Source organism: Pan troglodytes, chromosome X, assembly GCF_028858775.2.
Source record: "Pan troglodytes isolate AG18354 chromosome X, NHGRI_mPanTro3-v2.0_pri, whole genome shotgun sequence".
NCBI lineage: Eukaryota > Metazoa > Chordata > Mammalia > Primates > Hominidae > Pan > Pan troglodytes.
The window spans coordinates 127,385,819-127,507,714 of NC_072421.2; the positions used below are offsets into that span (position 1 = coordinate 127,385,819).

General features: G+C 49.7%; 1 protein-coding gene across 10 annotated transcripts; it reads left to right on the forward strand.

The window, feature by feature from the left end:
* Positions 1-43,921: 43,921 nt before the first annotated feature.
* On the forward strand, positions 43,922-121,679 carry BCORL1 (BCL6 corepressor like 1). Of its 10 annotated transcripts, none has more exons than XM_016943863.4 (15): positions 43,950-44,040; positions 45,325-45,404; positions 68,792-68,921; positions 76,189-76,279; positions 76,569-79,832; positions 84,599-84,764; positions 86,512-86,592; positions 88,599-88,988; positions 92,239-92,465; positions 98,047-98,268; positions 100,977-101,143; positions 102,747-102,892; positions 114,302-114,379; positions 115,445-115,601; positions 119,447-121,270. In XM_016943863.4, the coding sequence occupies exons 3-15, from the start codon at positions 68,836-68,838 to the stop codon at positions 119,727-119,729; spliced, it is 5,358 nt and encodes a 1,785-aa protein (XP_016799352.1). In that variant the 5' UTR covers positions 43,950-44,040; positions 45,325-45,404; positions 68,792-68,835; the 3' UTR covers positions 119,730-121,270. The 10 variants fall into 10 exon arrangements, with proteins under 10 accessions (XP_063660296.1, XP_016799352.1, XP_016799350.1 ...); XM_016943861.3 differs by lacking the exon at positions 43,950-44,040 and adding an exon at positions 44,631-44,985 and having other exon boundaries at positions 119,447-121,679; XM_016943862.3 differs by lacking the exon at positions 43,950-44,040 and adding an exon at positions 44,686-44,770.
* The last annotated feature ends 217 nt before the right edge of the window (positions 121,680-121,896 follow it).

Below are 121,896 nucleotides of genomic sequence, written 5' to 3' on the forward strand. Positions count from 1 at the left end.
CAGCACTGTGGGAGGCCGAGGCGGGTGATCACCTGAGGTCAGGAGTTCGAGACCAGCCTGGCCAACATGGTGAAACCCCGTCTCTACTAAAAATACAAAAATTAGCCGGGTGTGGTGGTGTGCACCTGTAATCCCAGCTACTCGGGAGGCTGAGGCAGGAGACTCGCTTGAACCTAGGAGGCAGAGGTTGCAGTGAGCCGAGATTATTCCACTGCACTCCAGCCTGGGCAAAAGAGCAAGACTCCATCACAAAAAAAAAAAAAGAAAGAAAAAAGAAAAACAAGAAAAGAAAACAGGTATCAGGGGACTTGTGGCCCTTTGACAGGCTGAGGTGGCATGGGGAGGAGAAAAGTTTTACTCTTCAGGGTCCATCATGTCCTGTTTTGTCTCCTTATTCTGCCCTGAACTTGAGGCCCTGAACAGCCCCACACCAACCCCAAGAGGCACCCTCCTGTACAGTTCTACACCTGGAGCAACCCCTCCCCAGCAACCAGATGGGTTCTCAGACTCCATTCTTCACCCTCATCTCCCAGTTGAGCCCTGAAGTAGGCCCCCTCCTGGCTCTGCACTTAACTAGCAAATAGCAGGTTAGCCTGATCAATTAAGCCCTCTCCACAACTGTCTGTGGAGTGCTAAAGGGTTAATGTATTTTCCCTCCTGCCACACCCACCTGAACTGCAGTTCTCAAAGCACACTATCGCAGTTCTGTTCCAGAGTCTGTGCTGTTGGCAATTGCTTTGTTGAGCCTGGACCACTGCAACCAGGACACCCACCTTGTCACCTGCAAATCAAACTCTCTTCCTCAAAGGACCACTTGACCTGTCTCTGCCTCGGAGAAGCTGCCAATAGTGCCCCAGGTGAAGCCATGTTCCCCTTTCCTATGGGTTCACACACTATGTCCCTCTTTGAGGGCCCCCTTGCACATTCCACCTGGCATAAAAATTAGTTGCTGACTTATTTATCTCCCACGGGACAAAAGTAACCTTCTCCAAGCCAAGAAGTGCTTCTTAGAGGCCAAGAGTGCTTCTGTTTCTTTGTATTTTGTTTGTTTCCAATCTGCACAAATAAGTGGATTGTAACAGGAACTCCCATCACCTAGATTCCACAGCTAAGATTTTGCTGCATTTGTTTCCACTTCATGTTTGTATTCCACTTCCACCAGAACAGTGCCTAACACTGCCTTGAACAGCACTTTGAATAAAGAAGCCAGGACTCTGGGAAATGGTGGGAATTCAGGTTTGCAGAACAGGCTCCTAGGAGTGGCATGGGATGGGGAAGTGGGTAACAAATATAAAAAGTTGTCCATGCCTGAGTACCTATTATGAGCCAGGTGCTTTACAGGCCATCTCATTTCACCCTCACAACTTTATGGAGTAGGTACTGTTATTATCCCAATTTTATAGATGAGGAAATGAGGTTCAGAGAAGGAAAGGGACCTCCCTAGGTCACCCAGATAGGCAATGGCACAGCTGGGATTTAAATCCAAGCCCTGCGCCCTTCTCACTGTGCCCTGCAGCCTGCCTCAAAGGGTGCCAAACAGGCTGCCACCTGATCTGCTTCCATTTCACAGCGTACATGACATGCTTTGTGCATGCTTTGAAGAGTACTGTGCACACATACACACACATGCACACCTGTGCAGTGACCTACGTGGTCACACACTGATTTTGTCCATGGGACGTCTCCTGGGTGGGGGGGTGGGGATGAACCCAGGAGTTGAGGGAAGAGGGCAAACACCTCCCCCACATCTGCGAAGGCCATGCTCTCAAAGGGGAAACAAAGTTTTTCCTCTTGCTCCCACCAGTGCAGTACATTCTCTTCAGATCTCCAAAATGACCTTGCAACCCGGACTCCTCTTCAGCACTCCTCTTCAGCCACTAGTCTGCTCCCTGCCTCCCGCTGTCTGCTTCCTGCCTTCCGCAACAGACATTGCTCTTTGCAGCCTTTGTTCTTTTGCACCACCAGCACCCCCCCACCAACTCCCAACATGAATTCATGATGTTCCTCCAGCCTGGGATGCCCTCCTCACCACTCTCTATACCTACATTCTCCAAGTCAAGGTTCAAATCTCACCCCCTTCCAGAAGCCTTCCCTGATCCTGCCCACCTTCCAACCTTTTGATGTGGTCTGACTTTTTTTTCACCTGAATATTGATGCTCTGCTCTCTCTCTCCTTGTTATCCAGTTGTTTCTTGTAAGCTGTTTCCTTGAACACACTGTAAGCCCCTTGAGCTCACAGTTTCAGCTACAGAAAAATAAAGGAAAGTCTTTCAGGAAAGACATGTGGTCGGCTGCCTTTTTCTTCCCATGGTCCTCTTGTGTCCTCCATGCTACCTCTTGGGTTTCTGTCTTTGCTGCCACTGGCATCTTTTCTGCAAAGACCAGGAGGTAAAAAGGAGATTCACATGTTTATCTTGATCGCTCCTTTTTATTTTTCCATTCTTGTCTTTCATTTGCCCAGGTGGGCTGAGGGCAAACTGGGGTCTGAAAAGCCTTAAAACACCCTGAAGCTATTCTGCTTTTTCTAGTCTAAGCATTTATGGGAGGGGAAACAAAATCTATTAGGGCTGGGCGAGATGACTCATGCCGATATTCCCAGCACTTTGGGAGACCGAGGCAGGTGGATCACTTGAGGTCAGGAGTTCGAGACCAGCCTGGCCAACATGGTGAACTCCCGTCTCTACTAAAAATACAATAATGACCCAGGCGTGGTGGCGGGTGCCTGTAATCCCAGCTACTTGGGGGGCTGAGGCATGAGAATCTCTTGAATCCAGGAGGCGGAGGTTGCAGTGAACTGAGATGGCGCCACTGCACTCCAGCCTGGGCAAGAATGAGACTCCGTCAGGAATGGAAAAAAAAAAAAACCCTACCAAAATTGATTTGGCTCGTTAATGCCTGCAGCACCACCTCCTACTTTTCTCCCCTTTATCTACTTCACCTCCTCCTCCTCTTCTCCCCCACCCCACACTCCCCTGCCCAAAAATCCACAAGCACATATGCACTTACAGCTAGAAAGAGACAACCCATCTTCCAGATTTCAGGAACTTCAAACAGAGAAGTGTTGGATAAAGACGCAGAGACAGGGCCACCTCATGCCACCAAAGGAGATATTATTTCCATTTGGCAAAATGCTGGGCATTGAGGAGTTACCCTAATATCTGAGCAGAGACAATAGGGATAAGAGTTCCCTACCAGGCCAGGCAGGATTGAGAAAGGCAAGGGTTGAGCCACACACCACCCCCTCCGCCCTGCCGCCCCACCGGAAGTTTAAGCTGGAGGTGAGTAGGAGCAGTGTCCCAGCCTGAGGGTAAAGAAGCCAAAATTGAATTATAGCTCTTAGTGGTACCTGTACTCCCCAGCTGGGGCTGAAAGTAGAGAGAATTCAAGCATGTTGTACCTGATTCTATCTTATGCATTCTCACACATTCTCCTCCCACTCCACAGCCCAACATGGCAGGAGCAGGAAGGCTATTGCTGCTCCATTGCACAGATAGGGGAACTGAGGCACTGAGGGATGATATAACTGGTTCTATTTTCTCACAGGAAGGGAAATTCCTTTCCAGTTTTACAGACCTCCTTATCCCTGGGGGAGCCCCATCACCTCAGCTGGAGTTCCCAGCACTGAGGAGTTGTGACAGAGTTTCCAGGAATGGAGGTAAAGATGGAATGGTCTGTTCTTTTCTGTCCCTCCAATTCCTTTAACCAGACATCATGGGTCGCATCTTTTCCCTCGATCTTTTGGGTCGCATCTTTTCCCTCGACCTTTTCTGGCGCTCCTCCAGCAGCTCTCTCAACACTCTCCACCCCTGGGCCCCGCCCCTGCTTCCCAAAAGGCTTTCAAGAACTGCCTTTGGCTGGGCTGCTCCTGTCCCTCAGCTAACGGGACAGGAACGGGAAAAGTCTTCTGGCCAGGCCTTTCTGATCAGCAGGCTGAGGGCTCTGAATATCCACGCAAACTGGCAAGAGAGGTTTTCTAGACTCTCCGCAACTTCCAATGCTGCCCCTGAGCATCTTCCACTGGAGTTCTGGACCTGCCCTTGCCTTCTGGTTAAAAAGAGCTTGCCTGCCTGCCTATAAGAAAGTGTCACCCTTGACCCTTGAAGGGAGGAGATTGTATTGATTCACCCATATTCCACCCCACATCCCTTTCAACAACACAGATTTGCATGATGGGGGTAAGTGGGTGGAGAAACAGCTGACTGCAACACGGATCCGGATTCAGACCCTGGCCAGGGTTAGGGAGATTGGTCTGTGTATAAAGTTGAGGAGTCCATTGTGACCTGGATTAAGATGAGATTCAGGACTAGGATTAGAAATCGGGGAAATTGGCTAGGGGCAGCAGTTCATACCTGTAATCCCAACACTTTGGGAGCCCAAGGTGGGAGGATCGCTTGAGGCCAAAAGTTCAAGACCAACCTGGACAATATAGTGAAACCCTATCTCTAAGACAAACACACACACACACACACACACACACACACACAGTCAAGGAATTTATCTCTTCTTGAGGCATCCTATTCAAGAGTATCTAGTAATGGTCTCTGTCAGGAAGTGGGTTTCACTGGGATCCTTTGTTCTATGAAGCAGTGAAAAGGAGTCAGCCCCAGGGGCTTGACTTCTGATTCTGACTCTGACACTAATTTTCTGGCATCAAGCAAGTTACTTCAGCTCTCTGATCCTCGGTTTTCTCATCTAAACAATGGGGGAATCAGTCTTTATCTATAAGGTCCTATCTAGTTCTGAAAATATACTACTTTGGGTCTATGGGAATATAATAAAAGCTATTCTATGGTCTCATAGGGTTAAAAATAAGACAATGTAAAAGAAAAGAATCTGGAAAAATGCAAAGTACCAAAGATAAATTAAAGACTATTCTCCTCTATTAAAAATATACGCTGGGTACCGTGACTCTCACTTGTAATCCCAGCACTTTGGGAGGCCAAGGCAGGAGAATGGCTTGAGCTCAGGAGTTTAAGACCAGCCTAGGTAACATAGTGAGACCTTGTCTCTACTTACTATCTATCTATCTATCTATCTATCTATCTATCTATCTATCTATCATCTATCTGTGTGTGTGTGTGTGTGTGTGTGTGTGTATCACATGCTCATTGTAGAAGTTTTTAAAATACTGGAAACTAGAAAGATAATAGACATCACTTGTAGCCGGGCACAATGGCTTATGCCTGTAATCCTAGCACTTTCGGAGGCCAAGGTGGGCAGATTGCCTGAGCTCAGAAGTTCGAGACCAGCCTGGGCAACATGGTGAAACCCATCTTTACTAAAACACAAAAAATTAGCCGGGGCCAGGCCCGGTTGCTCACGCCTGTAATCCCAGTACTTTGGGAGGCGGAGGCAGGCAGAACACTTGAGGCCAGGAGTTCGAGATCAGCCTGGCCAATATGGCGAAACCCCGTCTCTACTAAAAATACAAAAATTAGCCAGGCGTGGTGGCGCACACCTGTAATCCCAGCTACTTGGGAGGCTGAGGCATGAGAATCACTTGAACCCAGGAGGTGGAGGTTGTACTGAGCTGGAATCATGCCACTGCACTCCAGCCTGAGCGACAGAGCAAGACTCTGTCTCAAAAAAAAAAAAAAAAAAAAAAAAAAGAAGGCCGGGTGCAGTGGCTCATGCCTGTAATCCTAGCACTTTGGGAGGCCGAGGTGGGTGGATCACCTGAGGTCAGGAATTTGAGACCAGCCTGGCCAACATGGTGAAACTCTGTCTCTACTAAAAATAAAAATTAGCTGGGCATGGTGGCATGTGCCTGTAATCCCAGCTACTTGGGAGGCTGAGGCAGGAGAATTGTTTGAACCTGGGAGATGGAGGTTGCAGTGAGCGAAGATTGCGCCATTGCACTCCAGCCCAGGCAACAGTGTAAGACTCGTCTAGAAAATAAAAAAAAAATTAGCTGGGCGTGGCAGTGCACACCTGTAGTTCCAGCTACTCAGGAGGCTGGGGCACAAGAATTGCTTGAACCAGGGAGGTGGAGGTTGCAGTGAGCCAAGATGGCACCACTGCACTCCAGCCTGGGCGACAAAGCAAGACTCCGTTCCCCCAACCCCCGAAAAATTCACTTGTAATCCTACCACATAGAGTGTAGCATCATTAACATTCCAGTATTTTATTTATATTTACTACATATTTTAGATAAAAATGAAATCATGCTGTAACTGTTTTGTAACCTGCGTTTTTCATATAAAATGTACGTTGCATTTTTCAATGTCATTAAATATCCTTTGAAAACATGATTTTTAAGGGCCTCATGTGTTCCATTCAATGAATGTGCTGTAATTTATTTACCCAACCTTTTGTTGGGTATTTAGATTGTTTACCCTTTTCCTGTTATTATAAATATAATATCTCGTTAGCATCCTTTGTGCATATTTGATTTTAGGAACAACCGGATCAAGAGGTGATGATGCATATTAAAATTTTATAATGGAAAATTTCAAACACATACGAAAGTAAAATAGTATAACAGCCCTGATTTTGTTTCACCTACATTCCCACCCATGTCCCTCTGCCAGTGGATTATTTTTTATTTTTTAAGCAAATACTGGATATCAGATAATTTGGGCATGCATATTTTTAACAAGTATAACCCCATTATATAAAATTCCAGAAAAGGCAAATGAAACTATAGTGACAGAAAGAAGATCAATGGTTGTCTGTCTGGGGACAGAGGTGGAGGAAGAGATGAATTATAAAGGGGCATGAGCAAAGTCTTGGGGGTGATGGATATGTTTTGTATCTTGATTGTGCCAGTGATTTCATGAGTGGGTACACCTGTCAAAACTCTTTGAATTGTATGATTTAAGTGGACTCAGCTAATTGCAGCTATATTATCCCTCAATATAGCTGATTTTTTTAATTTTTATTTTATATATATATATTTGTGTTTTGTTTTGTTTTTGTTTTTGTTTTTGTTTGAGACAGAGTCTCACTCTGTCACCCAGGCTGGAGTGCAATGGCGTCATCTCACCTCACTGCAACCTCTGCCTCCCGGATTCAAGCAATTCTCCTGTCTCAGCCTCCTGAGTAGCTGGGATTACAGGCATGAGACACCACATCCAGCCTTTTAAAATTTATTTTAATAATACTTGGCCGGACGTGGTGGCTCATGCCTGTAATCCCAACAGTTTGGGAGGCTGAGGCTGGCAGATCATCTGAGGTCAGGAGTTTGAGACCAGCCTGGCCAACATGGTGAAACCCTGTCTCCGCCAAAAATACAAAAAATTAGCCAGGCGTGGTGGTGCACACCTGTAGTCCCAGCTACTCGGGAGGCTGAGACAGGAGAATTGCTTGAACCCAGGAGGCAGAGGTTGCAGTGAGCCAAGATGGCGCCGTTGCACTCCAGCCTGGGTGACACAGCAAGACTCTGTCTCAAAAATAAATAAATAAAATAATAAATAAACAAGTAAGTATATATGTATTTTTTCCAACTTGAAGGGTAAAAAAATGATATGTAGATATCTCAGTATTTGAATTTGTGCTTCTTTATTAATACTGAATGTTTTTCCTAGTTTAGTTTATTGGCCATTAATATTTCTTGTTTTGAGAATTGCCAATTCATATCCTTTGCCTAGTTTTCTAATGAGGTGTTTATCTTTTTCTTGTGGATTTGTAAGACTTCCTTTTTTTTTTTTTTTTTTTTGAGACAGAGTCTCGCTCTGTCACCCAGGCTGGAGTTCAGTGGCGCAATCTCGGCTCACTGCAACCTCCGCCTCCCGGGTTCACGCCATTCTCCTGCCTCAGCCTCCCAAGTAGCTGGGACTACAGGCACCCGCCACCATGCCCGGCTAATTTTTGTATTTTTAGTAGAGACGGAGTTTCACCATGTTAGCCAGGATGGTCTCATCTCCTGACCTCGTGATCCACCCACCTCAGCCTCCCAAAGTGCTGGGATTACAGGCGTGAGCCACCGCGCCCAGCCAAGACTTCTTTATATATCAATGATACTAAAACTCTGTCACACATAGCAAACACTCCTTGCCAGTTGGCCTTCTAATTTTGCTTGTGGAGTTATTATTTTTAAAATAAGAAGTTTTACATAGCCAAATCTATTCATCATGTCCTTTATTGTTCCTTATTTTACCTTTATGCCTAGAAAGACTTTCCCTATTCCCAGGATCAGAAGGACATTCACCTGTTTTCATCTAAATTGTTTATGGTTTCATTTCTGGCCGTTCTTGTTGTAAGACTGGATCTCACTCTGTCACTCAGGCTGGAGCGCAGTGATGTAATCATAGCTCACTGCAGTCTTGACCTCCAGGGCTCAAGTGATCTTCCCACCTCAACCTCCCAAGTAGCTGGGAGTATAGGCTCCCAAGTAGCTTGGATTACAGGTAGACACTACCACGCCTAGGTAATTTTTTTTCTTTTATTTTTTGTAGAGACAGGATCTTGATATGTTGCCCAGGCTAGTCTTGATCTCCTGGCCTCAAACAATCCTCCCACCTTGGCCTCCCAAAGCATTGGGATCACAGGTGTGAGCCACCATGCCTGGCCTATTTTTGGCCATTCTTGATCCCTCTGGAGCATAGTGGATAAGCATCTCACTCTGGAGTGAGATGGAGCTAGGGCCAAATCTCAGCTCCATCCCGTACACACTAGCTGTGTGACCAAAGGCATCTTCAACTTCCTTGTCTATAAGATGGGGATAATAATAGTTTCCAACTTACAGGTTTGTTTTAATGATTAAAGGAAATAGTATTTGTAGAGAGCACTTGGCCAGGGACCTATCAAAGCTAGTGCTCAAGAAACATCCTTGAGTGTAACTGGCATTTTTGGTTTTGGTTACTTAGTATCCAAACACCCTGATGATTCGAAACAAATTCCAAGAAACATGGAAGGCAGATATCCCTCTCCCTCTCCACTGGCAATTAGGTAGTGGGGCTGTGACTCAGGGTCTGCCAGCCAGATGCTATCTCTCCCTCTGGACTTCAGAACTTGAGCAATACTGTACTGCAGGGAAGAGCAGCATTTTTTTCTGAATGTCTCAGCAGCCAGGCCCCCAGAAGAGCAGTGACAAGTCTCTGGAGGGGCCCATGCCATCACAGATGACATCCTAAACAAGCCAGGCCTGTGGGATGATCCTGACTCTGCCTGCCTTCCTTGGTTCCTACCCTTTTCCTGAGGTTAGTTTTTCACACTTCGAGTCACAGTGAGATTCCCCATAGCCTTCCAGCAAACTCCTTCTCAGCTTATGGTAGACTAAGGGTCTGTAGTTTACAACCAAGAACCTAACTAGCCTCCTCTGGGATTTACTTGGGCCAAGGGCATGAAGTGTTAACTTTTTTTTTTTTTTTTTTTTTGAGACAGAGTCTTGCTCTGTCACCCAGGCTGGAGTGCAGTGGCACAATCTTGGCTCACTGCAACCTCCCCTTCCCGGGTTCAAGCCATCCTCCTGGCTCAGCCTCCCGAGTATCTGGGACTACAGGCGTGCACCACCACGCCTGGCTAATTTTGTATGTTTAGTAGAGACGTGTTTCTCCATGTTGGTCAGGCTGGTCTCAAACTCACGACCTCAAGTGATCCACCTGCCTTGGCCTCCCAAAGCGCTGGGATTACAGGCATGAGCCACTGCACCTGGCGGTGTTAACTTTTTTTCTCCAAATCAGATATCCCCAAACCACTGGTTAAGTAATGCAGTATTTTTCCACTGACTTGAAAAGGGTTACTTTTCCATTAAACGAGCTCTTGTCCTTGGGACTGTCCTGTTGACTAGAATCCCATGCCTCTCCTAGAACCCCAGTAGGTTTTCTATTCCCTTCTCCACAAGGAAAGTCTCATGTTCTAGAACTCCTGGCTGCCTGCTTGGTAGTGAACCCTCTGGATATCTAAAGAGTCCTTGTCGGCTGGGCGTGGTGGCTCACGCCTGTAATCCCAGCACTTTGGGAGGCTGAGGCAGGTGGATCACGAGGTCAGGAGATCGAGACCATCCTGGCTAGCACGGTGAAACCCCGTCTCTACTAAAAATAGAAAAATCAACCGGGCATGGTGGCAGGTGCCTGTAATTCCAGCTACTCAGGAGGCTGAGGCAGGAGAATGGCGTGAACCTGGGAGGCGGAGCTTGCAGTGAGCCGAGATTGCGCCACTGCACTCCAGCCTGGGCGACAGAGAGAGACTCTGTCTCAAAACAAAAAACGGCCTTGTCTTGGCCAGGCACGGTGGCTCATGCCTGTAATCCCAGCACTTTGGGAGGCCGAGGCGGGTGGATCATGAGGTCAAGAGATCGAGACCATCTGGCCAACATGGTGAAACTCCGTCTCTACTAAAAATACAAAAATTAGCTGGGCGTGCTGGCACGCCCCTGTAGTCCCAGCTACTCAGGAGGCTGAGGCAGGAGAATCGCTTGAACCCGGGAGGTGGAGGTTGCAGTGAGCCGAGATCAGGCCACTGCACTCCAGCCTGGCAACAGAGTGAGACTCCGTCTCAAAAAAAAAAAAAAAAAAAAGAGTCCTTGTCTTGAAGCTGGAGGGCTGCATTCAGGAGCATGTCTGCTGAGCTTCAGGCTTTCCCATAGCAAGCTATCTATTTGACAGTTCCAGTCCCAGTTGGGAGAACCTCAAAGGCATAAAAGGGGTTGACCTAGCCGGGCCTGGTGGCTTATGCCTGTAATCCCAGCACTCTGGGAGGCCAAGGTGGGAGGACCGCTTGAGGCCAGGAGTTCAGGACCAGCCTGGGCAACAGAGCGAGACCCCCGTCTCTACAAAAAAATACAAAAAATTAGCTGGGCATGGTGGCGTGCACCTGTAGTCCCAGCTACTTGGGAGGCTGAGGTGAGAGGATCACTTGACCCGGGAGGTAGAGGCTGCAGTCAGCAGAGATCACACCACTGTACTCCAGCCTGGGTGGCAGAGCAAGACTGTACTAAACAGACAAGAGGAGTTGATTTCGAAAAAAAGAAATGAGCCGGGTGCGGTGGCTCACGCCTGTAATCCCAGCACTTTGGGAGGCCGAGGCGGGTGGATCACCTGAGGTCAGGAGCTCGAGACCAGCCTAGCCAGCATGGTGAAACCCTGTTGCTACCAAAAATACAAAAATTAGCTGGGCGTGGTGGCGGGCACTACTCCCAGCTACTCAGGAGGCTGAGGCAGGAGAATCACTTGAACCCAGGAGGCAGAGGTTGCAGTGAACCAAGATCGTGCTACTGCACTCCAGCCTGGGCGACAAGAGCGAAACTCCATAAAAAAAAAAAGAAAGAAGAAAAGAAAGAAAAAAGAAAAGGGGCCCAAGTAAAGCACTAACTCCCACCCCATCCCCTCACTGGCTCCCTATTATGTAATTCTCATTCTCACCAACACCAGGAGAGAAGAGCATCTAGGAAGACTCCTCCAGACATGGGAGCTTGATCTGGCTCTCCTGAGGCCTGCTGACAGCTACAGTGCTCACCCCTTGGTCTACTTTTATTTCCCCTGTGATCTACTTTTTGGGTGCCATCAAAACTGAGTTTGCAGAGCAGTGCCATCTCTGGTTGGAAGGGTGAAAACAGGACTGGCCTCCAAGGAATCCTTGAGGAAGCCCCCAGCCTAGGCTCAGGGGGCAGTCTAGGGAGTGAGGAGAGGCAAAGATGGCCAGGGGAAAGAGGAGAGAGTCCGCTGAGGCAAGAGTCAGATTGAGTTACAACATGGTCTGAGGATGTTTTGGCTGCCACTAAGCATAAAGGCAGACATCTGTGGAAATGCCTCAGTGAAACTACGGATCCCAATAAATGTCTCAGGAAATAATTGGATCTGAATGTGGGGGATGGGGAACAGGTGGTTCCACCTCAGAGTCAAGAGTATTGCTGGGTGGTCAAGGGTAGAGGACAAAGGAGACAGTAGGCTTGGGAGCTTTTAAAAAGCAACAGGAATCTACACAATGGGCTATTATGTGGCCACTAAACTGATGTTTACAAATACCTTTTTTAATAACATGAGGAAATTCTTGTTATAATTTTAAGTTTTAAAAAAGGCAAGCTATAAAAGTGTGTATTGAGTTACATCACAAACTATGTGGAAAAAATATGCATTTTAAAAAAATACTGGAAGGAAATGCACCAAAATGTTAACAGCAGTTGTCTCTGGATGATAGTTATGTTACAGTATACCTGCAAAATAGTAAGGACTTATTAAGTCCCAGGTTCTGTTTGTCATTCTACTTACATAAATTATCACCGTGGACTGGGCACGGTGGCTCATGCCTGCAATCCCAGCACTTTGGGAGGCTGAGGCGGGCAGATCACCTGAGGTCAGGAGTTCGAGACAAGCCTGGCCAACATGGTGAAACCCCGTCTCTACTAAAAATACAAAAATTAGCCGGGCATCGTGGCATGCACCTGTAATCCTAGCTACTCGGGAGGCTGAGGCAGGAGAATCGCTTGAACCCAGGAAACGGAGGTTGCAGTGAGCTGAGATGGCGCCATTGCACTCTAGCCTGGGCGGCAAGAGCAAAACTCCATCTCAAATAAATAAATAATCACCATGTCTTTGCATAATGACCCAGTGAGGCAACTACTCCCACTCCCACTTTATAGGTGAGACTCCCAGAGACTAACATGCTAAAATACACAAAGCTCAGAAATGGCCTTATTAAAATTATCAATTAAAAATTATTTTTATGGGCCAGGCGCAATGGCTCACGCCTCTAATCCCAGCACTTTGGGAGGCCGAGGTGGGTGGATCACTTGAGGTCAGGAGTTCAAGACCAGCCTGGCCAACATGGTGAAACCCTGTCTCTACTAAAAATACAAAAATTAGCTGGGCATGGTGGCGTGCACCTGTAGTCCCAGCTACTCGGGAGGCTGAGGCAGGAGAATCGCTTGAACCTGGGAAGCAGAGGTTGCAGTGAGCCAAGATCGTGCCACTGCACTCCAGCCTGGGTGACAGAGTGAGACTGCATCTCAAAAAAAAATTAGTTTTTGTAATCCCAGTACCTTGAGAGGCTGAGGTGGGCAGATTGCTTGAGCCCGGGAGTTTCAGACCAGCCTGGGCAACATGGTGAAACCCTGTCTCTACAAAAAATACAAAAAAATTAGCCGGGTATGGTGGCGTGTGCCTGTTGTGGTCCCAAATACTTGGGAGGCTGAGGTGGGAGGATCACCTGAACCCAGGAGGTTGAGGCTGCAGTGAGCCATGATAGTGCCACTGCACTCCAGCCTGGGCAATAGAACAAGACCCTGTCTCAAAAAGAAATTATTGCCGGGCATGGTGCCTCACACCTGTAATCCCAACACTTTGGGAGGCTGAGGCCAGCGGGTCCCTTGAGCTCAGGAGTTCGAGACCAGCGTGGGCAACAAAGCGAAACCCCGTCTCTACTAAGAATACAAAAATCAGCTGGGTGTGGTGGCAGCCACCTGTGGTCCCAGCTACTCAGGAGGCTGAGGTGGGAGGATCGAATGAACCCAGGAGGCGGAGGTTGCAGTGAGCTGAGATCGCACCACTGCACTCCAGCCTTGGCAACAGAGTGAGACCTTGTCTCAATAAAATAAATATTTGTTTTCTTCTCTCTGTCTTCTAAACTTTTGATAATGAGCATCTGCTTTTTGCCTTTTCCCAACAGTCCCTTTCCTCATCTAATTAATCCTTGGATTAAGAATAAAAGGAAGCATTCTCTCCTGCTCCTTAGAATTTGTGATCTCTTTCTCAGTAAAGCCCAGAGCCCCTGGTGGGGAGGCACTCTGTCCCCAGTCCTGAGCACAGAGGGGCACACAGTGATGTTGAATAGATGTTTATAGAATAAAGGACTGAAGGAAGGAATAAATGAGTAACAGTCACAAAAAGGTTGATCGTGATGACGCTACTGGCTTGTATACACAAGGTGTTTGGTGAGGGAACAGTTTTTCACTACAACGTTGAGAAGGGTGCCCTTAGATCTACAGCCTTCCTACAAGACTTTGGTCCCCTTGCCCTGGGCTCCCAGCCAGCAATTTCTCAAGTGATATCCCTAGCCTTTGGGACCCCACGTTCTGGGCTGCCACCCAGTGGGCTTGTAGCCATGTCCTTCTCCCCACTGAAATACCCCTGTGTTTGTCAGGCCCCAACTCCTAGTGCAGCCCAGTGGTAGCCAGAGTGGACAGTGGTCTAAGCTCAGGGAGATGATGCTGGATTCCCAGGGCCCTTGGGAAGCCCCCTGTGGCGAACAGGGAGTTGACTGAATTTTGCAAACTAAAAAGAATAACATGACCAGGTGCAGTGGCTCACGATGCCTATAATCCTAGCACTTTGGGAGGCCGAGGCGGGTGGATAGCTTGAGCCCAGGAGTTCGAGACCAGCCTGGGCAACATAACAAACCCCATCTCTACAAAAAAATACAAAAATTAGCCAGGTGTGGTGGTGGGCACCTGTAGTCCTAGCTACTTAGGAAGCTGACGTGGGAGGATCACCTGAGCCTGGGAAGTGGAGGCTACGGTGAGCCGTGTTTGTGCCACTGCACTCCAGCCTGGGTGACAAAGAGAACCTGTCTCAAAAAAAAAAAAAAAAGGAATAACAGATAAAGTGATTCACATGATTAAGATGCCAATAGGAAAGAATCAAGATGCCCAAAGAACACCTGACCTGCTCATAGGGACCTGGAATCTGGAGTTGGAATCCCTGACTGGGCTGTCCAACCTGTGATTCCAATTGTGAGCCCACATGTGTGACAAGAGAGAAAGGCAATGCCAAGGCAAACCTCTCAGTGCCCCTGAACCATACTTACTTAGAGTGGGTGGCTACCTCCTATCCTTGTGGGGCAGGGGGACAGGGGACAGGATACTGACTTCATTTCCTTCTGGCCCGTGTTTCCTCAATGGAAAAAGCAGGCTGAGGAAAGTTTTCATGGGACTGGTAGCACTTTGGAAAATCATAGCCAACTCCCAGTAATCACCACCAACGATGGGCCAGCAGTAGGGCCTGCAATTAAAGAAAAATAGTAATGTTTACAATCCAATTTGTTTTATTTTAGTTAATTAATGTATTTATTTTTGAGAAAGAGTCTCTCTATGTCGCCCAGGCTGGAGTGCAGTGGCGCAATCTTGGCTCACTGCAACCTCCACCTCCCAGGTTCAAGCGATTCTCCTGCCTCAGCCTCCTGAGTAGCTGGAATTACAGGCACCTGCCACCATGCCCGGCTGATTTTTCTATTTTTAGTAGAGACGAAATTTCACCCTATTGGCCAAGCTGGTCTCAAACTTCTGACGGCACCCGGCCCCAATTTTTGTTGTTGTTGGTGGTGGTGGTGGTTTTTTGTTTGTTTGCTTGTTTAGACGGAGTCTTGCTCTGTCACCCAGGCTGGAGTGCTGGGGCGATCTTGGCTCACTATAGCCTCTGCCTCCCAGGTTCAAGCAATTCTCCTGCCTCAGCCTCCCGACTAACTGGGACTGCAGGTGTGTGTCACCACGCCTGGCTAATTTTTGTATTTTTAGTAGAATCGGAGTTTTGCCAGGCTGGTCTTGAACTCCTGACCTAAGGTGATCCACTCGCCTCGGCCTCCCAAAGTGTTGGGATTACAGGTGTGAGCCACTGCACCCAGCCCCCAGTTTGTTTTAAAACAACAGATTTACCTTTATAATTAAGAACCAGTTCAGGTTCCTGTTAGAAGCGGCCAGCCTTTGTTCCAGTCTTTCTCCCCTGAATAATCCTTCCACCTGCCCCTACGGCCCTTGGGTTCCAGAGCTCTCAGCCTTCAAGGCCTGCCCAAATCCTACTTCCTCCAAGAAGTCTTCTAGTTCCTGTCATTTCTCCTTTCTCCATACTCCCTCTGGCATTTTGCTAGCACAGGGCACAGACCCTTCCACTGTCAGCCTTTTCTGTCTGTCCGTGACCTCCTCTCCCTCTAGAGTAAAAGCTTCCAGAAGGCAGCTCAGCCGTTTGGCCCATCTCAGCAGCTTCTTGGACCTAGTACCGTGTTTGGCACAGTGGACTCCTCCGCCAGCCTCATTTGTTGTTGCCCAGTGAAATGGACAGAGTGGAATGGGGCCTACCCAGGGCCCCAACTCCCAGAAGGCTTGGAGTGGGGGACTGTAGGGTCCTGGAGATTCCAGATTCCAGAGGCCCTGGGGAAGCCCCCTGTGGATAACAGGGAATTGCTTGTATTTTGCAAGCTAAAAAGGGGTATTAACCAGGCCCAATTACAGCCCCACTGGTCGTTTCAGGAGTGGGGAAGCGTCAAAACTAGCTGCCTGGGCAGAGTGAGATAGCGAGAATAAAGGGCTCCTTCTGCCAGAGGATGGGCTCTCTGGCCCCCATTCGGTCACTGGGCCCCCCAAGTGTGAGGCCAGAGAGTTGAGACTGGGGAAAATAAGGAAAGGGAAGAGGAGAGCCGGGCCGCCCTCCCCTCCTCCCTCCCCTCCTCCCTCCCGCTCTCCTTTCTCTCGCGGTCCACGCTGGCCTCCCTCTTGGGCTCTTTGTCTGTCGGTCTGTCCGTCGGCTTTCTCTCGCGCTGCCTCTCTGCGCGCTCGCTCACTCGCTCTCCTCTCTCTCTCTCTGCCTCTTCGGCTCACGTGACCGCTTGCTCTCAACGGCTCCGATCACCTCTTCCTGAGGCAGCACCTTTCGGTTGGTAACAGGAGACACTCGGGTGTTGGGGGCAGGATGGGTTTCCTTCCTCCGCTTTTTCCTCCTGGCCTTCTCGGGCAGTTCCAGCCGCTTCTCTCTGGCGCAGCCTCTGGCCCTCCACCCCTCCAGCCTCTCCCAGCCCCCATAGTGCTCGTTTACTCTCCCCTTCCCCTCCGCACCACCCCCCCACGCCCACCGGGGCCTCCCTCCTCCCCGGCAGCCAGCCCACTTTGGGGAGGGGGCTTCGGCGCAGGGGACAGACAAAAGGGCCTGGACGGACCCGGGGGCACCCCTCTGCAGCTCCCCACAACCACGTGGCCCCTCCCTCCTCGGGCAGCCGGCAGCTTCCCCCTCCCCTGCCCAGCCGGAGGTCTGGGGAGTTCGGGCCCCGAAGCATCCTTCCGGGCCTCGCTGGCGCCAATCGCTCCGCCGCGGGTGCTGAGCCTCCGGGTGCTTCGAATACCAAGGAATGCACCGGGCATGGGTGGGGGACATGCTCCGGGGGCGGAGGCAGCTTTTTCGGTTCCCAGGCTGGAGAACGGCCAGCCAAAGGGAGGAGACTCGGCCCCCGCCGTCGGAAGGTTCCCGGTACAGTGGGGTTGACAAGATCTCCAACCTCAGGGAGCTCCAGGTCTGATAGGAGAGACCCAGTCTCTCTCCCTTTAGCAGTTCAAACTCAACAGTAAGGATGAATCCAAAAGTGGGATGAAGGTGCCCTGCAAAAGCAGAGCTGGCCTATGTATTCGTGAACTTCTGGCTGAACCAGATTGTTTCTGGGCCATGTTGTCCAGCACTTAGCGAGCTGCCCTTCCCATCCTACCAACTCCTGCCACCAAAAATTGGAATGGAAAGTGAGCTCCTTCCCATTCCATACCGTGGTAAAATTTAAACAAGGCCATTGAAGATCAAGGTTATCCAGTAAATCAGCCAAAACATTCACAAAACATTCTCAAAGCAGCCTCTGTAAATGCACTCTTAGCTAGGGTCTAGAGCCATGGCACTAGCCTGGCCCTAGATACCATGTGTATGCATTTTAGAGTCTTCGGAGGTACTGTTCCCCTGAGTCTCCCCCCCCCCCACCCGCTGACCACTTAATACCATTTTAGTCAACAAGGCTAAGTCCCCTCAGGGGATATGCCTGTGGCCAGAGCCACACTTGGTGCACTTTAGGCATAGCCCTGGCCAATCCCAGAACAAAAGACCCAAATGCTGGGAGGGGAGGGGGTGACAGAAAGAATTCCATCTCTCCAGTATCTTAGGGAGGGATTTGAGCCGAGAAGGGCCTCAGGCTTCACAGGGACCAGGCAGAATAGCACTTGCCTGCAACCAAACCTAGTAAGAATGGCCACCACAACTACTATTTATTGAACCCTCACAAACTGCCAAGTACGTAGCACACTAATCCCAATAACAGTCTTATATGGTAGGTACTATTATTATCCCCGTTCAACAGATAAGGCAACTATGGTTCAGAGAAGGTAACTTGAAGAGGTCACACAGCTGGTTAGTGGCAGAGCTGGGTTTGGAATCCAGGTCTGGCCAATGCCCAAGTCCAGCTCTCTAATCACTATACTACCCAACCTCTTTCCCACAAAGAGTGATTCTAAAACTCTCCCAGAAGGAACAGAGACAACTGGGTCAGGGCATGGTCTTGCTGGAAACTGGCTATTTGCCAAAATGTAGAGAGGTCAACAGGCGCCCAAAGTCACCCTGCTGGCTTTGTAAATGCCACAGAGACTCCCACATAAAAGTCCAGACTCCTAGATTCCTAACCTAGAATGCAAAGGAGACATCCTATCTGCCCATCCCCACAGACATCATCCCACTTCCGGTTTCTGTCTTCTGGGTAGCAGTGAGGTTTTCAGGATGCCAGGCTAAGGGTGAGCTTCTTGGAGGCAGTGTTGTGGGGATGGGCTTGATAATGGACCCCCGCTGCCCTACCCCCAGTCCTCCCTGGAGGGAGGACAAATAGGCCCATTGATTCGAAACTCTCCCAGAGGGCATTAGAGTAATGACTCTGGACTGTGTGATGCCTACACCCCCTTTGACCTGCTGACTGACCCCTGCCCTGGGAGGTTCCAAAGGCCACAAATCTCAGTTGCTTGTGGGCCATGTGGTTTGTGGCTGTTTGTAGTATTGGAGGGGAGGGGGAAATGAGGGGGGTAAGATACACTGCTTCTCACTGTGCTGGGCTTCCCAAGAGAACTAGCAAGGGGTGGACAGGGCCCCTTCTAAACACTGCCAAGACACACTGCAACTACTGATACGGGCTCCATCATTTATTTTTGAAAGCAGAAGGGCTCCTGGCTCATTTGCATAAATGTTTGCACTGCCTGCTATATTTTGATTTGGAAGAAGGGCACCAGGGCACAGAATATACATAACAGATTTGTAACTGGGCAGCTTGATCCTGTCCCTGGCCAGGCGAGCCAAAGATGGCCCCTCACCCTTTGTGTCTATTTTTGAAAGCCTCTCTTAAGTGCAAAGCCCAGCACCAAGGATGTGTGGCAATAGAAAGACCTCGCCCTGAATGGGGTGCTTCTAAGCCAGGTGTGTAGGTGGATGGGTAGATAAGGCAGCACTTGACTTGAAAAAGGGATGAACGGGCATGGTGGCTCACACCTGTAATCCCAGCACTTTGGGAGACCTGAGGCATGAGGATCACTTGAGCCTAGGAGCTTGAGACCAGCCTGGGCAACAGAGAGAACTTGTCTCTACAAAAAACATGTTTTTGAGAATTAGCTGGACATGGTGGCGCGCACCTATGGTCCCAGCTACTTATGAGGTTGAGGTGGAGGGATCGCTTGAGCCCAGGAGGTCAAGGCTGCAGTAAGCCATGATCGCTCCAATGCACTGTAGCCTGAGCAACAGAGCAAGAGACCCTGTGGAAAGAAAGAAAGAAAAAGACAAGAAAGGAAAGACAAGAAAGAAAAAAAGGAAAAGAAAGAAAGAAAGAGAGGAGGAAGGAAGGAAAGAAGGAAGGAAGGAGAAAAGAAAATGGCTGGAAGTCTGGATTCCTAATTTCTATCATTCAACAAAGAAACATTTATTGTCTTCTATGTGCCGGGCACTTTACTAGACACTGAGGTGAGATGATAAATATTGAGACCCTATCTCCATCATTGAGGTACTCCTAATCTAGCACAGGTGATGAAAACACAGTCAAATAGCCCTAGGGCAGTGTGCCATCAGAGAGAATAATGGAGGCTTGCTAAAGTAGCACTCAGCTAGTGGGGTGGGGGTCTGAAGAGACTTGGTGAGGGACACGGTTGCTTAATTGAGTCTTAAGCATCAACCCTGCTCCCGTTCCCAAGCTGTGTTTTGTTACCATTTTTTTTAGATAGGGTCTTGCTATGTTGGCCAGGGCAGTCTCGAACTCCTAGCCTCAAGCAATCCTCTCGCCTCCGCCTGCCAGTGTTGTGATTACAGGCGTGAGCCACCGCGCCCGGCCTCAAACTGTGTTTTAAACCTCTATTCCTAACTCCCTGTGTGAGCTCAGCAAAATATTGGGCTCTCTGGGCAGCCTCGGTTTCTTTCATCTTCAGAATGGGGGCAGTAATCTCTGAAGTGGGCCCGAGTGTGCTGTGTGCTCTATCTCCCATCTCGCCTGGTCCTATGTCTAACATCAACCCCCATGCGAGGGCATAAGACCAATTTCCTTAAGATACAACGCAAACATGTGGCAGAGCTGAAGAGTACGGAATAATGAGAGATGGAAGGAGTGGAAGCGAGATGGGGTTTCGCGCAAGGGGTGTGGCCCCAAAGGAAGGTGCGGGAAAAGGTAGGGGTTAAACCTCTATTCGGATTTAACCACCTTCCTGGATTTAACCATCTTTCCAAAGCTTCTCCTCTCTAACGTTGAAGCGGGAGCTAAGTAGCAGCAATGGGTTCCCTCCCCACCTCCCCCCCACCCCCGCAACCTTATGCAGCCGATCTTAAGGACCAGGTACTGAGGAATGGGCTGTCCTTTCCGACCTGCACCCCTCAACGATTGGGATCGCTTTAGTTTCTCCCTGGAGTCGAGCATTTGCCTGCACTTAAAAAAAAAAAAAATCCCAAACCTGGACCCCCCTTTGGGGAGGGGGTTAACAGTTTCCTTAAGTTTTCTCTAGTCTGAATAAAGAAGGACTTCCTTCTACTCGTCCTCAACTATCCCCTGGGGCTTCAGCGGGGCGCGAGAGCTCGGGTCTGGGCCGGGGGCCGAGCAGCCTGCGCTGCCCCTCCAGGATTTCCTGCACTCGACGCGGCGAGGCCGGCTCGAACTTCGGCCTCCGACGAAGGCAACTCCGCTTCCCTTTAAAATGCAGCAACTCCCGGCCCCCGCCCCCGCCCCCGCCCCTCGGGCCGCCTCCTCCCCCTCCCCCTCCGCCCCCGCCCAGGCCCCGGCTCCTCCCCGAGCCCTCGGCGTGGGGGCCTCCTTGCCACCTGCCCGCTGCCCATCCCACATGCAAAGCGTGACCGCCGGGGAAGGAAGCCGAGCGCGCGCGCCCACACCGGCCCTGCGCCGCGGCGACAGCGAGCAGCTCGCCTACTCCGTCCGTCTGCGCTTACCCAGCATGCACTTCCAGGCCCTGAGCTATCTCGGAGCCGCAGCCCCGGGGTCAGAGCGGCCGGAAGAAACAGGAAGTTTGGGACGGTCCTAGTCGTGGGGCCGGGAGTCCTAAAAGGCAGGCCCTGAACTCCGTGCTGCCTCTCCCTTCCCCCGCTCCCTCCCTCTGGCGGACTTCCCTGGGGTCCGTTTCGGGGGCTGGCCTGAACTCCGAAAATCCAGATGTGTTTGGGGGTCATTCAAGGCACACTCCCAGGGTTCCCTTCGCGGTAGCATCTCCTGGCTTTATGGATCGAGGGGTGGGAGGAGGAGGGAGTGCTCCCGCCCTGGTGGGGTGGTAGTCCCCGAGGGGGCGTTGTCTTCTGCCCGCCGAGAGGGGGAAGGACGCTAGATTGGGGTTGAGGTTGGGGGGCTGGAGATTTGTCTCCCACGGCCAATTCCTGGGCGGATAGGGCAGTGGTTAGAACCTATGGCGGAGTCCGGACTTACTGGCTCTCCTTCCCACTGCCAGTTAGCTTTGCTCTAATCTGCCCTCCACATTGACTTAGGCTGCCCCATTACCCTCAGCACTATCTCACAGACCTGCGCTGCTGCTCACCAGGGGCACCGGGCAAGGGAGCCCCATTCCTAGTGCAGAGAACACAAAGGGCATGCCCTGTTGAAAGTGATCTCCATTCGCACACCCCTTTGGCCAGGCAGGAAGGAGTGGACTCTCACTTCCCTTGGCTTCCCTCTCAGTGCCCACCCTACCTCAGCGTTAGCTAAACCACTGACCCAAGCAACCTCAACTGTCCCCACACGAGCCTCTCGCTGGCCAGTAGCTGAAAGGAGTGTGGGTCATGGTTGATCCCAGTGGGCCATTTTGATCCCAGTATGCCATCTGGCCAATCCTTTTCGGCTTGTGCAGACTAGCCGTTTGGGTGGACATACTCATTCTATAGCTTCACACTCCCAGCCAGGGACTTTTCCCTTCCCGCTCACTAGAGGTTTCCAAGTTCTCCTTGATGTAGTCGACTCATTGCATCTTCCTAGATTTGCTGAGAGGAGGTGGTGGGGAGTGAAGAACTAGGAAGAATATTTTGGAGGTGGAAAACTGTAGATGAAAACTCATTGGCTGTAGAATGAATGTAATGATTGTAAAGTGAGACTGTCATGGCCATCACAGACATTCCCAGGCAGAATTAATTGGGCTTCCCCCTGCGCTCCCATAGATTAGGATTTATACCTCTATTATCACATTGTATTGTAATTATTTGTTGACATGTTTCTCTCCCCCATAGATGGGGAGCTCCTGGAGGGCAGAGACTATGCCTTATTTATCTGTAGACCTCCCTGCACAGATCCTTGCTTACAAAAGAGATATTGAATACATGTACTAGAAATGGAAGGGGATCCAGCAGGATGACCTTCAGGACCTCGTTCAGCGCTAATATCCTGTGATGCAACTTAAACATGTGCCCACAGATGTTCTCACGTTCACATAAACACACAAAGCAAATACACAAAATACCATCATGCCACAGTCGGGGTGTCACTCCTTGGAAAGTGAACAGATGTTACATGATGCCAAGTAAATGGCCTTTTGAAAGTTGAATCTCCAAACCTAAACATCTGAAGTGTCGACAGGCAACGTCACAACTGGTTGGGCTGATTTTGTTTACTGCCCTGACTTTTTAAGCAACCACAGCCCTACATAATAGAAACAGTGAGCATTTGAGTTTGAAAAGGCCCTGAGATGCTCTGGTACAAGTCTTTTCATTTTACAGATGAGAAGGTCCCTGGTCCAAAGTCAGACAGGAACAGAAATGTCAGTCCTGTAATTCTTGACACTCGGAGCTTGCACGTGTGACACGTTTGTATGCAGACACCTGCCTGAACCTGCACACATGGCTGCTGACATGCATAGACGTGGTTGCATCCCCAACCACGTGTGCCACCACGACACAGGGGTACACCCTTCCCCCAAAACTTACCAAGCAAGTGAAGATGGCCCTATCCCCGTGTAGGGGGAGGCAGGGCTGGCTGCTGCTGATCAGAGAAGGGAAGGCAGGGGTCACCTGGGCTGGGCAGCCCTTGCCAGAGTGTGAAGGGGACCGAGAAGCCCATAGGTTTGCAGCTGTCATTGAATGTGCTCGGCTCACCCAGCTCCCCTCGGCTCTTCTCCATCTCTCGGTCTGCAGAGGGCGAGGAGAGGAGACGCTCCCGGCTCATTCCAGCGAGCCGTGTGCACGCTGCAGGCGTGGTATGTGAGTAAGCGGCGCGCTTCCAGCTGCTGCCTTATACTTTGAGGGCTGACAGGCCGCCCCCTCCCCCCTAAACAAAACTGTGTAGTGGGGCCGCCCTCACCCACCACTGGCCTCTCTTCACACGGGCATGATTAAGGCAACCAGGACCGCAGCAAGCCCTTCTCAAAAGGAGAGAAATTATGGCTTTTTCTCCACCTCGCCTGACCGCCTTTTCCTAGGGGATCTCCTCTCTCAGACCCACCTCCAATTGGAAATCTACGCAGAGTTAACCCCCCACCTGCCTCAGATAGCCTCACTACAGCACACTCTTGTAACACTCCAGTGGAGAGTTTGCACCCTAACCATGGGTGCCTGCTTATATTTCCCATTAGGGTCCTGTCTCCCACTTCCACCCCATTCAATACTATCATCCCTGTCTTACCTTTGTATAGTGCTTCATAGCTTTCAAAGCACTTTCCCATGCATGTCTTATTTCACCTTTACCACACCTCATAAGGCAAGTATTAGTAGCTTCACTTTAGACACCAGGAGGCTGAAGCTCAGAGAAGATAAGCAAGCTGCCCAAGGTCACACAGTTGATGCATTGGGGTAGGGCAGGTCTACAATCTTCATCTTTGACTACAAAGCACACTCTTTGTCCACTCTGCCACCCTAATGCCCAGTTGATATCCAGCTCCCCAAAAGGAGGGGGCTGTCATTCTGCTTCTTTTTTCTTTTAAAAATTATTATTTTCTGGCCAGGCACAGTGGCTTACGCCTGTAATCCCGGCACTTTGGGAGGCCGAGGCGGACGGATCACTTGAGGTCAGGAGTTCGAGATCAGCCTGGCCAACATGGTGAAACTCCGTCTCTACAAAAATACAAAAATTAGCCGGGCGTGGTGGCGCAGGCCTGTAGTCCCAGCTACTCGGGAGGCTGAGGCAGGAGAATCGCTTGAGGAGGCGGCGGTTGCAGTTAGCCGAGATTGTACCACTGCACTCCAGCCTGGGCAACAGAGAGAGACTCCGTCTCAAAAAAAAAAAAAAAAGTAAAATTATTATTTTTATTTTAGAGACAGGGTCTTGCTATGCTGCCCAGGCTGGAGGGCAGTGACTATTAACAGGTGCAATCATAGCACAGTGCAGCCTCAAACTCGTTTTTCTGCTTCTTTTATACCTCCAGAGCACCTGATATAGGACTGGCTCTGTACATGCTGGGCATTCCCAGGCCAGGGTAACCAGACAGACCCATGATACAACCTGCCAGCGAATCCCGGAAACTCCAGGACAGGAGACACTTGCAGGCTAATGGTGGTGTGCACCACCAGAGTCTTCGGCAGCTCACGGCCCTTCTATCTGCCTTAAGTTGCTGGGGCAGAGAGCAGTGCCAAGGCAGAGAGGAAGGAGAACATCCCTCCGTGTAGACCCCAGCTCTTCCCTCCCCCTCTCCTCTGGGGCTTCAGCGGGTCCGGAGCTCATGAATAAAGCTAATATTGGAACTAGTCCTATACTAGTTGGAGAGGGGCTGTTGTCTAGATCCTCCCTTGCAGGGACGGGTTGTGCCAATAGAATGCCCCGAGGCCCCAGCCCTCTCGTGATGGTTGGCTGGAACTAAGGCACCCCCCTCTCTCGCCCTTTTATGAGTCTCAGCTGATTTCCCTGGAGGGCGGCCCCACTAGCCAGCGCCCCCAACCCGCTACCGGACTCCCTCACTATACCTGGGCCCCGCCCCAACTGTCCTCAGGGGCGGGGCCAGCCCTAGGGCAAGCTGGGGCAGGAAGTGGTTGCAATTACACACACTCCCGCCCCGCACTGGCTGCCACTGCCAGAGTGACAATGCTAACTCGGCCGGCCCCAAACGTCAGGGCAAGGGCTAAGAAGAGGACTCAACCAGGGAAGCTCCTGGGCTGGAACGAAGCTCTTTTCCTGAGAGAAGGGAGTTTCCGAGGTTAGGCTTGGTTGGAAGCCTCAGCGGATTGCTGGTCACATCCAGAGATGAAGGGAGGGGGTCGTGGGTCTCCTTCCCCACCCAGACATGGCAGTCACTCACACCGTCATCTCTTTTTAACCTGGCCACTAGCTGACAGCAGCTTTTCCTAGCTGCTTGGGCCCCCTGCTCGCAACTGCCAAGACAGACAGCTCTGATCCCTCCTACCAGGGGAAGATGGGCTTTGATTCTCTACTACTGCAAACCACCACAGCACAGTGGTTTCTATATCCCCTACTCCTCCTTCGTTTCTTAGGCATTCCCATCTGGGGCGGCTCTGGGCCAGGTGGAGAGCGTGACTGGTATGGCCACAGCTATGGGCTGAGAACCATGTAGAGAGAGGGATGGATGGGGGAATTCGAGAATGTTTGGGTGGGATGACTTCAGAACTCTCTGGGTTGGGCTTTCACTGAAAGCATCATTAGCTCAAAAAATTGGGGCTACATTAGAAGAATGGAGGTAGAAGGGGGCAGTGAAGAAACTGGACAAATGAAAGAAGATACTTTAGGCTGGGCATGGTGGCTCACGCCTGTAATCCCAGCACTTTGGGAGGCCGAGCCAGGTGGATCACCTGAGGTCAGGAGTTCAAGACCAGCCTGGCCAACATGATGAAACCCTGTCTCTATTAAATAAAAAAAATTAGCCGGGAGTAGTGGAGTGCACCTGTAATCCCAGCTACTTGGGAGGCTGAGGCAGGAGAATCTCTTGAACCTGGGAGGTGGAGGTTGCAGTGAGCCAAGATTATGCCATTGCACTCCAGCCTGGGCAACAAGAGCGAAACTCCGTCTCAAAAAAAAAAAAAAAAAAAAAAAAAACAAAACTTGAGTATGTGAGGGAATGGGGATGGATGAGTGAAGTAGGTTTCTTAAAAGGCCTAGAAACCCAGTGGATACAGTGGTGGGGCTCTTTTTTTTTTCTTTTTCTTTTGAGACGGAGTCTCGCTCTGTTGCCCAGGCTGGAGTGCCGTGGGGTGATCTCAGCTCACTGCAAATTTTTGTTTTTTTGGGGTTTTTTTGAGATGGAGTTTCGCTCTTGTCACCCAGGCTGGAGTGCAATGGCATGATCTCGGCTCACTGTAACCTCTGCTTCCTGGGTTCAAGTGATTCTCCTGCCTCAGCCTCTCGAGTAGCTGGGATTACAGGTACCACCACACCAGGCTAATTTTTGTATTTTTAGTAGAGACAGGGTTTCACCATGTTGGCCAGGCTGGTCTCGAACTCCTGACCCCAAGTGATCCTCCCACCTCAGCCTCCCGAAGTGCTGGGATTAGAGGCGTGAGTCACTGTGCCTGGCCCAAATTTTAGTATTTTTATTAGAGACAGGATTTCATCATGTTGGCCAAGCTGGTCTTGAACTCCTGACCTAAAGTGATCTGCCCGCCTTGGCCTCTCAAAATGCTGGGATTACAGGCGTGAGCCACCATAGTGGGGAATCCTCTTTTCCCTTCCCCAGCATCTTCTTCTGCAAGCCTAGGTTCCTATGTCTGCACTTTTTGAAGTATGAACTTAGCGCTTACCTCCCAGCTTCAGATCCCCATTTCACATCCTCCTAATAGCTTCAGGGAACCCTCCTTTCCTTGTTCTATTGAAATTGCCCCCTTTCTCCTGTGGCAGGCCTGCTCAATTTGCTGAGGTGGGCTGGGGCTCACTTTGGGGCTGCCTAAAAAGGAGGCTTTCCCCTCCTCACTCTGCAGGAGTCAAAGGCTTGGCATCCCAGCTTGGGGGGCTAGCTGGCCAGCAGTCCTTTTCCCCAGGGTGCCAGGCTCCCTGGAGCCTGGGAAGCTGAGTCATAGGCAACTTCAGGCTCCACAGACAGCACAGCAAGAGAAAGAAGGAGAAAGAAAAAGAAAAGGGTGAAAAAAAAAATACCCGGTCGGGCGCAGTTGTTCACGCCTGTAATCCCAGCACTTTGGGAGGCCGAGGGGAGGTGTGGATTATTTGAGGCCAGGAGTTTGAGACCAGCCTGGCCAACATGGCGGAAACCCGTCTCTAATAAAAATACAAAAATTAGCTTGGTGTGGTGATGCGTGCCTGTAATCCCAGCTACTCTGGAGGCTGAGGCAGGAGAATCAGTTGAACCCAGGAGGCAGAGGTTGCAGTGAGCTGAGATTGTGCCACTGCACTCCAACCTGGGCGACGGAGTGAGAGAGACTCCGGAAAGACAGAGAGAAAGAGAGAAAGCGAGGAGAGGGGAGGGGAGGGGAGGAGAGGGGAGAGGAGAGGGTGGGGGGGGAGAGAGAGAGAGAGGGAGCGAGAGAGAGAGAGAGAGAGAGAGAGAGAGAGAAAGAGAAAGAGAAAAAAGCCCACCATGATGTTTGTCTGTTAGCAGAGGGCAGGAGGGCCTCCTGGTCCTGCCTTAGCCTTGCTTCACTCGCACTGGAGATAGAGATCACAATCAGAAGATTGTCTTTGAATATGAAGGACGACGACAGGACCCAGGATCAAATAAAGGAATAGGGATGGAAGTGTTTTGTAAACTATTAAGTTGTGTACAGATGTGAGGGATTACTACTATTATTAATATGCATTATAAAATTGCATTTTTCTCCCATGGATCTGGTTTATCCAATAGTGTTCTTTTTTTTTTTTTTTTTTTTTTTGAGACGGAGTCTCGCTCTATCGCCCAGGCTGGAGTGCAGTGGCGCGATCTCGGCTCACTGCAAGCCCCGCCTCCTGAGTTCACACCATTCTCCTGCCTCAGCCTCCCCAATAGCTGGGACTACAGGCGCCTGCCACCAAGCTCGGCTAATTTTTTGTATTTTTAGTAGAGACGGGGTTTCACCATGTTAGCCAGGATGGTCTCGATCTCCTGACCTCATGATCCGCCCGCCTCGGCCTCCCAAAGTGCTGGGATTACAGACGTGACCACCGCGCCCGGCCTCCAATATTCTTCTTCTTCTTTGTCTTCTTTTTTTTTGAGATAGAGTCTTGCTCTGTCACCCAGGCTGGAGTGCAGTGGCGCGATCTCGGCTCACTGCAAACCCCGCCTCCCGGGTTCACGCCATTCTCCTGCCTTAGCCTCCCGAGACGGGGTTTCACTGTATTAGCCAGGATGGTCTCAATCTCCTGACTTCGTGATCCGCCCGCCTCGCCCTCCCAAAGTGCTGGGATTACAGGCGTGAGCCACCACGCCCGGCCCCCAATATTCTTCTTAATGCAGGAGCATGACAGAGGCAGGTTAGCCCTGGGAATTTGGAGCTCCAGGTGAAGCCTTGTGTGTGGGTCTGTGTGTGAGAGAGAGAAAGAGAGAAACATGTCTTGCTGTATCTGTACCCTCAATATCTAGAACAAACCAGAGAAAGGAGCTCAAGTGCTTACTGTCTGCCCATTGAATGGCTGATGGAATGAAATCAGGGAGGGGTGCTCCAACCCTTTGGCCTCCTCTGTTGCTGCTATAGTACTGATTTTGTACAGATGGATCTCAGCTCCTTTCAGCTGCAGGAATCATGTCCTACAAACCCAGTCTCCCAAGTGCTGCTGAGTCCCTGCAAGTCTGTGGCAGCAGGTCACTGTACCCCTGGATGTCTCTGTCACAACTAGAGGCTTGGTGTTCAGAGGCTCAGCACACAGCCAAGGCCATTCACACCACAGGTTATTGCTATTTGAGTCTTTTCAAGGGCCTTCAGGATCCTGCAAAGGCTTGGAACCGTTCTGAACATCAATCAACAAACAAATGGGGTCATGGATGGGGAAGCACTTTGTGACCCGCAAAGCCCCATACAAATGTAAGGGATTACTGCATTGTATTGCAAAAAAAGCATTCCGATTCTTTGAGGATTGTAGTTATATGGGTTTTGGCACGCAGGAGTCTACTGCATTATAAAATGTGTATGTGTGGGAGTGCCTGTCGTGCGTGTGCATGTTCAGGGTTAGGATCTGTACATAGAAACCTACCTGGCCAAATGGCACATACAAAGGGTCACTTAGACCACACAAAGCCGATATTGGTGAGTTATCAAGAATTCCCTGCCCCTCTATCTTTTTCAATATGCTTTTTTTTTTTTTTTGAGACGGACCCTTGCTCTATCTCCCAGGCTGGAGCGCAGTGGCACGATCTCAGCTCGCTGCAACCTCCGCCTCTGGGTTCAAGCGATTCTTCTACCTCAGTCTCCCGAGTAGCTGGGACTACAGGCGCACGCCACCACACCCGGCTAATTTTTGTATTTTTTTAGTGGAGACGGGGTTTCACCATATTGGCCAGGTTGATCTCGAACTCCTGACCTCCTGATCTACCCTCCTTGGCTTCCCAAAGTGCTGGGATTACAGGCGTGAGCCACCGCGCCCGGCCTCAATATGCTTTTATATAGGTGCTCTCGTTGGATTTTCCCCACAACACTATGCCACTGTTAAGTTTCCCTGAGTTGAGTTTATTCCAATAAAGTACACAGTGAGCTTGGAGGAATCTACTTTTGAGACTTGCAGGCGCTGAGAACTTCGCCTGGGAGAAATTTTCAGGCAGAGAAAAACATGGTCTGTGTAGGTCCTGGCAGGACACTCCAGACCCATGCCAACTTCCCTCCATTCTCTGTCCCCACAGAGCAGCTCTACAACGCCTCCATGATGACCTCCAGACCAAGAAGAAGGCTCTCTTTCAGTCAGACATTCAGTCAACAAACACATACTGAACGCTTTCCTATTGGTGCCAGGCTTTCTGCTAGGTCCTGGCACTACAGAGATGAAGAAGCCTTCACTGCTCCTCATTCACCCCGCACCTCTCCAGCCACAGGTTTCGTGGCATCTTTCCCCCTTCAAGGCTCGCCTTGATGTTCATTTTATTCTGCTAAGCGAAGGCAGGGCTAATGGTTTTGAATCCAGCCTGGTTATTCGGTCTCTGATGGAGCAACAAGGGACCCTTTTGGAGAGGGCAACACTCAGAACATCAAATGGGGCTCTCAGCCATGGGCTGTGGGTATCACAAAACTCCAGAGGAAATGCAAGCCTGTTTAGGTTGCTTTTTGTCCACACCTTTGAAAATTCAGGAGATAAAATCATGCGATCGGCCTTGTGTTGAGACAGCATTTTCACCTCAGCTTCAGGTCTGGAAGGCCTCTCTGGTAAGTCCAGCACAGGCTGTCACATTTTTTGGGGGCAGTTAAGGGGCTCTATTTTTGGCCCCCAAGACATAGCCATGTGCATCCTTAGTGGTGAAATTATTATTATTATTTGAGACAGAGTTTTGCTCTGTTGCCCGGGCTGGAGTGCAGTAGTGCGATCTCGGCTCACTGCAACTTCTGCCTCCTGGGTTCAAGCAATTCTTGTGCCTCAGCCTCTCGAGTAGCTGGGATTACAGGTGCCTGCCACCATGCCCGGCTAATTTTTTGTATTTTTAGTAGAGACGGGGTTTCGCCATGTTGCCCAGGCTGGTCTCGAACTCCTGAGCTCAGGCAATCCACCCGCCTCAGCCTCCCAAAGTCCTGGGATTACAGGCTTGAGCCACCGTGCCCAGCTTTAGTGGTGAAATTCTAGCTAGCTAGAATACTCAGGCAGAATGACATACCAGATTTTGGAATTTTCTTATATTTTTTGGGGGGTTTTTTTTTGTTTTTTTTTTTTTTTTGAGATGGGGTCTTGCTTTGTCACCCAGGCTGGAGTGTAGCGGTGTGATCACAGCTCGCTGCAGTCTTATCCTCCCAGGCTCAAGCGATCCTCCCACCTCAGCTTCCCAGGGTAGCTGAGACTACAGGCACATGCAACAATGCCCGGCTAATTTTTGTATTTTTAGTAGAGACAGGATTTTGCCATATTGCCCAGGCTAGTCTTCAACTCCTGGACTCTAGAGATCCTCCTGCCTCAGCCTCTCAAAGTGTTGGGATTACAGGCATGAGCCACTGCACCTGGATGAAATCTGTTTTGTTTTGTTTTGTTTTGTTTTGTGAGATGGAGTCTTGCTCTGTTGCCCAGGCTGGAGTGCAGTGGTACAATCTCGTTCACTGCAACCTCCGCCTCCTGGGTTCAAGCAATTCTCCTGCCTCACCCTCCCAAGTAGCTGGGATTACAGGCACCCGCCACCACGCCCAGCTAATGTTTTTGTATTTTTAGTAGAGAGATGGTTTCACCATGTTGGCCAGGCTGATCTCGAACTCCTGAGCTCAGGTGATCCACCTGCCTTGGCCTCCCAAAGTGCTGGGATTACAGACGTGAGCCACCGCGTCCAGCCTGGATGGAATTTTTCAATTAAACAAAAAAATTTTTTTTCTTTTAGTGACAAGGTCTCATTCTGTCACTCTGTCACTCAGGCTGGAGTGCAGTGATGCGTTCATAGCTCACTGCAGCCTGAAACTCCTGAGCTCAATGATCCTCCCACCTCTGCCTGCTGAGTAGCTAGGACTACAGGCATGGGCCACCACGATTAGATACAGGGTCTCTCTATGTTGCCCAGGCTTGTCTTGAACTCTGAAGGGCTCCACTCTCAAGCAATCCTCCCACGGCCGCCTCCCAAAGTGCTAGGATTACAGGCATGAGCCACCCTGCCAGGCCGGAATTTTCTAATTTACTAAAGGTTAACCTCCAAATCATTTTTTTTTTTGTTTAGCTGGTTGGTGTGAAAAATCTAACATGCATGTGCTCACTTTCTGGATTGTCAGTAGAGTCTACTGAGCAACTTGATGGAATCTCTCTTTGTTGAGTGAGTGTCTGGCAGGGATTTGCAATCAATGGATCCCAAACTGGGATCCAACCCATAAAAGTCTGTAGGAAAGTCTATGAATTATGTTTGGTATTTTATAGTCTAGTGAAACCATACATGAACCTGGATGAAGCCTCACAGGTTAATGACAACATCAAGTGATTTTTGGCTTTGGCTGAGATTATATGACTTCAGTGTGGCTAGCTCAGGCTGATCTAATGTTCTGATGCAGTTTTATATGTATCTTATAAATTTTTAACTGACAAATTAAGCATTACTTGGAAATATATCCTGTTTAAGTAGATAAGTATTTGGGACACGGAGGGGATAGGAGCACAGACTCTGAAGCCAGACTTTATGGGTTTTCTTTTTTTTGGAGACAGGGTCTCACTTTGTCACCCAGGCTCGAGTGCAGCGGCTTGATCATGGCTCACTGCAGCCTCAACCTCCTGAGTTCAAGCAATTCTCCTGCCTCAGTACCCCAAGTAGCTGGTACTACAGGCACACGCCACCACGCCAAGCTAATTTTTGTATTTGTTTTTTTAGAGACAGGGTTTCACCACGTTGGCCAGGCTGGTCTTGAACTCCTGAGTTCAAGGGATCTGCCTGCCTTGGTCTTCCAACGTGTTAGGATTACAGGCATGAGCCACACACCTGGTCAACTTTCTGGATTCTAATCCTGACTTCAAATTTACTAGCTATTGGCCAGGTGTGGCAGCTCATACCTGTAATCCTAACACTTTGGGAGGCCAAAGAAGGAGAGCACTTGAGCCCAGGAGTTTGAAACCAACCTGGGCAGCATAGTGAAACTCCGTCTCTTAAAAAAAAAAAAAATCTTACTAGGTGGGAATGCATAAACAAATTGTGGTATATCCATACAATGGAATATTATTCAGCTATATAAAGGAAAAAAGTACTGATATGTGCTATAACATGGAGGAAACTCAAAAACATGCACAAGAAGCCAGATACAAAAGACCACATATTATATGATTCCATTTAACTTTTCTTTTTTTTTTTTTTTTGTTTTGAGACAGAGTTTCACTCTTGTTGCCCAGGCTAGAGTGCAATGGTGCAATTTTGGCTCACTGCAACCTCCACTTCCCAGGTTCAAGTGATTCTCCTGCCTCAGCCTCCCAAGTAGTTGGGAATACAGGCATGTGCCACCACGCCCAGATAATTTTGTATTTTTAGTAGAGACAGGGTTTCACCATGTTGGTCAGGCTGGTCTTGAACTCCTGACCTCAAGTGATTCACCCATCTCAGCCTCCCAAAGTGCTGGGATTAGAGGCGTGAGCCACCACGCCTGGCCCTATTATTCTTTTTAATTTAAAAAATTAAATATAGAGATGGAGTCCTTTTTAAAATTCTATTTTAAAATTAATTTGTTTTTATTTCAATAGATTTTTGGGAAACAGGTGGTGTTTGATTACATGAATAAGTTCTTTAGTGGTGATTTCTGAGATTTTGGTGCACCCATCACCCAAGCAGTGTACACTGTACCCAATGTGTAGTCTTTTATTTCTCACCTCCATCCCACCCTTTCCCCCGAGACGCTGTACCCAATGTGTAGTTTTTTTTGTTTTGTTTGTTTGTTTGTTTTTTGAGACAGTCTCACTCTGTCACCCAGGCTGGAGTGCAGTGGTGCGATCTCAGCTCACTGCAACTTCCATCTCCTGGGTTCAAGTGATTCTCCTGCCTTAGCCTCCCTAGTAGCTAAGACTACAGGCACATGCCACCACACCCGGCTTATTTTTGTATTTTTAGTAGAGACAGGGTTTCACCATGTTGCCCAGGCTGGTCTCCACTCTTGATCTCAAGTGATCAGCCCACCTCTCCCAAAGTGCTGGGATTACAGGCATAAGCCACCACACCCGGCCAATGTGTAGTCTTTTATCCCTCACCTCCCTCCCACCCTTTCCTGAGACCCAAAAGTCCTTTGTATCATTCTTATGCCTTTGCATCCTCATAGCTTAGCTCCCACTTGAGTGAGAACATATGATGTTTGGTTTTCCATTCCTGAGTTACTTCACTTAGAATAATGCTCTCCAGTTCCATCCAGGTTGCTGCAAATGCCGTTATTTTGTTCCTTTTTATGGCTGAGTAGTATTCCATTGTGTGTGTATGTATATATATAGATACACATTCACAATGTTTTTTTTTTTTTTAGACAGTCTTGCTCTGTTACTCAGGCTGGAGTGCAGTGGTGCGATCTCAGCTCACTGCAAGCTCTGCCTCCAAGGATCAAGCGATTCTCATGACCTAGCCTCTTGAGTAGCTGTGGATTACAGGCATGTGCCACCACGTCTGGCTAATTTTTGTATTTTTAGTAGACACGGGGTTTTGCCATATTGGCAAGGCTGGTCTCGAACTGCTGGCCTCAAGTGATCTGCCTGCCTCGGCCTCCCAAATTGCTGGGATTACAGGTGTGAGCCACTGTACCCGGTATATATATACATATATATATCACAATTTCCTTATCCACTCGTTGATTGATGGGCATTTGGGCTGGTTCTATATTTATGCAATTTCGAATTGTGTTGCTATAAACATGCCTGTGCAAGTATCTTTTACGTATTTTTTTTTTTTTTTTTGAGATGGAGTCTTGCTCTGTCTCCCAGGCTGGAGTGCAGTGGCACAATCTCGGCTCACTGCAACCTCCGCCTCCCGGGTTCACGCCATTCTCCTGCCTCAGCCTCCCGAGTAGCTGGGACTACAAGCTCCCGCCACCACGCCCGGCTAATTTTTTGTATTTTTAATAGAGACGGGTTTTCACCATGTTAGCCAGGATGGTCTCGATCTCCTGACCTCGTGATCTGCCCGCCTCGGCCTCCCAAAGTGCTGGGATTACAGGCGTGAGCCACCGCGCCTGGCTTTTTTTTTTTTTTTTGAGATGGAGTCTCTGCCACCCAGGCTGGAGTGCAGTGGCATGATCTCAGCTCACTGCAAGCTCTGCCTCCTGGGTTCAAGCGATTCTCCTGCCTCAGCCTCCTGAATAGCTAGGATTACAGGCATGTGCCACCATGCTCAGCTAACTTTTGTATTTTTAATAGAGATGGGGGTTTCACTATGTTGCCAGGCTGGTCTTGAACTCCTAACCTCGTGATCCACCCGCCTCAGCCTCCCAAAGTGCTGGGAGTACAGGCATGAGCCACTGGGCCCAGCTAGTATGACTTCTTTTCCTCTGGGTAGATATTCAGTAGTGGGATTGCTGGATCAAATGGTAGTTCTACTTTTAGTTCTTTAAGGAAAGAGGTGGAGTCTTGCTATATGGCCCAGGCTGGTCTTGGACTCCTGGCCTGAAGTGATCCTCCTGTCTTGGCTTCCCAAAATGCTGGCATTACAGGCTTGAGCCACTGTGCCTGGCCTATGATTCCATGTAAATGAAATATCCAGAATAGGTAAATCCACAGAAACAGAAAGAAGATAGCTAATTGCCAGAGGTTGAGGGGAGGGGGAAACAAGGAGCAACTGCTTGACAGATAGGGAGTTTCATTTTGGGATGATGAAAACAATTTGGAACTAGAGAGGTAGTGGTTGTACAGCACTGGGAATGTACTAAATACCAGTGAATTTTACACCTTAAAGTGTTTTTTTTTTTTTTTTTTTTTGAAAAGGAGTCTCAATCTCTTGCCCAGGCTGGAGTGCGGTGGCACGATCTCGGCTCACTGCAATCTCCGCCTCCTGGGTTCAAGTGATTCTCCTACCTCAGCCTCCCGAGTAGTAGCTGGGACTACAGGCACCTGCTGCCACGCCCGGCTAATTTTTGTATTTTTAGTAGGGACAGGGTTTCACCATATTGGCCAGGCTGGTCTCAAACTCCTGACCTTGTGATCTGCCCGCCTCGGCCTCCCAAAGTGCTGGGATTACAGGTGTGAGCCACTGCACCCGGCAGTTAATTTCATATGAATTTGACTTCAACTGACTAAAAATGTACTAGTTGGACAAGCTTGGGCAAGTCACTGAATCTCTCTGTACCTGAATTTCTTCATTTATAAAAGGGGAAAGATATAGTATCTACATTATGGGGTTGTTATGAGTATTAAATAAGCTAATATTTGTAAAATCCTTTGATCAGTGTCTGGCACATACTAAGTGACATATAACTGTGTGTCAAATGGGGTCCATGAAGGGAAAGAAATAATAAAAACCCTCGGTAGTGAAACGTTTGGGGATCTATGGTAAAGACGAAAAGGAAAAAAGTGCTTAATGTCCTTCAAGATGTAGTCCCAGAACCCACTGGTTCTAGAATTTACTGTAGAGACTGTTTGAAATGCAAAGTACGAGGCACCACCCCAACCTATTCAATAAAACCCTAAGTGGGACAGTGTCTTGGAATGTAAATTTTAAGGAGCTGTCCTGGGTGATTCTGATGTACATTAAAGTTTGAGAAAATTTGGTTAAGAGTATAGACTGAATGTGTGCTAAAGGCAGAACATTCATTACCTTGATTGTAAAGAAAAGAAAAAAAATCCAAATCCCAGGTTTTACCTTGTTTTTAAATCATCTTTTAACTTTCAGCACAAAATGGACAATTCCTGTGGAGCTCTTGCAGTTTAATGAGCAAGAACAGACACACAAGAATACATATAAACACACATCACACACACACACATATCACACACACATACACACACACACACACAGAGAGAGAGAGAGAGAGAGAAAGAGAGAGAGAGAGAAAGCCGAAATAAGAATGGTATCTTTACTGAGTTATCTATAGCTCGTGACACTATGTGCTTACTCTCTGCTGTTAATGCTGGAAGCTCTATGCTGGGCCACATGGAGGACACAGGAAAACGTGGCCCTTGCTGTCCAGATATTTACAAATTCTAAGAGACAAGATGGCTACACTGGGGTGTCTGTGGGTGGTTGGTTTGAGAAGTGTGGTGTGTGTGGGGACAGAGGATTGATAGAAGGCATGGTGGGCAGGACTTGAGGGGACCCATGCCCCTACTGCTCCTCGTGAATGCCTATTTGTCAGTCAATCCCAAAGTATTCATGGAGTGCGGTCTGCGCAAATGCTGCCAGGCATTATGGGGAATGCTGACTTCTATGACAAGGTGCCTGCTCTCAGATGGGGCCATCTAACTAAGGCACAGGCACAGAAGAGTGCTAAACTGTGCAGTACTTACCTACGGGGCCAAGAGTTCAGGGACGAGAGGACTTCTCAGAGGCAAAGGCATTACCCTAAAGCTTCATGTAGGTGGGGCTCAAAGGATTTGGCCAGGTGGAGGGGAGCTCAGGTGTAGGTACATGAAACAGATCAAGAATGATGTAAGTGGGTTCTGCAAGGCACCTCAGTCCCTGCTAACATCCCTAAGCCTGTACAGAATCACCACCACAGCAAGTGAAAAGCAGTACCCCAAAGTCAGTGGAATTTGTTGAGTACCCACTAACGTGGGCCACTGAAATGGGTGCTGTTCTTCAATATTTAGCCTCTTTGGGGCAAGAGGTAATAATTTTGCTGAAAGTTCTTGCTAAATTTTATTCTATTCTCCTTCCCAAAAATACATCTCTTTTTCTTTATGTTCAGGTTGTGGGTTTTATTCCTAGGCTTAAATGAAGCAGGCGCTCTCAAGTTCTGAACTTTAAAAATTCCTTATTTTTTTAAACTACTATGTTTAAAAAAATCTACTGGCATCTACTGGGTGCCAGGCACTGTTCTAAGTGCTTAACATACAAGAACTCATGTGATCTTTATAACGTTTGCTTCTTCTTCTTCTTTTTTATATACAGAGATGAGTTTCACCATATTGCCCAGGCTGATCTTGAACTCCTGACTTCAACTGTTCCCCCCGCCTTGGCCACACAAAGCATTGGGGTTACGGGCTTCAGCCACCGCGCCCGGCCCTTATAACGTTTTCAGGAGGTACTTATTAGCCCCCATTTCACAAATGAGGGAATTGAGGCTCAGAGAAAAGTATGCAAGGCAATAGCGCTAGGAAGTGGTGGAGCCAGTATTCAAACCATGTCTGTCTAACTTCAGAGATTGTGTGCTTAACCACTGAGTGGGAAGAGAAAGACTAAAAGAGACCCAGACTTTAAAATGAGTCTTTGGCAAGAAGGGAAGTCAAGTCTGGGCCTCAGCTTCTCCACTGTAAAACAAGTCCTACTATGTGCCAAGGTGGGAGGTCTTGGGGGGAGATGAAGGAGGCTGTGATACACAGATGAGAAATACTGAGTCCTTTTATCCAAGGAACTTAAAATCTAGTCGGAGAGATAGACAGGCAGAGTGTGGAAGTGCTAACTAAAGGGACAAGCTAAAAACTGTGGGGGTACCCCAGAGGAGCAGCCAACTTCCATAGGGAGGGTGTGGGTGTCAGGGAAAGGGGCATGAGAGAATGGTCTTTTGTTTGTTTGTTTGTTGTTTGTTGTTTGAGACAGAGTCTCGCTCTGTCGCCCAGGCTGGAGTGCAGTGGCAAGATCTCAGCTCACTGCAGCCTCTGCCTCCCAGGTTCAAGCAATTCTCCTGCCTCAGCCTCCCAAGTAGCTGGGATTACAGGCATGTGCCATTACACCTGGCTAAGTTTGGTATTTTAAGTAGAGACGGGGTTTTGCCATGTTGCCCAGGCTGGTCTCGAACTCCTGACCTCAAGTGACCCACCCACCTTGGTCTCCCAAAGTGCTGGGATTACAGGCGTGAGCCGCCACACCCAGATGAGAGAGCTGTCTTGAGTAACGGTTGAGTGAGATTTCAATAAGCTGAGAAAGACGTATAAAAAGCTGTGGGAGGAGTCAGGTGGGAGGGGCCAGGTGCAATGGCTCACGCCTATAATCCCAGCACTTTGAGAAGCCAAGGTGGGTGGATCATGTGAAATCAGGAGTTCGAGACCAACCTGGCCAACATGGTGAAACCCTGTCTCTACTAAAAATACAAAAATTAGCTGGGTGTGGTGGCACGTGCCTATAATCCCAGCTACTAGGGAGGCTGAGGCAGGAGAATCGCTTGAACCCAGGAGAAGGAGGTTGCAGTGAGCCAAGATCACGCCATTGCATTCCAGGCTGGGCGACAAGAGCAAAACTCCATCTCAAAAAAAAGCAAGCAAACAAACAAACAAACAAAAAAACCTGTGGGAGGCCACTATGGTGGCTCACACCTGTAATCTCAGCACTTTAGGAGGCGAAGAGGGAAGGATCACTTGAGGCTAGGAGTTCAAGACCAGCCTGGGCAACACAACGAGAACTCAAGAACTCATTTGTACAATTTTTTTTTTTTGAACAAAGTTTTGCTCTCGTTGCCCAGGCTGGAGCACAATGGCGTGATCTCGGCTCACTGCAACCTCCACCTCCTGAGTTCAAGCGATTCTCCTGCCTCAGCCTCCTGAGTAGCTGGGATTACAGGCACCTGCCACCATGCCTGGCTAATATTTGTATATTTAGTAGAGATGGGGTTTCACCATGTTGACCAGGCTGGTCTTGAACTTCTGACCTCAGGTGATCCACCCGCCTTGGCCTCCCAATGTGCTGGGATTACAGGTGTGAGCCACCACGCCCAGCCTCATCTGTACAATTTTTTTAAGTGTTTTAAAAAAAAAAAAAGCTGAGGAAGCAGAGCTGACAAAATGGATGGCTTATCCAAGGAATGCCGAGGGGGCCAGTCAGGTCAGAAAAGAGGGCTTGTGAGGGACATGGAAGGAAAGGAGGCTAGAACTAGATCAGGGAGGGCCCTAAAGGCTAGGTGAAGGCTCATGGACTTGATTTTGTTGGCAGTGGCCAACCATAGCCAGTTTTTCAGGAGGGCAGATTTCTTAGAATCCCTTCCACTTCTAGCACTGCATGTTTGATTAAGAACTTTGTTGGCTGGGCACGGTGGCTCACACACCTATAATCCCAGCATTTTGGAAGGCCAAGGCTGGAGGATCACTTGAGCCCAGGAGTTCCAGACCAGCCTAGGCAACATTGCAAGACCACGCCGCCACCACCCCCTCTAATGTTAAAAAAAATTAATTTTTAAGAAAGAACTTTGTTTAGAGCCTAGGAGTCTCGGGGAAGAGGAGAGTGGTCAGCAAGCTGAAGGGCTTGACTTGGTGAGGCCTCTGGGTTGATTTCAGCCCCTTTCCTCATTTTCACTCCTTTGGCTATAAAATCCAAAAAAGTTGTTGGTTGTTTACAGAGTTCAGTTTAACCGGACATGCTGTCTCCCCTTCCACACCTGGGGCTCTAAGAGGGCAGAGACCAGGCCATTTGTTCTCTGGGAGCCAGCACTTAGTATCCAGTACTCTGTAGGCAGCTGGAATGTATCTACCTTAGCAACCCTTCTTGCAAAAAACGCTCATGCCTTTGAAATTTACTAATAACAAATAGAGGCAAAGACTCCTCCCCTACCCCGCTTGTCCTCTGAAACATAAAGTGAAACACTAGAGAGCTCACAGTGTAACACATGTAACACATGTAACACATGGTCACTCTTTCCTGCAGTTTGCACAGCTCTTTCTGTTCCCCCGCGCCCCCCCGCCCCACAACCCGTTCCCTTTCAAGACGGGTAACTTAGAATGAGCCCTTTGGCAGTCCTGAGAGCCTAACTTCCAAAACTAACTTCACCTTCAATTGATTGAGGTGCAGGGAACAAAGGGACAACTAGAAGCTTCAAATTTGCTTCATTCTATAACTCTAAAGATCTAAACCACTGGAATTTTTTTTTGGGCGGGGGGGAGGTGGGGGCATAGGGCTGGGCTGTTTTACCAGCGAGACAAGGGCTCTGATCACAGAACAAAGCAGAGGATTAAACTAATTGCCCTATGGATTTAGAGGTTGGTTTGGGGCCTAAATTACCCTGGGACCCCCCAGATGTCCTGCTTTATCTAGTAAGTTTCAGGAGGGCAGGGCCCAGGCCCATGTCACCCTTAGGTCTCTGTGCTACACCTAGGGAGGGTGGTGATGCTGACACTGATAACTCCTGCATGGTCGGGCACGGTGGCTCACACCTGTAATCCCATCACTTTGGGAGCCTGAGACTGGAGGATCGCTTCAGTCCAGCAGTTCAAGACCAGCTGGGTAACATAGCAAGACCTCGTCTCTACTAAAAATAAAAAATTGGCTGGGCGTGGTGGTGCATGCTGTAGTCCCAGCTACTTGGGAGGCTGAGGCAGGAGGATCGCTTGAGTCCAGGAGTTTGAAGTTGCAGTGAGCCATGATTGCCCCACTGCACTCCAGCCTGGGCCGCAGAGTGAGACCCTGTCTCAAAAAAATCCCCAAAAACCAAAAGCAAAAAAACTCCAGCATGAATCCATTAGTTTATGGTATACAAAACTCTTTCCTGTCCATACCTCATTGCTCACGGGATGTTCCTGTGAGGGAGGTAGGGCAGGTGCATTGATATCCATATTTAAGAGGTAAAGAGAAGACCCAAAATACAGTCCATAGTATCAGGCTGGCACTACTCAGTCAAATGTCAGGGATTGCTTGAGGTCCCATTGCTAGCTATGGATAAGGAAGGACTAGGGCCTGGTTCTTAGAACTTTCCCAAACAACCCTCTTTCCATTACACCAAGCTGCCTCTCTGAGAGTCCAGGCCTGGGTCAGTAGATGTTACTGATGGGAGAAATAATTAAGAAAAGCAATCTGCCTGAAAAAGACTATTTTGGCATTACATGGAGGCGCTATACCATACTGAAAAGAACCCTGGATGTAGAGTTAGAATTACTGGGGTTGAGTCCTGGCTCAGGAACTCACTAGCCATGTAATCTTGAGCAAGCCACTCACAGATGCTCATAGACTCAGTTTCCTCAATTACAACATGGAGAGTTATAGTGAGAAACAAATGAAATAACACAAGTGAAAGAGTTTTGTAAACAATCCAATGCTGTACAAAGGTAGGTATTATTATTATGGTTATGTCATGGTTCTAGCCTCAAATAAAATAATCATTAATATCTACATTCTTCGCAAGGTTTTCCACAGCTCTCCCCACCCTGCTCCTTGGTTTCTCATCATCTCCTGTAGGGCAGGAAGCCTGGCCCCCAACAGGAAAGGGCTCAGAGGAGCTAGAGCTTCAACCAGGAAATAATCATCTTGCCCCAACCTTCGTTTCGCCAGATAAATGAGGCAGCCAAATGGTGAGAAACAGACTAGTGCAAATCGAGGTGTTCAGGATCTGTTTCGGCCTCAAACCAAGGAGCAAAGTAGCCCTAAAGCCCTAAGGGCTTTCAAGAAGTGGAGATTTAGTAATTTCTGGGTTAATTAAAATCAGCGATGACAGTAAATTCAACTTAAAGCAGAATTGGTGGGATCTGCATCATCAGGCCCCATAGAGGCGATTTTCTCCTTAATCATGCATTTTGAGTTCATATATTGATTGGCTTAAACAGATCATTTCCAAATCTTCATGTTCCCCTTGATGCAACTTAGGCCAAATATTTTTTAAGGGGTGTGTGTGTGTGTGTGTGTGTGCATGTGGTGTGCAGGAGTAGGGGTGGGGTGCATGAGAGGTTAGGAGTGGCCAAGTAGAATGTCTTGAGGAGAGGTTCCCAAAGCAAAATAAAATGGCCAGCGCCTTGTCCACGTTGCTGGCAATAGCTTTTGAGGGTGGTGAGGACAAGCAAGAGGGGTCCTAGAACACCAGGCCTCAGGCAACAGAAAAGCCATTGCAGCCTTAGATAACTTGCTCCAATGCTCACCCACATCCCTCACACCAGGTGAGGGAGACATACCAGGCAAGTCTCAACTGCCATCTCTAAAGTACTTCCAAAGGAGAGAAGGGACATCGGAGCTGAGAGATGGAAACTCTGGGCCTAGCAGAAGCGAGGTGGGGTGGGGAGGAGGAGGAGGAAGACATTAATCTGGCAGGGCTTCCTTCTAGTCCAAATGACCCTCTGACTTCCTCAGCATGGATAAATATATAACAAATAATATCAATATATCTGCACATAAAGACTTTTTTCGAATTCCTGCTATTCATTTCAAATTCCGTTTACAAAGCACTGAATCCTCCAGGAACTGCTGGGCACCTCCCCTAATACCCTCTAGGCTGAGGCGATGCCTTTGAAGTCCCTGTCATGGGCTCAGGGCTGGAGCTGCTAAGAAACACCCTAAGACTGAAAGCAAATCGGCCGGCAGCTTCAGCTCCTTCGCAAGCTGCTAGCTGCTAGCTGCTCTCCTCGGAGTCAATGTAAAGTCATGAGAGTTCGAATGTGGACCGCAAGCTTCTCAGCCCTTCAGTCCCAGGGATGGCCTGGGATGTAAACACACACGACGGTTTATTCCTTTGGCCAGGCAGAGAGTCGTTAGGGTAAAGGGTAAGGGTCAAGGGAGCTCGGATTGGTGACTGAGGAGCCCAAGGAAAGCCGGCAGAAGCCGAGTCCTCTAGAGCTGGGCTTTTGGCTCTGAATCGTGCAGGCTTCCCACTTTACACAGACCTTTCATCCCCTTCCTCCTTCTTCCTCACTCGGGTCTCTCGCCACCGACCCCTACCCCCCCGCCTCCATCCCCAGATGCCTCCACGCCCAGGTGGTGTTACCCACTGAGGGTGGCCCAGGGGGTTTGCAGCCGGGGGAGGTTGCCACCAAGGGTGGGCCGCCCTGGAGACGAGAGGCGAGGCGGCGAGCCCTGGCATTTTCCTTTCCCCAGCACCTGTCCCACTTCGGCGCCGGGGCTGGGGCTGCGCCCGCGGGCGGCCTCGGAGCTTGAGCACCAGAACCACGCACTGAGGTCGCCCAGGGTGGGGAAGTGGGGGGCCGGGGGAGGGGCGGGGCATCCGGCGGGGACGTCTCCCCCACCGCATGCGAGACCCTTTGCCCCCCCCCCCACATACACTGAGGCTAAAACGGGGATGAGAGTCACACAGAGCACGAGCGAAATCTTTCGCTCTCCGACCCGAACGGCGCGTTGCTCGACCCCCACCTTCCTGGAGCCAGGGGCTGGCCGAGGAAGGTGGCTCCGTTCTTCCCCCGTGGCCAGTGCGGGGTCTGCGGCTGCCCGGCGAGGTTCCGGCTTCCCCGGGACTGGCAGGGGGAGCCCCGAGAACTGCAGGCCCGCCCCCCCTTCCTCCTCCTCCTTCCCCTCCTCCCCCACGTGTCCTCCCTGAGCCCAGCGGCCTCATCCCAGCACCCCCCGCCACCTCCCTCCTCCCGCTTCGCCCGCTTCCCCGGCGGCGTGGAGAAGAGCAAAGTTGCGACAGCGGCCGGGGGCTCTGCCCAGGTAAAGGGGGCGCCGTGAGGCGGGGGTGGTGGGGGAACGGTGCGGCCCTGCGGCGGGGGCGGGGGGAGGATAAAGAAACTTGCTTCCCGCGGCCCCCACCCCGCGTGGGTTCCGATCTTGCGTGGAACGAGCCCGCGTGGCGAGTCGCGGCAACACTGCCGGGACCGAGGCCGGCACCTGGACCCGGACCCGGACCGCGCGCTTGGGCCGGCTCGGCGGGCGCAGGCAGCGGGCCAGGCCAGCACCCAGGCAAGGGCGGGGTGGGTGGCCGTACACCGGACCGAATCGGGGACTCCGGTGGCGTGGGCGCGGGCCGAACCCCGACCGGGCCGAGTTGGGTGGCGAAGTAGGACGTGGATTCGGGGGCGGGGCGCGGCGGGAGGGGGAAACCAGGCCTGGCCAGACTGGCCTGGGCGTGGGGGCGGGGGGCGAGTTCGGGGCACTTGCTGGGCTCTGGACCGAGCGGTAGGGCGGGGCGGCGCTAGGGGCTGGGCCGGACCCGCAGGGAGAGGGCGAGGGGAGGGAGAGCCGGGGGTGGAGTAGGGGCGTGGAGTTGTGAGCGGGGTCTGGCCTCGGCCGGGGGCGAAGGTAGATCGGCGGGGCCGCGAGCGGAGGGAGGGAGGCCCGCGGCAGCGCGGCGGCAGCGAAGGCCAGCTTCCGCGGAGTTTGTGCCCGGGCTTCCCGGGCTCTGGCCGCCTCACGCGCACAAATGGGGCTAGGGGACTGAGTGGTAAGCAACTCCGAGTGTTAGACGGTGATCGGGCGGCGATTCCGGGAAAAGCGAGGAAAGACACAGTCTGCGATTGTGCCGCACCCCCCACCCACCTCTTAGCATCTGGATTCTGCTCTCGTAGTGGGGGCCGCGGACCCTCCCCGCCACAGTCCTTTTACTCTCCAGCACTCCCACCGCCTTCCCCCTTCTTCAGCCATCTGACTCTCCTAGGGGTATGTGTTTTTGGGGGTGGACGGCGACGGGGGTGGGGGATACTTTCCTTCCCGTGGCGGCAACCTAGTTCGTATCTTATTCCTACAAGGTAGCGTCGCTTCGAGTCGCATGGACATTGGGGTTTAGATAATTTACCCCCCACCCAAGCGATTTAATGGCTTTTAAGCAAAAGGCGAATACCTGGATTTCCATGGGAGGGATGAGGTTTGAAGATTGGGATTCACCCCTAGCTCACTTCCACTACCAACCCCTCTTTCTTGTGAGCCACTTCCACGGGTATTCAAACCTGGGGGGAAGGGGGGACGGGAGTATTAATATGCTTCTCTATTTCTACACAGGGTCGGCGTGGCGAAGGACGGCTAGCCTTGGAGGGAAAGTAGCCACCAGTCCAACTCGGGTCGCCCCCACCATTATTTCGGTGAGGGGGCAACGCTAAGAAGGGGATACTGGTGGGTAGGGGCCCAGTATAAGGGAGGGGGCTGGGTAGTCGTCCCCAGAAGGACTCCGGATCTTGGCGGGGAGAGAGAGAGGCGAGCCCCGGCTTCAGGGGAGGGGTTCCGGGGAGGGAGATGGGGGGGTGGCGACGACGGTGGCGGGGGGGAGCGGGAAGAAGGGGGAGTCACGCCCTGCCTGCAAGGGGAGCCTCCCTCAGGCCCCTGGGAGAAGGGGACTGAATGCGTCTGTTCTCCGCTGCCCGGCAGAGGAGATCTGGGGTCTCGAGATTTGCACACTGGATCGGCACCAGTGGCCTGAGAAAGTCAGGTCGGGGCATAAGGTGGAGAACGTTGGAAGAAAGAGAGAGAACCCTTTGGCCGCGGCTCACTGACCCTCTCCCTTCCTCAACCTCCCCCTTCGAGGGGCGTCGAGGTGGGGGGGGGGACGTGGGGCTCCTGCAGCCCCGCAGATTGAGCGCCTCCGCCTCTCCCAGGAGTCTAGCTTTTTGCCCGGCTTGCTGCAGCCACTGCTGCCTCCCTCTCCGGAATCCGCTCGGTCCTCTCAGCGATCCCCTCCTCCTCTCCTCCCCTCCCAGTGTCACCGGGGCTGCTTGGCTCTGCCCCCTTCGCCGCCGCTTGCTCCCTGCTTTCGTCCCTCCCTCTCTTGCTCGCTCCCTCCCTTCGCCTCCTCCTCCCCATTCCCCCCCACCCGCGTAGGCCGCATTCTGGGAGTTGTAGTCCGGTGGAGCGGGGGTTGGCGCCGCCCGCGGACCCAGCCGGACTCCACTTCCCGTCGAGCCCTGCGACCGGCACCCACTCCACCAGGCTTCGCTCGCACACAGACACACACACACACCGCTCTCCCCCTCACTCTTTCGCTCGCCGCGGCTGCTGCCAGTGTGTGGCTCTGTCTCTCCTCCGCTTTGCTGAGCCCTCCCTTCTTCCTCTCAGTTCCTAGAGTCCGACCGCCGCCGCCGCCGAGAGAGAGGAGAAGGAGGTCGGTGGCGATAAGGGGCGGAGGGGGGCATCAGATCGGGGCAGTATTAGGCGGGTGGCGGTTAAGAGGGAGTAAGAGGGAGCCCGGGTGGCGGCCTGAGCCTCCCCGCGGAGCCGACCCGGGAACAGGTGCGTCTTTTTTCTCTCTCCCCCAATCCCTCCACCCCTTTTGACTCCCCGGCTTTTTCGTATCCCCCCACCCGCTTCTTTCTATCTTAAGCCTTTCTCCAACCCTGTTCCTTCTTTTCCCTGCGGCCGCTCGGCTTGCCCCCCGGGGGCGCCGTCCTCTTCGTGTCCCCGGACGTAGCGCTCCCTGGAGCTGGGTATGTCTTCGCCCCTCCCTTCGGGACAGCTCCCCTCCACTTCCCACCTTCGTACCCCATCCCCTGACTTGCCCTGCCCCCTTCTCGACCCCCTTCTCTCTTAGCCAGGTGAGACTCGTTCGCCACGATCCAAGAGAGTCTTCTTCCCGGCTGGGCGGGGGTCTCCATGGAAACGGGGGTCGGTTGATCCTGGGGGGGAAACCATAGGAATTACCCCACTCCTCGGAAAGGGAGGTGGAGGCTATGGTCTTGTTAACTACCTGACCCCAACCCCCGATCCAAGGATCCGACGATCCGAAGGGAGGCTGGCTAGCAGGGCAGGGCGAGAAAAGGCTTTTTTTTGGGGGGGGGGGTGTCCGTGATGAAGTGTTGAAGAGACCGGGAGAAAATGCCCTCCAACCTCAGAGGCGAGGTGCGACGGGTGCTCTTCAGGGCTGCTTTCTTCCCGGCGCTGGGGTGCGGGAACCGTAGGGTAAGGGGTACCCCTAGGTGGCGGCGGGGCCTGGGTTCGGGAGTGGGAGTGCTGTGATGGGGGCAGGGGCAATTATCCGAGTCCCTGGAAAAAAGGCGGGGGATGACTTCGGAGCGCCCTGGCTCCGCTGCCCTCGCTCTAGGGGCGGGGGCCGCCGGGCCGGGCGCGGCGGGGAGGGGGCTTAAATTGAAGGAAGATGAGATCGGGGGCAATTCATACTAGCACCGGCAAGCCAGAGGGGAGATCCGGCGTGCAAGCCCTCCACCCGCTTCGCGCCAGGCCTGGAGGCAAGGGGTCGGCGAGCGAAGCCGAGGGCTGGAAGGAGGGAGGCTCCGGTTACGGGGCCGGGTTTCGGGATCAGGGGCAATCCCCCGGCCCTTGGAGAAGGAGGGAGAGGGATGGCCGCGAACCCCAGGGCTCCCCCACCCCGGGTCCTAAGGGGCGTGAGGAACGGACAGCAGGCCCAGCGGAGCTGGATTCGAGCGGATCGCGGCCGGGGAGTGGGAGGGCTTAGTGGTGGGCTTCGGGGGGAGCAGTCCGGCGGCGGGGCGGGCGGGCGGGGCGTGGGGCTCCGGCGGGCGGCGGGGCGGGGCCGGGGCGGCGCTGCTGCCGCCGCCGCTGCCGCCGCCGCCGCTGCTGCTCCTGCTGGGGCCGCCGCAGCCGTTGCCGCCGCCGCCGCCGCCGCTTCTGGGCGGGGAACGGAGGCCAAAGAGAGTCCCGTGCCGGGGCAGAGGGCGCAGGCGGCGCGCGGTGGGGAGGGGGCCGTCCTGGGGGCGGGGGCAGGCGGGGGGGTGGAGCCCCCGACGGGGGGCGGTACGAGCCGGGACGACGACGACGAGGAGCCCCGGGGGCCGGGTGCATGGAGGACGAGGTGCTGGGAGAAGGAAGGGGGGTGTGGGTCCCGCGACTGGCCTCGTGGGCTTGGCTCCTCGAGGTTCGGTTTCGGGACAGAGCCCTGCAGGGGCGCCAAGAGGCCGGGGAAGGGATAGGGAGGTGAACTGGTCGGTGGAGGGGGCCCTCCTCGCCGGGGTCCCGCCGAGAGGAAGGCTGGGCCAGAGGGACGTCCGGGGCAAGGCTGGGAGGAGCCGGCCGCACCTCGGCTGGGGATTTCGCGTTATGGAGGTGCGGGAGATTGTTGTAGGGAAAGACGTGGTCGAGGGGAAAGGTGGGAGGGAAACACTGCAAACCCGGGAGGCCAACAGCACAGGCCCGTGGGGGTGCCCTTCTATTCCGCTCGCACCTCCTCCCTCCCTGAGTGGAAGCACTATGTTTTTGTTTTATTGTTTTGAAATTTTCAATGTTGGCTGATCGAAACTGTCGATGGGGTGATATTCATTCTTGGTGTCTCCTGGAGTAGACAGTAAAGACAGGCATCCTTTGGCGAGCGAGCATCTAGTCCAGGGTTTAGAGGCTCTTTACGTTAGTGTGGGAAGGGGGCCCGGTAACTTTGTGCCACAGCTTGACTACTGTTAAGGCAGTTTGGAGGTCGTCCCTGTGGTACAGAGGTGGAGTACAATTGCAAAAATCTTCAGTGAGACTTCTGGAGATGAGTTGTAGGTTAGCGTTACAGTGGTTAGCCCTGTGGTTCTTTCAACGTAGAAGGCTCTTTCTCAAAAGCACGCCGTTGAGTTACATGGGAAAATAAATGTGGATTGCATTTGGGGTTGGGAGTGGATTAGGTTGATTATAAAATTTCAAGGTTGGAAGGGAGTTTTAAGGTTATTTACTTTTCTGTTGATATGTCCTGTCCTTGAATGTTGGAATTGAGGGAGCTTTATTTTGGGGAAGATGGTAGATGGCACAGTGGAGGATGTCTGGTGCACAGTTTAGGGTACTTTAATTGAATGGTGATGTCACCATGTGGTACTAAAGATGACAGTATGTAGGAGAGAAATTTGGGGGATTCCACTGGGGATTAAATGGGATAACCTAATTTTAAGAATCATCCCGGGGCTCCAAATAGAAGCAAAAGGCTGGGGAGGAGCCTGTAAAATTTTGATGGAGGCGAAAAGTTAGTAGCAAAGATTGAGGGAGCTGGGAAGAGCAAGGGGCTTGGTGAGTCAAGTTAAGAGAATCTGAAGGTTGATAGTAGAGTTTAGGGATGTGGCCATCTTGACTAAGTCATGAGGATGTTGTTAGGTGGACATCTTTTGACAGGGCAACTTAGGCAACTGCCCTTGGGGCAGATGTGAGGGATGAAAGGTACAGGCCTTGGGGCACAGATCCTGACTAAAATTGACCTTAAGAGGGCTGATCCTGATACCAGCTTTGCAACAAGGGTGGTTAGGTTTCTTTTCTTTTCTTTTCTTTTTTAGATGGAGTCTCAGTCGCCCAGGCTGGAGTGCGGTGCTACAATCTCAGCTCACTGTAACCTCCGCCTCCTGGGTTCAGGTGATTCTCCTGCCTTACCCTCCAGAGTAGCTGGGACTGCAGGTGCCCGCCACCACGCCTGGCTAATTTTTTGTATTTTTAGTAGAGACAGGGTTTTGCCATGTTGGCCAGGCTGGTCTTGAACTCCTGACCTCAGGTGATCCATCCGGCCCAGTTTATTTTTGTCCTGGCTGTAAGTCATTGATGAGGAAGGAGAGGGGTTTCACCTCTCCCTTGTCTGAGTTCAGGAGGATTTTAAAAAAAAATTTTTAGAATAGGCCAATAAGGAAGGGACAGCAAATTTTTAGAATAGGCCAATAAGGAAGGGACAGCAAAACAAATCGTTGGCATAGGGCAGAGAAAAGCTAAGGCCCCGGCAAGCTCTGCTGCTGGAGTCTGCATAGGGCAGAGTGGAGGGAGTTCCACAAGACATGATGGCTGCACCAAAAACACTCATGTGGGTCTGGCTATTTTGATTTGCCAGGAAAGCGTAGATAAAGAGGGAGGATCCCTTTCTCAGTGACATAGACATTCTTGGGAAGAAAAGAGGGGTCCTCCACAGGGCTCTGCTTCATTTATGATGCAGTTCATGAAATAGAAAAAAATGGGCTGGGTGCAGTGGCTCACTCCTGTAACCCCAGCAGTTTGGGAGGCCAAGGCAGGCAGATCACTTGAGGTCAGGAGTTCAAGACCAGCCTGGCCAACATGGTGAAACCCCGTTTCTACTAAAATCACAAAAATTAGCCAGGTGTGGTGGGGCGTGCCTGTAATCCTAGCTACTTGGGAGGTGGAGGCACAAGAATTGCTTGAACCCGGGAGGTGGAGGTTGCAGTGCGCCAAGATCGTACCACTGCACTCCAGCCTGGGCAACAGAGCGAGAGTCCATCTCAAAAACAAAAAAAAAAGAAAAAAGAAAAAAGAAAAAAATGTTCAGTACAGGGAGTGGAGGATCTCAGGACACTATTGGTTGGATTATGGGTTGCAGGGAAGGGCTTCTTTGAGAGAAACAGAATTATGGGAAAAAAGGACTTGGACACTAGAGGGAAGGAAGGCAAGAAAGAGAAGTCAGGAAGAGGGCTGGTTGAGCAATGAAAGGAAAAGAAAGGTGATCATCACTGGTCCCATGTAAGGGCCAGCTAAGGAAAAAGTCAAACCTTGAAATCTCTAGGACAATGTTTTCCAAAGTAAACTTTGAAGAACTCTTAAAGCTCTTTACAATTTCATGCTGGAATCACTAAGGTTGGGGCAAGAGAGAAGGAATATATGGGGTAAAAGTAGGGTGGGGGAGAAACTGGCATTTAGAGAGAAATACAAGCATATTTATCCATAAGGAAATAGGGAACTTAGAGATTATATACAGGTTAAAATGCAGAATGTGAGAGAAAAAGAGAGGAATTAAGAGCCAAAGGAGGAAGATATTTACTCAGATATCTTTTGGAGCCGGTGTTAGGGAGCGGAAAATCTTGCCTTTGATAGCCACTGCCCTGAGAGGGCCCAGGAAGCAGAGGTTAGCTGGGATCCAGGCCTTACACATCTAAACATTAATTAGAAAATCTAGACTAAAGTAAGGATACTGAATGGGGGGAGGGATTCACTGTCCTAAATAGAGTGGCCTTGAAAGAAGGAAAAAGTGGGAATCCACCAGTGTTTCCAGTCTGCAGGTGGGAAGGATCCTAGGTATCAGGAGATGAGTGATGGAAATTCCAGGGTGAAACTGGATAAAAAACTGAGTGACATGAGAGCCTGTGGGCCAGAATTGGAGGGTGGGGTTAGAGGCATGGAAGAGAGGCTCTAATCAGGGCTTGGACTGGAGGCCACATGGAGTAATTCATTGATTCTGGGCTGAGCTAAGCTTGGGATGAAATAGAACAGCCAAAGAGAGTAGAGAGCTGTTCTTCAGGGCCAATCAGCATCAGAATCAGAGTGAAGAAATTCGAGGTCAAGTTTGGGTGGGAAAGTGAACACCGGAGTGGAACAGAGAGGGTGGAGAAAGTGACACAATTGTTGGGGTAGAATAGGAAAAGGGAGAAGCCACTGATGATTACATAACCCAGAGGGAAGACCCTAGGCCTTTGAGTTTTCAAAGAGAAGGGAAGTTTCTTAATGCTGGAGTTTGAATTAGGTGTGAGTCCATGGTTGCCAGAGTGTTTAGTGTCAGGATGGCCAAAGAGGGAGGTAATATCTACTTTTCGGCCACTAGGATGCTAGTACAGTATTTGATATAATTTTACATATGAACTAGGCTTTATTAATGCCCATTTTTGAATGGTTATCCTTAAAATAATGTAGAAATGGTTCTTTTTCTAAATTAAATCATTCCCTTTCCCACTGTTCATAACTTAAGAGCAATCTTTTATGATGAGAACTTTCTTTGGCGAACTGAAGTTTCATTCTGGTCAAGAGTAAAATTTAACTCTGTGTTTCTATCCCCGTAATTCAAATATGCTGTTCTAGTTTTCTTTTTTATTCTAAGCAGAAGTGACCTTTTCCCCATAAAACATAAAAAAGGATCTTTTTAAAAAAAAAAAAAAAAAAGCTAACTGCAGGCTGCATGCCAAGGTCATATTTTCCCTGGTCAATGAATTATGATGAATTTGAATACAGCTGATATATTATTTGTAAAATGTGGTAATTTTCAGATTTACTCATCACAGTATGTGAGGCAGGATACCTCTTCATTTGTATTTTAAGAAAACCTTAAGCTGAAGGTCTGTGAGGAATCCGGAGTACCAAGGAGCAGGGAAAGCTTTGTGTTTTTGGGCTTCTTTACCGTGGGTCTGCTGAGAAACAAAATTTGGTTACCTCATTACTAAGGTATGCCTAGAAATCATAGTGTTAGTGCCATTTAAGGGTACTGTTGAGTTTTGTTATAATGCTGATGTCCAGGGACAAGGAGAACAAGCAGATTTTTGCTTTTCCAAGTTTTGTGGAGAAGTGCACCGTATATGACTATGATCGCAGAGGTGAGTTGATGCACTGTATACCTGAATCCATGAGATGATTATCTTCTGATAATGAGGCTTTACTCAGTTTAACTTGGTTATACCACACCCCAGTTAGTATAGTACAGTGGTTCTCAAACTTGAGCTCCTCAGAATTGCCTGGGGGGGCTTTGGAGACCGACAACCTCAGGTTAGAGTGCTTGCTGTTCTACTTCTTAGCTATGTGGCAGGAGGCAAGTCATTTAACTTACTTTCGTTCTTTTTTTTGACAGAGTCTCACTCTGTCACCCAGGCTGGAGTGTAGTGGCATGATCTCGGCTCACTGCAAGCTCCGCTGCCCGGGTTCAAGCCATTCTCCTGCCTCAGCCTCGCAAGTAGCTGGGACTACAGGTGCCCGCCACCATGCCCGGCTAATTTTTTTTTTTTTTTTTTTTAGTAGAGATGGGGTTTCACCGTGTTAGCCAGGATGGTCTCAATCTCCTGAGCTCGTGATCTGCCCATCTTGGCCTCCCAAAGTGCTGGAATTACAGGCGTGAGCCACCGCACCTGTCTTTTTTTTTTTTTTTTTAACCAGAGACAGTCTAGCTCTGTTGCCCAGGCTGGAGTACAGTGGTGTGATCTCGGCTCACTGCAACCTCCGTCTCCTGGGTTCAAGCTATTCTCCCACCTCAGCCTCCTGAGTAGCTGGGATTAAACGTGCCCACCACCATGCCTGGCTAACTTCTGTATTTTTAGTAGAGACGGGGTTTCACCATGTTGACCAGGCCGGTCTTGAACTCCTGACCTGAAGTGATCTGCCCACCTCAACCTCCCAACATGTTGGGATTACAGGCATGAGCCACCGTGCCAGATCTTCACTTAACTCTCTTTCTTTCTTTTTTTTTTGTTTTTAGACAGTCTTGCTCTGTCACCCAGGCTGAAGTGCAGTGGTGCTATCTTGGCTCACTGCAACCTCCACCTCCCGGGTTCAAGCGATTCTCGTGCCTCAGCCTCTCGAGTAGCTGGGATTACAAGCGCCCAGCACCACGTCCAGCTAATTTTTGTATTTTTAATAGAGATGGGGTTTTGCCATGTTGGCCAGGCTGGTCTCGAACTCCTGACCTCAGGTGATCCTTCCACCTCAGCCTCCCAAAGTGCTGGGATTACAGGCATGGGCCACCATGCCCGGCCCACTTAACTTTGTTGAGCCTCAGTTTTCTCATCTATACAATGGAGATGATAATACCAATTTCACAGGGCTGTGAGGATTACACAAAATCATCCCAGGCCCATAGTAGGTGCTCAATAAATGGGACCTATTATTTTATATATATATATATATATTTTTTTTTCTTTTTCTTTTTTGAGATGGAGTCTCGCTCTTTTGCCCAGGCTGGAGTGCAGTGGCGCTATCTCGGCTCACTGCAAGCTCCGCCTCCTGGATTCACGCCATCCTCCTGCCTCAGCCTCCTGAGTAGCTGGGACTACAGGCGCCCACCACCGTGCCCGGCTAATTTTTTGTATTTTTAGTAGAGACGGGGTTTCACTGTGTTAGCCAGGATGGTCTCAATCTCCTGACCTCGTGATCCGCCCGCCTTGGCCTCCCAAAGTGCTGGGATTACAGGCGTGAGCCACTGTGCCCGGCTCTATTATTATATTATTATCTAATTTTTCTTGTTCAATTGTATCCTATTATGTTATAGTAAACATGGTGGCAGCATGAAAACTATCAACAGCTTCTCAGTGGTCCCCTTATATCTTGATTCTCTGTCCTCTTTCTTCATATTCCTGTTGTATTAGTACACATTTGGCATTTACAACGTGCTAGGAAGAAAGCTTGACTCATCACTGCATCTACCTTTGAGGTGGAAGTGGCGGCTTCTTTAACAGCTATGCTGTAACACTGCTCAACAGTTCAGGACAGGAACTGAGGAGTGTATATCCAGTTGAAACTCTAGGGAACATTTCGGGCCATGGGTGACATTTTTAAAAACCATTGCTTTCTGAAAAGGGCTGTTGTGTTTATTTAATTAATTTATTTATTTGTTTATTTATTGATTGATTTATTTGAAACCGAGCCTCACTCTGTTGCCCAGGTTAGAGTGCAGTGGTGTGATCTCGGCTTACTGCAACCTCCCCCTCCCGGGTTCAAGCGATTCTTCTGCCTCAGCCTCCCGTGTAGCTGGGACTATAGGTGTGAGCCACCATGCCTGGCTAATTTTTGTATTTATATTATTTATTTATTTTTTGAGATAGAGTTTCGTTCTTGTTGCCCAGGCTGGAGTGCAGTGATGCAATCTTGGCTCACTGCAACCTCCGCCTCCTTGTTTCAAGTGATTCTCCTGCCTCAGCCTTCTGAGTAGCTGGGATTATAGGCACCCACCACCACGCCTGGCTGATTTTTGTATTTTTTCTAGTAGAGATGGGGTTTTGCCATGTTGGCCTGGCTGGTCTCGAACTCCTGACCTCAAGTGATCCGGCTGCCTTGGCCTCCCAAAGTGTTGGGATTACAGGTGTGAGCCACTGCGCCTAGTCTATTTATTTATTTTTGAGACAGGGTCTGGCTCTGTTGCCTCAGCCTCCTGAGTAGCTGGGACAGGCCACCATGCCCGGACAATTGTTTTTATTTTTATTTTTAGTAGAGGCAGGGTCTCCCTGTGTTGCCCAGGCTGCTCTTAAACTCCTGAGCTCCAGCATTCCTCCTGTCTTAACTTCCCAAAGTGCTGGGATTACAGGTGTGAGCCACTGTGCCCGGCAGAAAATATTCTTTTTTTTTTTTTTTTTTTGAGACAGAGTCTTGCTCTGCTGCCCAGGCTGGAGTGCAGTGGCGCGATCTCGGCTCACTGCAACCTCCATCTCCCGGGTTCAAGCAATTCTCCTGCCTCAGCCTCCTGAGTAGCTGGGATTACAGGTGCCCGCCACCACGCCCAGCTAATATTTTTTTTTGTATTTTTAGTACAGACGGGGTTTCACCATGTTGGTCAGGCTGGTCTCGAACCCCTGACCTCGTGATCCATCCACCTCGGCCTCCCAAAGTGCTGGGATTACAGGCGTGAGCCACCGTGCCTGGCGCTTTTTATTTTATTTTTGTTTCTGAGATGGAGTCTTGCTCTATTGCCCACGCTGAAGTAGAGTGGTGCAAACTCAGCTCACTGCAGCTTCGACCTCCCGAGCTCAAGTGATCTTCCCACTTCATCCTCCCAAGTAGCTAGGACCACAGGCCCATACCACCAGGCACAGCTGATTTTTAAAATAATTTTTGGGCCAGGCACAGTGGCTCACGCCTATAATCCCACCACTTTGGGAGGCCGAGGCTAGCAGATCGCTTGAGCCTAGGAGTTCAAGACCAGCCTGGGCAATGTAGCGAGACCCTGTCTCTACAAAATAATACAAAAATTACCTGGGCTTGGTGGCGCCAGGTGTGGTGGCATGTGTCTATAGTCCCAGCTACTTGGGAAGCTGAGGTGGGAGGGCCACTTGAGCCCGGGAGTGCCGCTACAGTGAGCTGTGATTGTGCCGGTGCACTTCAGCCCAGGTGACAGAGTTGAGACCCAGTCTCAAAATAACAACAACAAACTCTTTGAGCTAATACTGTTTAATGAAAGCTGTATAGATACACCTTTGAATGAATAATATATATAAAATTAGTTGAACCCACAGCTGAGTCTGTTCTGTTGTGAGAAAATAGAAAGAATAACCTGATAATGGTCTCTCCAAATATCTGTGTTATGTAGTCCAGGAGACTTTTATAAAAGCAAAAGTTGGGTGAGGAAGAATTGTCTTTTTTAAAACCATATATATATATTTAGAGACCGGGTTATGAGACTGGCTAATTTTTGTATTTTTTGTAGAGACGGGGTTTCACCATGTTGCCAAGGCTGGTCTGGAACTCCTGGGCTTAAGTGATCTGTCTGCCTCGGCCTCTCAGTGTTGGGATTACAGGCGTGAGCCAGTGTGCCCAGCTAGGAATTGTCTTTAGGTGAAAAATTGCGTATCATGAATATAGTATACTGAAATGGAGACACCAGAGGGCCACTGTCACAGTCTATGGCAGGCAGGACCCAGAAGCATCTCAAAAGGGATTCAGAATGTCTCATATTACAATGATTCAAGTTTAGAGTGTGAAAAACACACTAAATATTTATATGGTCCTGCTGAAGACCAAGATTGAGGGAAGCCAATTTGTGTTTTTGTTCTAGCGGAAATTAGAAGTACTCAAAAAATGACCCTAGATATTTAGGGTGACATTTTGAGGTTGCTTTGCCTTTTGAAAGGACTGATTAATTTCACAATGATCACTTAAGTTTTGCGTGACATCTAGAAGTTGTATAAAATCTTGTAGCTAGAGCCTAGGTTTATTATAAAGCTATGATGAGGTGTTTTTGTTAAATGGAGTAAAGTAATTTTCTTACAGCAGGAAATGGAAGTGAGTACTGTTTGAATAATAAGAAAAAAGTATCATAGCAATGGGTAGAAAGCAAAAAGAATCTGGCGGTATGAAAATGTAAGTGAGGCCAGGCACGCTGGCTCACGCCTATAATCTCAGCACTTTGGGAGGCAAAGGCAGGAGGACTGCTTGAGGCCAGGAGTTTGAGACCAGCCTAGGCAACATAGGGAGACCCTGACTGTACTGAAAAAAATTTTAAATTAGCCAGGTGTGGTGGTGCACACCTGTGGTCCCAGCTGCTTGAGAGGCTGAGGTAGGAGGATTGCTTGAGCCTGGGAGGTCAAGGTTGCAGTGAGCTATGATCATGCGATTGTACTCCAGCCTGGGTTACAGAGCAAGACCCGTCTCAAAGAAAGAAATAAAATGTAAGCAAAAGATTAAAGCTTTTGCATTTGACTACTTCATTCTTGGAATAGATTACATATGGTCCTTTTTTTATTTTTTAATTTTTATTTTATTTATTTATTTTTTTGAGATAGAGTCTTGCTTTTGTAGCTCAGGTTGGTGTGCAATGGCACAATCTCAGCTCTGACCCCCCAGGTTCAAGCGATTCTGCTGCCTCAGCCTCCCGAGTAGCTGGGATTACAGATGCCCCCCCACCGTGCCCAGCTAATTTTTTGTGTTTTTAGTGGAGACAGGGTTTCACCATGTTGGCCAGGCTGGTCTTGAACTCCTGACCTCAGGTGATCGCCTGCCTTGGCTTCCCAAAGTGCTGGGATTACAGGTGTGAGCCACCACGTCCGGCCAGTCTATGGTCCTTTTCTAAGTGCTTTCATGTTATTCCAAATTTTTAGTAGGGACTAGTAGTTTATTCCCATTTTGCAGGTGACATGGTAAATGGACATAGAGAGATAGTCTGAGATGGCTGAGAAGTGGGGACTGGGAGTGTTCTCCAAGTTTTCCCACCGCAGTGTAGGCTATGGGTGCTAGAGTATATCACTTTTCAAGGCATTACTTGATTAGATGGTTCTGTTTAATATTGCTGCTGTTTGAGTAGATTGTTCTGAATGGATTTTGGATGTTCCTAAACATCAGATCGACCCTGAAAGGATGGGTTCCAGCACTGATGAGGAGAGTGAAAAGGGCGTAGTATTGGTCTGGATGCTAACGCTCACAGAGGAACTCCAGGGAGATTGCAAGCCCTGGCCGCTCGGCTGAGATGACTGTCCAGCCTCCTGAGGCGACTACTTTGGGGTAACTACATTCATTTGAATGATAAACACTCATGTGTTTAACAGGCAGTTAACATTCCTTTGTATCCAGTCTCATAAATGTTTATAGGTAAGGTTTTAGACATGGAAGTATCCAAAGAGTCTATGAAGGGGTCCATGCTAGACCTATATGCTGGCAACTACTTAGCCTTCACACTAAATACCAGAATTAATGTATCTGGGCAAAAGATACAATATGCCTTATAAGACTGATCCCTTGGGGTAGATATCAGTGGAAATATTTGGATAGGAAAAAAAAAATCCAGGGGAAGTAGAAAGTGTTAGAATAGATTTTTAGTCAGGCAGAAGTTTGGGATGAACAGCAGAAAGGGCCGTTCTTTCTCCTTTAAATTGCCTGGCAGATTATTTCTAGTTGATTTTGTGTGTGCAGTAGTAGAGGAACCAACTTGGCATGAAGGGAAGCAAAGTAAAGTGTTTGGGGGCATGTCTATGGGACTTCTTTTTTTTTTTTCCAAGACAGAGTCTCGCTCTGTTGCTCAGGCTAGACTGCAGTGGCATGATCTTGGCTCACTGCAACTTCTGCCTCCCAGGTTCAAGTGATTCTCCCGCCTCAGCCTCCTGAGTAGCTGGGATTACAGGTGCCCACCACTAGGCCTGACTAATTTTTGTATTTTTAGTAGAGATGGGGTTTCACCATGTGGACCAGGATGGTCTCGAACTCCTGACCTCAAGTTATCCACCCACCTTGGCCTCCCAAAGTGCTGGGATTACAGGCATGAGCCACCACGTCTGGCCTCTCTATGGGACTCTTGAGTTTCAGGGAATATTTGGTTAATGGTAGGGAAAGATGAGGGAATATAGATATTGGGGGTAAAGATTGAGGAGAATTTTCGAATACCCTTATATGTATTAGATCATTAAATAAGTTTATTTTTATTTTTATTTTTTGACACGGAGTCTAGCTCTGTCACCCAGGCTGGAGTGTAGTGGCCTCATCTTGGCTCACTGCAACCTTTGCCTCCCAGGTTCAAGTGATTCCCCTGCCTCAGCCTCCCGAATAGCTGGGATTACAGGCGCACACCACCATGCCCAGCTAATTTTGTATTTTTAGTAGAGATGGGGTTTCGGCATGTTGGCCAGGCTGGTCTTGAACTCCTGACCTCTAGTGATCCACCTGCCTCTGCCTCTCAAAATGCTGGGATTACAGGCATGAGCCACTGCACCTGGCCAGAACGGTTTAAATTGGGGTAACTTCCTCATTGGGGGCAGGGGTTGTGGTATGTAATGAAGTAGGGAAAACAGGAATGTTAGTCTCCTAACACATTCTGTTGAATACACATGGAAGAAGGCAGAGTAATCAGGAGGGCAAGCTCTGTAGTAGGAGTTCCACATCTAAAGCCGGGTAAAGTTGTCCTTGCTGGGTGTGTGTACATTTTCCTATGGAAAACAATGAGCAGATTTGCCTTCACTCCAAAAGACTTCTGGGCAGAAGTCATGGCCTTTTCCCTTTAGCCCTGAGATCTCAGTGTCAGTGGTCTCTTAGATCTCCTCAGGGGTGTCTTAGATGCTGTTTTTTCCCAAGTGGAATGATGAGGTGGCCTCTCCTTTTGCTGCTGTAAAGTTTGCCTCTGTCTTATGGGAGCTTTACCAAGAGCTCTGGGTCTCTATTGGAGGAGTAGGTCCCAAAGTTGGTTTTCTTTACTTATTAGTCATCACTGACCCAGCCCTCCTCCTTAAACTGTCTACTGGCCACGCCTATCCTCTCGAGGACAGATTCAGGGCCAGGCTTCAAGATGAATATTTTCCGGCTCTTTCATTTTTTAAAGTCATAATTGCTTCCAGGTCACCAGGCAGTATGAACCAAAAGGAGCCTGGGGGAGCAGGACTACATTTCGTTTAACTGAGAGCTTCTTAAGCTTGGGTTTCTAGTTTACTGTCTTGATGGTAGAGTCCAAGCATGAATAAATGGGTAGGTTTCATGCTATGTGTAGAAGACTGAGTTGTGTTCCATAAGCTCTTGAGTGTTCTGCACTTAAGGGGTCTTCAGCCACAAAGGGAACTACATGATCCTGAAGTACTTGTCAGCTGCATGAATACCCTGATCATTTTCTTTTATTTATTTATTTTTTGAGACAGGATCTCTCTTTGTCACCCAGGCTAGAGTACGGTGGCGTGATCTTAGCTCACTGTGGGCTTGACATCCTGGGCTCGAAGGATCCCTTCTGCCACAGCCTCCTGAGTAGCTGGGACCACAGGTGTGCACCAGCACACCCAGCTATTTTTTTATTTTTTATAGAGACGAGGTCTCACTATGTTGCCCAGGCTGGTCTCAAACTCCTGGGCTCAAGCAGTCCTCCTGCGTCAGCCTCCTAAAGTGCTGGGGTTATGGACATGAGCCCATGCCTGGCCTGGTCCTTTTTAAGGTTAAAAACCTCGTAAACAGTGCCTACCTCAGTCAAAAACATTTGTCAGATAGATGCTTTCTCTGTTACCTCCTTTAATGTCCTTCTCTTCCTCATATGCATGATGACAACCATGCTTTTGCTTGTAATTGTTGTGAAATCTGCATGTTTTGGCATCTTCATTTCAAAATGAAACAAAAAAATCCTATCCCATCTGTAAAATCTCCTTTGAGATTTTGGTGCTGCCTATCCTCTATTACTAACTCCCCCAGCCCCGACACAGGCTATAATTTGATGTTATTCTTCCCCTTTTGAGAACACATTCTCTCTAAACTTTTCTAAAATGTCTGTCTTCAGTGCTTCCCCACAGTGTTTCAGTTTGGCCCATGATGGTGAAATATTTCAGGTTCCCCTATTTCATTTTTTTTCCTTTTGGTTATTGCATGCGATGGGCTTTTCTTTTATGCCTATCACACCTGCCCTTGTCTTCTAGTGTGTTCTATTTGGATTGTTTTAAAGATCTCTGCTTCATTATGGTTTCTCTTCCACTACCCGCTCGCCCTCAGCTTAGCTGCTATTTTTCACCATTTTAAAGTTATTGCGGCCAGGCGCGGTGGCTCACTCCTGTAATCCCAGTACTTTTGGAAGCCAAGGTGGGCGGATCAGAAGGTCAGGAGTTCGAGACGAGCCTGGCCAACATGGTGAAACCCTGTCTCTACTAAAAATACAAAAATTAGCCGGGCATGGTGGCCCATGCCTGTAATCCCAGCTACTCAGGAGGCTGAGACAGGAGAATCGCTTGAACCCAGGAGGCGGAGGTTGCAGTGAGCCAACATCGCGCCATTGCACTCCAGCCTTGGTGACAGAGCGAGACTCCGACTCACCAAAAAAAAAAAAAAAAAAAAAAAAAAAAAAAGTTATTGCTCTCTCATTAGTTCCTTTTCTTTTTGGTTTCCCCTGTTCTGTAGTGTGGTGATTGTCTCTGGCTACCTACTCTTGGCTGCCCACTTGTTGGATTCATTTCCTGGGATCTTGGGTAGGCCTTTTACTTCTCTGTGCATGTGCCTCCTAAATTGAAGTTTTACATATATATATATATATATATATTTTTTTTTTTTTCCCAGCCACACTTATGGCTTTGGATTGGCAGAGCATGTGCTCTCCTTTGTCCTCACCATGAGTTGGATATATCTTTTGAGTTTTTTCCCCAAAGTAGGGATAGCTCACAGTGGTTCCTCTGCCTTCCAGGCAGTGACCAGGGTTGATTCTTGGGCCATGCAGCTGTTCATTTCTTTAACAATTACATGGTTGTGACATCTGGGAAAATCCTTTGAGGTATTTCATATCCTTGTGCCTGTGCTTCCTGGGTCATTTGGGATTACCAGGTTTCTTCCAAGTTCCTTTTTGGAACTTTGATTTTGATGTGATGATTTCCATCAGAGAGAGGGAGAGTGGGTGGGGTGGTGGGGGGAGGTGGGAAGGGAGAACACATGAGTACCGGTGCTTCAAGCAAAAGCAAGCCAGCATACAAGTGTGTAAACCAGCAGCGCTTACCAAGTGTGGCATGCCTGCAAGGCTTTTCCTTTTTGCTCACCTCTCCTGGGATACTAATTTGATTGGCTATAATATAATAAAACAAACCCCTAGGCCTACTGAATCAGAATCTCCAGGACTGAGACCTAGGAATCTGTATTTTGAACAAGCTCCTCGGTGATTCTGGCTGGGGAAACATTGGTTGACATTGACCGTCCTGACTCCTCCCTTCTGTGAGCATTCACGCAGTCAGGAGTCTGTTCTCTAGGGCCGCTTTAGAGGTTCCCTTTGCTTTCCCTCTGGCTGGGGAAGACCAATCTTGCCTTCTTGTATAGACCATGTAGCTCAGTGTCAGTGTTCTCCTGCCTGTGTTTTATCCCTCCCCTCCTCTCCTCTCATCTGCAGAGGCTACTGTTAATTAGCAACAGTGGGCTTCAGATAGGAAGTGGCGCTCCTGGGACAAAATCATGATAGAAAATTGAGAGGCAAAGATTTAAGTGGATGCTCCATCTTGAGGATCTTGTGAAAATGGAGTTATCCAGAATCAGCGTTGCTCTCTACGTGGTCATAACATGTGTATTATATAGTAATTATTTTGATATTTTAACTCGGTTTTATTTTTTGTGGTTTTTTTTTTTTGCCTGAAAGCTCTTTATCTAGGTGATGTTGTATGATGTTCTGTTTCCAAATGCCAGTGTTCCCCCTCTGATTTCTGTCCCAGACCCTACATACTACTAATCCTAATCCTCTCTAGAGCAATACGAAACCTGAGAGTGAAAAATCTAGTGTCACTAATACCTGCTGCCTATAGATATTTAGTAGCAACTAAAACTTGTACTTTGTGTTGAAACACATCTTTTTTTTTTTTTTTTTTTTTTTTTTGAGATAGGGTCTCCCTCTGTTGCCCAGGCTGGAGTGCAGTGGCGCAATCTCGGCTCACTGCAACCTCTGCCTCCCGGGCTCAAGCAGTTCTCCCACCTCAGCTTCCCAAGTAGCAGGGACCACAGGTTTGCACAGCCACACACGGCTATTTTTTTTTGTATTTTGTAGACATGGGGCTTTGCCATGTTGCCCAGGCTGATCTTGAACTCCTGAGCTCAAGTGATCCACCTGCCTTGGCCTCCCAAGGTGCTGGGATTACAGGCGTGATTACAGTGGGATTACAGGCCACTGCTCCGGGCCTGAAATGCATTTTATGGCAAGAATAGCCCCTTCCATTGCTTGAGTCCTCTAATTCTTTCTCCCCCCCAGACAGAGTCTTAACTCTGTCGCCTAGGCTGGAGTGCAGTGGTGCGATCTTGGCTCACTGCAACCTCTGCCTCCCGGGTTCAAGCAATTTTCCTGCATCAGCCTCCGAGTAGCTGAGATTACAGGTGCCTGCCACCATGCCCGGCTATTTTTTGTATTTTTAGTAGAGATGGGGTTTCACCATGTTGGCCAGGCTGGTCTCGAACTCCTGACCTCAGGTGATCCACCCGTCTCGGCCTCCCAAAGTGCTGGGATTACAGGTGTGAGCCACCATGCCTGGCCGAGTCCTCTAATGCTTAGTAGAGAGAAAAGATGAAATGAGTACCTGGGGTATCAGCCAATAGGCTGAGCTGGTTTTGTTTTTGTTTTTGTTTTAGACAGGATTTTGCTGTCACCCAGGCTGGAATGCAGTGGCACAATCTCAGCTCACTGCAGCCTTGACCTCCTAGGCTCAGGTGATCCTCCCACCTCAGCCTCCCAAGTAGCTGGGAATACAGGCACCCGCCACCATGCCCGGCTAATTTTTTGTAGAGATGGGGTTTCGCCATGTTGCCCAGGCTGGTCTTGAACTCCTGGACTCAAGCAATCCTCCCAGCTCAACCTCCCAAAGTTCTGGGATTACAGGTGTGAGCCACTGTGCCCAACAAGTGTTGTTGGTTAAAATGGGGATATTCCAAGATATTCTGAGAAACAGTCAAAACTTGATTAACCAGGATGTTCAGGGAACGGGGTCCTTGTTAAAAATATTTCTAAAATTATGCTAACCCACATAACTGTCTTCATAATGTTAAAAGATAATTGTCAGAAAAAAGGTAAAAAATCATGACTCTCGTACAGATACAAAAATGAACACGTGTTAAAGATTTTATTTTACTCATTAATCAACAAGAGAACCAGACAGATGTTATAGCTGGTTCAAACAAAAAGTCAAAAAGCACAAATTTATATGGAGTAAAGGAATTAAATTGCAAATGGAGGCAAAAGTAGTTTTTCTACAGTGGGGAGGAAAGACAATCCAAACTCAATGGGACAAGACAGACTTCGCATATACATCAGTTACCTGCAATTACAGAGATGCAAAATAGCTTGAAGACAATAACCTGAGCTAAAATCAGATAGCCCAGAAGGTTATGCTATAGACAGTGCATAGTTTTTTCATTGGAGTACAAAGGTTTTTCTGTAGTAAGCAAACATGGTGGATGCTTTGTGTGTGTGTGTGTGTGTGTGTCGGGGGGTGGCTGTTGATTTTGCTTCTTGTGATTTCTCAGGGCCGTCACTTCAGTTCTTATCCAGAATTCAATTCCATATAACATGCATTTACTGAGTAGTTACTATACGTAAGGTGTCGTGGAGGAAACAAAGACAAAAAAGGATGCTTTTTTTTTTTCTTTTTCTTTTTTTGTTTTTGAGATGGAGTTCCACTCTTGTTGCCCAGGCTGGAGTGCAATGGTGCGATCTCGGCTCACCTCAACCTCCACCTCCCAGGTTCAAACGATTCTCCTGCCTCAGCCTCCCAAGTAGCTGGGATTATAGGCATGTGCCACCATGCCCGGCTAATTTGGTATTTTAATAGAGATGGGGTTTCCCCATGTTGGCTATGCTGATCTCAAACTCCTGACCTCAGGTGATCTGCCCACCTTGGCCTCCCGAAGTGCTGGGATTACAGGTGTGAGCCACTGTGGCTGGCCAAGGACGCTATTTCTTACCTTAGGTAGCTGATTGGTGGGGCAGACAAACATGCCTTGTCCCCAACTAACCAAGCTAGAGAGGAGAATAAGAACCAGTGCTGTGGAAGAGGTAGGGAGTAAATACTTGAGGACAACCAGAGAGGGAGGGGTTAACTGAACTCGGGCTGGGGCTAGGGGGATGACATGATGACATTTAAGCTGAGTCTTGAGAGAAGACAGGGAGAGGAAGAGGGGGAAGCAGGAGAGGCCATTTCAGGGTGAGGAGGCAGAAGAGTCCTGAAACTGGATGGTGTGTTTAGGAAGGGTTGGGAGCTGGGGGTGGTGAGAGTGGTGGGGAAATGGCAGGATGTGGTGGAAGAGGAGGCTGGAGAGGAGGTTTGAGGCCAGGTCATGAGGGCCCTGAAGGCAGTGCTGAGAATGGCTGGCTGGGTGCTAGAGGCCGGGGAAAGCTATTGAAAGCTTTTGAGGAGGGAAGGAGTGACATGATCGAACTGGCGCTTTAGAAGATGAATTGATTGTAGAATCAAGAAATTGAAGGCAGAGGGAGCAGTTAAGAGGTGATTATAATATTCTGGGTGAGAGCTGATGAGGGCCTGCACCAGGGTAGTGGCAAGAAGGGTAGAAGGCAAGGCTGGAGATGGCATTATTAAGGCCTGACTTCTGATTGAATATGGGCGGCAGGGGAGAGAAGGAGTTGAAGATGACAAGGCGGAAATTTCCAGGCTAGGGGACGGTAGTGCCATTAAGTAAGCTAGGAAACACGCTGCGTACTGGGCATAGGGGGTGGGGAGCAGGTTTATGAGAACAGATAATGAGTATGGTTTGAGACACATTGAGTTTGAGGGGCTTGGTGGTCATCCAATTAACAGCAAGTTGCTGGCAGCTGGAAATTCTGGTCTGGGCCTAAGGAGAGAGGTCAAGGCTAGAGATACAGATTTGGGAGTCATCAGCGCATCAAGGGGCGAGCTGAAACTGTGGAAGCTCATGAGCTGAGAGAGAAGGTGGGGCAGGGCTGACAACTGGCACAGAGGGAGAGAGATGGGTGGGGGAAGCCAGAGAGAGCCAGCAAAAGGCAGACTAGGAGGAAAAGAGACAGAGGGAGACCGGGGAGGGACCGGAAGAGGGAGACTGAAGGCCAAAGAGTAGAGGGGAGGGGGAGGCACAGGGGAGGGAGAAGGGGAAGGAGGGGGAGAGGGAGGAGAGAATGAATGGGAGACTGAGGGAAATGGGGAAGGTGAGATAAGCAAGAAAAAGACAGGGAAGGAGAGAGGTGGGAACGGGGAGAAAGTTGGAGGAGAGGGGATTGTGTGTGTGTGTGAGAGAGAGGAGAAAGGCAAGAGGTGAACAGCTGGGAGAATAATAGGGGAGAGAAAGGTGAGGAGGAGGAAGAGTAAAGAGAGAGAGATGGGTAGGGGGATGAGAAAGAGGGAAGAAGCCTTGAAAGATAGGAAGGGGAGGAAATGGGAGAGGGTGGCAGAGGTGAAGAGAGACAGAGATCAAGGGAAAGGCCAGGCCCCAGTGAATGCCCAAGTGTTTGGGGTGGGCAGTGGAAGAGAAGGGCCCCGGAGAAGCCATCAGGCAGTGGATCAGGAAAGACAAGAGAAGGGAGAGAATAAAGAGGGCAACGTATCCCACTCTGCAGAGATGAGGAGGAGGATGAAGCCCAGGCAGGGTGGATGCCTCTCTCCTCTCTTCTCCTACCACCTCCACACTGGTCTCCTGGCTCTCCCTTGATCTTTGTGGGCAACCTCCTGCCTTAGGACTTTCTCATGCACTGTTCCCTCAGCCTGGAATGCTTTTCTCCCAAATATCCACGTGGCTACTCCTTTACCTCATTCCGATGGTTTAAATGTCTCCTTTACAAGCAAGGCCTATCCTGTTCACCCTATTTCAGATAGTAGCCCTCCCCACCTAGACTGTGCCCTTGCCCTTTAGTCTGTGTTGTATTATCTCCTCCTCCTCCTCCTCCTTCTTCTTTTTTTTTTTTTTTTTTTTTTTTTGAGACAGAGTTTCACTCTTGTTGCCCAGGTTGGAGTGCAATGGCATGGTATCAGCTCGCCGCAACCTCTGCCTCCTGGGTTCAAGCAATTCTCCTGCCTTAGCCTCCTGAGTATCTGGGATTACAGGCATGCGCTACCACAGTGGCTAATTTTGTGTTTTTAGTAGAGACAGGGTTTCTCCATGTTGGTCAGGCTGGTCTCGGACTCCTGACCTCAGGTGATCCACCTGCCTCGGCCTCCCAAAGTGCTGGGATTATAGGCATGAGCCACTGCACCTGGCCTGTTGTACTATCTTCTAACATGCCGTGACATAGAACTATTTAACATGCTATGACATAGAAGTATTCAACATGTTTATTGTCCATGTCATCCCCCTGGGATGTAAGCTTCACACGGGCAGGCATTTTGTTCTGTTTCGTTAATCGTTGAATCCTCAGTACCTAGGATGGTGCTGGCTCATAGTAGGAATGCAATAAATTGTGATACTGTGTTGAATGTGGACAATCTCTGAAAATTGAAAAATGGATACATGAAACAAATCCCTCGTACAACTATATCTTATTGTGATTTACTTTGGAAAGTGGAGAACAGCATTCAGTTCTGATCACTGTAGGGTTCTGTTCAGTTGAACTTCAATGAATAAGGATTTTAGCTAATAAGCTAACTCAAGAGCTTAAGGGTCTCAAGACAAGCTCATTGGATAAAGCTTTTTCTTGGTGCCTCATTTTTTCTAGAAGGTAAATTAACTGTGCCCTGCTTGTCAAAGCGAGAGAGGGACATTGGCTGGTGAAGAGAGTGGTGGAACATGGAGATAACAGACTGACAGGAAGGGACAAGGACAGAAATGTGTGGGTTTTTTTTTTTTTTTTTTGAGACAGAGTCTTGCTCTGTGGCCCAGGCTGGAGTGCACTGGCATGATCTCAGCTCACTGCAACCTCTGCCTCTTGGGTTCAAGCGATTCTTGTGCCTCAACCTCCCGAGTAGCTGGGATTACAGGTGCATACCACCACCCCAGGCTAATTTTTTTATTTTTAGTAGAAACAGGGTTTCACCATGTTGTCCAGGCTGGTCTCGAGCTCCTGACCTCAGGTGATCCACCCGCCTCGGCCTCCCAAAATGTTGGGATTACAGGCGTGAGCCACCGCGCCCTGCCGAAACACGTAGTTCTGGATGGAACGTTGTTTTCTGTTTGTTTGCTTGTTGGTGGTCAGCGTGCAAGGAGTACTGCACCTGATTTGGAGGGAGCTTGAAACCAGGTTAGATACGTGTGTTATTTCCAACTCAAAGTCAATGGCGTATTTTTGAAGGACTTACGAAAAAAAGCATGTGCTTCCTCTGAAGAGTGTAAATTGGCTACGTCACTCAAATACTTCAGTACCCATGGATTAGAGAGTAGACGAGAAAAAGGTCACCAGTAGTGTTTTAGTGCACCATTCATATATGGGTATGACTCTCTAATTGTAGTCGGTTAGGCTAAATGTGTGTAGAAATATATACTGTCATCTCATTTGTCTGAAATAGATTGAATTTCCTCTAACACTCAAGCATATCTGTCTTTTAAGATAATTTAAAACTCACTCTAGGTGATTAACAATGTCCTCATCTCCATCCTGAAACCTATGGATTCCTAGAAAGCTGGTGCTCCCTCTTCCCGGTTTAGACCTTAATTTTCCATAGCAGGCTGGCTGCTTTAACATTCTGATGCTGTAATTACCTTTATTGAAACATTGCTGTGTAAAAGGTGATTGAAGCAGCTGTCCCTGTTACGAGTTTTGATTTTCTGGAATTCTTTTCCCCAGGGGGAGTGGCCACAGCAGGTCCTATCTGGTGGTGAGTGGCTGTCATGATCTCTACAGCACCGCTCTACAGCGGCGTGCACAACTGGACCAGTTCTGACCGGATTCGCATGTGTGGCATCAACGAGGAGAGGTGAGGAGGCCAGGAAGGTGGCCGCTGCTGGCCTCCAGTGAGCAGTACCTCCTCACCAGAGGGATAGCTGCATACAATAGGGCCTGGGGAGGGACCCTGGGGAGGAGAAGACTCTTAGTTGTTTCTAATTTTCCTGTGGTGGGATGGGGATGGGGCTGTGTGAGTGGCCTGATCTGCCATGCTATCTCTTTTCAGATGAAGGTGAGGAGGCCAAAAAAATGACCTTTTGCCAGCTAGCACTTGTCTACTCATTAACAACTGTCAGACTGTGGAGTAAGGGGAAGCTCAGGCAATGGCAATTTTTTTTTGTTTTTTGAGACAGAGCCTCGCTTTGTCATGCAGGCTGGAGGGCAGTGGCACAATCTTGGCCCACTGCAACCTCCGCCTCCTGGGCTCAAGTGATTCTCCCACCTCAGCCCCACCAGTAGCTGGGACCACATGCAAGCAACACCACGCCCGGCTAATTTTTTTTTTTTCTGTAGTTTTTTAGAGACGGGGGTTTCGCCATGTGGCCCGGGCTGGTCTTGAACCCCTGAGCTCAAGTGATCTGCCTGCCTCAGCCTCCCCAAATGCTGGGATTACAGGTGTGAGCCACTGCCCATGCTTGGCCAGCGATTGCAGTTTTTATTTGCTGCATCAAAGTTTGGTGCTCAAGGATATGTGTAAGGTATTTTCAGTCTTTGATCTAGGTCTGGAAGAAAGACTGTTTTATTGTTCAGATTTCTACTGGGAACTGGCAGTGGGCATTCTGATGGTCAGCACTTTCTCACCTCATGAGGCTAATTCTGATTTGAAGTGAGATCCTTATGAAGTATCAAAGGAAGTTGAGACCGCCTAGCATAGTCTTGAGAGTTGGTGACACCTGCCTCACGTGTGTGTTTTCAGTTATCTGTTCCCCAGAATATTTGGTTGACCAAGATGTGCCATTGCCTGATCATGCCCCATACCCAAAGCACTCAAAATGGCCTTCAGAATTTATATTTGGCTTTCATAACCCTTGGTCAAAGAGCTGTGTGTGATGGCTGCAGTGCCTCTCTCATTTTCTTTTTTTTTTTTTTTTTGAGGTGTAGTCTCACTCTGTCGCCCAGGCTGGAGTGCAGTGGCGCGATCTCGGCTCACTGCAAGCTCTGCCTCCCAGGTTCACGCCATTCTCCTGCCTCAGCCTCCCGAGTAGCTGGGACTACAGGTGCCGCCACCAAGCCCGGCTAATTTTTTGTATTTTTAGTAGAGACGGGGTTTCACCATGTTAGCCAGGATGGTCTCAATCTCCTGACCTTGTGATCCGCCCGCCTCGGCCTCCCAAAGTGCTGGGATTACAGGTGTGAGCCACCGCACCCGGCCGTTTTTATTTTTTATTTATTGATTTATTTATTTTGAGACAGAGTCTGGGGCTACAGGCGTATGCCACCACACCTGGCCAATTTTTGTATTTTTAGTAGAGACGGAGTTTTACTATGTTGGCCAGGCTGGTCTCGAACTCCTGACCTCATGATCCACTCACCTCGGCCTCCCAAAGTGCTGGGATTACAGGTGTGAGCCACTGCACTCGGCCGCCTCTCTCATTTTTAGAGAAGGCACTGCTCCTTCATGCTTGCTGGTGTTTTTTTGTTGTTTCAATCCATTGACTGTTTAAATTCAAATATACATCAGATAAATCACCAAGACACAGAACAATATGGCTTTCCCTGGGATTCAAGATCTGACGTTTCTTGGGTAAATCTTAGAAATGTGTGTGTGCATATAGGGGAGTATTGGTAATTTGAAGGGAGAAGGAATGGAAGTCTTTGTGTTTATCTACTTTGTTCTTCTGTTCCTAACTGGAGAAGTATATACTTGTCTGAGGTCAAGGTTAGCAGAATAGACCTTTTTATTTTCTTAAGCCATTAGTGCCTGATAGCTTAATGTTCTCTGTACTGAGGAACAAGTTAGAGATGGGCTTAAAAGGAATTTAATTTTAGGATAAAAAGAGTCAAGACCATGGAAAATGAGATGAAATTCTTAGGTGCTCAGGAAGAAAAGTGTTTTCCTTTACATATGAAGCATGTCCTCAGATGATCACTAAGAGATGATCTAGGGAAAGGCAGGGTGATGATAATGATTTGCATAAGTATTCATTGGCAGGTCGTGTTGACCTAGTTATAAGTAGTTGAGACTTTGATGCAGAAATCTGGACTAGAACCTTCAAAAGACCAACGGGGCCGGGTGCTGTGGCTTATGCCTGTAATCCCAGCACTTTGGGAGGCCGAGGCAGGTGGATCACCTGAGGTCAGGAGTTCAAGACCAGCCTGGCCAACATGGCAAAACCCCGTCTCTACTAAAAATACAAAAAAAATTAGCCAGGCATGGTGGTGTATGCCTGTAATCCCAGCTACTGGGGAGACTGAGGCAAGACAATCACTTGAACCCGAGAGGTGGAGGTTGCAGTGAGCCAAGATTGCACCTCTGCACTCCAACTGGGGTGACAGAGCAGGACTCCGTCTCAAAAACAATAAAATTAAATAATAATAATAAAAGAGGCCAATAGACAAGTTACCTTAGTTCACCATCTACTGTAAATCCCTGCCAAGAAAGGAGCAGGAAGTAGGCTCAAAATCTGATTTTCCCTCCATCTTGTTTTTTGTTTTTGAGATGGAGTCTTGCTCTGTTGCTCAGGCTGGAGTGTAGTGGCACGATCTCGGCTCACTGCAACCTCCGCTGCCTGGGTTCAAGTGATTCTCGTGCATCAGCCTCCTGAGTAACTAGGATTACAGGTGTGCACCACCATGCCTGGCTAATTTTTGTATTTTTAGTAGAGACAGGGTTTCACCATGTCACCCAGGCTGGTCTCAAACTCCTGATCTCAGTCTGTCTGCCTTGGCCTCCAAAAGTGCTGGGATTACAGGTGTGAGCCACTGCACCCAGCCAGATTTTCCCTCCTTCTAAACCTGTGCCTAGTGCTTAAGAGGACATTTTTTTTTTTTTTTTTTTTTTGAGACAGAGTTTAGCTCTTGTTGCCCAGGCTGGAGTGCAATGGTGAGATCTGAGCTCACCGCAACCTCCGCCTCCCGGGTTCAAACGATTCTCCTGCCTCAGCCTCCCGAGTAGCTGGGATTACAGGCATGCGCCACCACACCCGGCTAATTTTGTATTTTTAGTAGAGACGGGTTTTCTCCATGTTGATCATGCTGGTCTCGAACTCCCGACCTCTGGTGATCCACCTGCCTCAGCCTCCCAAAGTGTTGAGATTACAGATGTGAGCCACCACGCCCGGCCTAAGATGACCTTTTAAGTGTTGTCACTTTTGATCTCATCCACCCTTTATTGTCACCTTCTTGCTACAGTCTAGGCCGCTACAGCCTAGACCATGCTATCACTGGTTTCCAAAATGTAATCTCACCTTATTTAAAAATCATTTTCCTTGGCCCTTTACAACTTGTAGAATTTAGGAATTTGGGGTACAAAGCTGTGCCTGGGGTTCAACTCTTAAAGTGATGTTTTAGAGGCCTGCCAGCTTTGGCAGCTGCAATGGAGGACTGCAAAACAGGAGGCATGGGCTTGCGGCTGGCCCCAGGTGGCCGTCTCTAGGCAAACCTACAGCTAAATGTATCTGCTTGCCTGCTTGCATCCCTTCTAGGATTAATTCATGCCTTCATTCAACAAACATTTATTCAACATAATGAGAGCAAACCAGTAGTTCTAGTACATTGGTGGTGAGTGCCCTAGAATTGCATGTCCGGGTCCAGTGGGAGTCCAGATGCAAGATTGACACACCTCCTGGTGGGAGAATAAGGAAAGGCTTCCCAGAGGCAGTGGCATTTGAGCCCGGGCTTGAGGAATGAGTAGGAGTTTGAGGTGAGAGCTGGTATTTCCCTGAGACAATAAGAGCACAGTGTGGCTGGGCACGGTGACTCACGCCTATAATCCCAGCACTTTGGGAGGCCGAGGCAGGTGGATCACCTGAGGTCGGGAGTTCGAGACCAGCCTGACCAACACGGAGAAACCCCGTCTCTACTAAAAACACAAAACTTAGCTGGGCGTGGTGGCGCATGCCTGTAATCCCAGCTACTCGGGAGGCTCAGGCGTGAGCCCAGGAGGCAGAGGTTGCAGTGAGCTGAGATCGCACCATTGCACTCCTCCAGCCTGGGCAACAAGAGAGAAACTCTGTCTAAAAGAAAGAAAAAAAAAAAAAAGCACAGTGTGTTTGGGGAAGGTCCAAGTTGGAATGAAGGCAATCTTGGGGTACTGTGGGACTCGAACCAGGGAAAGTCTCCCAGGACTGGAAGGTAAGGAGCCTGGTGTATGCTGGGTGGTATATTTCTCTTATGGGTAGTCTGGGCCCAGCAGGAACTGAAGAGGGTCCGGTTTGACAGTGGTGCTAGCCCTTAATAATTAGGGAAATGGCCCAGAGGGGTCATGGCCATTTCTGGTATAAGTTCCACAAAGCCTTGAACATAACAGCTCTGCCTCCTCTGTGGTGGGAAGAAACAGCAGGATTGATTTTCAGTCCTGACTGAAGCCTGCTATGACCTCTGTTCCCTCCTGCCGCCCGCCTCCGCCAGCTGCACCCTCATAACCTTGCCTGGTTGACCCAGCTCTTCCCGGGCCCCCTCCCCTGCAAGTTACTCCTATCCCAGGCTCTTCTCTCAATGGAGCAAGTTAATGTTTGCTTAGCTCTGCCCACCCCTCTTCTCAGAGGATTTGAAACACGGCTGCATGACATTTTGCAGCGCCTTCGGGGCTGGACTCAGGTGTGGGTATGGCTGGAGTGGCCAGGACTGCTGTTGCTTGGCCTGATTCTGTGGTTTTCTGGCAGCTGCCTTCGACGGCAGGGATTCTGCTTTCGAGGTGTGATTTCAGGCAGGGTGGGAGCTTGCAAGGGGAGAATGAGGATGCAGCCCACTCCCTTTTGTATGGCCAGGAGGGGAAAGAATGTAAATAAATAGCACCTTCCCATGTGGGGTTGCTTGGGGGAAGTGCTGCTTGTTTCCCCTTGAGTACTCCCCCTAAAACCGTCCCTGGCAAGTCTAGTGGGAACACGCTTCCCCCTGGCCCAAGGCTGGGCATAGGTCTCGCTTTTGTGGTCTCTTAGGAGTTGATGTGAAAGTATGTTTTCCCTTTCCTTCAGGCCCTCCCTCCCTCCCCTTCCCCGAGACCACCCTGACTGCATCTAAAGCCCTTGCCTCTCCTTACAGTCATTTCTGTTTGTCACCAACAGTCACTTCCAGCAGTGGAGCCCTCCCACTTCTGCCAGTCCAACTGCCTTTTAAAGGGAACAAGCCTTTCCCCCTCGGTTAGCCCCTTCTGGATCCCTGAAAAGATGGGGAGAGGCCCGTGGTGATCCCCCTTGCCTTTTTTGCTTCTCTTGCCCCAGGTACAATTTTGGAGTCCCTGTTTCAGTGGGAGGGAGGAAGTTAGCAGGGCCCTCCCCCTTCTTGTTGGGGTTGGCTCCAGCACCCTGACTGCCCTTTGGCTAGGGTGACTGGGGAGGCGAGAGCTGGCTTCTTCAGGGCTGTCTTCAGGAGCTTGGGGTGAGCCTCTAAAGAAGGGAGGCAAAAATTAGCCAGGCGTGGTGGAGCATGCCTATAATTCTGGCTACGCAGGAGGCTGAGGCAGGAGAATTGCCTGATTCCAGGAGGCGGAGGTTGCAGTGAGCCGAGATCGAGATCGTGCCACTGCACTCCAGCCTGGGTGACAGAGCAAGATTCAATCTAAAAAAAAAAAAAAAAAAAGAGGGAAAAAAGGAAAGAAAGAAGGGAGGTCACCTCAGGCACAGTGTATTTCCCCAGGGGCACACAGAGCAGTCCTGTGCCTTGCCCACCCAGGAAACGCACTGCAGTGTCTATGTTGGGGTTTTATTCTTTAATCTAAACCTCCTCCTTGGCCACTCCCACCCACAGCTCCCAAGGGCAGGGGGCAATAGTTTTTTTTCGTTGTTGTTGTTGTTGTTTTGAGACAGGGTCTCACTCTGTCGCCCAGGTTGAAGTGCAGTGGTGGGATCTCGGCTCACTGCAACCTCCGCCTCCCAGACTCAAGCGATTCTCCTGCCTCAGCCTCCCAAGTAGCTGGGATTACAGGTGCCTGCCATCACGCCTGGCTAATTTTTGTATTTTTTAGTAGATATGGAGTTTTACCATGATGGCCAGGCTGATATCGAACTCCTGACCTCAGTGATGCACCCACCTCAGCTGGCCTCCCAAAGTGCTGGGATTACAGGTGTGAGCCACCATGCCTGGCCTAATAGTTCTTGCTGTACTTAAAATACCAGACTTTCAGTGGGTAACTTCACCCTTCCAGTCTGATGCCACCCCCTCCCTTTTTTTTTTTTTGTCAGGATGTACAATTTTCTATGATGCTTACCTGAAATTTGGGGAAGACTTTAAGCAGGGGGAGATGCATTTGAGTTTTCCTCCTTTGGGACCCAGCTCTCTGGCCTTGAGCCCTTTTCTCTGGGACATATGAACCTGAATTTGGGGTCTGAGGCTTTTCGGACAGGAGAGAACAAAGTGGTGCTGGGAGACTGATGGGGGGGCGGGGAGGGGTGCTGGCAGGAGATAGGATGTAGGCAAGGATAGAAGGAGGGTAGAAGGGAGGGTGTTGCCTAGAACTCTAGAAAAAAGGGGGCAGTGTCTCCTGGAGGGAAAAAAGTAGTATTCTTAAAATGCCTCTCAGCACCCAGTGACCTGGTGGCCTCCAAGTGGTATCATTACCAGTGCTAATAAACATGTCTCTGCTCTAGGCAAGACAGGAGGTGAATAGGTGACGATTCAGATTTAGACCCGAAAACACAACAGGGGTTTATTTGTTTTAGAAGAGGATTACCCATATGACACTTTCAGCCAGCTGCCCTTAGAGACTTAAATAAGATTGTATTTAAAAGAAAAATGGGTTTTGCATGCCTTTTGAGGCATTCAGTGGTTCTCATGTCTCCCCTTTGAGCAATGCCCTGTACATCCTGGATGGTCATTTTGGCAGGTAAGCTCCAGGGAAAAGGTAAAAGTGCTAGGGTGTCCACACTCCTGGCAAGAGCCCTAGAAAACAGGGTAAACAGTCCAAAGAGGGGGGTCTAGTCAGACTGGGCTCTGGTAGGGACTTGCAAAGCTAGGTGTGGCGCCTCCGCTTTGTAACCAAGAACCCCCAGTTCCTTGTAATCCCCCTCACAAGTTACTACAGGAAGTGAGATAGGAAGGTTTTATGGGGACCCAGGCAGGCAGGAGGCATTCTGGGGAAGGTGGTGTTGGCTCAAATCCTGGGCCTCATGTCCCTTCTCTGGTTGTATCTTCCATGCTAGAAGAGCACCTCTTTCTGATGAGGAGTCAACGACAGGCGACTGCCAGCACTTTGGATCTCAGGAGTTTTGTGTCAGCAGCAGTTTTTCCAAGGTAAGAGGCTTTATGGAGCCACGTGCTGTCCACCAAAGGATGGAGCTGAGCTGCCTGGGAGGTGTGCCCAGCCGGTAGGCTGGGCATCCCAGGAAGTGGGCAGGAAGGGACAGGGTCTCTCCCAGGAGTTGGTATTGGTGGGACACAAATTGGCTGGCTGCCCTCTGCGTCTTCCGAGACCTGGTTGGTCGAGTTGCAGAGAAGACCAGCAGTTGCCTCTCGGGCCTCAGGACACTTGCACCATCTGCAGGGAGCTGGCTGAGATGTGCATGCTATCCTGTCGTTGCAGGTGGAGCTCACGGCAGTTGGAAGTGGCAGCAATGCCCGGGGGGCAGACCCAGATGGCAGTGCTACAGAAAAACTTGGGCACAAGTCAGAAGACAAGCCTGACGATCCCCAGCCAAAAATGGACTACGCTGGGAACGTGGCAGAGGCTGAGGGCCTCTTGGTGCCCCTGAGCAGCCCAGGAGACGGGCTCAAGCTTCCCGCATCTGACAGCGCCGAGGCCAGCAACAGCAGGGCCGACTGCTCCTGGACTCCACTCAACACCCAAATGAGCAAACAGGTTGACTGCTCACCCGCCGGAGTAAAGGCTTTGGACTCTCGGCAAGGTGTTGGAGAGAAGAATACTTTCATTTTGGCAACTCTGGGAACTGGAGTCCCTGTGGAGGGGACCCTGCCCCTGGTTACCACTAACTTCAGTCCTCTGCCAGCCCCTATCTGTCCCCCTGCTCCCGGTTCGGCCTCTGTGCCCCCCTCTGTTCCAGATGCATTCCAGGTTCCCCTCTCCGTCCCTGCCCCAGTCCCCCATTCAGGGCTTGTTCCAGTCCAAGTTGCCACTTCGGTTCCAGCTCCTTCCCCTCCCTTAGCACCTGTCCCGGCTCTGGCTCCAGCGCCACCATCAGTGCCCACGCTCATCTCTGACTCGAACCCCCTTTCTGTTTCGGCCTCAGTCTTGGTGCCTGTGCCAGCTTCTGCTCCCCCTTCAGGCCCGGTTCCCCTGTCGGCTCCAGCTCCTGCCCCGCTTTCAGTCCCAGTTTCAGCTCCTCCCTTGGCTCTCATCCAGGCTCCTGTGCCCCCTTCAGCTCCGACCTTGGTTCTCGCTCCCGTCCCCACTCCGGTTCTGGCTCCCATGCCAGCATCCACGCCTCCAGCGGCCCCTGCCCCTCCGTCTGTGCCCATGCCCACTCCAACCCCATCTTCCGGCCCACCTTCTACCCCCACCCTCATCCCCGCCTTTGCTCCTACACCGGTGCCTGCACCCACCCCAGCCCCCATCTTTACTCCAGCCCCTACACCCATGCCTGCTGCCACGCCAGCTGCCATTCCCACCTCTGCACCCATCCCGGCCTCCTTCAGTTTGAGTAGAGTGTGCTTTCCTGCAGCTCAGGCACCAGCTATGCAAAAAGTCCCCCTGTCCTTTCAGCCAGGGACAGTGCTGACCCCGAGCCAGCCGCTGGTATATATCCCGCCTCCAAGCTGTGGGCAGCCGCTCAGTGTGGCCACACTGCCAACCACTCTAGGGGTTTCCTCCACTCTTACGCTCCCTGTCCTGCCGTCCTACCTGCAGGACAGGTGTCTCCCAGGCGTGCTAGCCTCCCCCGAGCTCCGTTCTTACCCATATGCATTTTCTGTGGCCCGGCCTCTGACTTCAGATTCCAAGCTGGTATCTCTGGAGGTGAACAGGCTCCCCTGCACTTCCCCATCCGGTAGCACCACCACCCAGCCTGCACCCGATGGGGTCCCTGGGCCTTTGGCAGATACCTCCCTCGTTACTGCTTCTGCCAAGGTGCTTCCAACTCCACAGCCTCTGCTGCCAGCCCCCAGTGGGAGCTCAGCCCCACCGCACCCCGCCAAGATGCCCAGTGGCACCGAGCAGCAAACAGAAGGGACTTCCGTTACCTTCTCTCCTCTTAAGTCACCGCCACAGCTGGAACGAGAGATGGCCTCTCCACCTGAGTGCAGCGAGATGCCCCTTGATCTGTCCTCCAAGTCCAACCGCCAGAAGCTTCCATTGCCGAACCAGCGCAAGACACCCCCCATGCCTGTGTTGACCCCCGTGCACACCAGCAGCAAGGCCCTCCTCTCCACAGTCCTGTCTAGGTCTCAGCGCACAACCCAGGCTGCTGGTGGCAATGTCACCTCCTGCCTGGGCTCCACTTCCTCGCCCTTTGTCATCTTTCCCGAGATCGTGAGGAATGGGGACCCAAGCACCTGGGTGAAGAACTCAACTGCGCTGATCAGCACCATTCCTGGCACCTACGTGGGAGTGGCCAACCCAGTGCCTGCATCCCTGCTGCTGAACAAAGACCCCAACCTGGGCCTCAACCGTGACCCCCGCCATCTCCCCAAGCAGGAGCCCATCTCCATCATTGATCAAGGAGAGCCGAAGGGCAGTGGTGCCACGTGTGGCAAAAAGGGCAGCCAGGCTGGTGCTGAGGGACAGCCAAGCACAGTGAAACGATATACTCCAGCCCGCATTGCCCCTGGGCTGCCAGGGTGCCAAACCAAGGAACTCTCTTTGTGGAAACCCACGGGGCCGGCAAATATTTATCCCCGGTGTTCAGTCAATGGGAAACCTACCAGCACCCAGGTCCTGCCTGTTGGCTGGTCCCCGTACCACCAGGCGTCTCTGCTTTCCATTGGCATTTCCAGTGCCGGGCAGCTGACCCCCAGTCAGGGGGCGCCCATCAGGCCCACCAGCGTTGTTTCGGAGTTTTCTGGTGTGCCATCTCTCAGCTCCAGCGAAGCCGTGCACGGACTTCCTGAGGGGCAACCACGGCCTGGGGGCTCCTTCGTTCCAGAGCAGGACCCTGTTACAAAGAACAAAACTTGCCGGATTGCTGCCAAGCCTTATGAAGAACAAGTCAATCCTGTCCTCTTGACCCTCAGCCCTCAGACTGGGACCCTGGCACTGTCTGTTCAGCCTAGTGGTGGGGACATTCGAATGAATCAGGGGCCTGAGGAATCAGAGAGCCACCTCTGCTCTGACAGCACTCCTAAGATGGAAGGCCCCCAGGGGGCTTGTGGCCTGAAGCTGGCAGGAGACACGAAGCCTAAGAACCAAGTGCTGGCCACCTACATGTCCCATGAGCTGGTCCTGGCCACCCCCCAGAACCTGCCTAAGATGCCTGAGCTGCCTTTGCTACCTCACGACAGCCACCCCAAGGAACTTATATTGGACGTGGTTCCGAGCAGCAGGAGGGGCTCCAGCACAGAGCGCCCACAGCTTGGAAGCCAGGTGGATCTGGGGCGAGTGAAAATGGAGAAGGTGGATGGTGATGTGGTCTTCAATTTAGCCACCTGCTTCCGGGCTGATGGCCTCCCAGTGGCTCCCCAGAGGGGCCAAGCTGAAGTTCGGGCTAAGGCCGGGCAGGCTCGAGTGAAACAGGAAAGCGTAGGGGTCTTTGCTTGCAAGAACAAGTGGCAGCCAGATGATGTGACGGAATCTCTGCCGCCCAAGAAGATGAAGTGTGGCAAAGAGAAGGACAGTGAAGAGCAGCAGCTGCAGCCACAAGCCAAGGCCGTGGTCCGGAGTTCCCACAGACCCAAGGTGAGTGCTGAGCTAAGGTCCAGGGTGGGGCCGAGACGCCGCTGGTCTACTTCGTGCCATGGATAGCAACCTCCTGTGACCCCTACCCTGTGACACAGTGCTGTTGGGCAGCTGTGTGAACTGAACGGATTGGAAGGCTTTTGTAAAAGTAATAATGACCTGCTGTCCCCTCCCTAGGTCACATTTTCCATATACGGTGTCTCAGCATGGGGAGAGGCTGGCTTGTAGTTTGTAGGATGTGGGAAATGATTCCGTCCCTGGGGTAGGGAAGCCATTGTCCCAGATGAGGTCGGAAAGCGGAAGAAGGTATTGGTGAGGGAAATCAATGAATAACAGGCTCTTCCTTGAATAACCATTCTTCCTTTTCCTTTACTGAGAGAACACTGGCCTTGAGAACTTAGGGATGGGGAGAGCAGGGGCCTCTGACGGGGTTGTTCCTTTCACCGCTGGTTGGGGGGCCTGCTTAGGATTTGCTGGGAGCCTTGTGGGGTCAGAGCCAATTTGGCTTCTGTGCTAATCAGTTTCCTACCCACTCGAATGCTTGAGGCAGCAGCTTTGGGTTTTGGCCCACTGGGGATTGGATGGGCAAGGCAGGTTGGGTGTCTGGGTGTTGGTCTTGACAGGCTATGGATGGTGGCAGAGTTCTAGGCAAAAAGGTGGGCCAGGAGCACTTGATGAGAAACCCCTGGTCCCCCAGAAGGGACCAGAGGCTACTGGTGATCCAAGGAGAATCTTGAAACATTTGAGGATAGGGTTTATTAAAAATCTAGAACAACTTGAAGTTCTGTTAGCAAGCTTTCAAGTTGGATGTTCATGTACACTAAGGGACAAAATTTCTGGCTAGAGCACTGTGAATTTGGCTGTGGCACAAGTTTATGGTCTTTTTTGGACCATAGACCATTTTGAAAAGCTGGTGAGAGCTATGGACCCTGTTCCCAGAAACGTGACCTCAGAATTTTGCCAATAATTTTAGGGGGTTCATGGACCTGACCTCTGCCCCATCGCCCAAAGCTCACCCAGGGACTGCAGGTTAAGAACCCCTGGGATAGGTGTTTGGGTGGACTTTAACTCACAAACCTCACAACCACCCTGGTATGTCAGAGACACGTGAAGTAGGAACGTGGGTCATGACGCAGTAGAGCATATAACGTTTGGCAGGTAATTGCCATCTGCACTCGGTGGTAATAAGAATAATAATTCATGTCGTTAGAGTTGTGTTTTTACATTTGTTATCTAATCGTTACAGTAACCATATGAGGTGAATGCTACACCAATCTACAGGTGAGAAAATAAATGATACAGAGGCTCAGAGAGGATACATTACCCAGTTACACAGCTACTAACTTGCAGAGCTAGAACTCAGACTCTGGTCTCTGTCCATGTTCTTCTTCAGCTATACCATATTATCTTCCACTCTCTTTTTGTTTGTTTTTTTTTTTTTTTGAGTCAGGGTCTTGCTCTGTCACCCGGGCTGGAGTGCAGTGGCTCGATCACAGCTCATTGCAGCCTTCACCTTCTGGGCTCAAGCAGTCTCCCACTTCAGCCTCCCAAGTAGCTGGGACCACAGGTGTATACCACTACACCTGGCTAATTATTTTTTGTAGAGACGAGGTCTCACTATGTTGGCTAAGCTGGTCTCGGACTCCTGGGCTGAAGCGATCCTCCTGCTTCAGTCTCCCAAAGTGCTGGGATTACAGGCGTGAGCCACCTCACCTGGCCATCTTCTACTCTCTGCCCATGGAACTGTTTCACTGAATGTTTTGCAAGTTTTTGTTGCATGGCTACTGTATGCCAGTCCTTCCCAGGCAATGGGAATACCTCTTCAGGAGGGTGGTATCATAGATTGATGAGGAGTATGCTCCCTGGAGCCAGACATGGAGCCTGGGTTTGAATTTTGGCCCCACCTCTTCCTAGCTGTGTGCTATTAGTCAAGCTACTTAATCTCTATGGGCTTCAGTTTCTTAATCTATACACAAGACAATAATAGTATCTACTCATAGAGTTGTGAAGATTAAATGAGATGATGATATAAAATGTCCACAATAGGCAAATCCATGGAGACAGAAAGTAGACTAGTGGTTGCCTAGGGTTGGGGAGGATGGAAGAGTTGGGGAGTGACTGTTTAATGGGTATTGGGTTTCCATTCAGGGTGATGAAAAAGTTCTGGAGCTAGATAAGTAGGGATGGTTACATAGCTCTATGACTATACTAAAAACAATTGAATTTTACACTTAAGTGAATTGCATGGTATGTCTTAATAAATTGTATCTCAGTAAAGCTGTCATTTTAAAAAAGATTAAAGAACGTGATATACATAAGTGTGTACAGTAGTATCTGGCACATAGTAGGTGTTCAGTTAGTGTTAGTGGTTGCTGTTATTGTTAGCATTACAAACAAAATAGATGTGGCCCCGCCTCTCATGAAGCTTATGTCTCACAGATGACTCAGTGACAGGTGGGCACTGCCCTATCCTATATTAGATGAACAGTTCAGTGGGCCCACTATCAAATGCAGAGGGCAGAAATTAAAATGACAGGATCAGGGGCCTGGAAGCAGCTCTTTGCAGCTGCCTGTAAGGATTTAGTAAATGTCTTTTTTGGGAGTGCAAATCACTTTGTTCTTTCTTTTTTTTTACATGCCACCTTCCTGAGAAGGAAACTGTTGATCAGCAAACTAAGATCAGGGGTTTGTTTGAAACAGCCCCTTTCAGGGCTTGGCCAAGAGTGAAAATAGTCTCCTGTTGCCAATACCACCTGCCCAAGGCCTCTCAGGATCCTAAAGGGCCTTCTGCATCACCAGCAAAGAGAGAGAGTTCTGCTTCATTTGGTGCTGGATGTATTTTATTGTCTTCTCATTCCTTGGAAAGCTCTTTGGAAAATATTTCAAAACTGTTAACCAGAATGTTCATCTCACACGGTCTCCCCATCCTCCCAACTTCATGCATAAGTTGGAGTGTGCGAAATATTTTTATTCCTGACCTCAGGTGATCCGCTGGCCTCGGCTTCCCGAGGTGCTGGGATTACAGGCTTGAGCCACCGCGCCCTGCTAGATGTTCTGTTTTACTTGTTTTTGTCTTCGGAAGTAAAAGTTAGTGATCTGCATTTGAAAGAGCCAGCTAAGAATGATATTCAGAAATAAATAGGACATGTTCAAATGTATGTGCATTTGACTTTATTCCCCCTGACTTAAAATAGTTTTTCTCCAGCCGTACCTGAAGGTTAGTTTTTAAGCAGTAGTTCCTCATCTTCCTCTTTCCAACCAATGCTTTCCTCCTCCTAACACTTTGGTTTGTAGGAACTGGCAGCAAGCCAAGGGGGAAACTGAACTTGAATTTTTAGCTCAGGCCTCTGCTGAAAATAAGAAGCAGGAAGAGCTCATGGGATAGGAGGAGTCCTGGAATTTGATGGGTAGTGGTGACTCCCTGTCCCTGGAGAATTAGGAGGCCCCAGCCCCCGAAAATGTTCCATCAGTAAGGTATGTGCCATCCCCTTAGCTGGAGGTACACCACGATAACCTTCTAGCAGGCGAGGCATGGGTCAGCTTAGGGGAAAAACAGCTCAAGCAAGTTTAACCCTTCCTTTCCTCCTCGGACCTGCTTTTATTGTTCCAACGTTTTGCTTATTCTGCACTCCCTGCATACTAGAATACTGGAAATCCCTACATTGCCCTATTTCTTGTTTAGTGGCACAGAGAGACCTCAAAGCTCGTGAGAATACGTGACTGTTAGGCTGAGAGTGTCCTTGCAGTGTGTGAGCACAGCCATTGTGCCTCTTAGATGCGCCAGGCAGTGGGCGTGGGAGAAGCTGAGCTGAAGCAGCCGAGGAAGTGATTCAGGGAAGATAGGTAGCGAGAGCTGATGCCCAGAGGCCCGGGCTGGGGGCCAGGACCCCCGGGTCCTAGTCCCAATTCTGGGTCTTTCTCACTGCAAGCACAAATGTGCTAACTTGCGGGTTGGCCTGGTAAGTGGCAGTCCCTGAGCCAGTGGACACATGGGATTGTGTGTTACCCTGGACAAGTCATTCAACCCTTTGTCTTGGAGCCTCCGTTTTCTTATCTGTTCAGTGGGGATAATATTAGCTTCTCCTCCCAGGGTTGTGGGGAGGATAAAATCCAATAATAGAGATGAGAGCATTTGGAAAGGCTGAAAGTGCTACAGAGTATAAAGTGGCATTACGAATAATGCTTGGGCCTTTTCACTGGGTTTTATAAATATGAGGATATTTGAATTGCTCCTGTGTCATGTTTTTCTTCTTGCCTTAGTTGAATCTATTTTCTGGTATTAATTTACACGTGAAAAGAGACAATTTTTCTTGAGTTGGCCTGTACTGAGAATTATTTTCAGTTGTTGGTGCAATACCATTCACAGTGAAGTTATTTGAACAATGTAGTCTCCCAACTTGCAGAAGAGGCATTTTGTTTAATGCCGGTCTCTCCATTGGTGTTTGGGTACAGAGAGTATGGGGCCTGACTTTGCACCTTTTAAAATGACTTTGGGTGTTTATTCACTGGCTTTTGAACGCAGACTCTGTAGACCTCTTTAAAGTGATGGGATGTGGACGCCTATGGGGATTAGCTGGGGCCCTGGACTCAGTCCAAAAGAGCCCCTGTCACCCACTCTGGAAGGCAGTGCACGGACCCTTGCCCCTGGTCCCCCACTCTGGGCAGCTCATGCCTCTAGGTCAGAAACGGGACACACGGCTCAACCCCTGGAGAGCTTTCTTAAGAAGCGAAACTGACCTCAGACCTGACCCTCTACCTCTCCACAGTGCCGGAAGCTGCCCAGTGACCCCCAGGAATCCACCAAGAAAAGCCCCAGGGGGGCTTCAGATTCAGGAAAAGAGCACAATGGAGTCAGGGGAAAGCACAAGCACCGGAAGCCGACAAAGCCGGAGTCCCAGTCTCCAGGAAAACGAGCCGACAGCCACGAGGAAGGTAGGCCCCGCGGCCCTGGCCCTCTGGGCTGGGCTGCAGAGGGATCCCCAGGGCACGGTGGTGAGGGCAGAGGGGCTCAGGCGCTGACTCCTTCACTCTGGAAAAGTGAGACTTCTTCACTGTGGAAAGAAGATATGATTGACCCCTCTGAAGTCTAAGGTGAGCGAGCAAGGATCGGGGGCCCCTTCTGCTCCTCCTGGGTGCTAGAATAAGGCTGAAGGAAGTGGTTTTCAGACACAAACACCAGGCCCACAACACAGTAGCCGACCCATTTCCCCGCGATGGGTCTAGGCTCAAAGAAACAAGTTTAAGGAGAATTTAGACAAAAACCACAGAATGGGGGTTCATTACGCTGTCTTCTTTGGGTATACTGGAAAACTGCTATTCTGAAAGGACAAAAATAAATAGCTAGTTAGCTAGGAGAGTTTAGAGAAATCTTAAACGTTTATTATCATTTAGGGACACACAGGATGTCTGGGATGACGGGGCTGGTATGTGTCCCTAACCTGTCCGTTTTGCCACTAATAGTTTCTGGGCACCCTTATCAGGGAGAGAATCCCCAGCATTCCTGAGCACAGGAGTCCAGGTTCATGGTCTTGCCCACCTGACATGACTATGACCTGCCTCTTCTGGTCTGTTCTTTTTTTTTTTTTTTTTTTGAGACAGAGTCTCACTTTGCTTCCCAGGCTAGAGGGAGTTCAGTGGCACAATATCGGTTCACTGCAGCCTCAACCTCCTGAGCTCAAGTGATCCTCCTACCTCAGCCTCCCGAGTAGCTGGGACCACAGGCATGTGCCATTACACCTGGCTAATGTTTGTAGTTTTGAAGAGATGGGGTTTCACCATGTTTCCCAGGCTGGTCTTGAACTCCTGGGCTCAAGCCATCTCCCTGCCTCAGCCTCCCAAAGTGTTGGGATTACAGGCGTCAGCCACTGCGTCCGGCCTCATCTGTTCTTAGCCGTTTTTTCTCTGTTCACTGGCTCCTTGTTCCTATCTTCCCACCTCACTCAATCCTCCAAGATTCACTGAGGTTGCCCTCCTCTGGGACCTGCTCCAGCTCAGTTAGAACTTTGTTTATTTTCTTTCTTTCTTTCTTTTTTTTTTTTTTTTTTTTTTTGAGATGGAGTCTCACTCTGTCACCCAGGCTGGAGTGCAGTGGCACAATCTCGGCTCACTGCAAACTCTGCGTCCCAGGTTCAAGTGATTCTCCTCCTCAGCCTCCCAAGTATCTGGGACTACAGGTGAGTGCCACCACGCCCGGCGAATTTTTGTATTTTTAGTAGAGTCGGGGTTTCACCATGTTGGCCATGCTGGGCTCAATCTCCTGACCTCAGGTGATCCACCCACCTCGGCCTCCCAAAGTGCTGGGATTACAGGCGTGAGCCACCATGCCCAGCAGAACTTTGTTGAGGTGCAGCAGCCTCAGAGTCCTATGGGCAGTGGGGCCTCCTACTTTCCTACTTTCTGGCACACCATCACATTGATACTGTGCACTGCCTTTTCTGGTATCAGCAAAAGCGACCAAACTCTCAGTTTTTAAAAACCACCTGGAAACACTCATTGTCTACAAGAGACACATATGTGATGGCCACGTAAGGGGAGCGAATAAATGTAACCCAGATTAACCACAGGGTAAACACAAGCTCTTTCTCAATCTTTCCCCCGAGCCTCACAGGTGGGCTTTCTGGTCTTTAAGCTTTGATTGTAACATTTCTGCCTTCTGTCCCCAAACCACACATCACTCCAGGTTCCTTGGAAAAGAAAGCAAAGAGCAGTTTCCGTGACTTTATTCCTGTGGTTCTGAGCACCCGCACGCGCAGTCAGTCTGGTGAGTGAGACTAAGGTGATGGCCCCTCTCGGCATCTTCTATGAAAAGAGAGATCGAAATCTGGTTGAGCAGTTTTACCATGGGCCCAGGTGTCAAGTTGGGAATTTGATTCACTGTGCCACAATGCCCAGCTCCTTGCAGAGATAAGAGAGCCCTGGGTGGGGGCAGGGGACAAATAGTCCTCAAATATTGCCCACTGTTTGAGGATTATTTGTTCAACTTTTCAGAGCAGGGATTTGACCTCTCTTGTTGGGAGCTGATGGTGGAAAGAGGTAAGACCTGTGCCACTCGGGAAAGCTGGTTCAACTCCAAGCTTTGGCACCTCGTCATTACTGGGGCTAATCTCAGGCACAGACATTTAACTTTCTACCTTGGTCTTATTGCCCTATGTGACAGGCAGCCTCAAAGTTGGAAAAGTCATTGAATCATCAGGGCTGGCAGAATCACATTTGGCTCCCTGAATTTGTGTTGGTCAACCTCTAGGGACTAAAAAAAGCTAGCCCTTTCTAGCCACCACTACCTTCTGCTAGCCTCCACACTGGTATCCAGGGCTGGAGATAGTTGTCCCAGTTCACCCAATTTCCATGCAAATTGGATAGAATGGGGAAGCAAGGTATAGTGTAAACTCAGTTATCTGACATTCTAGTAACCGGCACCTTAGCACATGGCAAGCGAGGTGGTAATTGGGGCTCATAATGATGGCCTGGAGGCCTTGCAAAATCCTGAAGTGTCCTCTGAATTATCAAAGAGCAATTACATTACAGCCAGTCCCATTTTAGTGTTAAACACATTGTACTGTATTTGATTCTTTGGAAATTGGTGATCCCTTTGTGATCTTTATGATGATTCTGTATTAACCAGAATATTAGATTAACCAGAACACTTTGTTTTGCCTAGTGTATATAACGGAAAATGTGCTGTTATTTGCTGTCTTTTAGCAGTGTGACTAACTTGAAGCTTTGGTCAAGGGCTACTTACTCTATTTGCCTCGAACCATTTCTTTCTTCTGCTGACTTCGCTTGGGTCTGGGGACTGTTGAGTTAATAGCTGGGCCTTGGGAGAAAGATGGTGGTGTCTCACAGCTGCTTCCGAGGAGGAAGGTGTCAAATCTCCTGTAGTGTGAAACCAGGCCAATTTAGGATGTACTTTCGTTGTTAGCAGAGTTGAAGGAAAGAGTGGAGAGAGAAAATGGCCTTTTGGCAAGGTGGCTGAGGAAGGCAGGAAAGGTACCAATCCATCCTGGGGTGGTGGGGGAGGAGGGGGAAGCGCTTGCCCAGCGGTGAGGAACAGCTACAACCGGGTGGAGGGAGGTGCCTGGGAGGAAGCTCCACCCCTGAACTCTTGGCAAGTCAGGAGGAGGTGGGGTCAATTTAAGGGAAGTGGGCGTGCCTGGGTGCATTTGGGCGTGACCCGACCAGGCTCTGTCACAGATCACAGGAAAGGGACTCCTTCTTGCTTCGCTTTTCTTGAGACTCTTCTCTTGTGATGATTCTGCTTGGCCGGGGTGGCTCTGTCCCCAAGATTGGTGGTGCCACAAAAGGAGTATATCCTCCCTTGCCCTGTCTGAGACCCCAATTGCCCTCTCCTAGCCCCTGATTTCCCAGGGACCCGTGGCCCTCTCCTGCCCTTCACAAAATACTTGGCACTTTATAAGAGCTAAGCAAGAGTTTTGGGTGTGGATTCAGGTGACACTGTAACGTGGATGAGTAAGGGTGTGTGTTTTTAATACTTGATTGGTATATTGGACTCTGTAAAGCACATATGCGTGAAAAATCTTATTTGAGCCTCAAAACAGCCCTGTGAGGTCAGTAAGGGGAGAACAGTATCCCCATTTTATAGATGAGGAGACTGCACTGAAGGAACTTTCCCGAACGGTACAGCTAATAACTGGCAGAGCCTGAACTTGAACCCAGACCTTCAAACTCCTAGTCCAGGGCATTCACTTCGACACCATGCTTTGTCCTTTGAAGAAGTACCTGACCATCCTCTGTACATCCCATCCACAGGAAGCATCTGTAGCTCCTTTGCTGGCATGGCAGACAGTGACATGGGAAGCCAGGAAGTCTTCCCCACAGAAGAAGAAGAGGAGGTAACCCCCACCCCAGCTAAGCGTCGAAAGGTGAGAAAGACCCAACGGGACACCCAGTATCGCAGCCACCATGCCCAGGACAAGTCTCTGCTGAGCCAGGGCCGAAGGCACCTGTGGCGAGCCCGAGAAATGCCCTGGAGGACAGAGGCTGCCCGGCAAATGTGGGACACCAATGAGGAGGAGGAGGAAGAGGAGGAGGAGGGCCTGCTGAAGAGGAAGAAACGAAGACGGCAGAAGAGCCGAAAATATCAGACTGGGGAGTACCTGACAGAGCAAGAAGACGAGCAGCGGCGGAAAGGGAGAGCAGGTAAGGCTGGCCAGGGGCTCTGCTGTCGCCGCGGCCCGTTTGGCTTCTGGGAACCCTCAGGCACCTCTACGCCAGCCAAAGGCTTCGGGACCCAGAGAAACCCGGTGCTATGATCTCCAGCTGCCAGAGGGGGTCACTCAACTCCAGCTCCGAGCCTTTGGCTTTGGGTTGACATTGAATGAGTTCGGATTGGCCTGCAGGTGAGCGGAGGACATGAAGGCCCAAGCCCTCCGGTTTCTTATAGAAGTCTGAACCTGTGGGCAAGGCCACGGTGACATCCTTGGCATGGGACAACTGGATACCAGGGAGTTCTCTGGTTGGCTTGAGGGAGTCGAGTCTTTTGGGAGGACGGGTTCTCTCTCCTAGAATCTTGGGTTCAAGAAGACAGAGGGCATCGGCTGCCTTTCCTGGGATACTTGCAGCCTCTAAGCTAAAAAGAAGTACAGTGGGTTCTTCAAACCAACAGAAGAACTTCAAGTAGAAACGGGCACAGCATTGCTTTATCCGTTAAAGCCACAGTGATTATTCAGAGGCGGAGTGAAGCTTTGAGGTGACCCAAAGTAGCATCATTTCTGTTGGACCTGAGTTGAGAAGGCAGGCAGCCCAAAGAGAAAACCAGGCTTTCTCTGACCACATCAAATGCTGTGATATACCATTCCAGAGGCACAGACTGTCACAAGATGCTAATATCAGTATGTTCCACTGAGTACTGTTCAGGCCCATTCCTATAGTGGATTTCTAAATGAGCAAAAAGCACATCTCTGGGTTTTATAAGAACACCTCTGTCTCTCACTCTCATTCTCTGACCTCTACCCTGGAAGCAGCAATTGATTGCCTCCTATGATGTATTCATCCTGAGCTGCCGGTAAACATCCGCTGTCTCCTTATTAGCTAAAACTGAATAACCTCATATTGAGTGGGTAGTAGATTCCAGGTTTGCTATAATGCAAAGACGGCTTAACCTCATTTCCGGCTCTGTTTAAGTGGAGGTGTATATGATACCCATCTCTATGCTCAAGAGAGTAATTGAGCTAATTTTCATCAACTATGTGACAGAGTGGGAACAATTCTCTTTCTTCTGCTAGAGCAATAATAGATTGGTCAGGAATGAGTGTCAAGCTGTTGGCCTCAGCCACTTGTGTTAGGATGAAGAGGAGCTTTTGTGTGTCACCTAATCTTCTCTAATGGCACCTGGTTTCCTAGCATGGAAGCTTCCTGTGGAACATATTGGCGCTTGGAACCAGAAGGACCTTCGAGGTTGCCTGGTCCAGTTTGCCACCCAATGCAAAGATAGAGATCTCCACAGCATTCTTGACAGGTAGCCAGCCAGCCTTTTCATGAACACACCTCCAGTAACGCAGAGAACACCACCAATCAAGGCATCCTACTTGATTTGGGGGCAGCTCCAGTTGTTGGAAAGTAGGTCATTCTTCCTCTGTGGATGTGTCTAAGGGTTTTGCATTGAGGCAGCTGGATTTGGCACATGGTCTGGTTACTTTCCTCCAGATCTGATGATGGCATCTTCGTGCAGGAATTTGGCAAAGGCCAAATGAGGCAGGTTACCCTGCTTCTGTCTGAGCCTCCTGACTTTTCTTTTCATCCTGGTTTTGGTTATCTCCCTTCTTGACCTGCGGAGCAGGTAGGCAGAGCCACTTCCACTCACACACCTGCCACCTCCGCTCTCTAGTCCTTTGTGGGCTACTATAAAGCCTTCACTTCTCTGCAATTGAATAAACACCCGAGCCTGCCCTGGGTAAACAAGGTGGGGGGCTGTTTCTTTGCCTGTAGCATTGAACACTGTAATATGACTTCTTCATGTTTCCTGGGGTCCTCACAAGGCATGGTTCTGTTCCTTCCTCTTTTGCCTCAGCCCAAATGTGTCGCATCAAAAGCTGGAGTTTAGAACATTCTGACTGGAAGTGCTATTAGAGACCATGTAGTACAGCAATTCCTGGACAGGCTATGGGGCCCCACTAGCGGGCTGAGGCTAGCTGGGAGAAAGGGATGGCATGACAGCTGGCCTTCCAGGAACTGTGCATAAGCTGCAGCCAACTCCTTGTGCTGAAATGATGGCTTCCACATCTGGATCTGCCTTTGTCAATGTCACATGTGAGAGCCCATGTCAGGGTTGAGGGAGGCGAGTTGAGAACTCTTCAATCTCAGTCCCTTCATTTCACTAATTGCTAGGCATGGTGTTCATTCCTTTGGGGAGGAAAACACACGGGCATGGCTCCGCCTCAAGAGCTTGTGCTTAAATAACACAATAATGATGTCTTACTTGTTATAACACTTTTTGAAAGGGGTTTTGCATGTATTATCTTATTTAATTCTCATACCACTCTTGTGATGTAGATTATATTCTCCCCATTTTACAGATATGGCAACTGAGGCTCAGAGCAATTAGGACTTGAGCCCAGCCAATCACACAATTGACGGCCAAGCCAAGCAGCACTAATCTTGAGAGATGAGGTTAAACACACAGTCGCCCCTACACACGGGGTTAGGACAGACCCTGTGGGATGAAGCTCTTGATAATGGAGTTCCCGGCAGGCCTTTTTGAAATTAGAATGTGCTTTGTTCAGCAAGCTGTGGCTAAATTAGAGATGTTGCTGGTGTGTTCTAGTGACACCAGTGACTTGATTTTCACCCAGAAAAGGCAGCAGGTTTCTGCCCTTGACTGCCAGCTAAGTAGGCTCATGATGCCTTCTAGTTTCAGGGAGTTCCTGTAGCTTTGATCTTTGTGTCCTCGGAGAGTGACAAATGGGGCAGTCAGGTGAGTAGAGCTGAGGCCATGAAGGCAGCCTTCTACCTTTTCCTCCCTGTTCCCCATGTACTTGATACTTAATGTCAGCAGGACCACCAGATTTGCTTTCATACGGGACTGGAGAAACAGACAAAGGGAATGGGGAAAAAAGCAAAAAGAAATTCTGATTTGCTCTGGGCTCTGGGAAAAATCCTGTTAAAATTACCCTTATCTTAGGGCTAGCCAGATGGGCCGCCCCCTGCTGGCAGGGCTGGGAGCTGTCTCCTGCTTGTAGATGAGGGACTTCGATGTTGAAGTATGGTGTGTTCATTCAAGAAGCATTTAGTGGAATAGTCAGCACAGCACTAGATATCGATAGCTGATAGTTATACAACTTTGCACTGCAGTTCTAATCCCCAAAGTCCTCTGATTCATCTTAGAGGAAGGCATTGCTTTTCTGTGTTCCATTTCTCTGACATCCGTTCTTTTCCTGTTTCTTGCCTTCAGATTTAAAGGCCCGTAAGCAGAAGACTTCCTCCTCCCAAAGTTTGGAGCACCGCCTCAGGAACAGGAACCTTCTCTTGCCCAACAAAGTCCAGGGGATCTCGGATTCACCAAACGGTTTCCTCCCAAATAACCTGGAAGAGCCAGTCTGCCTTGAAAATTCAGAAAAGCCATCAGGAAAACGAAAGTGCAAGACCAAGCACATGGCAACCGTCTCAGAAGAGGCAAAGGTGTGTAGCTATCAAGGGGTATTGTAGAAGGTGTGTGTGGCGGGGGGTCAGAGGAGGCAGGAGGGGGGGGGATGGGGAGGATCAAATTAACCCATATTTAGTAAGGCATTCTCAAACTAGTTCTCGAAGGGTTGGGGGTGAATTTGAAGAATGGGAACTAAAGTTATAGTTAATTGTAAGGTCTGGCCCATGATGGCTTTTCCTCTACAATCTTTAGATTTTCTTTGAGTTAAGGAAGAGTTAAAGAATATGGCAGGATGTTAGCTTGAGTAGCTCGTTAACATCCAATCAAGAAGCTTTTGTCTGGGTTTAACTTACTGGAAACCAATCTTGGAACTTTCTGAGTCAATCAAGGTAGAAAACAACTTGTAGGAGGAAGGATTTTAAGGTCCAGACAAAGGTTGATTGAGGGTGAGGCTGAAGGAATTCCACTGGGGCCCAGGTTCTAGCTACTCCTCCCCTACCCTGCTTCCCAGTTCTTTAACTTCTCATGGAAGCGTAGATGCTAGTGAGTGGGCAGTCACCAATCAACAGCCAGGCAAGCATTCCTAAAACCCTCATCCCAAATCAACATCTCTTTTGGGTCTGATGTTCATGCCATTGGTGTTAGGTTGCATGTTGTATCCTTAGAAAAAATCAGTCTTCAACCTGGGTTAACTTTACATTTGAGAGAAGTGAGGGTCCGGGTTCAAATGTATACCTATAATATGTATTTGTCATTGACAGCCAAAAACAAAAGCCCATCTTCAGCTTGTTTTGGTGGTCGTGATTCTTTTTTTTTTTTTTTCTCTCTCTGTCTCTCTTTTTGAGAGTCACACGCTGTTGCCCAGGCTGGAGTGCAGTGGCACGATCTCGGCTCACTGTAACCTCCGCCTCCTGGGTTCAAGCGATTCTCGTGCCTCAGCCTTGTGAGTAGCTGGGATTACAGGCGCCCACCACCACGCCCGGCTAATTTTTGTATTTTTAGTACAAAAATACAAAAAATCACCATGTTGGCCGGGCTGATCTCGAACTCCTGAGCTCAAGTGATCCGCCCGCCTTGGCCTCCCAAAGTGCTGGAATTACAGGCGGAAGCCATCATGCCTAGCGCTTTGGTGGTCATGATTCTTACTGGAATCCCCGAATGGCACTGGCAAGAGGTGGGAGCCCCAGGTGCTCGTCTCCCCTCCTTTCCCCTTCCCCCTCCCAGAACCTCTTTCCAGCTCAGACAAGACTCAAGCTTATTTCCTCATCTTGAAGAATGGAGCTGCTGCTTCATGCCCTTTCTGTCTCACAAGGGTGCTTGGGGGAACAAAGGAAGCAATGTCTGTGACAGGCTTTGATAACCATAAAGTGCTCTCCGAGGGTTGCTGTGCATCATTGTGCTTCGGGCGGAAGCAAGAATGAGGGAACAGAGGCATAGCGTGGCAGGGTAGCAGCGTTCGTTCCCTTGACCCCCCAGAGTGGGAGGACAGGGGCCCAGGGAAAGAGCATGGAACTCTGGTCTGTGCCAAGCAGTTCATTCACGTTATCGCTCTTAATTCCTGCAGTGGCACTTGGGAGGTAGGCACCTTTATTATCCTCATTTTGTAGTGAGGAAACTGAGGCTCAAGGAGGTTAAGGGACTTGTGTGAAGTTACTGGGTGGTCCTGAGTGATGCAGTTGGGACGTGAAATAGGCCTGTCTGCCTCTGGAGCCATGGCTCGTTCCATATGTCTCTCAGGCTCTGAATGGGGGGCTTCTGTTTGTATTTGGGAGGCACTGGGGGAAGGGGGCAGTTGGGCAGAAAATGCTGCCACCACAAGCAGCGCTGGGAAAAGGTGGGCGTCTCAGGCTCCTGCTCCCCCTCCCCTTCCCCCTGTTCCTCCCCCAGACACTCAGATGGATGGCCCCAGCCCACACAAAGGTAACCAGCGCTCGAGATTCAGCAGCACACTCACATGCTTCTGTCTGGTTATTCTGCCTGGCAGTGTGTCCGCTGCAGTGTTCTCCTGGAGAGGTTTTTGTCCCTCCCTGTGACCTTCCTTTCCCCCTCCCGCCTTCCTTTCTCTCCCAGTCACCTCCACCTGCTCTGGTTGCCCCCATGGCATGGGGCTTTGTAGCAGGAAGCAAGGGGTGGGGGAGGGCGGGGAACGCTCCTGCAACACTGAAAGCAGGGCACTGGCCAAGGGCTTCTTCCCACAGGGGCTCAGAGCCAGGGGGAAGGAGAGAGGGGGAGGGGTCCCCCCACTTGTTCTTGCTCCTCCCCCTCCCAGGCAACTTGCCTCGCTGCTGCTCTCTGGCAGCTTTGGCCCCCAGAAAGGAGAGTCACCCTTTGGTTCCTGGCTTGGCTTAGTAAAACCCTGGTACTTTACCCAGCATCCTCCAGTCCTGCCATTGTACATTCTATCCTCCTGGCGATAAAGCAGCATTGTACCCTCATAGCTAGTGCCTTCCTGCTAGGGCTTGTACCTCTCTGCCCTTTCAGGATGAGGACTGATCATGGCTTCTCGCTGTCTTGGGATTGACCAGAGGAAACAAATGCCCCGAGCCCTCATCTTCTGTTCTCTACTGCTCCTTTCCTGACTTGATGTCTTTTTAGGCAACTTTTCTGGCCATCCAGGGCTCTGCACACAGCTGGCTTGAAACAGGTCAACAAATATTTGTTGTAATAATGTGGCCAGGCGCGGTGGCTCACGCCTATAATCCCAGCACTTTGGGAGGCTGAAGCAGGTGGATCACATGAGATCAGGAGTTTGAGACCAGCCTGGGCAACATGGTGAAACCCCGTCTCTACTAAAAGTACAAAAATTAGCTGGGCATGGTGGCACGTGCCTTTAGTCCCAGCTACTTGGGAGGTTGAGGCAGGAGAATTGCTTGAACCTGGGAGGCAGAGGTTGCAGTGAGCCAAGATCGTGCCACTGCACTCCAGCCTGGGTGCCAGAGTGAGACTCTGTCTCAAAAACAAACAAACAACAACAACTAATAATAATAATAATAATGTGCCCAGCCCTGAGTTAAGTGCTGTAAGGAACAGAAAAAATGATGACAATATGAACCCTGTCCCCAAGGAGCTTAAAATCTAGCAGGAGAGGTGAGACTTATGCGTGAAACTCTGGGTGAAAAGAAGAAAGTGAGGCATCAGATTACGTGGTTCAGACTTGGTACTCTGGCTACACAGAGGAAGAGGGCCCAGAGTGTTGTGGATATGGTAGAAGACAGAGGATTGAACTGAGACCTTGATGTTCTGAGGGGTTTGGATAAGTCGGAAATACTAGTTATCTATTGGGGTATAACAAATTACTATACAACTTAGCAGCTTTACACAACAATAAGCATATGTTATCTCACACAGTTTCTTGGGGTCAGGAATTCAGGGGCTTAGCTAGGCCTGGCTTGGGGTCTCTCGTGAGGTTGCAGTCAGGTGTCAGCCAGGGCAGCATTCCTCTGAGGGTGTGACTGGAGGATCTGCTTCTGAGGTAGCTTGCTCGCATGGCTGGCACATTGATGCTGGTTGTTGGCAGGAGGCCTCCTCTCCCTGCCCCATGGATCTCTCCAGTGGGCTGCTCAAGGGTCCCCAGGACACGGCAGCTGGCTTTCCCCACGAGTGATCCAAAAGACAGCAAGGCAGAAACCACAGTGTCTTTTAGACCCTAGCCTCAGAAGACACCTACTGTCATTTCTGCAGTCTCCTGTTGGTTACATAGGTCAGCCCTACTCACTGTAGGAGGAAGGTGCATAAGAGCATGAAGATCAGGGGATCACTGGGGCCATCTTAGAGGCTGACTCCCACAGTCTGCCCTCTGGCCTCCCCCAGTGATTCCTGTCCCTCCCACATGCAAAGTGGGAGGGACCTCTCCCAGTGCCCCCCAAAGCTTCATCCAATTATAGCATCACCTCCAGGTCGAGAATCTCTTTTATTTATTTATTTATTTATTTATTTGTAATGGAGTTTCACTCTTGTTGCCCAAGCTGGAGTGCAGTGGCTCTATCTGGGCTCACTGCAACCTCTGCCTCCCAGGTTCAAGTAATTCTCCTGCCTCAGCCTCTCGAATAGCTGGGATTACAGGTACCTGCCACCACTCCCGGCTAATTTTTTGTACTTTTAGTAGAGATGGGGTTTCACCATATTGGCCAGGCTAATCTTGAACTCCTGACATCTGGTGATCCACCCGCTTCAGCCTCCCAAAGTGCTGGGATTACAGGTGTGAGCCACCATGCCCGGCAATTTTTTTTCTTTTCTTCTCTCTCTCTTTTTTTTTTTTTTTTGTAACAGAGTCTCACTCCATCACCCAGGCTGGAGTGCAGTGCCGCGATCTTGGCATACTGCAACCTCCCCCTCCCGGGCTCAAGTGATTCTCATGCCTCAGCCTCCTGAGTAGCTGGAACTATAGGCGTGTACCACCACGCCCAGCTGATTTTTTGTATTTTTAGTAGAGACTGGGTTTCACTGTGTTGGCCAAGCTGGTCTTGAACTCCTGTCCTCAACTGATCTGCCTGCCTTAGCCTCCCAAACTGCTGGGATTATAGGCGTGAGCCACCACTCCCGGCCTCTCCTAGTGTTTTGTGAGCACCTACCCTGTTCACAGTTCTGGAGCCTTTGTAGTTCATTATCTCAAAGACCCTGCAAGGAAGAAAGTGGGGCTCAGAGAGGGAGGGCCTTGCCCCAGGTCTTCTAGCTAGGGGATGGCAGAGGCAAGATTCAAGCCCAGGTCTGCCTTAGATCTTTCTACCACCCCAGGGGGGTCTGAGTATGATATGGGGACACAGTGTGATGGAAGATGGGAACATTCTGTGAGGACTGGATGTGGAAGGAAGGTTTTTGCTATAAGTGTGAAGCTTTAGCAGCTGTGACTAGTCAAAGATAGCTGGCCGGGCATGGTGGCTCATGCCTGTAATCCCAACACTTTGGGAGGCCGAGGCAGGCGGATCACTTGAGATCAGGAGTTCGAGACCAGACTGGCCAATATGGCAAAACCCCTCTCTACTAAAAATGCAAAAATTAGCTGGGCGTGGTGGCGCATACCTGTAATCCCAGCTACTCAGGAGGCTGAGGGAGGAGAATCCCTTGAACCTGGGAGGCAGAGGTTGCAGTGAGCAGAGATCACACCACTGCACTCCAGCCTCAGTGACAAAGTGAGACTCGGTCTCAAAAAAAGAAAAAAAAAGATAGCTGTCTCATTTCTCTTTACTCTCAGAGTTTGCTTCTGCCTATTTACAGATAGGACTTATAAAAACCTCAATAAATGGTGATTGAGGCAGGTAAAGAAGGCATGCAGAGTCTTGAGAGAAGCTAGGATATCCCCTCAATCTCTGATTTACAATCCCTGTGGCATTCCTTGGTTTATGGGGTTGAGCATTTGAACCTCTTCATATCTCCCCACCGGCTACAAACTCATGGGAACCTGTGTTGATCCTGGAGAGACTTCACATGGTTAGCGCCTGGCCCAGCGTCTGGCCTCAAACCTGACAGTAGTCTCGGCCATTTAGGGTAATGTAAGCAAAGTACAGCATGGACACAGATAAGGTGAGATGGCCTTGGCCACTGAGGGCAGTGATGACCCTGGTGGATGGATAAGCTGCCTGGCCTGACCTGACCTAGGACTGCATCTCTGCTTTCCAGGGCAAAGGTCGTTGGAGCCAGCAGAAGACACGATCTCCCAAATCTCCCACCCCAGTGAAACCCACAGAACCATGTACACCCTCTAAGTCCCGAAGTGCCAGCTCAGAGGAGGCCTCAGAGTCACCTACAGCCCGGCAGATCCCCCCAGAGGCACGTCGGCTCATAGTGAACAAAAATGCTGGTGAGACCCTCCTGCAGAGGGCGGCGCGTCTTGGCTATAAGGTAAGGGAGTTTTCGACTGACCACAGGGCGCCGTTGGTCTGAGCATCTATGAAGAAGCTTTTCTCCATGGGCTGTTCTGGTGCTTGAACCCAGGCTGGCCTCCCTCTACACCCCAGATTGCCCTGGGGCTGCCTTGCCCCTCATCGCTTGGATGTCAGTGTGTGAGAATGCAAACTTGCTTGAATGTCAATTTGGGATGAATGCAATTGAAATGGTATCATGCAGTATATTCCTAGACCAGGAATGCAATTTTTGGATATCCACGTTGTCTTAAATTTCTCTGTATGGTGGTTTCCCAACTCAGAAAGGAACAAGGGGTGATTTATTGCTCACTCTTCATCTCCTCCTCCAGCTTCCCCTCATTTCCACCTCTCGCAGAGGGGCCAGGATCATGTTTGAGGGGCGAGGCTGAGCTAATCCCACCTTATACTACTACCCTATAGATTAGAAAGAAGGCAAGAAAGGAAGCTGGCATTTATTGGGCACTTCTTTTGTCATGTGAAGAGCCTGATTACTTTGTATCATTTAATCTCACAGTAAGCCGATGGAGTAGATTTATTATCCCCATTTTATAGGTGAGAAAATCGAGGCTTTGCAGTGTTACTGATATGTTCAAGATCACTCAACTACTACGCATATGAGTCTGAATTCAAACCAAGGTCTTTTGATTCCCAAGTGCCAGGGTAGGTGGAAGACTGACTCATTCACCATAATTCAGTTACACCTTGGACGTTTCCATTGTTTCCCACTTTTTATTGAGTGTGTATCTTTGCCTACCATATGGATTATTTCCTCAGGGTTTGCTCCTAGCAGTGGAGTTGCTGGGTTAGTTACAGAGTGTGCCTTTGGTTTTAAGGCTTTCCATCCCTATACCTGAGTTGTTTCACACCAGCCACACTCCCAGCCAGACTGGTCAGCTCTGGGGAGCTGACGTGACAGTGTCTCACTGGCAAGCAGCCCATCTTTCATGAGCACCTAGTGTGCGTGCCTGGATAGCTGCCGAGGGAGACCTAAAACAAAAATCAAGACCAATCCCTGCCGTCAAGGTTAATTTAATTGTCTTGTACCCTGGGCAAAACCAGCCAACAGGAAACCATTGGAGGGGCCAATGGGACAGGGCTGGAGCACTAAGGCAGCCTGTCAGGGAGGGGGGAAGGAGCCCTTTTGGGCCTGGGGGAAGAGGCAGACATCTGCACTGGTGAGGAGGGTGGGAAGCCTCGGGTTTTCTCCCGGGTAAAGGAGCTTGACAGTTTCTATATACAGCCAGCAGCACCCCTGACACAGGCTGCACACACAGCCGCTCTAGCCAGCTAGCCTGTGAGCTGTCAGACAGAAAGGTGGAGTGGCCCATCTCCCCAGTGCCCCAGAGAGGACTGGCAATGGTGCAGCTATGGGATCCATTGTTTGGAAAGCCAGGCAGCCATTAATGCTGCCAGCCTCTCCCCTCCTTACCTCATTCACCCAGCTTCAGCCCATGCTAGCTAGGGTGCTTCAAGTCCCTGGGGTCCCACCTGTAGTCCTAGCATCATCTCAATCCAAGGAAGGCAGTCATTAAAGTGTGGATGAATGGCAGTATTGGATTATCCTTTTTTTTTTTTTTTTTTTTTTTGAGATGGAGTCTTGCTCTGTCACCTAGGCTGGAGTGCAATGGTGCAATCTCGGCTCACTGCAGCCTCCACCTCCTGGGTTCAAGGGATTCTCCTGCCTCAGCCTCCTGAGTGGCTGGGATTACAGGCACCTGCCATCACACCGGGCTAATTTTTGTATTTTTAGTAGAGAGGGGGTTTTGCCATGTTGGCTAGGCTGGTCTCAAACTCCTGACCTCAGGTGATCTGCCCGCCTTAGCCTCCCAAAGTGCTGGGATTACAGGCGTGAGCCACTGCACCCAGCCTATTGGATTATCCTGATTTGAGGGGAGGGCTAGAACTGACTGTCCTGGCTTGAACATTGGTCCTGCCGAGACCTGCATCCAGGGATAGTCCTTAAAACAATTGTCTTCCTTATTCTTGAATTGCCACCAGAGGCTGTGCTCTCCACCACATCTCATTTCCCTGGTCTGGGGCTGGCTTGCCAAGCTCAGGGAGTCGAGGTCTGAGTGCTTGAGCTCTGGGCGGGCAGGTCAGCCTCTCTGAGGACCTCACCTCAAATACCACCACCCAGATGAGTGTCCTTGGCCATAAAAAAAGTCTCTCCAGGCCAGGTGCAGTGGCTCACGCCTGTAACCCTAACACTTTGGGAAGCCAAGGTGGGCGGATCACCTGAGGTCAGGAGCTGGAGACCAGCCTGGCCAACATAGTGAAATCTCATCTCTATTAAAAATACGAAAATTAGCCAGGCGTGGTGGCGTGCGCCTGTAGCTCCAGCTACTTGGGAGGCTAAGGCAGGAGAATCGCTTGAACCTGGGAGGCAGAGGCTGCAGTGAGCTGAGATTGCGCCACTGCACTCCAGCCTGGGCAACAGAGTGAGACTGTCTCAAAAAAAAAAAAAAAAAAAAAGTCTCTCCACTGCCAAGGAAACGGCCCAGAGCTGGGGTCCTGGCAATTGTGGCTCAGGACTGATGTTGTTAATGAAAGATTTTGAAGTGTGTCCCTGCTATAAAGGGCAGGCTCTGAGACTCCTCAGATATTTGGGGAGCTTTGAGTCTCAGGGTTATATAAGTTCAAGAATTAGACCTCTCTTTGCTCATGGAGTTGTCCCTGTCCCCACAGGATGTTGTTCTCTACTGCCTCCAGAAAGACAGTGAAGATGTGAATCACCGTGACAATGCTGGCTACACAGCCCTGCATGAGGCTTGTTCCCGGGGCTGGACCGACATCCTGAACATCCTGCTGGAGCACGGGGCCAACGTGAACTGCAGTGCGCAGGACGGCACGAGGCAAGAGGGCTGCATCTCCCCCCAGTCCTGCCCTCACTCCCAGCTCAGCCTCTCACTCAAAAGACCTTGCCCGCCGCTGGCAGGCATGGTGGCTCACGCCTGTAATCCCAGCACTTTGGGAGGCCAAGGCGGGCGGATCATGAGGTCAGGAGTTCGAGACCAGCCTGGCCAACATAGTGAAACCCCATCTTTACTAAAAATACAAAAATTAGCCGGGTGTGGTGGCATGTGCCTGTAGTCCCAGCTACTAAGGAGGCTGAGGCAGGAGAATTGCTTGAACCCAGGAGGTGGAGGTTGCAGTGAGCCGTGACCATGCCATTGCACTCCAGCCTGGGTGATGGAGACTCCGTCTCAAAAAAACATAAAAAATAAAAAAATAAAGACCTTACCTCAACCTGAACCTTCGTAGCACACCAGACTGCGAGTTGCAGAGAGGCCTTGACAGGAGGAGTTTTGGAAAGACTTCTATAGGCTCAAGAGGGAACCAGTTTAGGGCAGGAGCCAATGAGTTAGTTCCCAGATGGCCAGGCCGCATCAGTTACTAAGGGGAGGCTGTGGTTGTCTAGGGATCATCCCATCATGTGTAGCTGTCACCAGGAAGACCACTCGGTCTTCCCTCAAGTCATCCTGGTTGGGGACCTGTCTCAGACAGAATAGAAACTGAGAGGTTGACCTGAGGGTAATATCCAGATTTGATTTTTAAAATTTGATCTCTAGACACTGTAAGAAAAATACACCTGCTGTGTCTTAGAGAAATTGTACCCATTCTCCTCTGTTCTACCAGAGAGCCTACTTCCTGGGCAAATTAGAGACAGGAGCTGCAGATCCAGGAGGGGGCTCCGCTTGGGTTCTGCCTGGCATGTGGAGCCCTTCTGCTCATCTCTGCTCTCAGGGAGTCACCCAGGGCCTTCAGTTCCCTGAACTGAAGTATCCCTCTACAGTTGCCCCCACCTTTTTTTTTTTTTTGAGATGGAGTCTCACTCTGTCGCCCAGGCTGGTATGCAGTGGCACAATCTTGGCTCGCTGCAACCTCTGCCTCCCGGTTTCAAGCAATTCTCCTGCCTCAGCCTTCTGAGTAGCTGGGACTATGGGTGCCCGCCATGACGCCCAGCTAATTTTTGGATTTTTAGTAGAGATGGGGCTTCACCATATTGGCCAGGCTGGTCTCAAACTCTTGGCCTCAAGTGATCCACCTGCTTCGGCCTCCCAAAGTGCTGGGATTACAGGCGTGAGCCACCATGCCCGGCTTCCCTGCAGCTGCCTTAACTTTATTGTAGGTCAGGGACCCATCCTCTAGTGAACTCCACAACTACCAATAGAGCTACATTGTGCCATGGGAACTGTCCCAAGATGTCAGGGGAACGTAAGAGAGAGAGAGTAATGGGAGGGAGGAAAAGGGGGTACAGAGAGAGGAGGAGTTGGGGAGATGGTAGTGGAGAGTTGCAAGGCTACAGGTGGTTCCCTTGTCCTAAGTCTTAAACCATATTACACCAAGGTTACCTGGGGGTCAGCTCAGTTTTTTCCCCTGATGCAGTAGCCTTAAGTCTAGACACCCCAGTTCCCACTTGGGCCCTGTTATCCTCACCCTGTATCACCTCCACAGGCCAGTTCATGATGCGGTGGTCAATGACAACCTGGAGACCATCTGGCTCCTGCTGTCCTATGGGGCCGATCCCACACTGGCTACCTACTCGGGTCAGACAGCCATGAAGCTGGCCAGCAGCGACACCATGAAGCGCTTTCTCAGTGGTAAGCATGGTCCAGACTTGACACTGTTGTCCTTGGGGCCAGCCTCTGATTCCTGAACTTGTGAGGACATCCTCTTCATCTCCTTCCACCTTGAACAGCTCCCATGAGGGCCATCTGCCCTCTTCACCTGCTTTCATTCAAAGAGCTCAAGAATCTCAGTTTGCTTGAAAAAGTCCAAAGGCCACTTCCTCTTATCCCCTTACTGCAAGTGTGTGCGTCCTCTTCAGGGCCCTGGGAGCCCACAGGGACCTATTTCGTAGCTAGGGATCTAGGGTGGGCCTCTGTGTGGGGGCGGCAGCCCCACTAGTAGACCTAGCTGGGGGCAGAATGTGTTGACCTGTGCTTTGAATGGGATGTCAGTTGCAACAAAGTGATACTTAGCATTTTGCTTATGTGTTTGCAATTTCTTCTTGTTTGTGATCAAGTGGATCACAGTGGAACCCCTGGGATGCTTCCCGAAGCTTCATTCTTTACAGCCCTTGCCTGTGGGAACTGTGATGTTCCCTCTGCATCCCAGGGTCCCCCTTCCTTCCGTTCCTTTTCCTCCCTCACCTGCCCCTTCTGTAAAGTGTCTGGTGTTGAGGCCCATGGCAAGGGCCACAAGCCAACATGCATTTATTTTCTCATTAGTGGATAGCAGCTGTTTGTCTGCAGTTAGATAGCTCTACTGAGTTGGGCAGGGGGAGGAGGGAAGGAGGGGAGTCTAGCTTGGGCATGCTCAGTAGGAATCTCCTCAGACTTGACCTCTGAATAAAGGAACCCTGCCTCTTAGTGACATCACAGTTTGGCCCGTGCTCTAGCAGTGACTTCTTCAGACTGCCTGAGCGGCGGAGCAGCTGGGAGTTGTATCTCTGAACCTCCTTGGAGGCTGCAGTGTTTGTATTATGGTTAGAACCCCTCTCTGGCCAGGAGCCAACAGGACTAAGGATTGGCCCAAAGCTGCTCCCTCTTCTCACCCAGACTTTGGCCCTAGTTAGCCCCGAACCTCTATACCTCCAGATATATGGTTCCAGGCTCCCAACCAGGGGCTCATTTGTTTATCCAACAAAGGTTAACTAAGTAGCTGATGATGGAGGAAGAAACAAAGGGGACCTAACTAAAGGCTCTTATGGAAGGGGAGGACTAGGTAGGCGGTGAGTGGGGGGTAATAGGAGGCTGTCGCGGGAGATCTTGACTCCTGCTCAGCCAGCCTCCACCCAGGTCTCAGTTGAGCTGACTAAACCTTGGAGCACAGGCCTTAGGCCTGTACAGCCTGACTAACGTCTCCCAGGCTGGGGGCAGGATGGCTGCCTTTTCTGTTTTCCCTCCCTCCAGCTCTGGGTTCCCAAGCCCCTGTCCTTGAGGCGCAGAGCAGCCTTGGAATGTTCATTCAGTCATTTGTCCTGGGCCAGTGGTGACTGTTGTTCCCCTTAGCTGAACCATCCCTAGGGGTGCAGGGCTCGGGGCAAGCCACCGTTGGTAGCTGCCTCCCACATACTGTGCACACATGCACTCTCTCTTAGACACATACACGTGTTATCTGCACTCCACTGGATTCCCAGGAAAATCTGAGACCAACAAGCATCCAGAGCATCTTGATATGACAAAGGCACCACAAGCAGCTCTGTCTTTGAGAAACGGGTCTAGTCCCGAGGCCTCCTTAGGCTAGAAACTGCCATCCCAAGGGTCTCAGGGGCTCCTAGATCTAAATAACACTGTGACCACCTTAGTAAACAGATGAACTCTTTGCTTCCCCAATCCCTTCTCCAAAACCCCTAAGGAGTAGGAATGTGGAAACCATTTTAAGTAGTTAAAAAATGGGAAATAGGCCAGGCGCAGTGGCTTATGCCTGTGATCCCAGCACTTTGGGAGGCTCAGGTAGGAGAATTGCTTCCGGCCAGGAGTTTGAGACCAGCCTGGGCAACATACGGAGACCTTGTCTCTACAAAAAAATTTAAAAATTAGCCAGGTATGGTGACTGCACTCCAGCCTGGGCAACAGAGTGAGACAGTGTCTCAAAAAAAAAAAAAAAAAAAAAAAAAAAGAGACAGAGAGGAGAGAAATAAACACGTTTCTCTTATCTTTCTGTCTCCTCATCCCAACTACTAGCTATCTTTTGGTTTTGTTTTGTTTTTGGCGCGATCTTGGCTCACTGCAACCTCTGCCTCCCGGGTTCAAGCGATTCTCATTCCTCAGCCTCCTGAGTAGCTGGGATTACAGGCATTCGCCACTCTGCCCGGCTAATTTTTGAATTTTTAGTAGAGACAGGGTTTTGCCATGTTGACCAGGCTGGTCTCGAACTTCTGCTAGCCAGCTTTTTGACACCTCCTGAAACTAAATTGAATGCCAGTCTATGTTGCAGAATTCAGAGAAGACTTTTTTTTTTTTAGATGGAGTCTTGCTCTGTCGCCAAGGCTCGAGTGCAGTGGCGTGATCTCAGCTCACTGCAACCTCCACCTCTCGAGTTCACACCATTCTCCTGCCTCAGCCTCCCAAGTAGCTGGGACTACAGGCACCCGCCACCAAGCTCAGCTAATTTTTTTGTATTTTTAATAGAGACGGGGTTTCAGCATGTTAGCCAGGATGGTCTCGATCTCCTGACCTCGTGATCCGCCCGCCTCGGCCTCCCAAAGTGCTGGGATTACAGGCGTGAGCCACCGCGCCCGGCCCCAGAGAAGACTTTTCTTAACTCTAGTACTTCACATATTTGTGGTGTGTGTGTGTATGTACGTATATGTGTCTATATATATTTGAGACAGAGTCTTGCTGTGTTGCCCAGGCTAGAGACTCCAGCACTTCCTAACTTGTCCTGGCTGAGTACCTTTATTTAGATTTGTTAAAAATTACTAGAGACAGTGTCTTGCTCTGTCACCGAGGCTGGAGTGCAGTGGTACAATCATAGCTCAGTGCAGTTTCAAACTCCTGGGCTCAAGCAATCCTCCTGCCTCAGCCTCCCAAGTAGCTAGGACCACGGGTGTGTGCCACCGGTCCCAGCTAATTTTGTATTTTATCTTTTTGTTGAGATACGGGGTTTGCTATGTTGCCCAGGCTGGTCTGGAACTCCTGGGCTCAAGCTGTCTTCCTGCCTTGGCCTCCCAAAGTGCTGGAATTACAAGTGTGAGCCACCATGCCCAGTCTTCATTTAGACCTTTTGCTCAATTTATGGGCATGGATCAGGCTTAATAATGGGAGTCAGGAGCCAATGGGTTGCTATAAAGTGCACCAGCTCTTTTCCATGCAAAGGCAGCCTGGGACCTTGGCCTACCACCACAGGAAGGCAGGCACTGGCAGGAGTCAGCAGGCTCTCAAGAAGCAGGGGGCCCTTAGGCCCAAAGGCTGTTTGTAGGGTGTGTGAGAGGACAGTACTCAGGGACTTTTTTAAAAATTGAGGTAAAATTTACCTAACATAATCATTTTAAAGTGAACAATTCAGGCCAGGCGTGGTGGCTCACCCCTGTAATCCCAGCACTTTGGGAGGCCAAGGTGGGTGGATCACTTGAGGTCAGGAACTGGAGACCAGCCTGACCAACATGGTGAAACCCCATCTCTACTAAAAATACAAAAGTTAGCTGGACCGTGGTGGTGCATGCCTGTAATCCCAGCTACTCGGGAGGCTGAGGCAGGAGAATTGCTTGAACCCAGGAGGTGGAGTTTGCAGTGAGCTGAGATCACACCACTGCACTCCAGCCTGGGCGACAGAGCGAGACTCCGTCTCAAAAAATAAATTAATTAATTAAAAAAAAATAAAGTGAACAATTCAGTGGGATTTAGTACATTCTCTTTTTTTTTTTTTTTTTTTCCTGAGACAAATCTCACTGTTACCCAGGCTGGAATGCAGTGGCATGATCTCAGCTCACTGCAACCTCTGCCTCCCAGGTTCAAGTGATTCTCCTGCCTCAGCTTCCCGAGTAGCTACGACTATAGGTGTGCACCACTGTGCCTGGCTAATTTTATATTTTTAATAGAGGTAGGTTTCACCATGTTGGCCAGGCTGGTCTCCAACTCCTGACCTCAAGTGATCCGCCTCCCTTGGCCTCCCAAAGTGCTGGGATTACAGGCATGAGCTACCGCTCCTGGCCCATTTAGTACATTCCTAATGTTGTGCAGCCAACCTCAGGGGCTGTTTGGATGCCTTGAACTGAGTGTTTGGCTCTCATTTTTCATGCCTGTGTGCCTCCCTGCCAAATCTCCAGGAACCACTGGGTAGGTTGGTAGGGTGGCTGCAGGGAGCACCCGAGTGTGGAGACTGGAGGCTGGGGAAGCTTTTCCCTCCACTGCTCTGCCTCCTCAGCCCCTACACCTAGATACATTTACATGGACTTCTGATTTATTTATTTATTTTTGAGACGGAGTCTCGCTCTGTCGCCAGGCTGGAGTGCAATGGCGCAATCTTGGCTCACTGCAACCTCCGCCTCCCAGGTTCAAGTGATTCTCTTGTCTCAGCCTCCCCACTAGCTGGGACTACAGGCGCCCGCCACCATGCCCAGCTAATTTGTTATATATATATATATAATTTTTTTTTTTATTTTTGAGACGGAGGCTGGAATGCAGTGGCAGGATCTCGGCTCACTGCAAGCTCTGCCTCCCGGGTTCACACCATTCTCCTGCCTCAGCCTCCGGAGTAGCTGGGACTACAGTCGCCCGCCACCATGCCCGGCTAATTTTTTTTGTATTTTTAGTAGAGACAGGGTTTCACCGTGTTAGCCAGGATGGTCTCGATCTCCTGGCCTCGTGATCCGCTCGCCTCGGCCTCCCAAAGTGCTGGGATTACAGGCGTGAGCCACCACGCCTGGACATTTGTTGTATTTTTAGTAGAGACGGGGTTCACCATGTTGGCCAGGATGGTGTTGATCTCTTGACTCTCGTGATCTACCCGCCTCAGCCTCCCAAAGTGCTGGGATTACAGGTGTGAGCCACCGCGCCCAGCCTGATTTTAATTTTTTTACTTTGCTGTCTGGCTGAGGTATTTAAAATGCTTTTGGCTTTTTGTCCCCAAGCATTTGCTTGACTAGACCCTCTGTTGATTAATTGTCTTCATCCTCCCCTAGTGGAGTCCAGCTGGGCAGAAAATGAAGGAGAATCCCTTTAGGGTGCACAGGGCTCCATTTTTGGCGGGAGGAAAAGGTGAGCATTAGCGTCAGGGTTATGCCTCATGTAGCGCTTCCCTGGCTGTGTGCAAAGGCCCCTGTTGTGGAAAGTTGTCGGGGGAATCAAATCCTTTTCTCTTTTTTCTTTAATTTTTTTTTTTTTTAAGATGGAGTCTCGATCTTGTTGCCCAGGCTGGAGTGCAATGGCACGATCTTGGCTCACTGCAACTTCTGCCTCCTGGGTTCAAGCGATTCTCCTGCCTCAGCCTCCCAAGTAGCTGGGATTACAAACGCCCACCACCATGCATGGCTAATTTTGTTTTTTCAGTAGAGATGGGGTTTCACAGTGTTGGTCAGGCTGGTCTCTAACTCCTGACCTCAGGTGATCCGCCTGCCTCGGCCTCCCAAAGTGCTGGGATTACAGGCGTGAGCCACCGCGCCCAGCAGTAAATCCTTTTATAAGTACAAAGAAATGTCACTGTTTTCCAGTATCCTGAAGTGAGTCCTTTTGTAAAGCAGAAGATAGATAATTCATCTGGGTTGTAAATGTAGATTTTCTTATATTGGGTTGACTTAAGGTGAGGCCCATTTCTCCTGAGATCATGAAGGATGGAGTGGCACTCCTTTATTCATTTGTTCATCCGTCCATTTAGTGAGCACCTATTAGATTTCAGGTGCTGTCCTGGGTACAGGAGGCCAGACGGTGAACCCTTTCTACCTCATGCTTGGGCTTGGAGCGCCAAGCCATCCAAACTCCCTGAGAGGCCTCTGGAAGGCCTCCCCCTTTGGCCAAATTACAGGCAGGTATGTGACTGATTTACCTTTGTCCCTTTGAAGAAGAGAGCAATATCCAAGCTGGCTGAAGGAAAACAGACTTGTTTTTCCTCGTCTGTTGGAAAGAACGTAGGGCTTACCCAGAGTTGATGCAGTTTGGTTCGGGACATCAGAGGAAGTATCAGGACACTCTGCCTTCCACCTATGAAAGGGTTAGTAGTTTACCGCTTGAAGTCACTGAATCACAGGTTATTGTTTTTCCTGCTAGAGACCTCTGCCATATGACCCCATGTTGAAGACCACTTGTTTTTTGTTTTTCTCACCTTTCAAGTCCCTCAGCTGGTGAGTGAGTTAGAGGAGATGGGGAGGGGTATGATCGGACCCTGAGGAATAGACAAACTGCTGGGGTAGCCTCTTGAATTGAGGTGAGAGGCTCTATTCTTACCATGAGGCCTGAGGGTGCTTTTTATTTTTATTTATTTATTTACTTATTTATTTATAGACAAGGTCTCACTTTGTTACCTAGGCTGAAGTGCAGTGGCGCAATCTGGGCTCACTGAAGCCTCGACCTCCCGGGTTCAAGCAATCCTCCTGCCTCAGCCTCCCGAGTAGCTGGGATTACAGGCACACATTACCACACCAAAATAATTATTGCATTTTTTGTAGAGACTGGGTTTTACCATGTTACCCAGGCTGGTCTTGAACTCCTGAGCTCAGGTGATCTGCCTGCCCTGGCCTCCCAAAGCACTAGGATTACAAGTGTGAGCCATTGCACTGAGCTTCTGCGGGTGTTTTTTAAAAAAGAATTTATCGAGATGAAATTCATGCAACATGAAATTAACAATTTAAAAGGAAATAATTAGGCTGGTCACATTGGCTCACACCTATAATCCCAGCACTTTGGGAGGCTGAGGCAGGTGGATCACTTGAGCCCAGGAGTTCAAGACCATCATGGGCAACAAAGTGATTCCTCATCTTTACAACAATAACAGTAACAAAAATTAGCTGGGTATGTTGGCACATACCTTTGGTCCCCATTACTTAGGAGGCTGAGGCAAGAGGATCACTTGAGCCCAGGAGGTTGAGGTTCAGTGGGTCGTGTTCATGCCACTGCACGCCAGCCTGGGTGACAGAGCAAGACCCTGTCTCAAAAAAATAAAGCAAACAATTCAGTGACATTTAGTATATTCACTATCTTGTGCAACCACCTCTATCTAGTTCCAAAACATTTTATTATTTTTTTTTCTTTTTGAGACAGAGTCTCACTCTGTCACCCAGGCTGGAGTGGTGCAGTGGCGCGATCTTGGCTCACTGACGCCTCCGCCTCCGCCTCCCAGGTTTAAGTGATTCTCGTGCCTCAGCCTCCTGAGTAGCTGGGATTACAGATATGCACCACCATGCTCAGCTAATTTTTATTTTTTTGAGACGGAGTCTCGCTCTGTCACCCAGGCTGGACTGCAGTGGCGTGATCTGGGCTCACTGCAGCCTCCACCTCCCGGGTTCACACCATTCTCCTGCCTCAGCTTCCCAAGTAGCTGGGACTACAGGTGCCCACCACCACACCCGGCTAATTTTTTGTATTTTTAGTAGAGATGAGGTTTCACCGTGTTAGCCAGGATGGTCTTGATCTCCTGACCTCATGATCCGCCCGCCTCGGCCTCCCAAAGTGCTGGGATTACAGGTGTGAGCCACCGCGCCCAGCCTCCCAAACATTTTCATCACCCCAAAATAAAACCCCACACCCATTAAACAGCTGCTCCCCATTCCCCCTTCCTCCCTGCCCCCCGCCCAACCACTAATCTTTCTGTCTCTATGGATTTCCCTATTCTAGACACTTCATATCAATGGAATCATACAGCATGGGGCCTTTTGTGTCTGGCTTCTTTCATGTAGAATACTGTTTTCAAGGTCTAGCCGTGTGTTAGCAGGTTTCAATTCTTCATTCCTTTTTATGGCTGACTAATATTCTCTTATGTGGATATATACGCCATTGATGGACATTTGGGCTGTGTTCCCCTTTTGGCTGTTCTGAATGGGGCTGCTGTGAGCACGCATGTACAAATACTTGTTTGAGTATCCATTTTCGTTCTTTGGGGCATATACCTAGGAGTGGAATTGCTGGACTTAGGGTACTTTTTCAAGGAAAGGATAAGAGAAAAGGGCTGGAAGCATGGCTGGGGTGGGGGGAATCAAGGGAAAGGAAGGTCCCTCTTCATCTGGACTGTATGTGAACGTCCGTGAGGAAATGGTAATGGAAGCCACACCACCGACCAAATCTTGGAGCTCCTCCTGTGAGCCACTCATGGGCCTGTTTGAGCTTTAGCATCTTTGCTCATGCCAGTTAACTTTTGGCTGTCTCAAAAAGGCAAATTCACCTGCAAATGACAAAGATTGGTAGTCAGTGAAGAGAATTAGAGGAATGTGCCAGAGGCTTTGAAGGAAGTTCCCAGAGAGGAGCCCCAGGAATGTGGTGAGTTAGGGCTGCTCCAATGGAATCCTTGTGTGTCCTCTTGTGGGGAAGGGGGACAGCAGTCATTTGAATGCATGTGTTTCGGCATGTTGGTTAAGCAAGTACTTTATAGTCTCGCCTTGTAGGAATTCCTCCCTCCTTTCCTCTCCATATATTTATTAAGCTCTTACTATGTGCCAGGCACTGGGTTTAGGTACGGCAGAGACAATGGTGAACAGGACAGGCATGGTCCCTGTCTTTTTAGAACTTATGCTCTCACTCCATAATCTCCCATGACACCTAACACAGGGCTAGGCACAGAAGACACACCCACCTAACTGACAAATGTTTCTGGAAGAAACTACTTCCAACCCTCAAGTGACATGGGGTACAAAGGAGCACCTGAGCCGACAGCGGGACTGCAGTTGTTTTTCAGGGAGTGCACAGAAGATCTAATGTGCATGACTAGAGGTTTCCCACTCTGGTTGCTCAGCCATGACTCTGAAAGCTTCTCTCTGGCTGCCTTTTCCTACTGGGGGAAACCCTGCATCACCTGGAAGGTTGCTAAAGAAATGAGTCATTTCAGTAGCTCACAATGCTAATAGGTGTTCTTGTCGATAGGATGATCCCAAAGGGATATTGGGTCATGGCGGTGCTTCGCACTGGGGGAAACTAGCTCTGCTCCTTTAAGTTGGCTGCCAACTTCCTCCTGGGATTTGCTTTCTGGGGGGCACCCTCACCTCACCTGTGCCCTTTGGACTGTCTCCTGTCCAGTTGCCTAGCTGTCACCTGAGGGCTGGTGGCAATCATACACAACTAAGTCAGCTTGCCAGTTGTACAGGGTGGCATATTGGTTGAGCCATGTGTACCCTTAGATGGTACAGTTGGATTTGTTGTGAAAGCCAATGGACCTACTTTTTGTTCAGGTAGGAATAAGAGGTGAAACAATTCCACTAGGTAGTGCCTAGCTAGGAAATGAGGAGGCTAAGGGGTGGCCTTAGCCTCCTCATTTGTCTTGTCTTGTCTGTAGAGCAAGTAAACAAAAGATTGTAAAAACTTTTATTGTGGTCAAATACATAGAACCCAAAGTTTACTATTTTAACCATTTTAAAGTGTACAATTAAGTGACAGTAAGTAATTCACAATGTTGTGCAACTACCACCACTATCTAGTTTTGAAACTTTGTCATAATTTTAAAGGAAAATCCTGTCCCCATTAAGCATACCCTCCCGCTCTCCCCCAGGCCCTGGCAACCACCAATCTGCTTTCTGTCTCTATGGGTTTGCCTCTTCTGGACATTTCATCTTAATGGAATCATACAATATGGGACCTTTGGTGTCTGGCTTCTGTCACGTAGCATCCATATGGGTAGCATGTGTCAGAATCTCCTCTTAAAGGCTGAATAATATTCCACTGTATGGATATACCACATTTTTGTCTGTTTATCCATTCATCCATTGATGGATGTTTGGGCTATGTCCACCTTTTGGCTGCCATGAATAGAAGTGCTATGAACGTGCACACAGACAGGTACTTGTCTGACAACCTGTTTTTAGTTCTTTTGGGTATATAGCAGGAGTGGAATTGCTAGGTCATATGGTAATGCTGTGTTTTACCTTTTGAGGAACGACCAAACTTTTCCACAGCAGCTGAACCATTGAGTATTTCCATCACAAATTTCATCAGTTGGTGGGCGTTTGGATTGTTTCCACCTTTTGGCTTTTGTGAGTGGAGTTGCTGTGAACATTCATGTATAAGTTTGTTTGTTTGTTTGTTTTGAGACAGAGTCTTGCTCTGTTGCCCAGGCTGGAGTACAATGGCATTATCTTGGCTCACTGCAACCTCTGCCTCCCAGGTTCAAGGGATTCTCCTGTCTCAGCCTCCTGAGTAGCTGGGACTACGGGCGTGTGCCACCATGCCTGGCTAATTTTTATATTTTTAGTAGAGACTGGATTTCGCCATTTTGGCCATGACTGGTTTCAACCTCCTGACCTCAGGTGATCCACCTGCCTTGGCCTCCCAAGGTGTTGGGATTACAGGCGTGCGCCACTGTGCCCGGCCTCATGTGTAAGTTTTTGTTTGAACACCTGTTTTCAGTTCTTTGGGATATATACCTAGGAATGGAAGCAAAAGGATTTTATGAAGATAAACCTGGCCATTTCCCCATGTTCTTCAAAAATGAACAAGAAGGACTTATGCTTATTTATATTACTATACATTGGAGAGATTATGATTCGATAAATGAACATTGTGACCAGCAGGGAATTAAAATCCTGGGATAGGTCTAAGATTCTGCTTGCAGGGTTAAAGCTCTACACCGTATAAAGTGGAGGTCCCAAACCTAAATGCCTTCAGGCTTAAAAGGGAGAAGCAGGCTGGGTGGGGAGTGGCGAATTGGAGCCCAGCCCGCATGTGTCCCTGTTCCCTCCAGCCAGCTGTTGACATGCAGGAATTTGGACACAATGTTGCCAGATCAGATTTTTTTTTTCACAGAAATATTGGGAAATCTGGATTTTTAAGTGAAATTGCCCAATTTAAAAATGTCGGAAGTGGGGCCAGGCAAGGTGGCTTATGCCTGTAATCCCAGCACTTTGGGAGGCTGAGGTGGGAGGATCGCTTGAGCTCAGGGGTTTGTGATCAGCCTGGGCAACATGGTGAAACCCCATCCTTTACAAAAATGAAAAAAAAAGTATTAGCCAGGTGTGGTGGTATGCACCTGCAATCTCAGTTACTCGGGAGGCTGAGGTGGGAGGATCACTTGAGCCCAGGAGTTCAAGGTGCCGTGAGCTATGATCATGCCACTGCACTCTGGGTGGCAGAGCAAGACCCTGACTCTTAAAAAAAAAAAATTAAAATGTTGGAAGCAAATTGGGATTTTTTTTTCTTTTAAAGCACTGGGTCAAACACTAGGCAGTCAGTGGGTTAGATTGGTCTCCTGTCCCCTTGTTGGCAGTCTCTGACTGAGAACAGGAAGTGTGTGTCTCTCTGGTCACTCCTGGACTCTCTTGTGGTCCTTCCTTCCCTTCTCCCATTCCCTTAGCCCCGTATGCATGGACTTCACTTGGACATTCCTTCCCCAGCCTAACCTCCTTGTCTCACTGCCTGCTCTTCTTTCATCAGATCACCTCTCGGATCTTCAGGGCCGGGCAGAGGGTGATCCCGGTGTATCCTGGGATTTTTACAGCAGTTCTGTGTTGGGTAAGTTTTAAGTGAGATTCTTCCCACCCCTCTTCTCAAGGACAGGAGTAGCCCTGTGGTGGTATCCCTTCTTCACCTTTTAGTGGCTTACAGACCCTTTCAGACCGAACCTGAACCCGAACCCATCCTTCCCTGCAGACTCAGAAGTCATTTGTCGAAACTGGGAAATGCAGCACTGGTTTGGACACAGCCATCCCTCGCTAGCCCTCTACCACTCCCCGCCCTGGGCATTTAAAAAATTCTCTTTCTTCCGAGGTCCCTTTCTTCTCCCTGGCTTTGTCTTAACCCTGCCAGAAGCCTCTATGAGCATTGTCACCTATTCCAGTATTGCTCACACTCAAGAGGGACCCCACCCCTCACCTGAGACCTACCATTCCCTCCCTACCCTGCCCCCACGATGCACATGCAGTTTTTGAAATAGCTACTGTCTTCGGAGCCCTTAGCCTTCTGGCCGCAGCTTTCCTCTCCTGGAAGACCAGCAGGCCTTTATCCATGGTGGTCATCTAGCATTCGCCCTTTGGGCTAGGGGCTGAAGATGAAAGGAAACACCCACTCCTACCCTTGGGGGAAGCTGGAGGGGAGAAAGTCAGGATGGAATGCAACTGGCCACACCCAGAATGTGGGCTGGGGAAAGGAACCCGCTGAGCCCCCTCTGGGCTTCGTGGGAGCCCTGCAGGCAGTGAGGTGGCTTGGGAAAGCTGCAGCTAGAGAAGGACAGGTGTTTTTACCTTGCCCTTGTCTGCTGATAGTATCTTCAGGCTTCCATCTCCCAACAGCTGAGCAGCTCATCCTTGACGTCACCTTGCTTTTGCCAGTTGGAGGGGGAAGTGATATAATAAATCTCTGGCCACACAATGACTTCTTTCAGTACTAGAACTTTCATGTGCCCTCTGAAGGATGTGAGCCATGGAACCGGCAAACCTCATCCCTGACTAGGGGCCTGTGGCCTTGTCATTTACCTCCCAACCACCACCCCTCCATGTCCCTTTATCTGCTTAGCGCATTTCTTTTCTTCGGTTTTGTACATGTATCTGAGTCCTAATCCCCTATATGCTCCCCTTACAGAGGAAAAAGACGGGTTTGCCTGTGACCTCCTACATAATCCTCCTGGGAGCTCAGATCAAGAAGGAGACGATCCGATGGAGGAGGATGATTTCATGTTTGAACTCTCAGACAAGCCTCTTCTCCCTTGCTACAACCTCCAAGTGTCAGTGTCCCGCGGGTAAGTGTCCGAGAGATCCACGGTGACTGAGTGTCAGGATCCTGGCACTCAGTGGGAAGGTGGAGTTCTCCACGAGGAAGTGAAGACCTGGCAACAAGTGCCATCACACATGACAAAGGCTAGCCTGCCCTTTTAGCCCAGAGTAGTCATGTTCAAACTAGAGGCTGCAGGCTCCATGGACATTGACTATCTGCATTTCCTGAACCTTAAATCTAGACTCTTTCTCGGAAGCCTTTTTTTGCACTATTACTGGGTATAAAAGATAATCTGAGAGATACTTGGGCCTATGAACTGCTAGAATCTCTGGAACATTTTTGTAGTTTCTGGGGGTAAACAGATAGAACATTAGAAATTGAGATTGCTGGAAAAGCCAGGACATATGGTTGCCATAGCCATGGGGCCACTAGGGTCCTTCAGTAATCCACAGCCTAGTTTCTCAGTGCCATAATGTTAGTAGCGTGGTGCTGCCAACATTGTCAGCCTAGATGACTGTGCATATTATATTGGGGATCACCCATTTATTTAAGGAGACTAGAATATAGAATATACCTGACACGTAACATTAGATTGAACCCAATTTAATATTTATTTGATGGTTCTGGAGGGAGTTCGACAGCCGGCAGGGCCATGGCTCTTGTTGGGTTTCCCCACATGTCAGCGTGTGGAAGTGCTGGTTGAGAGAAGGAGAATGCGGGCTGAACTGCCCTTTTGTTCTTAGCCTCCATGATTTTTTCCCTCTGATTGGTGTCTTCATGTATTTCAAATACTTTTCTGAACAATTGTAAGGATAATTTTTCTTTGATATCTATTTTTAAAATGTCAACTCTATGTTAAAATCCTGTGAACCAGTGGCTGGTCGCAGCAGTTGTAATTTCAGCACTTTGGGAGGCCGAGGCAGGTGGATTGCTTGAGGCCAGGAGTTCCAGACCAGCCTGGCCAACATGGTGAAACCTCGTCTACTAAACATACAGAAATTAGGCGGGCATGGTGGCGGGTGCCTGTAATCCCAGTTACGAGGGAAGCTGAGGCAGGAGAATCGCCTGAACCTGTGAGGCGGAGGTTGCAGTGAGCTGATATTGCCTGCTACACTCCAGCCTGGGCGACAGAGTGAGACTCCGTCTCAAAATAAAATAAAATAATAAAATAAGTCAGTGAACCAGCATGATGTGCACAGGATAGGGAGCTAGGTAGACGATGGATGAGGAGGTCTTTAAGTGAGAGCCTCTGTTTAGGGCTCTAACCATTAGACCACAGTTTCTTTGCATCCCCTGCCCTCCCCCCCACCACCCCACATGCATAGCCTGATCAGAATAAAAATAGCATGTATGATGGCACTAGTAGGGATCAAGTTTCAGGGGCTTTTGGTCCTTATTCTTCTGGGCATAAGCTGATCCCTGAGGACAGGGCGGGGCCTCTGGGATATAGTATTGCACGGTTAATTAATTCCTCCGATGTATTCAGCACCTCCCTCTCTGAAACAGGATCTTGGGCTTCAGGCAGTAAAAGGACCAGGGTAGTCTGCATTAGGTGCAGACAGAACACGGGCCACGGAGGGCTGCGTGCCCCTCAGCGAGCTGAGTGGCAGGCACGTGGTTAGCCCAGAGCCCGGTACCAGCAAAGCTGGTTTTCCTGACGTGACATCCTCTAGCGCTCGCTCTAGAGCTGCCTTTCCCCACAGCTGCAGCACACTGTGAAAATGTCTGTTCTTCAAGAAGTTGGGGGTGGGGGTGCTAGCGTAGAGTGATGCCTCTGAGGCCCTATGGGGTGCAGAAGGGCCTTCTGAATCACCAAAGCAAGATTGAATTCTCATCACTAGTGTGAATGTTCTCAGGGCTTTTTTCCATTCTTTGGAAGTGATGGTCCAAGTGTATGATATCTGTAGTCCCCTTTTCTTAATCCAGAGCCCTCCATTTCCTACTCATGTGAGATAAGAGCTTGCTGTCATTTGGGAGAAATGTTCCATTTTAGGGATAAGGATCGTGGGTCTGGTTAGATGTTTAAGGCGCTGGAACAGAACATTTGATTCTATAAACATGTCTTAAACAGCTGCACCAGGTCAAACCCTGGGGACCTTCAAAGAATCCACCGTCTAGTGCAGTAGACAGACAAGTATATAATTAACTCTAATAAAAGACAAAATGTCCTAAGCAGATTTATTATAAAAAACTCCAACAGTTTCAGAAGGGTGTCAAATGCAAAAAGTTCCAGTCCACCCTGAGCCCCCATTGCTATGCTGCAAAGTGAACCACAGTTTAAGGTTCTTTTGCAACCCTTTCAGAAATGGGTTTTGTTAGTAGTATTACAATAGGGATGTGAATCAAATGCCACGAGACCATGGGAGATGGAAGAACAATGAGTTACACCGGGGGAAGGTTTCACAGGTGATACAGTATCTACCTGAGCTGGGCCTGGAAGGAGAGAAGGATGGAGCAAGGCACTGAAACATACAAGTTCAGAAAGTAGGGGGAGTCCTTTATCATGTGGCTGGTGCTTGGTAGGGTGGGGGATACAATGTGGGGTGTGTGTGTGTGTGTGAGAGAGAGAGAGAGAGAGAGAAAGAGAGAGACTGGGTGGACGTTGGGCTGAAGAGGTTAGAAGGTCTCATATAATATCATGCTAGTGGCCGGGCATGGTGGCTCACGCCTGTAATCCCAGCGCTTTGGGAGGCTGAGGCAGGTGGATCATTTGACGTCAGGAGTTTGAGACCAACCTGGCCAACATGGTGAAACCCCATCTCTACTAAAATACAAAAATTAGCCAGGCGTGGTCGTGGGCGCCTGTAATCCCAGCTACTCAGGAGGCTGAGACAGGAGAATTGCTTGAACCTGGGAGGTGGAGGTTGCAGTGAGCCGAGATTGCGCCACTGCACTCCAGCCTAGAGACTCCGTCTTGGAAAAAGAAAAAAAAGAAAAGAAAACTGTAATGGTAACAGAAGATCCAGTGAGGGTGGGTGGGGGTGCAGAAGAGTGACTCTTGGCAAAGGGAAACCGGTTAGGAGACTGACAAGACAGAGCCCAGGCCAGAAGTGGCAAAGGCTGGAGCTGGGGTAGTGGAATAGTGAGGAGGGAAAACCCTGTGAACTGGGACCACTAATGTGGGGAGGCAGCGTTTCTTCCCGCATTAGTCAATGTAAGCGTTTGGCCCGGGATCAGCCTCTCCAGCACCCCTCCCAGCTGTCCCCAGGCTGCCACCCAGTCGGGTGTGCTCAGCAAAGTCAGACTCCACTTTCTGTAATGTGAGCTCTGGCCCTGCAGAAACGATGGTGCTGCTGCTGGAGAAAAAACTTGTCTAATGCATTCCAGAGCCAAAGAGAAATGCCTTTTGGATTACCCGCAGTTTAGGCCTTTCTCCACGGCTCCCCCTCTGCTGGGGAAGATCTTGGAGAGCAAGGAGGCCAGGGAAGCAAGAGTAAGAACAGGAGAAGGGAAGGCAGCCAGGGTTGGCAGGGGCGGGAGTCGGAGGAAAGACTGGTCCCAGCAGATGGCAAATGCCAGGTCACAGGGGCGCAGGCTAAGTCCCCAAGAAGCCTGCTAAGAGTTTTAGGTTCTAGAATGCCCCTTTGCCTCCTGTTTGTGTTATTTTGGAAGAGGTGGTCACTGATTGCGTGCTCACCATTTAGCTGAAAGCCGGGCCAGGCATTGCAGGGGACAGGAGAAGACATTTGCCTCAGCTATACCCAAGGAGCCTGTGGTTTAGCAGGGGACGGGGGAGCCAGACTGGCAGTGAGTTATAATGGGAGACATTGATGGTCGCGCAGCCTTTGTGGGCTTTGCAGAGTGTTCTGGGTCGGTGCCCCCACCGCTTCCTCCAGCCTCCCTCAATAACTCCCATCCTTGCCTTTGCAGGCCCTGCAACTGGTTCCTCTTTTCCGATGTCTTGAAGAGGCTGAAGCTTTCCTCGAGGATCTTTCAGGCCCGTTTCCCGCACTTTGAAATCACCACCATGCCCAAGGCCGAGTTCTACAGGCAGGTGGCCTCCAGTCAGCTGCTGACCCCTGCCGAGAGGCCTGGAGGCTTGGACGACAGATCCCCCCCAGGCTCCTCTGAGACTGTGGAGCTGGTGCGGTACGAGCCAGACCTACTTCGGCTCCTAGGGTCCGAGGTGGAATTCCAGTCTTGCAACAGTTGACCGGGAAAACAGCCCCTCCTCTTCTTTCTCCTTCCGAGTTCGCCCTTCCCCCACCTCCTTGTCTTTCCCCCACCGAGCACCAGACTGCAGAATGAGGCAATAATACGGACCAACAAGAAGCCGCCTTATCAATGCCAGCATTAGCGACTGGACTGTTTTTGTTTTTTTGGTTACAATTAGTTCTCATCTCCCTGTCGTCGTCATTGTTATCGTGGTTGGTGATGGGGGTGGAAAGTTGAACTCCATGTCTGAGGACAAGAGGTCCCGGGGGTGGTGGGAGGTGGCGCCGGGGTCCCTTGGACTGGCCTCCTTGTTCATGACCAAGACCAAACCTGGGCCCTGGATGGCCTTGGCCTGTCCCGAGGAGAAATGAGAAAATCCCAGATCTCTGAGCGCCCCCCAACTCCATTCCCCTGTGTTCTTCTGTCTTCTGTAGTATTTATTTTATTAGTATTTAATTTGTATTGTTTCATTGGTTTCTGATAAGTCTGTATCACTGTGACGATTTGAGACAACTTGTTGTATTGAGGGACTTTCTGTACCTCCTTTTCTTTTTCTTTGTTGATGAGCTCTGACAAAGCTATTCCCTGGTGTTTTTTCCCCCACTGGGGAGGGGGTGAGGTGGGAGGGGGTGAGGTGGAATGGGGTGGGGGAACATGGACTTGTGACTAACGAAGCTGGTTGCTGCTGGCCCAGGGCTGGGGGCTTGGGGGTAAATCCTGAGGCTTTGGTGCTCCCCCACCCACCCATTCCCGCCCTTTGCAGCAGCCCCGCTATCTTGAGATTAGTGTTGACAGGGAGGGGAGGATTGTGAGGTGAGGGGTTAATAAGTTACTCTAATAAGGGAGCGTGGAGAAGGGATCTGAGGGGTGAGGGTGCCCCCCCTCCTCACGCCTTCTTCACTGCCCCCCTCAGAGTGCACAATACGAGTTTGTTCCTGCCTCCACTCTCCCACCCCGTTCTGGCCTCCCTGTCTCAAGATACTGAGCCTCTCACCTCCCAGCCCTCAGCCACCCCCATCCCTGCCCCTTCTGAGACTCACAGCACCCCTTTCCTTCCTCTCCTCCCACCTCCTCCCTCAGCCCCTCATTCTCCTTGGGAATCTGCAGAGGGCTCTGGGACTCACTGCCAGATGTGAAATCCAGGCGTCAGCTGTTTCCTAGGCAAGGGCAGGAAAGTGGTCTCCAGCCCTTGCTCCACTCATGCCTGGGGGCCTGGGGCTGAGTGGTATCCCCACCTGGCCTCCCCCTGGCCTCTGGGCCTCCAGCGCTGGGTTTGTCGAGTGAGAGAGAGAGAGGAGCTTGGGTTGCTTCCCTGTCCCCGCCCCCTCTGTGGCATTGTCCCTCCCACTCTTCTTATTTTTCTACCAATTGCTATTTTTCCGAACAATCCTTGTAGAGTATGTACCATCCAAAGGCAGGAGGGCCTCGCCGTGGCCGGCTCTGGTTGGAGATGGTACAGTTTTATTGTACAGGTGCTAAAACAACAACAACAAAAAAGAAAATGGAAAAAAAAAGATTAAAAAAAAAGGAAAAAAAAAAGCCAGTTTGAGGATGGGACAATCTGTTCTCTAGAGGCTCCTGAGCCATGCGGGAGCATTGGTGGTTATTTTCTTTGTATTGTGTTTGTTCTTTGTTCCTGGGGGGGAAGTTCTCGGCCCCCTTCTGTAGGACTGCTCCCCACCCCCACCATACTGCCCAGTTGGTTTTGAACAGTTGTTTTCCCTTTTTAAGAAAAAAAAAATACATATATATATACATATATATATATAAAGTTGAGGGGTTTTGGACTTTAATTTGTTGGTTTTGTTGGGGTTCCTGGTATTGTGTAGTTTATTTCATGTTCTGTTTGCCTTTCCTTTTTTCGCATTTGGGTGTATATTCTGGCTGCCCTTTATGTTTCATTTTAAGCAACTGGCTGTGGAGTCAAAAACACTTGCATACTGAAAAACCTGTGTCAGGGCTTCTGTCTCCCGTCTCTCTTTTTCTCTCCTCCCCTTTGGGACTTTTTGATGGTTTCAGAAGGTGGGCATTGTGATTCAGTAAATGGGGAGCCCCCGCCATCCTGCTTTGCAGCTGTGGGTCCCAAGGGGTACGATGAATAAAGGCAAGGTGGAGTGGCTAGTGAACATTGGGTCACGATCTGGAAAGAAAAAGAAAGGGGCAAA

Excerpts from the sequence above, each read along its gene's own strand:
- BCORL1 (XM_016943863.4), top strand. The coding sequence starts at position 68,836 with ATGATCTCTACAGCACCGCTCTACAGCGGCGTGCACAACTGGACCAGT. Across the intron at positions 79,833-84,598 it reads GGAGTTCCCACAGACCCAAG|TGCCGGAAGCTGCCCAGTGA; the intron begins GTGAGTGCTGAG and ends ACCTCTCCACAG. Across the intron at positions 114,380-115,444 it reads TTACAGCAGTTCTGTGTTGG|AGGAAAAAGACGGGTTTGCC; the intron begins GTAAGTTTTAAG and ends CTCCCCTTACAG.